Raw genomic sequence first — 144,179 nt, forward strand, 5'->3', positions numbered from 1 at the left:
GGAAACTGATCCAGGACTTTGTCTCATGGAGCGACGCTAACCATCTGCACCTGAACACCACTAAGACCAGGGAGATGGTGGTGGACTTCAGGAGGCCTAAACCCCATCCGGAACCAGTAACCATCAAAGGAGAATGTGTAGAGTTTGTCCAGACCTACAAATACCTGGGTGTGCAGCTGGACAATAAACTGGATTGGACTACCAACACAGAAGCTCTGTGCAGGAAAGGACAGAGCCGACTGTACTTCCTCAGAAGGCTGGCGTCCTTCAACATCTGCAAAAAGCTCCTGCAGATGTTCTACCAGACTGTTGTGGCGAGCGCCCTCCTCTACGCAGTAGTGTGCTGGGGAGGCAGCACCAAGAAGAAGGACGCCTCGCGTCTGGATAAACTGGTGAGGAAGGCGGGCTCGGTTGTGGGCATAGAGCTGGACAGTCTGACAACTGTGGCTGAGCGACGAGCGCTAAACAAGCTGATATCAATCATGGACAATCCAACACATCCACTACACAGCATCATCTACAGACAGAGGAGCTGCTTCAGTGACAGATTGCTGTCACTGTCCTGCTCCACGGACAGGCTGAGGAGATCATTCCTCCCCCATGCCATGAGGCTCTTCAACTCCACCCGGGGCAGTAAAAGCTCACATTAAACTCTAAACCTCATACTCTGCACTGCACTATTCACTTTATACAAGCACCTTAATTATACTTGCACTAGACTCCCAACGATTCACACTATTCTGTTTACACTGTTAACAAGCACCTTAAGTATACTTCTGTACTGGACTTATGTGTATCTTTGTGTATTTTATTTCTTATATTTTATATCTCGACTTGAGGATACTGCTGGAAATGTGAATTTCCCTACGGGGATGAATAAAGTATCTCTATCTATCTATCCTTACACTCCCTTGCACCCCATATTGTTTTGTTCACTTTACAGTCTCACACTCTCATACACAGAATGTAGCAACATCTAATGAACTACTTTAAGCTCAAACTCTTATGTTCCTTTAACACCAACATGTAAATTAAACTCCAGGTCATGACCATTTTGACAGCTATATTAATTTGACTGTTTCCAAAACTGAAAAGCATATTACCATACCATACTAATTGGTAATTACAGTGAACCCTCGCTACTTCACGGTTCGATCTTTGCGGCTTCACTACAGAGCGGATTTTTTTTTCATTACGCGGATTCACGACTTTGCAGATTTTTTTTTCATTAGTATTACAGAGAGACATGGTGTGACGGTTTCTTGCATGCCAGACAGATGAGGTAACTATAAATGCACTTTCCACGGGCCCTCCTCGGACGTGGAACTACAGCAGTGCAGTTTGACGTGCCGTTTTAGTCATAAAGTGCACCCACAAAGGCACCTACACATTGTCAAGGCAGAGAGAGACACAGTAAGGCAGACATTCACCAAACCACTGCAAATATCTTACCTCAATTTCTTTTATAATAAAATGGTATTTCAAAAGAAAATTCTCCATTGTAATCATGTTTGATCAATTACTTTAGTTCAATTTCCGGGCCGCTGCTAATATGACCACAGCTGCGTGCAAGACTTCAAAGGAAAGGGCTAACTGTTCACTTACTGTAAAGTGTGTAAGGTTTAATCGTTTAAGATTTAAGTAAATATGTGTACTGCAGTAATATTTGTCTTAAATAATATCCATGGCATGGAGACTTTTCACGTTTAAAAAACTTAAAAGAAAAAAATTAATATTAAATATATTAATATATTAATAGATATACTTGAAAATGTGATAGATAGATAGATAGATAGATAGATAGATAGATAGATAGATAGATAGATAGATAGATAGATAGATAGATAGATAGATAGATTTAATGCGAAAAGTGGGGACGCTACTTCGCGGATTTTCAGCTATCGAGAGATAAACGAGAGGTCACTGTGGTAATCAAGCGGCGCTGTCAATATAACATACGTCTTTTACACATGCCTTATCGTGTTTGATGATCTTCAATGACGTGCGTAATAAAAACAAAGACTGCAAAGATTTTTGATTACCGCAACACAATTTGCGCACTGTAGTTCATTTGTATGTTCGCTAGCGATTCGTCATTTAAATGCGTAGCTGAGCCCCCCACACCCCATGCAACGTTAATAAAGTAACTAACTGAAACATTAATTGCACGATCAAGGCTTCAAAAGTATAAACAATAAATGGATGTTATGAAACAAGGTACTACTTGATTAAGTTCTCACTTGATATTGACACTACATAACTTTTTCAACGCTGAAACGCAGTCACGTGATTGTAGGTGATCAGCTGACTAGAAAGCGGAAGTGCGGAACTCAGAAATTAAACATGGTGGTCCAACTAAATAGCTTGCCTGTGAATGAGTGTCTCAAAGTAAGTGCAATTTTTCAAAATTTCTTTTTTTGCGGACAGCAAAACGTTGAAAGACGGTGTCTGAGTAAAATTTGATGAATTAAATGCTAATAGAAATAATTACTGGGTTAATTTTTGCTTTACAAAAATGCGTCTGGTCTACACGCCAAAACGCAGAAGATGCTCGTAGGTGCATTTGGGGGATGACGGTTAGGTTTTAAAAAAGAAACGAATTATGCGTGACTTTACAGTCCAAATATTGTACATAACAGCTTTCAGGTGGCAAAAAAAAATCCAATCAAATGCCATTACAACTGGAATTCTCTTCATGATAAATGGATTTTCACGTATACTATATACTGCTTTTCTACCTTTGGTACTCAAAGAGCTTTGTACTAACTAGTCATTTACCTACTGCATCAAGCAACTATAGGTTCAGCCTCTTGCCGTCCCAAATCCACCCATCCTCCCATCCATTCGCGAAAGAGCAGGCTCTTTTTGTGGAAGTGGCATGCAGTGTGGCGACAGTGTGGCAACTGCCACAGTATGCGACGTGATGCCAACTTGTTGCCACTCTTTCGAGGCATTTACCTGTTCCCTCTGTGGCTGTTGCCACGTGATGCCACACTTGTTGCCTATCTTTCTGAGGCATTTCCTTGTTACCTCTGTGGCTTCACGTCCACGTTTTTCTTTTTCGTGTTCGACTTGCAACGTATTGTTGTTGGTTTATATTGTTGCTTTTATTTCACCCATTATTGTGTGGATTCCTCTTTCGTCGTTGCTGCCGTTGCATTTTCCTCGTTCTTTATTATGAATATGTTTCTCCTATTTTTATTTCATTCGTTTTTTTAAATGTACTTGTATTGTAACTTATTTAGCGCGGACTGTGTTTTCATGTATTCATATTTATTTTCTGTTCTATCATGTAATGGCTGGAAGAGGCGTCTCCAGAGTTGCCACCAGCTACATGCAATAGCCGGCAGAGGTGTTTCCGGAGTTACCACGAGCGATGCAAATAAGGAGTCACGATCGATGTAAATGAGGAGTCACGAGCTATCCAATGAGCTGAAAGCAGTGGCCGACATTTCGCCGGCTATCCAATACGCGGCTTACGAAATTGTCCGTGATGATAAAGTTAATAAAGTTGTGTCCTCCGTTTTAATTTAAGAAGACATTTGTAAAAAGATTAAATGAAAGGGACCATAATTCTAAATAAACAATAATAGTCATAACAGTACAAAATATAAAAATACCAATGATAGAGTAACTCCAAAACAGATAAGATATGTACAGTGTACAATAGTGGCATGCGACAGAAAAAAAAAAAAAAGCCGGGGAATTCGCAAATTCCCTGACATTATTTCGCCGTCACACAATTATGCGTATTGATAAACGTCTTAGTTTTAACTTTTTTGACGTTTTGGTATGTCGGCCAATTCTTGCAGTCATTGGATAGTTGGTCGATGGGGCGTCTCCATATTATAATAGGGCGGCACCCGGTCGGGCTTTACTTGCAGAATGACAGCACATGGCCTCTCATTTGCATCGATCGTGCCTCCTCGTTTGCATCCCTCTTGGTAACTGAAGACGCCTCTTCCGTTTTTGCGTGTACTTTTTTTTTTCACTCAAACTTTATTTAACAAATATACATAGACACAAAACATGATGGCATAACACTGTGCCATACCCAATACACAGCAGACAAGTCCAAAGTGTACAAAGAAAAAAAGAACAAAATATACAAACAAGCCACATCAAATAAAAATAGAACAAAATAAATCAAAAGAACACAAAAGGAAAGGGAAATAAAAGGAGAGGGGCTAGGGGTTATTAAAAAGATCAAGATCCTCCACCAACCCATACATTTTCATTGCTTTTTTATTTTTCATAAATTTTAAAGATTTAAAATATTAACATAAGTCCTTGTGAAAACTAATGAAGTTAGGTTTGGATTTGAAATATCTATTTTTATGAACAAACAATTTCCCACGAATAATGGAGTATGTTAATGACCAGGTCAGGAGATGACTCCTTAACAGAAATACCATACAAGACATTTTCTTTTGTCAGAACAGACAGATTAAGCAGTTTAGGAAATAACCAGTCACACAAGATCTTCTCAGAATACATTAACGAATTTGCAGTAAAAAAAAAAAAAAAAAAAGTGTTCCGTTGTTTCAATGTCTTCATCACAAAATATACAGTTTTTGTGGTCCAAATTAAAACGCTGTCTTAAGAATTCAGGATAGGGAGATACTCCATTAAGGATTTTGTAATTAATTTCCTTTGCTTCGAGGGCACTGGGAAATCGAAAATATTTGGATCGCAAACTTCCAACTTCTGTTTTAAAAAAACATTGTAGAATTGTAATTCTGTTTGAAGAGAATGGATACAGTTCCTTAATAAATGCTTGTCGAATTTTGAGATTAGAAAATTTGGAATGAGTGACGCTGCAACCATCAACCAAAAGCAAGGGTAATGCTATGTATACCTTCCTTTGAATACAATTAAAAGCCATCATCACAACAGGTTAAGGAATTGCAATGATGAGCTTGTTGCACTGGTCTTCATCTTGTAGATTATATTTTGAAGAAAACATTTCAACTGGCATAATCTTTCCTGTGTTGTCCAGAAGGTGCTATATTGACCAAATTCCTTTCTTTGCCCAAGTATGATAAAACAATTATTTTTTTTATTCGTCAAAATGTATCTGCAATTCCACAGTGGGGTGTTGTGAGGACTAAAGTTATGTTTGTAGATCATTTTCCAGTAATGTAACACCTGTTGATGAAAGGTGGATAGTTTGATGGGGAGCTTATTTAAGTCAAAGTCACATTTCAGTAGAAAATGAAAACCTCTTACTTGCTTAAAGATGTAGCTTGGGATATGAAGCCATATACTTTCTTCATTCTTCAGAAAGGATCTTAGGCAGTTAATTTTAACCGTACATTCTATATCAATGGCCCGAACACCTCCCTCAGTATAACCTTTAACTAGAGTACCCTTTCTTATGTAGTGTGTTCTCCTGTTCCAAATATAATTAAAGGTCGCCTGATTTATTGATTTGATCACACATTTCGAAAGAGCCAGGGAGTATGCCGGGTATATGAATCTGGAAAGACATTCCATTTTTGTAATTAAGATTTGACCAATAATAGAGATGTCCCTCTGAGACCAGAGATTTAAGAGTGTTTTACATTTATCTAAATTTTCCAAAATATTAAGCTTAGTTAAAGTGTCATCATCTTTGGTAATGTGCATCCCTAAGTATTTTACTGTAGACTTCACAAGGATATTATGAATCGTTGAAAGAGGGGAACCATGGATAGGGAAAAGATCGCACTTTTTAAGGTTCAATTTTAAACCAGAAGCCTTTGAAAAAAAACTAAATGTGTTGATAATTTCAGGGATTTGCTCACTATTTTTCATTAAAATGGTCGTATCGTCAGCAAGTTGGTAATCGCCAGCTGTCTGCCAAAGACTGTCAGTTTGTAATAGTTTTTTTTTTTTTTTATAAAGAATTGATAGCATTTTAGCTGCTGCAATAAAAAGTAAGGGAGAGAAAGGGCATCCTTGTTTTAAACCTTTTGCTAATTGAAAGTCTTGGACATGTACCCTGTGGTAAAATGACTGCTATTTGTATCCTGAAAGATTAATCAAATTATATTTATAAACTTTTCTCCAAAACCAAATAATCCTAATGTCCTAAATATAAAATTATGTTCAATTGTGTCAAATGCTTTAAAAAAAAATCCAGAAATAAAATAAAACCTTAATCTTCAATTAAATAATTGTATTCCAATAAATCAAATATCAATCATAAATTATTATGGATTGATCTTCCTTTTGTAAATCCAGATTGTGTATCTGAGATAACTTGAGTCATGCCATATTTCAATCTGTTTGCATATATATGAGTTAAAATTTTGTAATCATTGTTGAGCAATGTAATAGGTCTAAAATTGTCGATTAGTCTGGAATCTTTACCGTGTTTAGGGATCAGTGTAATTATGCCTTGCTTCATTGTAGTTGGAAGAGTGAGGGATTCAGATAATTCTTTTAACATATGAAAATACAGGTGTTTTATATGTTCCCAGAAATGTCTACAGAAATGACGTGTCAAACCATCCGATCCAGGAGATTTTTCAATGCTAAGCCATTTATAGCTTTTTCCACCTCTGCCATACTAATCTCTGCCTCACACACATTTTTCAAACATTCATCAATTCTGGGGATCCAAGACTTAACATGTTCAAAAAAACCTATCTGCATCTGTTGGTGAAAAAGAAGATGTATACAATTTACTGTAAAATTTGAAAATCTCTTTTGAAATTAAGTCTGGATTCGTACATTCTTGGTCATCTATCAGTGCGGTTCTAATAGCATTCCGTTCTTGTCTCTTTTTCTCCAACCTACAAAAATATGCTGAGCTCTTCTCGCCTTCTTCAACCCATTTTGCCCTTGATCGGATGTATGCTTCTTTAGTCTTAAAAATGGAGATATCATCTAACGAAGACTGCAAAAGTAAAAATTTTTGTCCGTTATCCTCACTGATCGAAGGTGTATTGCAAATTCTATTAATTTCGTTGAGCTCAAGCTGCTTCACTATACTTTTTTTACTAAGCGATTTACTTTTTGAGCAAAAATCTGACGTACTTTTATACTTCAAATATTCCCATTTTCCACTATAAGATTCAATGCTAGTGTCAGATATCACATTGTATATTATAGCAATTACTTCTTGGCAGAAAGGACCATTTTCCAGCAAACATGAATTGAATTTCCAATACCCCTTTTTGAAACCCGTGAGTGAGGATCTAAAGATGAGCTGAACCATCGATCTTTCAGTTCCTCATTTTCTTTATTGAGACGTGGCATAACTTCTTGTACGATTTGAATAGTTTCTTTGCATTCTTTAATTTCAGCTGCATTTATTTCAACAGCTCAGGAGATGTTGGCCACCATGATGGAGTTTTCTTTTAGCTGAACCCCAAAGATATCCATCTGTCAACTTTCCTTAAGCTTTAAGAAGAGCTATTGGAGATATATTGACTTAGCAAGAGGTTGGTGACTTTTGGTCGGAGTACCAGGAGGTTCTTTTCTTTTCCCTGCACCCGTGGCTGTACCCTTCATCTCCGAGTAATCGTGGTCTCTCAACTTGGTTTTATCCAAGGCCGTGGTTTCCATTAGCTTAGCTTGAAGCTTTCCGGAGCGGATGTCGGCTCAAAAGTTAATGAAAAATTCTCACTCTGCGATTCCCGGTAAAGTAAATGTTTACACAAACACTCACATCAATATCAGTCCAATCCTGGTTTTATACTGCAAACGTCCTTCGTAGATTTCAGGGCTTTGACGCTAGGATTTAGAAACGTCGACTTGTCCCATCCGCCATCTTTTTTTCTCCCTCCGTTTTTGTGTTTAGCTGGTGGCAACTCCGGAGACACCTCTTCCGGCCATTGCGTGATAGAACAGAAAACAAATGTGAATACATGAAAACACAGTCAACGCTAAATAAATTACAATACAAGCACATTTAAAAAAACAAATGAAATAAAACTACGAGAAACTTATTCATAATAAAGAACGAGGAAACTGCAACAGCAGCAACGACCAAAGAGGAATCCACACAATAATGGGTGAAATAAAAGCAACAATACAAACCAAAAACAATACATTGCAAGTCTAACATGAAAAAGAAAAACATGGAGGTGAAGCCACAGAGAGAACAAGGAAATGCCTTGAAAGAGTGGCAATAGTTGGCAACAAGTGTGGCATTTGCCACAAGCATGCCACTGCCACAAAAAGAGCCAGCTCTTACTGCATCCCATTCCTTGGCCGCTTAAACTCACTAGGGTCGCGGGTGTGGTGGACCCTTTCCCATGTGTCTTCCAGTAGGAAGGCTACCGGCCAATTGCAGTGCACAGAGACAAACATGCTTGATTTGGGGAATGTGGGAGATTACCGGATTGTCCCGAAAAATCCCACACAGGCATGGATAGACCATGTAAAGTCAATTTTGATTTGTAATCAAATCCGCTACCTCTGCAGTTTGAGGTAGGTGTGCTAACACTTTCACCGAAATGTTGACCCACAATTTAAAAGTGAAAATCCATGAAGTAGGATACATCCACCAGTAATTTTCATTACATATGAATGTGGGTTTTAGAAGATATAAAATTTAGTGGTATCTCAACCTGCTAATGGAATTAATTAATTCCAGAAGTCATTTGGTAAAGTGAATTTTGCGGCACAATGGGCCGTAGTTGCCCTGCGGGTAATGTCCCCTCCATGTTGACCTAAAGTGGAGCGTGTAGCAGAACAAACATGATAAAAGGGAAGTAGCATATACACTCATTCCAAATTATTACTATTACACTCCCATACCATCTATCCAACACTCTTAAAGGGCTTAAATCATGATGTCTTTACATTTTCCGTAGCTAAATACACGCAATGAAATACATATGGCATATTGGCTATTTATTTATCATTAAATGAGTTTCATGTTCCTGACATTTCTAACCACAAAGTAAAATGTTTCGTTTGTGGGTTGTGCTTCTATGAAAGTGGAAATTTGAGGCTACCATGCCCCAGACTAATTTGTCAACCTTAGTAGGTCACAAGAATGACTGCTCAAAACATGAATTCATTATTTTATGAGTACAATACAACTGACTGTTCTTTAATCGGTGGGACGGGCTGCTTTCAATTTGAAACAAAAAAAAACTGTCATGCCACAACTGATTTTAGTGGATGAGGAATGCATTCAGTTAAATTTAGACTTGTTAAAGAAAGAGACCCTGGGACTGATGGTTAATTACATTTGGGTTTATCTCTAATGATCTGCCAAGAGGTGAGGAAGAGCATGTAGACTCTACATTGTAGAGTGTCTATTTCACATGTAGACCCATGTTAATAATCTACACATGACTTGCTGTCCATGTGTCTGGCTTTGCTTCGATGTCGTAATAGTCGATCATATCATGGTGTTTTTTTTTATTTATTTATTTATTTTTTTACTTTGATTGGTCAGCTTGTTGAATTGAATGCCTCTTTTGTAAAGGCCGTTAGAGGCAAGGTTCTCTGGCTTATTTGTTGACAGACAGCCTTGGGACGTGCTAGCTTGCTTGTCGACTTAAAAGTCCTTATCAGTGCACATAATCTGTTATATTTAATTAAATATACAATCAATTGACCTAGATGGATAAAACAAAAAAACAGGATGCTTCTGAACATGTTTAGGCAGGCATGCTAGTTTCTCGGAGTTGTGCCCTTATGTTAACATAAGGCACATAAAGGTTTTCAAGTTCTTGTACTGGACATTCAGTGCAAAGCTTTATGGCATTTCAAAGTGCCTTTTTGCAAATTACAGTTCCAATAACTTTGTAAATGAGCATAGGGGGTCGTTTGGTAAAGATCAACATTATTTTTGCTTGAAAAGAATAAAAATGGATCTACTGGACAAGCGCAAGCTGATGTTTCACACATCCTCCTATGGCACTGATCTTCCACACATGTCTGCAGCTTTGTCACAGGGTAGTGGATGAGCTCTGTGGTCGAGAACCTCCTCACAAAGGGGACTACGATGCCAACTGTAGCCTGGAGGATTGGTTGGAGCTTGTTAACTCCTTGACAGCATTCTTTCGGCGGTTGGGAAGGAACAACAGCTTTCATGAGGAGGTGAGTATTAAGACAGTGTAATTACATGTTGCAACAGCTGTTGGTGTGTGGCACTACTACTGTGTTCTTAGGTCAGATTTCTTGTTTCCTGATGGTTATGTTCAGGTGCTGGTTGGCCTGTCAGAGCTGAGTAGCACTCACTCAGAGGCTGTCCTCAGTGTGCTAAAAGCCAGACGGGAAGAGATTTGTCAAGCTCTTCTGGTCAGAACCGACTCAATCGCCTGTGCTATATTACAGGACTTCGACTGGCACTTTAAGGTGAATGAATCTTTTGCTTTGTCCAACATGTCCTTCAATACTGTTAACCTTCGTAGAAATACAGTTGGATACTGTTTGTTCCATTATGTAGGTCCGATCTGTTCTATTATTTTTATTATTTGCACAATAATCAGTTGAAATACATTAAAACTATGTTCATCAAGTAATCACACCTCAGTCGTTATACAGTATGCAGGCATTATAGATAACTTTTTTTGCTTTATTTGTAACAATAATGGAAGAAGACCTCTTTCCAGGCTCAACAAAAAAGATGCAATAGACGCTGATTTCTAAGTTAACAAAAAGTACAATATCAGTGCTCCATTTTGGGTTAATCCCCGCGTCCGCGACGCATAACTTTTGGCAGGGACGCACACTTTCAAATTAATTAGTGCCCCTTGAATGCATTTTTTTTTAACATCAACATATTAATCATTGTGCATCTACTCTTTTATTCAGCAAAACTTGACGACTTGCGGACATTATTCACAACTCCGTCCGCCATTCTTTTTTTTTTTTTTGTGCGGAAAAAAATGTCAATCGAAAACAAAAAGAACACATCTTTGTTTTTCTTCAAAATAAAATTGGATCAAGGGTGTCAAACGGTTCTGGCCCGTTGGGTTTAATCCGGACCGTAAGATGATTTTGTTAAGTATAAAAATTAGCTGAAGATTTTAATAAATAAAAACTTTTAAAGGTTTTATGATTAGTTGTTATGTTAATATTGTGGTATTAATCAAATGTTTTATTTAATTAATGAAACATTTAATTAATGCAATATTAACAATCATTAATTTAATGAATGACACTTTTAATTAATTACTGAAACATTTAATTATTTAATGACACTTTTATTTAATTATTGAATGGTACATTTATTTATTGAATCTTGGCACTTTTGGCCCTCCATACTGAACCGCCAATGATTTATAAAGGAAAATCTTGAAAATGATCAGGGGTGTCCAAATTTTTTCATACCACTGTAGGTATAGCAGCTTGGAAGAACGTTCATCTTGACTGCATTTGCACTGTATGCAAAACAAAAATGTGACCAAGTCCCATCTCCCCCACAGCAGTAGACAGCCCTTCTTCCCAGGGAAAAAAATACAAACATATGCAACAAACCTACATCCAAATGCAACAAGAAAGGAAAATAAACATTATCAAATAGAACACTGTAACAAGACTCCCGACAGTAAGTTGTCCTCACTGCCTCCCTCTGTTTTTTATGGGAAACCCCTTGTTTGTTCCTGAAACAAGGGGGCCCTCATTTATGGCTAGTGCTACCTATATCGATTGCTTCCCTCTCCCTTTGTCTCGTTAATCTTTTCATTCATCATTTCGTCCGAGCCAGTTGTCACTCATGCTAGTTTTCATTGCAGTGAAATACTTGCAGCGTCTCCTTAAATCCCTGCGTCTCCCTACTCAGCTGCTGGCGTGTACTCCGCTCCGCTGTCACAATGTGTTCCTCCATAACTGCTCCCTGAGTGGTTTAACCACTTTCACAGGAGTCACGGGTGCTTGTCAGTTTTTGCTCCATCATCATAGAATACTGTCGAGCGGGCCGGGTAGAGGGTGTGGAATCGCAAATTCTTCTTTCAAGAGCAGTCGTGTTTCGGTGGATTCCTTCCGCATGGCCATAATCCCCGTTGGATAGTCATGGTCGACGGTTATTTTGTTTTTATTCCACATCAGCTCATTCATCAGCCATGCCCGCCAGAGCACTTCCTCTTTGACCCTAAAAGACAAGAACTGGTGGACACCGGTAGTGAGGGATGTTGTCAAGCTGAAGGTGTCGCCAAGGCAAAACTCGGATGTGGGAAGGAATTCGGTGATGCCATGGAAACCGAATTCTGGACGGCTTTAAGGAAACTCTAATCAATCATCCAGCGTCTCAGGAGAGGGAAGCACTGCACCATTAACACGCTTCTGACCTCTACTTGGGACATCGTGAGTCAGTGAGCAGAGTACTTTGAAGACCTCCTCAGTTCCACCAACACGTCTTCCTCTGAGAAAGTCTGAGGAGTCTTCAAGCTCCAAGGTGGGCTTTCCCTTCTCCGAGGCTGAAGTCACTGAGGTGGTCAAAAAACTGCTTGGTGGCAAGGCCCCAGGGGTGGATGAAATCCGCCCGGAGTTCCCGAAGGCTCTGGATGTTGTATGGTTGTCCTGGCTGACATGGCTCTGCAACATCACATGGACAGGACATCAGGGACAGCACTCCTAGATCGGAGGACGGGTGGTGGTTCACTTTTTTGAAAAGGGGGATCGGAGGGTGTGATCCAATTACAGAGGCATCACACTCCTCACCCTCTCTAGTAAGGTCTATCCAGGGATGCTAGAGAGGATGGTCTGTCAGGAAGTCGAACCTCGGATTCAAGAGGAGCAGTGTGGTTTTCTTCCATGCCGTGGAACAGCGAACCAGCTCTACACCCCCGGCAGGATCTTCGAAGGTGCATGGGTGTTCTCCCATCCACTCTTCATATGTTTTGTGGACTTGGAGAAGGTGTTCCACCGTGTCCCGCAGGGAACTCTGTGGGTGGTGCTTCGGGAGTAGGCGGAACCGGACGCCCTGATTCAGGCTGTTCCCTGTATGACCAATGTCAGAGTTTGGTCTGCATTTCCGGTAGTAAGTCGAATTTGTTTCCAGTGAGAGATGGATTCCGCCAAGACTGCCCTTTGTCACCAATTCTGGTCTTTACTTTTATGGACATAATTTCTAGGCACTGCCAAAGCGTTAAGGGTATCCAGTTTGGGAGCTTTAGCATTGCATCTCTGCCCTTTGTGGATGATGTGGTGCTGTTGGCTTCTTCAGGCCGTGACATCCAACTCACTGGAGTGTGAAGCGGTTGGGATGAAGATCAGCACCTCGAAATTTGAGACCATGGTCCTTAGTCGGAAAAGGGTTTAATGTACTCTCCGGGTCAGGGATGAGGTCCTACCCCAAGTGGAGGAGTTTCTCAGGGTCTTGTTCACAACTGAGGGTAGAATGGAACGGATGATTGGCAGGCAGATCGGTGTGGCATCTGCTGTAATGCCAACTCTGGTCTGTCATGGTGAAGAAAGTGGTGAGCCGAAAGGCAAAGCTCTCTATTTACTGGTTGATCTACGTTCCTGCCCTCATCTATGGTCACGAGGGTCGTGATCGAAAGCATAAGATCCCAGATAAATGTTATAGCTCTCAGCTGACCTGGGAGCGCCCGGGGATCCTTCCGGAGGAGCTAGGTGAAGTGGCCAGGTAGAGGGAAGTCTGGGCTACTGCCCCTGCAACCCGACCTTGGAATATAGCGGTAGAAGATGGATGGATGATAATCATCAATACAAATGATCACATAAATATATTCGTTCCATAAACAAAAGAGCATATATTGCCAGCGCCAAAGTTTCTGTCTGGGTTCCGTTCACTTTGCATTTATTTAGTGGCTACTGGTTAATAGATTGACTGGATTCACCAGTTCCCTCAGAGATCAGAAACTAGGCAAGAGAAGCAGTGCTTGTTAATTGGCTAAAGAAAATAGCTACCTGCATTAGCTCCTGGCGGCACATTATTTATGCAATCGTTTTGGACTGGTCACACATCGGGGATTTAAAGGAATTGCTTTCTGATACCCTGTAAATTAACATCAAACGCTCAAAAGGTCATGACATGTAACAAAATTGTTAAACATTATTATATACAAAGTATTTACCCAGGCTACACTTGTATCCAATATGAAATTGAATGACATCAAAAGACCTGTACATGGTCGGGACACGTCAATCAATCAATCAATCAATCAATCAATCAAAGTTTATTTGTATAGCCCTGAATCACCAAGTCTCAAAGGGCTTCACAGGTGAAAAGAGGTCATGTCGGGACTTCTTTTTCAAAAGAAGTCATACGGAGACATCTTTTCGGTGTAGGTACACAACAGCATCCCCAGTCAAAGCTCCCACAAGGGGAAGGAAAAACTCAAAAACCCCAATTTGTGGAAAATCAGAAACCTTCAGAAGGGACCACAGGTGGGAGGAGCCTTCTTCCAGGCTCGCAGGATGAAGTGGATGCTGCATGTACCAAATACAGACAAGTACAGATACACAATACAGATTATAGAAAACATTGTGCCATTAAAGTAAAATGATGTCTTGACAGCAGGCAAAGTCATTGGGCAGGAACCTTCCAAGTCCAGCTAAGTGGACCGCTGATGGTGGATCTTTTAACCCATGATAAAACTGTCCATATGTTTGTGATAGTATCCTTATCGACCCTTAACAGAGTTATTTCGTTAACTGTCTTGCTGTCATCTTAAATTAGATGCATGATTTTATTTGTTTTCTGTGTCTCCTCTGTATCTAGCTGGCACTGTCTAGTGACAAGATTTCTGCTCTTCAGACCCCTCTATTAAGTCTTAGACTGGATGTAAGAGAGAACGGAGACCTCAATCTAGTTACAATTGAGATGAACAGAGAGGAGCTCAATACATTCATCACGTCCCTGGAGGCTGCTAATAAGGTAAAGAAAGACTGCACGTTGGCCTCTTAAAACTAGTTGAGATACAAATCAAAGGTTAATATTCATTTTCTCATGGGTTAGAATGAGATTAATGGCTAAACATGTTTTTTATTTGTTCATTTTTCATTTCACCTTAAATTTAAGATCTTAAATGTCTCCCACGACGACATGGTGGTGCTGAAGCCTGTTTTGACATTAGGCTCCTGACATTTAAATTAGACCCCCTACTGTGACTAGGGATGTCTTGATCCTGTCATGAGCGGATTAGATAATGACCATTATTTTCACATTATTTGCAGTGAAGCGGAAATCATTGTCAATCAAATAATCTTGAATCAAAGATTGATTCTGAATCATGAAAACAGTCTTAAGCTTGGTACACCTATAATGTACATAGCTCCAGTCATTAAATCCCACATGCTGAATTGTAGTGAAAGTTAGATGATACTTTCTTAATGTGGTGTCAATTTTCTATTTTAAAAAACAACAGCATGAATTACAAGCAAAGGTGGCATCTCATTGATTGAGACGATCAATAATAATTTTGTCGACCTTTCATTTTCATTCATGAAATGGTACGACGCAGCTTTGCTTCATATCAGGCGCTTCCATTTTCATTTACCGTAATTTCCGCACTCAAAGCACACTGATTTTTTATTTTTTTAAAAAAAAGCTGACGGTGCGCCTTATAATCAGATGCGCCTTATAAATGGATCAAATCATGTGCTGACTGCATAAACTATAGTTTATGCCTTAAAAATCCAGTTCAAACCGACCTGGCCCGAGGGTATTAAAGCCAACACGGCCCGGCACAATTAATTAACTTGATTTGCAGGCCCAACACAATTTTATTATTATTTTTTTTTTTTGTGAGGACGTAAGAGTGTGTGGCCCCACACCCATGTTTGTTGTTTAACCTAACTTTTTTGTGCTCCATATCGTAATAGCGGGTCCAAATTATATAATGCACACCGAGGAAAAACCGAAAAAGACAGCGTTCACCTGCGCTTGGCTCCAAACTCATATAGATGCATGTTTGGCGTTTAAATTTCCCTGACTTTCGTTGATTCCTAACTTCTTTGTGCACCATATCATAACAGCGGGTCAAAAATATATAATGCACGCCGACGAAAGATTTAAAAAGACAGCGGCACCAGCCTTCACCCGCGCTTGGCTTCAAACTCATACCGTTGCATGTTTGGCATTCAAAATTCCCTGACTTTCATTGATTCCTAACTTCTTTGTGCTCCATATCGTAACAGCGGGTCAAAAATATATAATGCACGTCGAGGAAAAAATAAAAAAGACAGCGGCGCCAGCCTTCACCCGCGCTTGGCTTCAAACTCATACCGTTGCATGTTTGGCATTTAAAATTCCCTGACTTTCGTTGATTCCTAACTTCTTGTGCTCCATATCGTAATAGCGGGTCAAAAATACGTAATGCACGCCGAGGAAAGAATTAAAAAGACAGCGGCACCAGGCCTTCACCTGCGCTTGGCTCCTCATTCATACCGTTGCATGTTTGTCGTTTAGATTTCCCTGACTTTCGTTTATTTGTGACTTCTTTGTGCTCCATAACAAAATAGCTGGTCAAAAATATATAATGCATGCCGAGGGGAAAATCAAAAGAATTGCTGCGCAGCTTTCACAAATGCATGGCTTGATCTGGATCTATTCTGCGCTCTGCGGCTCCTTTTTAGTAGTTAAATAGCAATTACCAATAACGCATTTTCTGTTTTATCTGATATTTTTTAATAACAAATATTTCTTAGTATAATATCCATACAATGCTTATATTGTATGAATGAAGTTTATGTTCTATTAATAAAGTTTGATGACTTTGCTGATTGTTTTTAATACATTCCATTTAGTAAAGCACCACCGAGAGGCTGCGTAACGCAGCTTTATTCTAGTGGATGCATAATGCAACCCCAGCCAGTACTATGGTTTCAACTCTTATGTGCGCCTTATAATCTGGTGTGCCTTATATACGGCATTTTTTAGAAACTCGGCGATTCATTGATGATTGCGCCTTAAAATCCGGCGCGCCTTATAGTGCGGAAAATACGGTAATTTAAGACAAGAGTGGAGAGGTCCTGTGCGCGTGCCAAGGCTCTCGCCGGGTGGCCAAAAAGGTCTACTTGGCAGTGGATGGGTCCGGCGTGGGAACTGCATCCTTTCCTGCTGATACAAGGTAGAAAATACTCAGGGGTTTGAACAGCTGCTGGGGGAGGGTCCCACGACCATCAGAATTAATTTGTGGTTGGGTGACCACTTCATAGAAGTCTTGTCGGAATCACGTTAAAGTGGAGAGTGTTCAACTTTAAATGGCAAAAAGGCAGGCAAGTTAATTCAGTGCCACGGACAAAAATTCTTGTGATGTAAAATTCTTAAGTTTGTGTACCAATGATGAGGATTTTTGTCAATTGTTTTTTCTTATTTTAAATAAATGGATAGCTGACACTTGTGAGCAGTGCACCTGGTACTATTAAGCTTATCAAGCACAGTATTGATTAAGTGTGAGTTTGATGGCAGCGTTGCACCTTTTGGTTAAATGAAGTGGCATACATATATATATATATATATATATATATATATATATATATATATATATAGCAAGCGAGCAATTCGAGTTACGAGCAAAGCCGCTGAACAGATGAAGTTCGTAACACGAGGGCCCACTGTATATGTATTGATGGTATTGATGTAAGCAGTGACGGGTGTAGGAATGTATGAGCGCAGTGCGCCTGGCAGACCTGGCACAGACACTGACTGCCATGTTTGAGAAGAGAAGTTGTTGTTTTTGATGTCGTAAAACGAAAAAAATGGCGTTGAGGGGACAAAAAAAACGTCGCAGTCCATGTCATACGGTGAAAAAAACCTAAGGCAGGGACGTTGTAAACAGGGGGTCCACTGTATTGCTGGGCTGTTCACACGAATGTCATAAAAATAAGTACCAAGTTAAAACGAAAACAACGTATGAACAACACACAAATAGTAGCACAATTATAAACCTTAAGTGGGTAGGTTACATGCAATAATATGCACAATACCAACAATAATGTAGTGTTCTCATTTGCCTGCATCCCTTCATCAGCATAATTTCAAATCAATGTGCGTCCACAGGATTCAATGTTTTTATCTGGAGGGGTGTGCCACAAAATGTTTCACATAATTGGAATTCTCATTTACTTTGATTTAAATCGGCTCAATATGTCATTATATTGATTTTGAAACAAAAAAAAGAAAAGAAAAGAAAACACTTCCTATTTGCTCTGTAATATGTTGGAGGCGTGCAACAATGTCATCATGCATCATTCAGGAAACGATGCAGAAAAACAAACAATGGCGGACATTTCATTTGTCCTGCTCTTATTGAAAGCGATCTTGTCATGTTTTTCATGACGCACAAAAGCCACAGTCATGAATTCAAATGCAATGTTGTCACTCTGGCTATTGAAGGCGGCTCCCAATGTCGTTGAAACTGTGTTTAATGTTTCTGCCGCCTTCACCTCAAACAGAAGCTAATTAGTTGGAAGGCGGCTGCATCCACAATGACATAACGTGCATATGAATTAAATGAGGTAACCAGGAACAAATATGTGTACAAAATATAAAGCAAGGAGTCTGTAATCAACACGACTAAAAAAAAAAAATAATAAAAAAAAAGCATGTCCAAGATAAAATAGAGCAAACAAAATAAAATACAATTAATGCAAACTCTAAATGAATTCACACACATTTTTAACAATACAGTAAATGAATTAAAGTGCTTTCTATACTAAATAATGTTCCAAGTGCGGCTGATTATTCTCCAGATATGCTCAGAGATGAACAAACTGGCACATACAATTTACCTGCTCATTTGCTCATTTTTTTGTCATAAATGTACTGAAAATACTCATTTTTCATTTGGGCAACATTTTTTATACATATTATATATTTTGGTACTGCATTTTCCTTTGAAATGATAATGTATCTTGCTTTACCCTTTTTTTTTTTGCTTCATTTTATTTTATACTATAAAAGCTATACAAATTATAGCGAGCTTGAAAGAGTAGCAGTTATCCACGTTATTTTTTGTAAAAAATAAAAAAGGCGTGTTCCCTAAAAATCCAAACTTAGTAAATGTAAAAAGGAAAAAAAAGACAAAGGCGGAAGTGGATTCTAACTCAATTTCCTGAACTGAGGAGGATGTGCTAACCACTGCAACGCCAAGCACCCCCGAGAAAACTGAAATCCGCAAAGTAGGACTCCTCTCCCACCCCCCAAGAATTTTCATGCCTGTGTATGCGGGTAAAAGTTTTTTAAATGTGAAAAGTATTATACTTTAGATTTTTGATACAAAGATTATTGCAGTACACATATTTACTTAAATCTTAAATTATTAAACCTACAGTAATTAAGTATCCTTCCCGATTCCGTTCTTTGTCTGTTGTCACGGCCAAAGTCGCTCTCGGATTAACGGCTATTACACTTCAAACTTGAGTGGAGCCTCTACCTGAACAAACATGATAACAAGCAGAATTTGCACATGATATTTCAATTCATTACAAAAGGTAACAGGATTGCAAAGCTTTCTTTCATCCTCACCGCTTTCCTTCAGCCACGCTTGCATCCAAGTACTGTCCTCAACTGACTGGCCAGGCAATCTGTCAATAAGATCACAGGCACTCCTGCAACACATGTGATTGGCTTCCTTCTCGACAAGGGTTGTAATCCACTCCTGCCCTCAATGGTCGATGGTTGCAAGCTAACGATTCTCGTTATCATGTTTGGTCAGCTACAGGCCCCACCCCGAGGGCAACTCCCAACACCTTGGTGTTCCCTAACTATAGCCAAGGAATGGATAGAGAAGGGGCACAGGTAATGAATGAGGTTTATCAATTTAACATTTATGCAAACTTGTATACCGAATAATGCAATGTGAATCCAGCCTCAGTAAGGCTTGACAGTTGAGAACTTTTTATTGATTTTTTATTTTTATTTTACAGGTGCTGCTACAGTTCAAATGATGGAAGAATTGGTAAAAAAAAAAAAAAAAAAATCCTCTTCACACCACCAAAATAGAGGTCCAGAGAGATGGCCTCACATACCATCAGTGAATTGAACATGTAATGCACATTTACAAATGAAGCATATCAAAATAGGTTCTGCCCTTTTCCATTCATGTACAATCTTTATAGTTTATTCTTGTACAGTCACGGGAAGCTTGCTCCCATTATGTGGTCTCACCATTGTTTTTGTAAAAGTGTGTCTTATGAGCATGTTGACTTTTACTGTATTGAGTTACACCTTGACCCTAACCTGCATTTCTTAAAAAACAAAAACAAAAACAAAAAAACACTTCTTTGAAGAATCCTATTTAGTTTTGTTCTTTTTTGGGGGGATTGATTGATCAACAACTTGCTCATCGAGCTGTGCACAGTGACCCCTTGCTACTTTGCGCCCTCAGTCATCGCAGATCTTTTTTTTTTTTTTGAATATTGAAAAAAAATATTGTGGAGAGACGTGCTTTACGTTTTCTTGCATGCCAGAAAGACAAGGTAACTTATAAATACACTTAATGCTCTTGCCGCGGACACTCCTTGGACGACCAACTACTGCAGTACACATTTACCTAAATCTTAAATCATTAAACCTTTAACAGTAACTGTAAGTTTAAGTGGCTGTAGTCTCACAGAGAGTTGCGCCCGGAAGTCTAATTAGCCATGGCTGTGGCAAACATGATAACAATCACAATTTAAATTTGAAACATTTGAAACTTCAATTTATAACAAAATAAATACAAGTACTGTATGAGATTTCCAAAGGTCTGGTGAAGCCTCTTCCCCCTCCCAAAATTTGCGCGTGTGTGCGGGGGGGGGGGGGGGGGGGGGGGGGGGGTACTTCGCGCTTTTTCACTTATCACGGAAAGGTTCTGGTTCCCATCAAATGTGAAAAATGCGGGATCACTGTGTATTGGTTCTGTAGGACAGAGAAGAAGCTTTTTAGCTGAAAACGAGTCACCAAACAAAAACCTAACCCTAACCCTACAGACTTTTTCTTGTTCTTTCCATTTTATCTAACATGGTTTACAATTTAAAGAACAATAATGTCTTTATCCAAGGGTCGATGGGTCGATAGAAGATACATCCCATGTTTTTATTGTTTTTCAAAAACCAAAGAAATCCCATGGATTGCACGGTCAAGAGGACTGTTGCCAATTAGGGAATTTTTTGGTGATACTGGTAGTGTCTCCTGGTGGTCTGAATGAGATGCTATGGAGCCACATACAATTCTCCAAATAGGCATTTGTGACACCTGAAGGAATCTAGAAAAAGCTTCTTGCCTTAAACTAGTTCCTAGCGTGTTTGTTTTTGTTGAAAGATCGCCCATACCACAACATAGTGAAACAATTGATTTAATCCAGACAGAGTGGGAAAGTACACGAGGCCTCGGGCCAGTCCTGCCACGGGTCGGAGCAGAAAATGGCAACCTTTCACCTTCAACATTCAGTTCTTATACCCTTTTGGGGCATCTAGTCCCACTGTGGAATGCAAGTGTGTGCGTGTGTGTGCGTGCACGTGCGTGCGTGCCTGTCGGTGTGTGCGTGTGTGTGCGTGCGTGCCTGTCGGTGTGTGCGTGTGTGCGTGCATGGGGGTCTGTTTGCGTGGGGATGGTGTCTTCAAAAGTCTTTGTTCTGCCAGCCACTCTTTGAAGCAGGAGGAAGTCTGAGCACCATAAAACCCTGACTGATATCTTCTCTTGAAGGCCACACCTAGCCTTTTGTTCCTGGTGTAATGTTGGTCGGGGGATGCCATCTGTTCCTTTTGGAGGTGCCGACTTGTCTTTATTTCACCTGGGCCAGGACCATATCTGCTTTATACTGACATTATGTCGTCTCAATCTTTATTAGAATAACACAGTTCCATGTACACACTATTTTATTGATATATTGAATTTGAAAAATATGAATTTCCTTCACACCTTAAAAACTCAATAATTCAAAAACAAAATTTTAAAATCTCAAAATTTTGCAAAGGTTTACCTGAGATGTTCGGTGCCTTCTTCTTCAGTGTCCTGAAGAAGGCGAACGATAATGCCGAAACATGTCAGGTAAAACCTCTTAGAAATTTTATGATTTTAAAGTTTTTAAGTCTCGTCACTGTCAAAGAGAAAGACAACAGTTGATACATTGGAATGTATCCTAGAAATCTGTATTAAAGTTTGTTTGTGTGTTACCACACAAAAACGGAAAATGTTCATGTTCAAAAATCCCTGCGATGGTCACACTATTTTTTACAAACTGAGAAGAGTGATGTGCAGGTATGCATGTGCGACAGAAATCACTGATGTGTAATGTTGCGTGCTTCACTATACGCATTTGCGTACCCTATCTGCTATTATGACAAGTTGACGAATCCAAAATGTACCGTTTAATGTGATGCAAGATTTACCACTCATGTCCTTACCAAGTGGAAAAAAAACGGAGCATTTGATACAAGGTTGAACATTTTCAATCATCCGTTATTTGACAAGTATGAAAAGAGTACATGAAGGTAGCACAACTTGCCAACAGAGAAGCAATAGCTAATTGCCCACTTGCTGGGTGGTGAAACAAAATGCAGAAAAACGCATGCATGGGTCTCCGCTCCTTTGCGCGCCACAACGCAGCGGGACCCTAGTCCTTGGAGGGTCAAACTGCACTAGCCCGGAGACTTCCAACTTGTGCGATTAAAAAGAAAATGAATATAAAAGGTTTTCTAAATGTCTGTAAACAAAATTGCATACTTCCTTTAAAATGGGTGAATACATCAATTACTCATTTTAACTTTTAAGTTAAATTGATAGTCATGACACAAACTGTAATATATATTTGTACATGTTACAGTAACAATTAAAAGGACTGTAGATTATTTGGGTAATTGTTGTTTGTCACACAAGTCACCATATTTGGTGACATTGCTAAAGCTAAAGCTAACTACCAGGGTTTAGATGCAATTCTTTAGTCTTTAGTACACATTGTGCTACTGTGATACTGCTACTGCACACGGTTCCTCCCTGCGTGTACTATATATATTAAAACAAATGCTTTGCATGCCAAGTGTGATGCTTGACTTACACAGAGAAACAAGCAAGTTTCTAAAGGATCAAAATATTTGTTGTATTTGTTTTGATGACAATGACACAGAGATGGAAAACCAATTGCTTGTGAGTTCATCTAGTCAATCAACAAAGTAAAAGACAATCACGTCCATGTGGAGTGCTTTTTTTTGTAAATTTGGATGTATCATGTTCTGTTTGGTGCCTTTTAAATTATTGAATTGACCATGGCAACAGAGTAGATCAAGTTCTGCACAAAGTTGGTGGATTGAGATTCTAATGTGTTGCACAGCTCAGTGGATATGCAGATGTGGAGCCAGTCCCATTCACTAATATGCAGCAGTATGTTGAATCCACTCATAAATCTAAGCATGGGAGGACCCCCACCCCCAACTCTGAACCCGAGCGGTGCTTTGTTATTGGAGTTCTGTGCTCATCACAGATTGAACACCATGTTTAAACTGTACACCTGGCACCAGGACACCCTACGCCACAGTTCGATGATGAACTTTGTGGTCGTATCATCGGATTTGCTGCTACATGTTTTGAACACTTGAGTGAAGAGAGGGGCGAAGCTGTTAACTGATCACCACCTAGTGGTATGTTGGCTCCTATAGTGGGGGAGGATGCCGGTCAGACCCAGTAGCCCCAAACGTCTTGTGAAGAACTTTTAACTCCCACCGGGGGAGGCGGGGCGAGTGGACCATTGTCGAGACGGCTGATCGGAGCTGTGTTCAGCTGGTTGGTCTTTGTCGTGGTGATAAATCGCCGAATTCGCTCGTGGACACAGGTAACGTAAGGGATGTCGTCAAGCTGAGGGCTTTTTGGCCTGTGGGACTCGGAAGGCAGCTGAAAATAAAAATAAATAATAAATACCGTATAATAAATATATACCGTATTTTTCAGACTATAAGCCGCGACTTTTTCCTCATGATTGCGGCTTACAGCCCAGTGCGTTTCTTTCCCACCGGTCAACGGTCAAGCAATTGTGTGTATCTGCTCAAGGACTCAAATTTATGCAACAACTATGAAATAGAATTACAAAAATCTGAATCAATGGCTGTGCTCAAAAAGAGTTATAAAATATATTAAAAATATTTTTAAAAAATGTCTAAATTGAATAAGATTATTCTGCCCCTCAGAAGTGCAGTACCACCTTTGATGTTTTAGATTTGTACATAGACTTAGGAGCACCCCTCTTCTGATTACTTCGAAATACTGTTTTTCTCAGTAGACGTCAGTTCTCCAATGTAGCAGCAAGCAAGGATGAGAGGTTAATGTTTGAGGATTGCTGATCTTATTTTGTTTTACCTTGGACGAGAATTGTTCGTAAGTACACAAGTTGTCAAAATGATTTCATTGTTCATCTGTTTTGTCTATCGTTAAAGACATTGGAAATAAGAGTATTTTTTGGTTGTTTAACTTGTATGTTAGCTCGAGAGGTGCTGTGTATTATTAGCTGATTACGTGTTTTATTTTTGTAGTGTTACGGCGACCTAAAGAGGGAAATGGTCAATGGCCATTGTTCAAACAGAGCAGACCAAAAGGAAAGACAGTCTGGTTGTTTGAAACGTTGTTATCCAGCCGTCTAGCTGGTGAAAACCCGACGCTTCGGAGTGAGGACAGCATAAAGATCTTGTATAAAAGTTTGTGTTTGATATATAGTATGCAGTATATGATTGTATTTATAATATTATGATTGTATATATTATTTATGTGCAGTGTGTGCAATGTTCACTAAATTAATCTATCAATTAAACAATGGGAGATAGAATTCTGTTAGAGAGAATGTTGCAGTTGGTAGACGATTAAAAAAAAAAAAAAAAAAAAATATATATATATATATATATATATATATATATATATATATATATATATATGACGTGACTTGAGCTGAGTGGAGACGGAGGTGAGCAGAGACCAACCCGCAGAATTTATTTATTTTCTTAAACAAGAACTTTTCTCAAACTAGAGCATATCACCGGCGATTTCCTTCTCTTTAATCCATAATAGAAGAAGCCTCTCCATTTTGTTGTTGATCGAGGTCCGTCCCCCGGCAAGGAAAGCCTTGCCCTTAGAAGATTGCCGAGCGGTTCCGTCCATACTCACGAGCAAGGTTAACTATGCACGCGCCTCCTTCGTATTTTTTTATTATCTCCTGCTTGGTTTCTATTGTCATCATCCTCTTAATTCTTCCTTTACCGCCACTTACAATTTTAGAAGCCATGTCTAACAGATAAAGTTTGCAAAGTCTTCACAACATTCCTTCCTTCCGTTTTTGACTCATTTTCTCTCCTTCCTTCCGTCCCGACCAGCTGTGCCATCAAGCTAGATAAAGGCGTTCGGCCAATAGCATATCGGCATTTCTGTGATTGACGTGACGCTCGCCAATAGCATCTCCGTGAGTGAGACCGTGACTGAGACAGTGACTGTGACATTGTAAGAGCAATATCGTTCTACCTTCCTGTGACAAGTTTTAACTATTAATTTTGATGACGTGGCAAAGCGAAAATATATGAACAAATACAATGGCCGGCATGTCAGATTGCTCGTAAGGCGAATGGTCTGTGCGTAAGTGGGGGACAAAAAAACTTTCACATACCATCTTTTTGCATAAATATCTGATCTTATGACCTGCAGCTTATAGTCCAGTGCGGCTTTTCTGTGGCAAAAGATGTTTATTTGGTCAATTTTTGCTGCTGCTTATATACCGCTGCAGCTTATGGTCCGGAAGATACGGTATATAGTATGTCTAAATTTAAAGAGAATGTATAAAATTTTGGCTAAGTAAGCAGAAATTTCATTGTAGAATGATGTCTGCCAAATAGGCTCATAATGTGCTCCACTCGGGCTGAAAATGCTGTTTTGGCCAGTTCATTAACATTGACTGTAAAACATAAATTAACCATATTTCAGCAGAAATGATGAATGTTGTCCTGTTAATTCCTGCTTCTAAAGCATACCCAAGCAGAAATTTCATTGTACAATGATCTCTGCCAAAAAGGGTCAAAATGTGCTCCACTCAGGCTGAAAACGCTGTTTTTGCCATTTCATTAACGTTGACTGTAAAACATAAATTAACCATATTTCAGCTAAATGAGGAATGTTGTCATTTTAATTCTTGCTTCTAAAGCATACTCATGCAGAAATTTCCTTGTAAAATGATGTTTGCCAAAAAGGGTCAAAATGTGCTCCACTCGGGCTGAAAACGCTGTTTTGGCCATTTCATTAACGTTGACTGTAAAACATAAGCTAAACATATTTCAGCATAAATGATGAATGTTATCCTAATAGTTTTTGATTCTAAAAATACCCAAGCAGAGATTTCCTTGTAGAATGATGTCTGCCAAATAGGCTCAAAATGTGCTCCACTCAGGCTGAAAATGCTGTTTTGGCCGTTTCATTAAAGATGACTGTAAAACATAAACTAAACATATTTCAGCGTAAATGATGAATGTTATCCTGATAGTTCTTGATTCTAAACATACCCAAGCAGAAATATCATTGTAGAATGATGTCTGCCAAAAAGGGTCAAAATGTGCTCCACTCGGGCTGAAAACTCTGTTTTGGCCATATTATTCATGTTGACTTTAAAACATAAACTAACCATATTTCAGCAGCAGTGATGAACGTTGTCTTGTTAAGTCTTGCTTCTTAAGCATACCCAAGCAGAAATTTCATTGTAGAATGATGTTTGCCAGAAAGGGTCAAAATGTCTTCCACTCGGGCTGAAAACGTTAATGTCATTACAGTGATCCCTCCTACTTCGCGGTCTCAGATATCGCGGTCTCAGTACTTCGCGGTTTTTTCCAGGAAAAATAAAAAATATTTCAAAATAAAAATTAATTTAAAAAATTTGCAAAAATGTACAAAAACTGAAAAAAGCAAAAAAGTACATTATACTAGTACTGTATTAACCAAATAACGAAATAATATTAGTTAATAACTATGTTAGGAATTCTTCAAGTGTTAGAGTTTGTGACATTTTTTATCTTATTTTGAAATGTATGCTTTAAATTTGTCAGGTCGCGTTGCATTTCTGTTTCTTTCCTGTTTTACGTTCTCTGTGCGTCATTCGGCTGGTTACGGTGACGTAGTGAATGACAACGTAAGTTCATATTTATAAGTTTATTATAATTTATGTTGATAACGCACGCTACTGCCTATGTTTAGTAAGCGATGAGTGTTTATTCTGTTTATGTGTTGGTTTGTGTAGAGGTTGCACTTTATAGTTAGTAGTTGTTGTTAGTTGTTGCTAACCCGCTAATGTCGGCTAAAAATACAGTAAGTTCATAGATTAAGTGTTTATTTGTTAGTTGACTGAATTTAAGATTGTTGTTGATTTATTATTCAACAGATACTACATGATACACTATACATGAGCCAAAATAAATATGAACTTCAAAGTGATGACTTGCGTCCTCTTTTACCGGAGTGTTGGTGCAGATAACCAGTCCTGAGAACACATTCTCAACAAACTAAGTAATATTAGTTATTTAATGAATATACAATAATGTTAATAATGTTAATAAGGATAATGTAATGTTAAATAATAGGAGAAAGGAAATAAAATAGGCAAAAAATACAAAAAAAAGGATTGTTTATGGTTACTGCGGCTATATTGGGGCGTACATAGAAATCCAGGAACTGATACCCTACTTCGCGGGTTTCAGACTTCGCGGGGGGTTGACAGCTCCCATTAACCGCGAAGTAGGGGGGGATCACTGTATAATCGAAGGATTGCAGCCAAACCCAGTTGATTCGCCTTACAGCTATCAACATTTGTAGGCATATGCAGGACCCTAATACCTAAATAACAATCAAAGCCATACGCTAGGATGTAGAGAAAAAGTTAGTTTTTTTAATTTGCAATTTTGATGCATTTAGGGCCTTTTGTAAGTCTTCCACTGCTGCAGCCTTATCTTATACCGTTGACGCCATCAACTTTCAATTTGGCCTAGAACATTATCAGACTTAGAGGCACAACTGGTTCAAAATAGTCACGATCCCATGAAATAAATGATGGGAGGTGGGCTTTCAAAACATGTAGTCAATGTTTCCTTCGCCCAGAGTGACAAAAACCTTTATTATTCAGTCGAACAAGCTTTAAAATTAGGGTTGTCTCGATACCGATACTGGTATCGGTACTCTCCCGAGACTAGCGTATTTTATGTACTCGTACTCATGCTCTTAGTCCACCCGATAGCATTACGTCATCAACATGCTGCCATGGTGTGTGCGACACGTGATCGACGGTGAGTCGGTCTCAGGGTTTCGGTGGAGCCTCCGCCTCAGAAGTTTTTTTTTTTTTTTTTTTTTGCCTCCGCTGCAGAGTTCCACTCCTCAGTCTAGTCTGCAATTAGTGGGCACAGTCATTGAAAGCGTCCTGCTCTGAGATCTCCTACCGGTCCTGAGCTAAGCTAACGATAACGCAGCATTGTTAGCACAATAATAATTGTCCCACACTGCCACTGCGAGATTGCGACAGCCCCCACCCTACCCCCCGTCGACAATATAATTGTAAGATTTCGATGAATTAGCATATTATACATGAACGGTTCGGTGACTTAGAGAGGGGCTGTATATGTGTCTGAGTGAGACTCCCTGCCGTCCGCTTTGAGAGCACTGCATAAGCAGCATTGTGAGCGGTCACTGAGAGATTGCGATAGCAATAGAGTTGGGAAATAACCCCCACATTTGTGTTGCTGCTGAAAAAGTTATTTCAAATAACTTGCGTTCTGATTTTATTTTTTTTTTATTTTTTGAACAAAAAGAGAAAAACCTACCTCTGATTGTAGGAAGAAAGGCTTAGTCCTTACAAACAGCTCTATTATTATTTCAGTTCTTGTAGTTGTAAGTAACATGTTGAAGATTGTTGTGAAAAAATGCAATTTCAAAACCGTTGTTATGGTATTATTAAGTACTCGTATCGGTACTTGGTATCGGCAAATACTTAAATGTCAGTACTCGTACTCGTACTTGGTAGGCAAAAAAGTGGTTTCTGGACATGCCTATTTAAAATATCTTTAAATTGACAGTATCATTTAGACTCATGGTCCAATTGTTCAACATGACATATTTCCAAATTACCAATAGCGACAACTGGTGGCAGACAAAAAGTTATTTTTTACACATTCATGTTCTGTGCTATGCCGGTTTCAGCAAATTCACTCAAAATTAGTCAGGAGAATATTGCGACAGGGAACATGAATCTCAAGTTTTATGACTCCAAATTTGGGCGTGGCCTTTGCACCGCCTCAAAACCCAATGTCTGGCCAGACCGGTAAAACTTAATGTAATTGGACGAAGATGATCTTTCCGAAATTTCATTTCATGGGAGTACTAAACACAGTTTTTTCCTCCTCGTGTGGGCGCCACCTGGTGGGAGCAAAAAATTACATTTTCATTTATATGTACCTTGTTGAGCCTGTCAAAGTAATATATCTTAATTTTTTTCAGACAGGCCTTCAGACACGCCTTAGTTCCTCCACCAAATGTTAAGATGTTTTGATCATGGCCGTGGCCTATACAGCAGTGCTCATTACGACAATTTATTGTTACAGTAAATGCTGATGTAGTTTGACCCAGATGATCTCATCTTGTCACGACTTCACACGTTGAATGAAAGTAATTTCCTAGAGACATCAATAAAAAACATTTAAATAAATATGGAGGGTTAAAACATTGATATGTTTTATTGTATTTCACAAAATATATTTAAGCTGTGTGGGGAATTCTATCGTGTTTTTTAGCGTTTTTATGCTTCCAAGAGATATTATTGTCATGCCAAGATGTGTGCGCTCATTGTAGTTTATTTTATTTTATTTATAAAAATATGTTTAGTGTGTAACAAAGTGTCAGTTTGTGCATTTTATGTGTAGTATTAAGTTTTTTTTTTTTTTTTTTAATGTCCCGGATTCTGCAGTTAGAAGTATTTGTAGCAGGTTTCACTTGCCAGGGGATCCTGGGTAACAATTAGCATCCCTGAAAACAAAGGTGATGGGGGGATAAGGACACAACTCGTGCCTTGCCTACACATAGGTGGTCTTGCAAACGGGCATTAAATGTTTCCGTTTTGTCCTATTTGCTATATGTGGCCGGGCTTTTTGTTTTTTGTTGTTGTTGTTTTAATCAAAATCTAATGTTTCAAAACCTCCAGCCTAAATGGAGATTTGCCCAAGCTTCCGGTTTCGTGGACACGCGTGCTCAGCTTCAACGGGGATTTGCGTCATCGCGCTATTCTTTTTCCCACGGAAGACTTCGGATACTGGTGACCTCAGAGGGAAAGTTCTTTCGAACTGGACAGAATGTGTGACATTTCTGCCGCCTAACGACTTGGCATTTCTTGTACATGTATTTGAAACCGCACTATGTGGTTTCATATAGGTGAGACTTTTTCTTTTTAAATAAACAAACGACGACGATACATGTAGACGACAGGGCGTGGTTGTTATTCCCTTATTTCCTCTCATTATCACATAATAAATCATCTCTTCCCAAATACATTGTCTTTACATCATTATCAGAAATAACTTTCGCCAGTTGCCATAATGTATGCTTTCAATCAACATTAATTAAATAGACATTCACAATTTATTCGTGTCATACCACATATATTGTATCAATATTTGCTGACCAAAATTACTCCGTTTGGAGCTTTTGTTCTTTTGCCTCTTTTGCCTTGTCAATAAAGTAATGACTATCAGCTGTCACTCAAGCTCATTAACATATGTCACACACACATGGCATGGATGTCGAAACTGTCAAGCGACAGTTGACATGACGTCTCCATTTTTATTTTTCAATTTTTTTGCTAAAACAAAGCAGTGTGTCTTCCTGCTTCCTCATTTGACTCGTTTTTATTTGCGTGCATTTTTGTGTTGCTTTTATGATGGCACGACCAAAAGAGAGCATGAAGACGACATGGAAACTGTTAGGAGCATAATGCAGTTGCGTGTCAGGCGGGTGTGGTGACAAAAGAAATAACGATAAAACGATACTATGGAGGACCAAAAGTGCCAAAATTCAATAAATAAATTTACCATTCAAACATTAAATATAAGTGTCATTAAATAATTAAATGTGTCATTAATCAAATAAATGTTTAAATAATTCATTTAAACGTTTCATTGAATTAATTAAACATTTATTTCATTAATGACACATTTAATTCTTTAATGACACATTTAATTATTGACACATTTATTTAATTAAATGCCATTTATTCAATCAATGACACATTTAATTATTTAATGACACTTATATTTAATGAAACGCTGTTGCTACGTTTCATCCTTTGCTTATCTGTCAAGCTCGCTTGTCAAAGTTTAATGGGCGGGTCCTAACACCTGATTGGTTACCCGCTCTTCAAGCCAAAACAAATCAATTTCAGAGAAGATTGACTTAGAGGGTGTACCTACTCCAATACGTTGGATGGCACGATAACATTTACATTTATTTGAATGGTCAAACCAAACGACTAAACCCATGGTTGTCAGTCTCAAGGAAAATCAAGAAAAATCCTATTGATAATAATAATAACAACAACAACAACATTTGTTCAGCTGAGCGCTTGTTATACCGATTCTTTGCCAGGTTTATTTTCTACATCAATATCATCGTCATCTTATGCCCGGTAGGAGGCGGAAAATGCTCCTAGATTGGTAGTCATCCCTAATTATAATTAGTCGACTGCGAACAAGAAAATGTTCAAGACCGAATCCATCTTGTGCACGTGCTTGTCCCATTGTTTTGAGAAGTGCAAAATGGCAAAACGTTGCACAGAGTTACTTAGAGAGGCATCAAATTGAATCGAAGAAGCTCTTAACAAAACTCAGCCTCCCATGGCGGCTCAGTTGCAGCAGCAGACACCTGCTACTCCCTCAAGAACACCCGTCCAAGGTAAGCCAAATATCCATTATTATTTCACGTTTGAATTCGTTTAAAAAATATATATGTATTTGGTTCTTTCATTACGACTATCAATTAGGCAGCATAACGCTCGGTAATTTTGCCGAATGCTGTTCGTTTGCTGGCAGAACCACATCAGTTTGAAAATAAAGGTGCGACATATTTCTCTGTTGCAGCCGAGGTAGCAAGACTCTTTGCGCCATATAATTCCGCTGGAGCGAATATAGTTAAAAGGCCGAAAAGACCAGCATTTCAAATCGGCCAAACAAGTCTGACCACCAGGCAGATAAAGTTCCAGACATGACCTTGAAAGCTCACCTTCTTGCTGCCGGACTTGGGGAGCAAAAATTAACATTTTCAGGTCAGTAGTTACCATAACAATACCAAATCCCCCCCACCCAAGAAAAAAAAAATAAATATCAACAAACAATAATATTGCAAATTTATTCAAAATTTCATTCAAAGTCAATCACATGATAAATTAATATCTGACTCCAGCTTAATGTCCATAACATGAATAATGTTTTTTATGTGCTCAGTTGTGAGTGGGCATGAGTAAAGTATGGTTGTCACATCTGAACTGTTTGAAGTATTTCCAAAGCTCCAAAACTGAGGAGGTTTTGAACTTTTAAAGATAGCGGGATTTACTCGCAGCAGAAACCTTGGATTGATTCCGTGTCCAAGCTCTGGATACACACTTGCCTACCTGAAAGAGTCTTCAACGATGATCGGACAGGCTACAATTTACATACGTCCACTTCAGCAGGATCTACCATTCCAGCCTTACGTATATTTACAGAGACTCACGTTCAATAGTCAAAGCAATATTTACTGTTTATAATCATTAATTAAAACTATTTTGTTGTCGTTAGGACCACTCACAACAGGCCTCTGGACCAGATGTCCCCTGCCTCAGTTGTGAAAAGGCGGTTAGGGTTAGGGTTAGGGTTAGAATGAAGGTATACAGACTGAGCTGCAATGGGTGGGTGCTTTTTACAATTCTGCAAGATTAGTATATATTATTTTTGTTCCGAAACAAATGTCTCAAGAGTGTCGAGCACACAATCAAGATAATAGGAATATATTTTGTACATTTCAAGGACATCAACAAAGGAATCAAAAACACATCAAGAGGCAGGCCAAAGTGAAAATGACAGAGAGACAGCCTCAGTCAATGACTGTTCCAAAGAGGCCTGAAACATCAGTGGAGAATGCAGTCATACCAGGAGTGACTAACACTGAGGCACTGAACCATACGGATACAGAAGAAGGTTTATATCATCACAATAGAATTCCTCTCCAGTTGTGTGTAAAAGAGTCTCATTGAAAAATAACATATGTAGACAAATCTATACAACCACTATAACACAACTATTGTGTATGTTAAAAATATTGTTTTTCAGAATGTTACATTCAACAAATGGTTGGGTTAAATAAAAAAGCCAACTACAAGTCAAAAAAGGACTGACCCAGTATTTAGGCCAATTTGATATAATTTTCTGAGTTGTTTTGCACAAAAGTAATTTCGAGAACTTAGTCATTCAATGATACACAAGACAGCCTCAAATCTGGGTTGTTTTAACCAAACCTGAAAATGTGATCAAATAAATATTGGAATTAGTCTTTTTTTTTTTTTTCCTTGCTCATAAGTTATTTTGAACCTATCGGTTTGAAAGCTAATTCCTTCCTTTTTTAACTTGGCATTTCATTAATTAATATGAATCATATATTTATGGATAACGAGTAGATATCTGTTTCATGTAACTTGCAAACTCACAACACGTCTCTCTGACATCTATTACTTTATTTTCATTTTTATTTATTTCTAGAATGGGAGCTTATTAAGGAACCAGCTCAAGCTACCAAGGTTTACATAGAGAGTTTGTGAAGGAAACATGCATTTGGGAAACCACTGAGAATGAAGATAGATGTAAGGGACTCTGATGAGGACGGAACGAGAAATGTTTAAATGATAAAAGTTATTGAATGCACTGATGCGGAGGTTTAAGTGACACAAATTCTGTATCAGTGAAACTACACAAATACCTTGCAGTTTTTGGCATCTGTTTTATTATGCATCTTTTAAACATTATTGTACCACTCATCTGAGTGTGAAGAACACAGCATTGATGTTATCCATTCTGTGTACCAGTGACGAGAGTTCATGTATCTTCATTAAAGAAACTTAAAGTTCAATTTCTGGAAGTACTGCAGCTGTCAAAAGGTAGCTTCTAAATATGATCTGAGTGCCTCAGTCAAAGAAGTTCCAGAAGCTGGCAAATTGGCAACTTCCTCATTGGAGAGCTCACGGGCCAGCTCAATCTCTGGGACTAACACAGTCCCTCCATGTAGAGCATGAGGACCATTCCAGTCAATCCCATAGTCTTGGTAAACCTGAAAGGACGAGGAATATGATCAATTTTGAATTTATAACCGGTGACATGAGGTATTTAGCAGTGATGGGAAAAGAAGGCTTTAAGATGCTTCATGACCCAGTTGTATTTTTTTTTTTACTCCTCCTAATGGTACTCTGTTCAACATAGGCTTTGAAACGTCCTGTTTTGAACAGACAATGGAAGCTCCAGCCTTAGTTTTTGAACTACTTATTTTATTTTACTTCCACTAGGTACATCATGCTGACATTTTTAAACCTCTTTCTTCAAGCCAACAGTGGCCATTTAGACTTCTTAAAATGACATAACCTGGGGTGCTGCTTTCTGTGTGTGATAGGCCACTCTCAAAGGTTTTGTCCCCTCTCATAATGAATTTCATATCAAAAAGGTACAACTTTTTCTTTAACCTCAGTAGGATCTGCCATCGGGCCTTGCTCTCTGTAACGTCTCCAGAGTTGTTGTGGTGATTGCTTCCTTTCAGTTCTAAGGCCATGACAGTTCCAAGCATCTTGGAAAGAGTTCAGGCTTTGCTGAATTTGTGGAAGGAAGATCCAGTGCAGTCCAAAAAGATGAACTTCGTTGTCTGGATTCAGTGTTCCCTTTGCTTCAAGTGAAGTGAAGATCTGATAGAAGAGGTCCAGGGAATGCTGATAAAACGTCTCTCCACATCCTTTCAATTCTGTGCTTAGGATAAAATTGACAATGTATCAAATTATTTCTTAGTGACATTATAAAGAAATACACTCATCTGGTGATATTGTGATCCAAATGTGTATTTACCGCTCGTTATGGACACTTCTGCCTGTGATGTGTGAATTCCTGTCAGTATCCCTGCTCCTGATCATGAACTCTGCCACATCTGCATTCTCTCCCCGTTTATCAGATCTGACTCTTGAAGGCAGCCCATACTGATTAACAGCAGCTATGAAACTTTCTTTGTAAGACTGTACAAGCTCTGTTATTGCCAGCCACAGTCAAATAGACCACTAAACGACTGAATCCATCCACCCCGCCAAGGACAACAAATCTCCACCTGTCAGGCAGTTGTGAACAGACAAAAAAAAAAGTTTATGGTAAAGCATATCGTATTCAATATTAACTAGAGAAAGATGTACAGATTACTGAATACGATCACTGACCTGATTAGTTGATGGTTCCCATCTATATGCCATAAAGAATTTGGGCCTGGAACAGAATACTGTCGTCGTCTTGAAACATGCAACCTGAGCCGTCTCATTTGAATTCCCTCTGCATCGACTCTGCATAAAGACTCTTGCAGCCTTGAGATTGACAGAAGGAAAATAAAATTGACCTCTGGGATTTCTTAAGGTATCCTTTTTTGAAGCAATGGTCAGGTTATAAGTAACAAATATACAGTCATGTGTGTAAAACAGTTTCAGTGCAGCAAAGCCAAAGCCTTCAAAATAAAAGTTATTCAACGCACGACAGAAACAAATCAAGTTGCTAACTTAAATTTTAGCAGATTGCAGATAAAATCCCAGATGCGTGAAATCAGCTAGGCTCCCTAATTGATTTCAAAGAAGCAATACTTTAAAACGAATTGAAACATTGCTCATATCGTTTTACTCACTTGGAACACGCACACCTCTTGCATTCAGATGGCCACGCATGAACTTGTAGCCGGAATTTGGATGTGGACTTCACTTACAATGCGGTCCAGTTCCTTGTCGTTCATCGTTGAAGAGAGATCTCTCTATCTACACAAAATACATTACCGATAATAAAGAAATATGGCACTAAACGTGGATGAGATCGCTGAATAAGTTGACAACTTGTGAATGTAGTACACTTACCTCAAACTGGCTTGCTTCATGAGTCTCCTGACTGTCCTCTTTGAGACTCCGAACGTCGCTGCAATTTGACTTGTTGATAATCCACAAAGTACGTAATTTTCCAGAACTGCAATTGGTATATCAAACGCCAAACGTCCCGATCCATTTGTGTGTCGTGCTCGGGGACCTGTGAACCTCTACTGTACTTCCTCTAAAATTGCAGTCACTCTTGGGTCAATGTCGGAAACGGAAAGTGCAGAAATAAGTCCAGCAACTTCAATAAATTCCTTCACTTTTCGTTGAATAAAATCGTTTTCTACAGGCCCTGCCTCCACATTTTCAGCAAGGTCTGAAATATCTCGACCTAACTGTCGTGAAAGATCACGAAGGTCCTCTGTCATCGCATCCGCCATGTTTCCAACCTCTTCAGGCCGAAGTAATGGATTGGACATGATTTGAGTTAAGGGGCTTTGGGCCCGCCCACTAAATTGACGAGGGAGGTTGACAGATTGCCGAATGACAGATAGAGAAATAGCTGAAAACTGGCCGTGTTTCATACTTTGCTAAACTGTCAACCTCTCCCGTCAAATTTGATGGGTGGGCGGGTCCTAACATCTGATTGGTTACCCTTGCAAGACAAAGCAGGGTAACCAATCAGGTGTAGGACCCGCCCATTAAACTATGACGCGAGAGCTTGACATAAGTAAAGGATGAAACGTAGCAACAGCGTGTCATTAAATATAAGTGTCAATAAATAATTAAATGTGTCATTAATTAAATAAATGTGTCATTACATAATTAAATGTGTCATTAATGAAATAAATATTTAATTATTTCAATGAAACGTTTAAATTATTTAAACATTTATTTAATTAATGACACTTTTAATTAATTAATGACACTTTTAATTATTTAATGACACTTATATTTAATGATTGAATGGTACATTTATTTATTGAATTTTGGCACTTTTGGTCCTCCATACGATACATCGTCCCACTTGGTGATTTTTTTTGACAAGAGAATTGTAGTTGCCGTACTCGGCCCAGTCATGGATGTCGACGCTGCTCACGCGATAGTTGAAATGACAGTTTATTTTTTCTTTCTTTTTTTTCTAAATTCTTTATTACTGATACAATGCAGTACATGGCAATAAATATTTCACAATCCTGTGGGCTACAAACCATCAGATTCAGTACAACACAACATTAAACAAATACTGTAGATTAAAAAAGCGAACTCCCTGTGTCAGTTTGTGGTAGAGGACTGTTTAGGAAGAGTGGGACATCACAGCTCTAATTTCGGACCCGCGCTCATAACATTTACGGCCCTATTGATTCACAAGTTCAAGTCTTAGTTCAATTTGCCCCTCACTACCGGCAACAAATCTAAATAATATATTGTTAAAAATTTTTTTTGCATAGCAACACTCCAAAGACGTTTCCAAAATAAACTTCGTTTCCAAGTGTCAGCGAAAGTAACCCAAGGGCTGACCTCCGTGCACTTGCTCTTCCGGTTTAGCTCTTCCCGTGGGTACCGTGAAGTAAGTAAGTCGTCTAAACTGTTGCGATATTAATATTTGTAATTGTTGTCATATTTAGTCATTATTACTTCAACTTTGTTCGCTAAGTTTTTTCGTCCTATAGTATGCCGACACGTGTGCTACGTGTGCTAATTTGATGACGCATTTGACTAGTTATGTTGCGGTAATGTAATGTAGTAACCTGATTGCTTACTTAATGCAATACATCGACCGCCACCATCTTCTACTTTTATGAATAAAACGTTGTTTTCATTATCATTTATTTTAATCATTATTTCATTATTTTTCGTTACGCAATAATGAACAACAACACTAAGTTAGTGGTGTACTTAGTTGTCGTAAAAATAAATGTTGTAATTAACTTTACTTTCTCCAATTAGTGGTGTACTTAGTTGGTGTTAAAAAAAAGTAGCCTCTATGTTCTTCCATCACTTTGTTTTCACTATTTTGAGTATTATTAATTACATTATAATTTGTTCATTACGTGTTTGTTCGCTAGTATACTAATGCTACGTGTGCTGTGAAATATATTCAAATTCAGCTATCACTAAATTCCCCTAGAATTTCCCCCACTATTGTTATTATTGTTATTATCGTTATTATTATTTTCACATGCTTGCTTATCTAACGTAATTTTGCTGCCATTATCGTTATCTACAATCTTCTATTTACAGATGTAATTGTATGGCTTTAATAAATATCAGCAAGACAAAATGTAGACGTTCTTTCTCATTCATTATTAATTACTTACACATCCTTAAGTAATTTGCTGTAAAAACGATTAAACCTAATTATAAAATATTTCGTTCGGTGGAATGTACAGCACATAACTAAATGAAAAAACAGTGCAAAATTAAATGACACAACCATAATTTTATAGAAGAAGTGACGGTTGAACAAAAATCGTCAATACCCTAACTTGTCATCGTTGTCATTGTGCCAATTCAATTGTCGTCTTAAACACATGTGATATTAGATATGCATGTTTAATTTTGTGAAAGATATTTTTTAAAAAGTCTTGCTGCCTTGAACTCAATGTCTGAAGTATTTCTGACAACTGTGAGTAGAAACGGAGAACAGCACATATCTGTCAGGCTCATCTTACTGTCTTGTTTGTCACCGGACTTCAAATGTAATAGCCATATATGAAGAAGACAAAAGAACGTTGGTCAAATCATTCTAATAAGGCTTTTTGGGATAATGGGGTTGAGTAGCTATTAGATTATAATTTTTTTAAATGTAATTCCGGTGTGTTTCTCAAAAATATATGCATATTTTAAAAATACTCTTCATAGCACTTTTTTGCATACATGCCACTTTCAAAATCGTTTTTTTTTTTAAATTTTTTTTTAAATGCGTCATGTAATCCCGGAGTACATATAACAGTTAGGCATCTCCTTTTTAGCAGTTGAACGCTTGACTTTGCGACAAATATTAGATATATTAGATATAAGTAGGTTCCAGTCAGTGTCTCGTTTTTTTGCTCTTGAAGTCTTGTACATCATCCCCCCCCCCCCCACACACACACACACACACACACATAAGCACACACACATATTCACACATCCATCAGCATGCTGTTTTTGGCATTAGTAGGGGTATGCGAAACATGTTACAGTGTATACATTAACAGCTAAATAAAAGACAGTAAATAAAAAGTACATTTAATTATTTCTCTGTTGGCTAATTGTTAGATTTTTGGTAAGTGGACTTTTTGGCATTGGTATGGATAACCTGAATTTCATTATTGTTAATTTTATAAATTAGTAAAATATATTTTTTGAAACTATTGGAGAAAACCTTAAATAAACTAATGTGAAAATGAACATGTTTTATTCATACCAAAAAGGTTAAAAGATGTGTATTGCATAAACGTTAAGGTCTGCTTAGAAGCTAAAATTTGTCTTTAATGTTGACGGCGATGTGATTTGTGCAATTGCAAATGCTCTCGCTAAAGTACCTGGATGTCTGTAGTTCCTGATGGCACACCATTTTTGAACTGATAGGTACAGCTCACCTTTGCATTAGATGGTGATGTCCGTTCAAGAATGCATCACTTGCTTAACATCAAATAAAACCATACAGTTACAGTACATATGAAACTGTATATAGCTAACACCAACAGATGATTTTGTGCAAAAAATCTTCATATGTGTTTTGAGGATGCATCACTTGGTTAACATCAAATAAAAGCATACAATTACAGTACATATGAAACTGTATATAACTAACACCAACAGATGATTTAGTGCGACTGTCTTGTGTGGATGAACGTTTTGCCAGAGACACTAACTACTTGTTCTTTGCTCAGTTTGTGACTGAAATCCACCAGGCCACATCAAGCATAAGAATACAGCTACGTAAAGGTAAACCTTTTACCAGAGACAGTCGGCAAATAAACAATGCTATGTTGCAGGACAAACGGGAAGTTGAAAAACTGATACACAGCAAAGACGCCGTCCGCTTCATGGTCCCGTTAAGGGGCACCCCGGCCTTTTGGGAGAAATGTCTCAAGGACCTTTTTGCCATGATTCGGCAGCTAGGCACACCCACGTTCTTCTGCACATTCTCCACTGTTGAAATGCGTTGGGAAGAAGTCATCACCGCCATCAAAGCGCAAAAAGGTGAACGGGTGATTTTCGCTCACCACGACTGGGCCACAAAGTGTGAAATTCTCCGCAGCAATACGATGACAACGATGCGCATGTTTGACAAACGTGTGGAAGCTCTGTTCTCCGGCGCAACCCATTGGAAAAGTGGTCGACTACTTTTACAGATTGGAGTCTCAGCACAGAGGAAGTCTGCACATCCATTGCATCATTTGGGTTGAAGGCGCCCCCATCTTTGAGGAGGCCTCAGATCAAGAAATCTGCGATTTTGTGTCGCGCTACATTTCCGCTGAGCTGCCCAACCTGGAAAAGGAACCCAAACTGCATCAAAAAGTCACAGAGGTTCAGATGCAAAATAAGTCTCATTCAAAGACGTGCATCAAAGCACCCGGCGCGCAGTGCCGTTTTGGTTTCCTCAAGCAGCCGTGCGAGAGAACCATGATCATGAGACGTGAAGAGTGTGATGGAGAAAATCCAGAGAAGTAGAAGTGGTCGGCGCCAAACCCCAAGCTTGTTGATTTGCAAAAGTTGCTGAACGAACCGGAAACGGCCTCTCTGACTTTGCCGCAGCTACTGGCTAAGTGTGAGCTCACCAGTGATGAGTACATGGAAGGTTTGTACTCAATTGCCGCAAAGACCTCTGTCGTGCTCAAGCGAGAGCCCAAAGACTGCTGGGTGAACAACTACAATCGACACCTGCTTCTTGCTTGGGATGCAAATATGGACATTGGGTACATTCTGAACGCTTATTCCTGCATTACCTACATCTGCAGCTACATCAGCAAAGCTGAACACGGCCTGAGCCAGTACCTGAAATCGGTGATTGTGAACTCCCGCAGCGAAAATGTCAACGAGAGCGATGAAATGAAACAAATCATGCAAGTGTACTCAAAGAAAAAAGAGGTGAGTGCACAAGAGTGCGTCGCACGCGAATGTGGCCTCCATATGAAGCAAGCGTCCTGCAGTGTGGTTTTTGTACAAACCAGTGACAATGCGCTGAAAATGAGTTATCCCCTCTCTTACCTTGAGGGCCAAACGCAGGAGTCCATTGAAGTGTGGATGACCGGCTTGCCGGAAAAGTATAAGGGCAGACCTCAAACAGAGGAATTTGAAGCGAAGTGCTTGGCTGATTTTGCCTCAACCTGCGGAATCGTGTACGGCAAGCAAGCTAAAGGCGGAAATGTTTTCCCCCTGCTGAACGACATGGGGTATGTCCAAAAAAGAACAGGTAAACACGCCGTCATCAAATACTGTAAATTTTCACAGGAAAAAAATCCATTCTCAAGCTCTATCTGCCTCATCGTGCCGACTGCCAGTTGAAGTCCAGAACCAAAGAGGTAAGAGGTTTTTGAGTTTTGCACATGAGCGCTGCAGAGGTGTTGAAAGGTTCATGCAGTCCTACATACAAGTTGTTTCAAGACCATGCCTTTGTACAGTTGCCGGCTGCTGAGCATCCAGAGGCCGTTGTGCAAATTGTCGACCGGAAGAGAAAGAACGATGAGAAGCACAGCAAAGATGTTGACAACGCCATCCGAGAGGTGGAGGAAAGCGGAATAGTCTTCAACGAGTGGTGTCAGCTAGCGCCCGAAAGAGAACTGCAAAGACTCGAGTGCATCGAGGAAATCAATGCGAGGGATGATCCCGGTGACGCAGAGATGTTGACAACGCCATCCGAGAGGTGGATGAAAGCGGAATAGTCTTCAACGAGTGGTGTCAGCTAGCGCCTGAAAGCGAACTGCAAAGACTCGAGTGCATTGAGGAAATTAATGCGAGGGATGATCCTGGTGACGCGGAGGAAAACGTACCAGACTACAATGTCAGGTCCGAGGTAACGGAAATGTCCATCGCGACGGAAGCCGCCGCATCGATCCGGCTGTTTTGCGCGACATATATCGGACCCTTAACCGAACGCAAGCGTGTGCCTTCTACCTGGTCAGAGATTGGTGCATACGACGTGTGTTTGGCTTAAAACCACGGCAGTTCTTCTATTACATCAATGGTGGCGCCAGAATGGGGAAGTCACATTTAATCAAATGTATTCACGCAGAGGCTACAAAAATACTGCGCAGACTGGCTGAGGAAGCGGACATTTCCAAACAAACGGTCATTCTTGCAGCCTTCACTGGCACCGCGGCCTTCAACATTTCAGGTATGACTTTTTACACTGCCTACTGAAACTGCCAAGAAGCCTCAAACCCCCGTATCATGGCCTGGGCAACAAACTGGACGAAGTGAGAGCGGAGCTATCGCTCGCTGAAATTCTCATCATCGACGAGACTTCCATGGTGTCGAAAGACCTCTTTGCATATGTCGACGCCCGGTTGAAGCAAATCAAAGGAATCAATTTACCATTTGGTGGCATGTCCATTATCGCTGTCGGGGATTTCTATCAGCTACCTCCTGTGAGACAGTCCAAACCTTTAGGTGTTTACGATCCCACCAGACTGGACCACTGGCGCGACAACTTTGAAATGATCACGCTGACCGAAATCATGAGGCAGAAGGATGACGTTCCGTTCGCCAAACTACTGAACCGACTTCGCGTCAAAAAGAAGTCCCATGAGCTGTCGGAAGTGGACAGAGCTTTGCTGGCTATGACTTACACCGCTGCCCGAAGGAAGTTCTTCATGTTTTTGCCACAAACAAACAGGTAAATGAGCATAACTCTCATATGCTGAATCTGCTTCATGAGGAAGTTGTGACCATCGATGCCGACAACTACAAGAAAGACCAAAGGACTGGCACAATGGCGAGACAAGCCGCCCCTGTCCAAGGGGCAAAGAACAAGTTGGCAACGAAACGTGGCAACGTTTAGGTATTTGGGTGAAAGAACACATTCCGGCACACAAAACAATCTACATCCAGGGTGTCACTGATATTGAATTTGTTGTGGTCAAACTTGAAGCTCCCATCAATATGTTCATTGCAGCTGTGTACCGGCCTCCGGGACAGATTCTGCGCTCTTTTTTGCCAAAGTTGGAAAGGTTGTTGTACGCTCTGGAAGTGATGGATCATCATCAGATCTTGGTATGTGGAGATTTCAATGAAGATGCACTCTCAGACTCATACAAGCCCATTATGGAACTGTTTGTCTCTAAGGGTTACACACAGCTCATAAATACAGGTACCACTGACAAGAACACACTGCTTGACCTCATTTTTGTCTCCCGACCTCAGTGTGCTGTTCATTCAGGTGTACTGCGAACATAATATAGCTATCACAACCCTGTCTTCTGTGTTTTACACACTGAAAGGTGAGTCCTATCCAAGTCGCAAATTACGAGTTGTCCCTGTCGTGTGAAGGAGCCCAAATGTTGAGATGTGATGGGATTAAATCAGGGGTGAAGATGATGTAGTGTGTGTGCGATAAGGTGAGTGGGAGGTGAGGAGGTGAGAGTCAAAATTCAGGAAAAAGTAAAAAAAAAAAAAAAATGGAGGAATGGAGGGGTCAAGTCGATGGGAGGGAGTGTTGGGATTATATGTTGACATTTGATAGGATGAAATCTGCTGCGAAGACGGTTTAACGTGTGTGTAAGGTGAGTGGAAGGTGAGGAGGATAGACAATGTACAGAGAAAGTATAAAAATCTTTGGGGAGGGAGGGTCTAGTGGAATTATTTTTGTTCACAATTTTGACAATGTAATAATCGTCAGCGTGAAATGACAGCAGAAAACAGACCAAGTAAGTCTCTATAAAATATTTTTTTTGTCAACTGTAAGTGTTGTCATTTTACTCTCCTCTACTTTAAACAGGTTAGTTGTTCTGAAGAGATGGTAGATTCATCTCATAATAGAGAGCATAGATATGTGTGTACATAATCTTAATGTGCTACGATTGTAGAAAATGAAATGGTTATACTTAAATGTTGGAAAGAGCCAAGCCCATCTCGCCTTTGCAGCATGCGAATTTCTACTCGACACTATTGTATTCCCCTTTTTCTCACAGGGTAGAAGAATGGGTGCCCAAATACATACATCAAGGAGCACTGACTTGTAAACCAAGGTGGCAGCCAAGCAGGACTTCTCTTCATTCCTGTCACGAATAACCCGCGGATCCCAAATGGGAATGGACCCCAACTAGGCACGAGAGGTGAAGTTACTGAGTTTATTAACAAAAGGAGCACGCAAGGCGTGAGAAAAACACAAAAACAGTCCGAAGGCAAAGTAGCAAACCAAAGTCACAAAGTACCAACACAAAGCGAGACGAGAACGTCTGGATCTAAAGTCCACGGGGAAGAAGGGCAGCAAGGAGGACGTGAGTCCACGGGGGATGGCTGCAAACAAAGTAGCAACAGAAATCGTTCACAAGCCGTAAAACATAACACGCACAAAGTACAAACCAAGAAGACTCGAGAAGGTGGGACGTGAGGTCAAGAGCGCTGGGATTCACGGGACGGCAAGCGAGCTTGACGAGGGGATAACCCGGCAAAGGCTTGTTTGTAAGTGCCGGCCAGCTTATAAAGCCCTCTGACGAGATGCGCAACAGGTGTGAGTGTCCGATGGCCCCGCCCAATGCGGAGGAAGGAGACAGTCTGCAAATCAACACAAACTAAAAAGACAAGAAACGTGACAATTCCAGTGTAAGTTACTGTGAACTACTGTATGTCAGTTAAAACCAATTGTAGGTCTGCCTATCTTTTGGAGCAGTCGTCCTCACTACCATCTATTTTGATTATATTTTGTAGATCTGGATTAAACCAAGTCTGTTTTCTGCTCTCTTCAGACTGTCTTCTTTTATTCGTAGGAAAAGGTAAGTCGCTCATCATTCAACCTGTCTTCCTTTGTAAAGCCAGTAAAATAATTTTTGGCCCGTGTATTTTATCAGGATATTTGTTCAGAGGAAATAGACGTCAATACTAGAACAGAAGCCACTTGTGTGCGTTTTTCATGTCACTTTCTGATTGCACGTGCATATGACTGGACATTACGCATGACATATGAATTTAAACGGCATGCCATTGTAGAGATATAAATGGAAAGGATATTTACATATTGTTGGGTTTGAAGTGGGCTTGATACCCCACAAATGACCCGAGGAGAGGTGTAAATAACAACACAGGAGTCAGAGATTAAGTTTTACCACTGCAGTGGGGAGAGCTCGAAAAAGAGCGTGACCATGTCAGCCTCGTTGCAAAGTCTCTCTTCCCTCTCTCTCTCCGAGCTTTCGGACTGCAGTCTTTTTATTAAAAAACTGTTACTGAGGTGTGGGGGTCTCACAATTCAACCGTCACACAACATGAGCATTGTGCACCGTGGCAGAACTTGCAGATAACTTGCGATTCAGGCCTTGACCTTGACATTGTTTTTAACACACACACACATATGAGACAAAGAGGCGCTGTGGTGTCTGAAAAAGTAAGTTAGAATACATGAAGCAAAGCTGTTGTACTAATGAATCAGCCAGAAAAATAGCAATTAGAATACATAAAGCAAAGCTGTTGCACTATTAAATCAGTCAGTTTATCTTACACATATATTGTAAGACAAAGCCAAGTCTGTTTTACTTTTGTATATATATTTATTTATTATTTATATATGTTATATATTTGTACTCAATGGTTCTGAATTCCTTTTTTTTCCCCCCAGATTAAAATGATCGGTGCCCATAAATATACATCGTGGAGCACTGACTTGAAAACCAGGGTGGCAGACAAGCAAGGACTTCTCTTCATTCCAGTGTAAGTTGCCGTGAACTGTGTCAGTTAATGCTTTCAGTGCCATGGACAAGAATTCTACCCTTTAATAATAGTAATCACAATAATAACTAAATAATAAAGTTATAAGTATGTTCTTATGGAGAATACACTCATAATGAGAATACACTCTTGACTACTAATGCTTATCTAAAATAAGTTCTGTAAGCTCTGTTGTGATAAAATGTGACCACTAGATAACAGTGTTTTTACATATAAAACATAACTATTGTCAACTGAACATGCATTCAAAGGAATGGTAGTCAATCTTTCATGTGATATATTCATATTTTCATTTTTTTTTACATTTACATATTTACATAGACATAGTATCCAATATTCTGTTGGCCGTGAAAGATGATTGAAAATGCAAAATACACTGGCTCTCTCGAGGTTTCCTTTTCCGATAACGCTTGGCACTAAAAGAGTTAAAACAAACTATAGGTTCGCCTCTCTTTTGCAGTTTGTCCTCACCCCCTGAATGTGTTTCTTGTTTGCAGGCCTATGTGTTCCCCATGTTGCCTGTGGCTCCACACATTGCATTCATCCAAAGAAAAGATCACCACCGTGTGCAAGAGTTTGATGACACATCATCAGGCTTGTCCATTGGCAGTTTCCCTCTGGATTAAAACAAGTCTGTTTTTTCCTTCTTTAATTGGTTGGAAAAGCTAAGTAGCTCATCATCTTCTTTTGTAACGACAGTAACTTTTGTCCCATCTACTTCTAACGGGTTCTTTGTTCAGGAGAAAGAGCCAGCAATCAAGCAGGAGTTGTCCTCATTCTGGTGTAAATTGCTGTGATTTATTCCAGTTAAAACTAAAAATCTGCATATCTCTATCAGCTTTTGTTGTCACCTCCTCAGTGTATTTTGTTTCTTTTTTGGAGACCGATGTTTTCCACTTGTTGCCTGTGGCTCCACATGTTGCATTCATCCAAAGAACGAGTGGAAGATCACCACCGCGTCAAAGGCTTTGATGACACATCATCAGGCTTGTCCAGTGGCAGTTCCCCTCTGGATTAAAACACGTCTGTTTTGTGCTTTCTACAGACCATTTTCTTTCTATTGGTAGGAAAAGGTAAGTAGCTCATCATAAGTAATTTTTGTCCCATCTACAGTATTTCTAACAGGTCCTTTGTTCAGGAGAAAGGAGAGAGTTGCCGTAATTTATGTCAATTACAGCTAAAAAAATGTGGATATCTTTCTCAGCTTTTGTTTTCACCCCCTTAACGGATTTGTTTCGTTATTGTAGACTGATGCTGTCCACTTGTTTCCTGTGGCTCCACATTTCATTCATCCAAACAACAGCTGGACGTTTGCCACCAAGTAGAAGATTTTGATGAGCCATTGTACTGCTTGCTCAAGGACCTGTTGTCATCTGGAACATCTCCTCTCTTCAAGGTAAACTGCTAATCATTAAGCCTATCTTTTTTCCTAAAGCCATTAAATGTTGTAAAAATATTTCCTTTCTTTTTTAACAGGCTCTTTGTTCGGGTGCACAAGCAGTTTATAGCAGAATCACAGTAACAAATATGTGAGTGTATTCATGTCACTGGATACTTGATTGGGCATGAGTGTGATATACTAATTTACTGTATTGTAGAAAATGAAAGATGATGTCAGCATCATGGAAGTTTTGTCGTGTGTTCTCCTTTTTCCCCAAGAGACAAAAAAAAAAGTAAAAATGAAGAAGAAAAAGAAAACAAGTGCCAACAACATGAAGACCACGGACAACCAAGCACCACTTCTGCCGATTCATTTGTAAATCGCCAATAGGAGTAGCCAAATTGCTATTAAGTGGTGTTTTAAATGCAGCGTTATCTTTTTACAGCTTTAGTCTTCACCACCTCCTTCATCTTTTCATCATGCGACCTTGCTGAGGAGTTTACAAGGACCATGACGCCATCCTATCCTTAGAATGCAATCTCTTTTCCTGTTCTTACGCTGTTGTCCCTGCATTGAAAAGAACAGTCCTAGTCCCCCAATCCAACCTACATGATCTGTATCCATAGATACATTTTTGCCATCATCTGTGTGCTCTGCAAAGGTTGCTCTATGAAATACCTTTTCACTCATGCATTTGTTTAAATACATTTGTATGTACCATACTCATGATTCCGTTAAATCTCTGAGATCAAACAAGCATTCTGGGAGGCACATCTACCTCAATTTGTTATTGCCTGTGTTAACTTTTACCCTCGCAAATTATATCCATCCATCTATTTGTCGGCGCATAGCCTCACGCGGACCGCTCACTTGCTGGTGTCTATGCCAGCTGTCTTCGGCAGTGGGTGAGGGACACTCTCAACTGGTTGCCAGCCAATCGCAGCCCTAGCAAATTATGGAATGAGAACAAATCAGCTCCAAAATCTAACCACTGCCGTTGATACAGACAATGTTTCATGTAACATCTTAATATTCCATAACATAAATACAATCTCTCACTCTTGACACATGAAGCTATAATGTACTGCTTCACATCACACAACTACAGTGGACCCCCGTGTTACGAACTTGACTTTGATGACTTTATACTTCATGACTTTATACACATATTAAAAAATAGTAACAATCTACTGTACAGTTAAATTAAACAAATATACAAAGGAAAAATGACATTTACCTTTGGGGCGACGTGACTTGAGCTGGGTGGAGGCGGAGGGGAGCAGAGACCAACCCGCAGAATTTATTTACTTTCTTAAATGAAAACTTTTCTCAAACGAGAACATATCACAGGCGATTTCCTTCACTTTAATCCATAATAGAAGAAGCCTCTCCATTTTGTTGTTGACCGAGGTCCGTCCCCTGGCAAGGAAAGTCTTGCCCTTAGAAGAATGCCGAGCAGTTTCGGCCATACTCACGAGCAAGGTTAACTATGCGTGCGCCTCCGTATTTTTTTATTATCTCCTGCTTCGTTTCTATTGTCATCATCCTCTTATTTCTTCCTTTACCACCACTCGCAATTTTAGAAGCCATGTCTAACAGATAAAGTTTGCAAAGTCTTCACAACACACCGACCGGCTGTGCCATCAAGCTAGATGAAGGCGTTCGGCCAATAGCACATTGGCATTTCTCTGATTGACGTGACGCTGGCCAATAGCATATCCGCATCTCCGTGACTGAGACCAGGACTGTGACCTTAATCGACCAATAGCATATCAGCATCTCCGTGACTGACACCGTGACTGACACAGTGACTGTAACATTGTAAGAGCAATAGCATATCAGCGTTACCGTGACATGTGAGAACAGTTGATTTTGTTGATGCAGCAAAGCGAAAAAAATAGTACGGACACATTGACCGGCATGTTGGGGCATGTTGGATTGTTCGTAAAACGAAAGGTTTGTGCGTAAGAGGGGGACAAAAAACGCAGCGGTCCACGTTCGTAAAATGAAAAGTTTGTAAAAGAGGGAGTTCGTAAACCATTGTATTTGTATTTGTTGGTCTCCTTTTTCAATGGTTTGCACTTAAAATTTTTGACAAGCTTGTTTGATCTTAGAGATTTGTTTCTATTCCTTTAATCCATTTTTTTACATAAGTCTTTGTGCATCTTTTCATCCACTATTTTATCATTACGTCTTCATTAAGAAATCTTAAAGCAGTTATTATGAGATTAAATTCTGTCTTTCCACTGTATGAAAACCCCTCAGCTAAAACAGTGTGATGGACTGATGCAGCACTTCTGTTTTTGGTGTAAGGTGACATTCGAATGTACAGTCATGAAATGAGAAGCCTGTTATAAAAAAAAAAAAAAAAATATATATATATATATATATATATATATATATATATATATATATATATATATAATGTGTGTGTGTGTGTGTGTACATACACACACACGCACACACCCTCTGCTGTTTTTAAGCCTATTGTATCAACCAATTTCCTCCGAATTGTCTTAGTAACTACTTTTCAGCTGTTGTAACCAACATTCAGTTCAGCATCATTCAGTGTTTCATCAGTTACCGGTTAATGCTGCCAGCATACTTGAGTCCGTTACAGTAATAAAATGAATGAGTCAGACAGTGGAAACACCTTTGATGCTATTTTTTTTGTGCATCAATTCATCTGTTTTATCATTAATTCTTCATTAAGAAATTTTACAGCAGTTAGAATGAGGACTTTCCACTGTTTGATACTGCCTTTACTAAAACACTGTACTTCTTCATATTTAAATGTATAGTTACCCTTTACAGTAAAAAAAATGGAAGTGCCTTAAAGTGTCAACACCTTTGATGCGATTGGACCAGATTTGTTCCCATTATTTTTTTTTTTGTACTACTCTGTGCATCTATTCATCTCCTATTTTATCATTAATTCTCCATTAAGAAATACTATTGTAGTTACAATGAGGACTTTCCACTGTATGATACCCCCTCGACTAAAACAACATTTGTTCATATTTAAATGTTTATTCACCCAATGGGAAACATGTTCAAACTACAGGAAAACAAGACATTGCTCAACCTCTTCCACCGTCTTTTAGCCTATTCTACCATGCAACTTCCTTTGAACTTTGAATTCCGTGTCATTGAATAATACATTGCTTGAGAGTTTATGCTACCAGCATAATTGAATTACCTAAAGCAGGGGTCATCCACGTAGTGGCCGCAGGCACTGGGTCGCCCCCAAAAATCACATGAATAACCAGCAGACCTGGTCTGCTATAATAGTTATAATAGTTCAAGTGATAGACCATTGTAATTTTCCAGGAATTTTACTAACGATTATGCAAATCACATATACATGACATATTACACTTGATTTACTACAGCTGATCCTTAATTCTTGTGAGAAATCAATCACATGATCAAGGTCTTCACATAAACTGGTTATGCCGGCTTTGTCCAAAAAAAGGGAGAGACACCAAGGTTCTTCGTACTAATGCTTTACTGACTGCACTTGTTTGCAACAGTTCACACCGTAGAACTGACACATACAAAAGAGATGTCAGCTACGGACAACATAATATGCATTTAAACATAAACCAAACTCATACATACCACTTTGGGCCGCTAAAGATAGACAAAGCTGGAACACTTTACGTCTTCGGATATACGCGTGCCGTCGCGTCTGACTTGATGACAAGCAGCGTGAATGATTTTCCCGGAAGCCCCTTTCGCGACCCTTAATAAACTCTGCTAGCTGACGGATTGAAAATCATCCATAAATTAACACTATTGCTCCAGTGGATTTAGAAATAATATGGAGCCATTTCAACCGAAATACAAAATATAGAAATCGAACAGAACAAAATTAGGTTACGTTTCAATACAACATTGCCCTCTTCCGGCGAATGCACGGTATTTCTTTGCCAACCGCCACCACTGGTAGTCCTTCGTATTACTCAGTACCAAAGAATTGCTCTCGGTTTCAAAAAGTTTGGTGATCCCTGCCCTAAAGTTTGAATAAGAAAAAAAAAGTCAATTGGAAATTCTTTGCTGCTGGAACAGTTTTGTTTCTATTCCCTTTTTTTTTTTTTTACATTTCTTATTGTGCAGCTATTCAACTATCTTATCTTGATTTATTTAATAAGACATTAAAAAAACACTCTCCACTGTTCAGGCATACTCTACCAACTAATTTTGTTCTTAACTTCTTAGGAATTACTTTTCGCGTTTGTTTCTCGCATTCAGTTTAACACCATTCAGTGTTGCATCGATTATGCTGCCAGCATACTTGAGTGCTTAACAGTAAAATTGTGTCATACAGTGGAAACCCCTTTGATGCAAATTGGCCAGATTGTTAAATGCCACAAAATACATTTAATTCTCTGCATATTATAATCATTATAATATCCAGAGAATTAAATGTTTATAATTAAACATTATAATATAATGATATTCAATTTCAGAGAGGTTTTTCTTTTGTGCTTTTACTTGATGCATTTTAGACAAGCTGCTTGTATTTCTCAGTAACTTTATTCCAACAAAATGCTGTATCAAAAGGAATCACACTTTGTCCACATTACCCTCTTCAAACCTCATGAGACAACCTGGACAACACCCAGACTGCTCACACTTGTCTACCACAAGAATTTTGGCCGAAGCAGTCAGTCCAGCACAGAAAAACATTTTGCTCGCTCCAAATCCTTCGCTCACGCTTGAGTTGTGTCCTTACGTGCTCAGCGAAAACGCAGAGGTCGCAAACACAGAAAATCAATATATTTTTATGTGCTCAAAAACTGTTCTTGCTCGGTCAAAGTCTTTCGGTCTTAACCATTTCATTTATAAATGGAGGTACTGTGCGGGCCCGTATTGGTGAGTGCAAATACTTTATTTCTTATGTAGTCACGTTTATTAGTTAATAATCAATGGCTGCAAAAATAAAAAGTAAAAGAAAAGAAACTATTGGTTTTGAATGCTCTGGAAATTGAGGGTTGCTTCATTAAATTATTAAGGGTGATGTTATGAATGGTGTGCATTCTCAAGCCCCTGTGTACCTCTAGATGTTATGCTTATTAAGTAGTAATAAATAGGCACATAGTCGGTATGCACAGCCGATTTGAAGCCCGCTACAACTTTAATAAATCACCCCTCTTTTTTTTTCAAGATGACGTACATTACCAAAATCGAATGTTTTTTCCGCTTTCTGCCACTTAGGGGTGGGGCTACTTGGAATAAAAATTCACTTGACATTGACGACGACAGAGAGAGGTAGGCCATTATTTCTCCAACGCGATAGTGGGATGGGTCTATGCTATTTGGAATAAAAAGTCCACCTCACATTGACGACGACAGAGAGAGGTAGGCTATTATTTCCTCTTAAATTCAAACCGAATGTAACACCTTCCCAAAATTATTGTTCTGCGTGTTTCAGTTTTTTCGAGTGAATGTACTTCTGTGACATGTTTTTTTTTTTATATATATATTTGGAATATATAAATACTGCAAATTACATTTTGCCGACTGACCCGACTCAAAATGTAAGAAAGTGACAAAAAAACTCGAAAATATTTAATATATAAGGCATGGTTATACACTTCAAAATGTATAGTGTTAGGTTTATTTTCCGTAACGTTGTTTTATGTTCTGTAAATGCCATTAGAAATCGGTGCAAACCAGTGTGAAAAAAAATTCGGCCTTCTGCCACATATATTAAAAAAAAAAACCTCTTGGCTAGCAGGTGGAGGAAAAATTACCTTGCATTGTGTAACACGTTTTGTGTAAAACTACAAACAGTCGATGAACCATTGGAAATGTCTTTATTTTATGCTCTTCTATTATAGACAGTACATTTCATTATTTCATCGTCAACGTTTTCCCCTTTTTTTTTCTCCAACGCAATAGTGGGGTGGGGTGGGGGGGTAAAACTCGATTTAATTATATACACTGCTTTGTCGCCGCTCGTCACAATAAATCCCTCCAGAGTGCTGGAATATGTTAGGGATTTTTATTTTGTTAATGTGCAAAGAAAGTGTCAACTGAAATTTCGTAGTTTGTTTTCCATCACAATGTATATGTGGACGCTTCTGCTAGCACACAGACTCGCCACGTGCGGCTTTAAGCTAGCTTGACCTGTTGCTTTTGTTGCTCAACACTGACACCCGATGGATCTTTAAAATCATTGCTCTCAACTTCATCCACTGACTCATGACATTTTATTTCGTTACAAATACAGGAATTGTTGCATTATTTGGTTTTGTTGTACATAATACTATCTTTAAATGCAGTCAATAAATGTAATATAATGCTGGTGTGAAAATTTATTTCTTTTTCATGATATTACGCTGACGTTAGAAAAGGCAGACGTTCCTATTTAATTGACATGAAATTATTTAATTGAAATTAAATTGATGCTTTGTGGTTATCCCCTCAACAATTCACTCTTGTGGAAATTGCGCGTCATTATACCACTAAACTTTAAATGATGTTGTGCATATACTAGGTTCGGTACAACTGTACCGTTTTGGCAACTATTTAGAATTTATTTGATGAAATATCACGGTCCTAATAGTGTGGCAACACAGATGCTCATCGCGAAAGCAGTAAAAGTAGAAACATGCATCACGGCCAAAAACTGGATTTTTTGCCCTAACGAGCGCTAGAGTAGGACGGATTTAATGAAAATAAAGTTGTTGCCCTCTGTGACGGGCAAAGCGTGTACAAACTTGTTCTATTTCCAGATTTGGCTGCCAAAGTCACAGAGGGCAACAACTTTGTCTTTTGTAATTGTGTGGATAGCCGGACCCCAAATGTCCTGCTAAGCAGGAGGGGCATGAAGATTTATTCTGGTCCCCAACTCACCATCTCCCCTGACCTGGAGGCCCAAGCCAAGCTCCTTCTGTGCCCCCCATCGCCACCATCACCCCTCAGGCAATCAAAAATCAGGCGCCTGAGGGCATGGTTTCCCTTGAAGGGCAAGTAACTCATGTAAGTTTATTAGGTCACATATGCACCTATAAGCACTGTCACACACATTCTTGTACATACACTCATCAAAGATAACGTGTGAAAAAAAATCATTTATTCATTAATTATTTTTCTATTATTCTATTTCCATCATGTGTATTACGCCCATTTTTTGTGTTCTAACACGATTACTTGCTTTCTCTTGCAATACTGTATTTGGAAAACCTTTCGTTTTTCATTAAGTGTCAACTTGTTTCACGTTCAAAATGTGATTGACTAAAACTCACCATTACTTTGGTTTGTCGAGAGGTTGCCCCAGAAGGACATGAATGCATTTGAAATACAGTTATGTGCAGGTTAACACAATTATTGCAATGAACTGATTATTACAAGGACACCCGAATGACTTTTTTTCTTCCCTTTCAGTTTCATGGTTGTTTATACACACACATTCTAGGCACGAGCACACATAATTATGCCTTTGACTTTTATGTTTACCTTGGTCCACTTTAGATGCAGTCAATGCGGATGGTGAGGCAGAGGGGCACCCGGGATGCGCCCATGTGCATAATCACAATTCAAAAAGTAAGTACACAGTTAGTGATTTTCAGTTGTCGAACTTCAAACAACACATACAGAGCATTTTTAAACTACTACAGGATGAAGCATCTGTAAAGATCACCCTCTGGAGGGAGGCCACCCTCAATAATGTTTCTGTGGGGATCAACTATCGCTTCACCCATTTGAGTGTACGAGGCAATGACTACGGTGTCACCATGCACACAACGCAGTACACCAAAGTAGATGTGAGTAATTAATTGCTTCTATGTCAGTGGTACTCAAAAATTGCCTGTGTTCAAGGTATTTTAATACTTATCAAGCAACATCAAGACAAAAACAATGCAGTACTCAAAGTACTTCTGTCTCAGTCACGCTCTTGCTGCCATTTATAGCATGTGAACTACAATCTCACAACACATTTCAGTCAAGACAGAACCATTGACGTAGCTTGGCTATTCTGATTGAACCATACACGTGACACGTGTGTTTGGATTAATAAAATGAATACAACACACCTGTGAATCCAAATGAAAGTCAACTTAGGTTTGGCCTCTTAATTCCAATTGAGGTGTTAATATGAAGCATTTTCATAACTATGAGTCATTCATATCTATTCTAATTGGAATAAATGGTATTAATTTGAGTCAACCCAGTCACCATCCCTCTGGCTGTGTGGGAAGCCACATTTGATGAGCGCCCACTTATACCTGCCGGTGGCCTGTGCCTCACACTTTTGTTCATGAGTCATTCATATCTATTCTAATTGGAATAAATGGAATAAATTAGACACTCAGCTATGGTTGAACTTAAAATTGCACAAATCCTGTGAATTCCGACTTTTAATGGTAATTACAATAAGAGTTCTGTAGTCCTCTTTCATTAAACGCAAAATGATAAGGTTTTGTGTTAAAAACTGAAAGTTAAGTATAATGATGACCATCTCGCGCGAGCGTGTGCCTGGAATGTGTGTATGTAAACAACCAGTAATTTTGTTTTGAATTTCATCCATTATGACACTTCATTTTATCATTCCACTCAACAGATCTGCGAGTCAAGCAAAAACATCACCATCGTGTTGATTACTTGGTGGACATAGTGGAGGTGGTGGAAGACTCGGGGAACCCAGTCACTATCCCCCTGGCCATGTGGGAAGCCACATTTGATGAACGCCCACTTATACCTGCCGGTGGCCTGCGCCTCCCACTTTTGTTCAGCACAGAGGGGGAAGTCATGAGACTCCATACAGAATAGTTTTTTACATCGTTTCTTTTTTTCTTTCTAATGTTAATAATCCAGCCTGTTGGCATAAGTTTCATTTTTTATACTCGTTTTTTATTTTGTAATGAGTGAGTGGCAACAACACACTATAGCTTCCTACTTTTACTTTCAGTTTTGCGTTGGAGTTGTGGAGAAGAAATTTAGCACTAAATCGGTCTAGTAAATACTGTATTTTTTATTTATTTCATTTTGCAGATGCAAGAGCGGATTTGATGTGGCAACGTTACCTGTCCAGATGTAAATTAATTATGTTTAAAAAGAATTACGAGACTGACCGTTCATAATACGTCACAGAATAAAGGCGATGTCTGGTGAGAGCCCTGGTGGGGACCCTCGGCCAATGTTAATCTCTTCTAGGGCGATCGAAGTATTTTTCTATTCTGCACTGACTAAAGGAACGACGAAGCTAAGATGCTAATGTAAACTGAAAGCCATGTCGTTTTCCGCCGAATGCCATTGCATTGCTCGCAAAAAAGTATTCTTGTATGTTCTAAAACTATCTCGTTGCATATTGCAATGCTTGTTTGGCACGATAATTTTTGTTCATTTACAATGAGCTCATTCGTTATTTTGAATACGTTATAATAAATTTATAGTACTGTAGTTCTTAATTTAAAATGATTATTTAATAATTTACATAAATTCTTTTTATACTATATAAGTATCTCTTATTTACCTAATTTTAAAATATATGTGATGCCTTAAATGCAGTCCAAATATGAAATATGAAATGTAATGTAATAATAATACAAAACTATTTATTATACTATTTATTTTAGTGCAAAAGTGACATTTGAAATGGAAGCCTTCCTTGCTGCTTGAATGGGTGTGCTTCACCTGATGGCTAAATTTTACATTGAGGTTGTGTAGATACGAGCTTCTGTTGTACTTTATGCAGTTTCAGTGACTCTCTTGAAACAATTAGAATATATCAAATCAAAAACCGTGTTTTTGGCTTTCTCTTTCAGAATGGCAACAGCATTGCTCCATTGTTAAGGTGGTTGCAGAACACATAAGTGTCAAGGCAAAACCTGTGTCCTCACCTTGCGTCCAAAGACACAAGAGCATTGATTTTGTGTTTGTCAATGAGCAGAAGGGCCACAAAAATTCATGTCGAGCCCCAACTACAATTACCAGAGGAAAAGGAGGCCCAAACCAGAGAGCTGCTCTGTGCCTCATCTGTGCCATGAACACCAGCCCACGTAAAACAAAAGCTGCCTGAGGGTACGGTGACTGTGGATGGACAATTCATCCATGTAAGTTTGTTGAGTCACAAACGTATACACACACACTCACAACAGGGCTCCATCCAGAATATTTATTTTACTAGGAGCATGGTATCTGCTAATCAGAAATTTAAGAGGTTATTCAAAGTAATATGCAAATATATGAAAATAAATATTCATTATTTTGAGATTTTTCTAAATATTTATGTATTTTTTGCACTGGTTCATCTGCAATATTTATATTTTTCACAAATTACATACATACTGTACAAACATACATACAAATACACATACATGCGCACCACATATTATACATACCTACTGTACTGTACACACTCATGCGTACAGTGTACATACATGCATACACAATGTACATACTGTACAGTACATACTATACATACATACATACATACATACATACATACATACCTAAAATAGGTACCTAAAATATATTTTCATATGCCCGCAACTCCAAAAAATAGGAACCAATGTGACAGGAATTATTTTATTTTTGAAAAAAAAAAATATGTAAAACACATAAATACCGATTCCAGTGTTTGAAGCATTTTATATACCTATTCATCCATCCATTTTCTATCTATATATATTATATACCTATCCATCCATTGATCCATCCATTTTCTGTCTTCCAGCAAGCCAGCGATCCTTGTGAGGACAAGGATCGCAGGCTTGCTGGTACCTATCCCACCTTACTTCAGGCAGTAGATGAAGCACGCCCTGAACTGGTTGCCAACCAACTGCAACAAGGTACCATCACAGTATCTTGTTGCACAAGTATTTCTTTTTTTTTGTTTTCTAAGAATGTTACAATAGTTTCTTGTATTTTTATTATACATTGCCCAAATGTCAAATGGAAATGCAATGTGGTTTTATCAAAAATATGTCACCATACTGAATTGTGTCAAATGCTTTGAAACTCTGACCCATTTTGACACAACTGTCCCATTGATGCAGTGTTTCAGGAAGCAGTCGTGATGCTCAACATGGATTCATGTGAGTGCGTCGCGATACTGACCCATTTCAACACAGTTGCTTCAGACAGATTCAGTGGATCAAAAAGCTTTGATTTCTACAACACTAGATTTCATTCAACCCGGCAAAAATTTCAGTCCGTCGAAAAAAGCGAGTCTGTAGTTCATCTCTATCAAAAGTTTTGATTTTTAAAAGAAATCAAAACAAATGCTCCCTTCCGCCGCTAGAGAGCAGTAAATATGAAAAAATCCCTCACGTCCAGTGTATTAAAAATAAAATTAATCTGGTTTCATGCAAAAGACGATTAATATTAATATGATATAACTTAATCTTACTGGCCATGCGCTGCTATAACGTTTTATTTTTTGTTTCAAAGTAGTATGACAATCAAGGCCAAAAAACTAAATAATCATAGCTTCCACTTCGGTTTGTTAGTGTGGTGAGTTGGTTCAGGAGTAAAATTGCATTCAGTCAACTGTTAAAATAAAGCCGTTGTTAACACATTCACCACCAAACACAAAAACATATTTTTTTCTAATGCAATCGTTTGTGAATATATGTGTTTTGCTTAGAACAGATCTCTTGTCATCCGTGATTACGATAGGTATGTAGGATAGGCTACAAATGTAGGCTAATGATAAAACATAGTTCTGGGAAACAAAGCTAGAGTTGACATTTTTTTACTGATCCACCTAAGAACAGAAGGTGTAGATCCGGCCCCAGAGCCAAAATGAGTTTTGACATATATCGAATACAAAAAAAAAACAACGTCAATAGTTTTTGCTTTTCTCTTTCAGAATGGATACAACATTGTTCATCGCTAAGGTGGTTGCAGAACACATGACTCTAAGTAAAAACTGCATCCAAAGTCAAAAAGAGGGCAGCAGTTTCGTGTTTGTCAATAAGTAGAAGGGCCACAAAATTGATGTCGGGCCCCAACTGCAATTACCAGAGGGAAAGGAGGCCCCAGCCAGAGAGAGCTCCTCTATGCCTCATCTGTGCCGTCAATGCTATCCGTCATGAAACAAAAACTGCATGAGGAGACGGTGACCGTGGATGGACAATTCATCCATGTAAGTGACGAACGAATACACACACTCATGCGCACACACAACAGGGCTCCATCCAGAATTTTTATTTTACTAGGAGAATGGTAACTACGAACCAGAAAATTGAGTTTACTAAAAATATTATGAAGAAAATAGTGTTAAAGAACTATTCATCATTTTCAGTATTTCCTTGTATCTTCTACATTATTTGACTCATTCAAAATGTTCCAACTTTAATCGATTTCCCCGAAGCCCGCTGTTCCATGAATTCCATTTTCCTCTTCCCACAATTCAAAATGTTCCCACAATTCCTAATGTTTTGTTTTTTTCTTTTATCTTCTACAAAGATAGGCCTATTTAAAACAATGCCAACTTTGTATATTTCACATGATGTCACAGGTTCAAGCACTTCAACATTCAACATAACTCCAGCATGCAACACCTCTCCCTTCAACTGTTTGCCCTTCACACGCAATTTTTTGAGGAATTGTACATAATCTAGTTGTAGAATGATGTTTGCCAAGAAGGGTCAAAATGTGCTTCACTCGGGCTGAAAACGCTGTTTTGGCCATTTCATTAATGTTGTCTGTAAAATAAAAACTAAATATATTTCAACAGAAAAGATTAATGTTATCCTAAATATTCTTGCTTCTAAAGCATAACCAAGCAGAAATTTCATTGTAGAATGATGTCTGCCAAATAGGGTCAAAATGTCCTCCACTCGGGCTGAAAACGCTGTTTTGGTCATTTCATTAACGTTGACTGTAAAACATAAACTAAACGTAGTTCAGCAAAAATGATGAATGTTATCCTGAATATTCTTGCTTCTAAAAAGCATAACCAAGCAGAAATTTCATTTTCGAATAATGTCAAGTGTTTTAACTTTTTTGCTGTGCTTCTCCCACACTTGAAGGGTTAGTACCAAAACTGAGCTTCTAACTGGGTTCCACTCAATGACCAGACTCTTGTTTTTCCTTTTTTATTTCCTTTTTTATTTTGATTTTCTTCAATCCTTGTTATGTTGGTCACAGGTAAAAAACCCTAAACAAAAAACATTAACTCTTTTCACATTCCTTATAAAACCCGATACACAATATTACATAATCAAAATACACAGTACGTGTTTGACATTAAACTAGCAGTGCCTTAAAATTAGACTACCTACTTTTAAATTACGCGAATACAACAAAGAATAAATTTCAGCAAGCCATTAACTACAATACACACGCCGAATGATTTAGGCCAACCCCTAAACCACCTCGGTAATGCTGTCCAGCCCGTAGCAAACAAGCTGGTGGGATCTCAGGGTTCCTCTTGGAGTTGAAACCCGGATCTTTAGCAGGTACCGCTTGGTCTCCACAGTCACTTGCATCCCGCCGACTCCATGGACTACAAGAGTCACATCCTCACTCCTCAAGTTCAGCTTACTCATGAGTTATGTAGTTTGTGTCAGAGGCCAAGTCTATCAGAGTCCCAATCTTCTGGCCAGCATTTGCGGTGACTTCCAGGATCATCATAATGACAGGGAACTCTTCAAGGCCTTTCTCTGCCAGCAGACTCCTCTTCGGCACAGTCTACTTGCCCATATATCTTCTTTTGATTTTTAAGGAACTTAATGAGCATGTCGAACCTGTCCTCAGGGGAGGGATCTTCCTCTTCTGACACATGGACTAGCCACTCTTTCTTTAAATCCTTCGGCAGCTTACTTTCCAGGGACTTTGTGACGAGTGGATTTTTCAGGGCACCGGTGTTCCCTAGTCCACTGAGGTCATACTGAGGTGGAATAGGGCCTATTCCACAATTTGTATTAAGTCCACAATCTTCCTGGGATGGTGACTTTTAACTGGTGGCAGTGCCTGTAGCTCCTCCATGATTTCCAGCACAATTGCCATTTTGTTTCCGAACATGTTTTCGAGGACCCGAAAGATCTCATCCGCCGTCCCGTATGTTGACAGGCGAAGGTCCCTCACGACTTTGTCCTCCAGGCTACCCAGCAGTTGGATCTTTTTGACCTCCCTGGACCCGGTCGGTTCCCCTTGCCTTTGGAGTGCCTCCTACTCTTTCCTCCAGGGGTAGTAGTCTCGTTTGTTGCCGTAGAACTGTGGTAGTGCCTTTGGTTTGAGTGTAATGGCAGGTGACTGGTGTGGCACTTCCTCTGAGGAACTACTTTCCAGCTTTACTAGCAGTAGGGTAGCTTTTTCTGAGGTTAACTCCAGTAGCGAGCCCTCCACATTCCTGATGCGCTGCTGGAAGTCAGGCCGTTCCTCTTCTGGAACCCATCGAGTCCACTGGTGCATGGATTCCTTTGCCTTTTTCACCAACCCTTCAAGGTTGCTGAGCATTAGTTCATATACCTCCAGCTTAAGGCCGGATTTCCTTGCCAGGCGCCTACAGTCTTTTTCGGCTGCCTCCACAGCAAATGAGCGTTCGGAGCAGCCAAAACTTCGCCACAGCACCTCCTGGACAATAGTTTCCACTTCCTCAAGCTTCTGTTTGCAGTCTTCTGTCGTCTTCCTCAGATCCACATTGATGTCCTCTTTAGCAGTAGTGATGTCCTCTTAAGCAGTAGATTAAAGCTCCGCTTCCTCAATGAAAGCTTCCACTTCCTCATTTGCCTCCAATATCTTCTCAGCCTCGAATGTCACCTTGCTTAAGGCTCCCAATAGTTCTTCTGTCGACATTTTCTTGCAAGACTTTAGCAGTGCCTTTGCTTGTCGGGTAAACCGCTGTTTGGCGGTCAATCTCTCTCTCTTCAACTGTTGCAGAGACTTCGACTCGGCCATCCTGGGCTTTGGTAACAACGTTAGCTTACTGAGCTTGGCAGGAGCGGGCAAGATGTGGGCTCAGCAGCAGGAGCGGGCTGGCCTGGACGCAATGCTGGTTTGGTATGCTTCTTCAACCAGCAACTGCTCAGTTTTTTACTGTCAAGTGTTTTTTTTTTTTTGCTGTGCTTCTCTCACACTTGAAGGGGTAGTACAAAAGCTGAGCTTCTAACTGGGTTCCACTCAATGACCAGATTCTTGTTTTTCCTTTTTTTTTTCTCCTTTTTTATTTTGATTTTCTTCAATCCTTGTTATGTTGGTCACAGGTAAAAAAAAAACAAAAAACATTAACTCTTTTCACATTCCTTATAAAACCAGATACACAATATTACATAATCAAAATACACAGTACGCGTTTGACATTAAACTAGCAGTGCCTTAAAATTAGACTACCAACTTTTAAATTAATTAACGCGCGAATACAACAAAGAATAAAATTCAGCAAGCCACTAAATACAATGCACACACCGAATGATTTAGCCCCCCCCCCCCCCCCCCCCCCCCCCCCCCCCCCCCCCGTGCCTATTTCCGCCACCGCACAACCATCGCATGCGCAACGCGGAGGAACAAACGGGGCTTACCGGCTGTCTGCTCAATTCTTCCTTCGGATCCACAGCTATAGTAATTTAATGTCTGCGCCTAAAATCACCTTGCAGAAATGATGAATGTAGTCCTCTAAATAATTGCTTCTAAAGCATACGCAAGCATAAATTTTATTGTACAATGATGGTTTTTAAAAAGGGTAAAAATGTGCTCCACTCGGGCTGAAAACGCTGTTTTGTCCATTTCATTAATGTTGACTAAAAATCTTAAATTAAGGATTTTTCAGCAAAAACGATGAATGTAGTCCTCTTAATTCTTGCATCTAAAGCATACGCAAGCAGAAATTTCATTGTACAGTGATGTTCTTTTTAAAAAGGGTCAAAATGTTCTCCACTCGGGCTGAAAACGCTGTTTTGGCCACTTCATTATTGTTGACTAAAAATCTTAAATTAAGCATTTTTCAGTAGAAATGATGAATGTAGTCCTCTTAATTCTTGCTTCTAAAGCATACACAAGCAGAAATTTCATTGTACATTGTTTTTTAAAAAGGGTCAAAATGTGCTCCACTCGGGCTGAAAACGCTGTTTTGGCCATTTCGTTAATGCTGACTAAAAATCTTAAATTAAGCATTTTTCAGCAAAGATGATGAATGTAGTCCTCTTAAATCTTGCTTCTAAAGCATACGCAAGCAGAGATTTCATTGTACAATGATGTTTTTTTAAAAAGGGTCAAAATGTGCTCCACTCGGGCTGAAAACGCTGTTTTGGCCATTTCATTAATGCTGACTAAAAATCTTAAATTAAGCATTTATCAGCAGAAATAATGAATGTAGTCCTCTTAATTCTTGCTTCTAAAGCATACGCAAGCAGAAATTTCAATGTACAATGATGTTTTTAAAAAAACAGTCAAAATGTGCTCCACTCGGGCTGAAAACGCTGTTGGGGACATTTCATTAATGTTGACTATAAATCATATATTAAGCATTTTTCAGCAGAAATAATGAATGTAGTCCTCTTAATTCTTGCTTCTAAAGCATACCCAAGCAGAAATTTCAATGTACAATGATGTTTTTAAAAAAACAGTCAAAATGTGCTCCACTTCGGGCTGAAAACGCTTGTTTGGGACATTTCATTAATGTTGACTATAAATCATAAACTAAGCATTTTTCAGCTGAAATAATGAATGTAGTCCTCTTAATTCTTGCTTCTAAAGCATACGCAAGCAGAAATTTCAATGTACAATGATGTTTTTAAAAAAACGGTCAAAATGTGCTCCACTCGGGCTGAAAACGCTTGTTTGGGACATTTCATTAATGTTGACTATAAATCACAAATTAAGCATTTTTCAGCTGAAATAATGAATGTAGTCCTCTTAATTCTTGCTTCTAAAGCATACGCAAGCAGAAATTTCAATGTACAATGATGTTTTTAAAAAAACAGTCAAAATGTGCTCCACTCGGGCTGAAAACGCTTGTTTGGGACATTACATTAATGTTGACTATAAATCATAAACTAAGCATTTTTCAGCTGAAATAATGAATGTAGTCCTCTTAATTCTTGCTTCTAAAGCATACGCAAACAGAAATTTCAATGTACAATGATGTTTTTAAAAAAACGGTCAAAATGTGCTCCACTCGGGCTGAAAACGCTTGTTTGGAACATTTCATTAATGTTGACTATAAATCATAAACTAAGCATTTTTCAGCTGAAATAATGAATGTAGTCCTCTTAATTCTTGCTTCTAAAGCATACGCAAACAGAAATTTCAATGTACAATGATGTTTTTAAAAAAACGGTCAAAATGTGCTCCACTCGGGCTGAAAACGCTTGTTTGGAACATTTCATTAATGTTGACTATAAATCATAAACTAAGCATTTTTCAGCTGAAATAATGAATGTAGACCTCTTAATTCTTGCTTCTAAAGCATACGCAAGCAGAAATTTCAATGTACAATGATGTTTTTAAAAAAAACAGTCAAAATGTGCTCCACTCGGGCTGAAAACGCTGTTGGGGACATTTCATTAATGTTGACTATAAATCATAAACTAAGCATTTTTCAGCTGAAATAATGAATGTAGTCCTCTTAATTCTTGCTTCTAAAGCATACGCAAGCAGAAATTTCAATGTACAATGATGTTTTTAAAAAAACAGTCAAAATGTGCTCCACTCGGGCTGAAAACGCTTGTTTGGGACATTACATTAATGTTGACTATAATTCATAAACTAAGCATTTTTCAGCTGAAATAATGAATGTAGTCCTCTTAATTCTTGCTTCTTAAGCATACGCAAGCAGAAATTTCAATGTATAATGATGTTTTTAAAAAAACAGTCAAAATGTGCTCCACTCGGGCTGAAAACGCTTGTTTGGGACATTACATTAATGTTGACTATAAATCATAAACTAAGCATTTTTCAGCTGAAATAATGAATGTAGTCCTCTTAATTCTTGCTTCTAAAGCATACGCAAACAGAAATTTCAATGTACAATGATGTTTTTAAAAAAACGGTCAAAATGTGCTCCACTCGGGCTGAAAACGCTTGTTTGGAACATTTCATTAATGTTGACTATAATTCATAAACTAAGCATTTTTCAGCTGAAATAATGAATGTAGTCCTCTTAATTCTTGCTTCTAAAGCATACGCAAGCAGAAATTTCAATGTACAATGATGTTTTTAAAAAAAACAGTCAAAATGTGCTCCACTCGGGCTGAAAACGCTTGTTTGGGACATTACATTAATGTTGACTATAAATCGTAAACTAAGCATTTTTCAGCTGAAATAATGAATGTAGTCCTCTTAATTCTTGCTTCTAAAGCATACGCAAACAGAAATTTCAATGTACAATGATGTTTTTAAAAAAACAGTCAAAATGTGCTCCACTCGGGCTGAAAACGCTGTTGGGGACATTTCATTAATGTTGACTATAAATCATAAACTAAGCATTTTTCAGCTGAAATAATGAATGTAGTCCTCTTAATTCTTGCTTCTAAAGCATACGCAAGCAGAAATTTCAATGTACAATGATGTTTTTAAAAAAACAGTCAAAATGTGCTCCACTCGGGCTGAAAACGCTTGTTTGGGACATTACATTAATGTTGACTATAAATCATAAACTAAGCATTTTTCAGCTGAAATAATGAATGTAGTCCTCTTAATTCTTGCTTCTAAAGCATACGCAAGCAGAAATTTCAATGTACAATGATGTTTTTAAAAAAATGGTCAAAATGTGCTCCACTCGGGCTGAAAACGCTTGTTTGGAACATTTCATTAATGTTGACTATAAATCATAAACTAAGCATTTTTCAGCTGAAATAATGAATGTAGTCCTCTTAATTCTTGCTTCTAAAGCATACGCAAGCAGAAATTTCAATGTACAATGATGTTTTTAAAAAAACAGTCAAAATGTGCTCCACTCGGGCTGAAAACGCTTGTTTGGAACATTTCATTAATGTTGACTATAAATCATAAACTAAGCATTTTTCAGCTGAAATAATGAATGTAGTCCTCTTAATTCTTGCTTCTAAAGCATACGCAAGCAGAAATTTCAATGTACAATGATGTTTTTAAAAAAACGGTCAAAATGTGCTCCACTCGGGCTGAAAACGCTTGTTTGGAACATTTCATTAATGTTGACTATAAATCATAAACTAAGCATTTTTCAGCTGAAATAATGAATGTAGTCCTCTTAATTCTTGCTTCTAAAGCATACGTAAGCAGAAATTTCAATGTACAAATGATGTTTTTAAAAAAACAGTCAAAACGTGCTCCACTCGGGCTGAAAACGCTGTTGGGGACATTTCATTAATGTTGACTATAAATCATAAACTAAGCATTTTTCAGCTGAAATAATGAATGTAGTCCTCTTAATTCTTGCTTCTAAAGCATACGCAAGCAGAAATTTCAATGTACAATGATGTTTTTAAAAAAACAGTCAAAATGTGCTCCACTCGGGCTGAAAACGCTGTTGGGGACATTTCATTAATGTTGACTATAAATCATAAACTAAGCATTTTTCAGCTGAAATAATGAATGTAGTCCTCTTAATTCTTGCTTCTAAAGCATAAGCAAGCAGAAATTTTAATGTACAATGATGTTTTTAAAAAAACAGTCAAAATGTGCTCCACTCGGGCTGAAAACGCTTGTTTGGGACATTACATTAATGTTGACTATAAATCATAAACTAAGCATTTTTCAGCTGAAATAATGAATGTAGTCCTCTTAATTCTTGCTTCTAAAGCATACGCAAGCAGAAATTTCAATGTACAATGATGTTTTTAAAAAAATGGTCAAAATGTGCTCCACTCGGGCTGAAAACGCTTGTTTGGAACATTTCATTAATGTTGACTATAAATCATAAACTAAGCATTTTTCAGCTGAAATAATGAATGTAGTCCTCTTAATTCTTGCTTCTAAAGCATACGCAAGCAGAAATTTCAATGTACAATGATGTTTTTAAAAAAACAGTCAAAATGTGCTCCACTCGGGCTGAAAACGCTGTTGGGGACATTTCATTAATGTTGACTATAAATCAAAAACTAAGCATTTTTCAACTGAAATAATGAATGTAGTCCTCTTAATTCTTGCTTCTAAAGCATACGCAAGCAGAAATTTCAATGTACAATGATGTTTTTAAAAAAAACAGTCAAAATGTGCTCCACTCGGGCTGAAAACGCTGTTGGGGACATTTCATTAATGTTGACTATAAATCAAAAACTAAGCATTTTTCAGCTGAAATAATGAATGTAGTCCTCTTAATTCTTGCTTCTAAAGCATACGCAAGCAGAAATTTCAATGTACAATGATGTTTTTAAAAAAAACAGTCAAAATGTGCTTCACTCGGGCTGAAAACGCTGTTGGGGACATTTCATTAATGTTGACTATAAATCATAAACTAAGCATTTTTCAGCTGAAATAATGAATGTAGTCCTCTTAATTCTTGCTTCTAAAGCATACGCAAGCAGAAATTTCAATGTACAATGATGTTTTTAAAAAAACGGTCAAAATGTGCTCCACTCGGGCTGAAAACGCTTGTTCGGAACATTTCCTTAATGTTGACTATAAATCATAAACTAAGCATTTTTCAGCTGAAATAATGAATGTAGTCCTCTTAATTCTTGCTTCTAAAGCATACGCAAGCAGAAATTTCAATGTACAATGATGTTTTAAAAAAAAACAGTCAAAATGTGCTCCACTCGGGCTGAAAACGCTGTTGGGGACATTTCATTAATGTTGACTACAAATCAAAAACTAAGCATTTTTCAGCTGAAATAATGAATGTAGTCCTCTTAATTCTTGCTTCTAAAGCATTCGCAAGCAGAAATTTCAATGTACAATGATGTTTTTAAAAAAACAGTCAAAATGTGCTCCACTCGGGCTGAAAACGCTGTTGGGGACATTTCATTAATGTTGACTATAAATCATAAACTAAGCATTTTTCAGCTGAAATAATGAATGTAGTCCTCTTAATTCTTGCTTCTAAAGAATACGCAAGCAGAAATTTCAATGTACAATGATGTTTTTAAAAAAACAGTCAAAATGTGCTCCACTCGGGCTGAAAACGCTTGTTTGGGACATTACATTAATGTTGACTATAAATCATAAACTAAGCATTTTTCAGCTGAAATAATGAATGTAGTCCTCTTAATTCTTGCTTCTAAAGCATACGCAAGCAGAAATTTCAATGTACAATGATGTTTTTAAAAAAACAGTCAAAATGTGCTCCACTCGGGCTGAAAACGCTTGTTTGGGACATTACATTAATGTTGACTATAAATCATAAACTAAGCATTTTTCAGCTGAAATAATGAATGTAGTCCTCTTAATTCTTGCTTCTAAAGCATACGCAAACAGAAATTTCAATGTACAATGATGTTTTTTAAAAAACGGTCAAAATGTGCTCCACTCGGGCTGAAAACGCTTGTTCGGAACATTTCCTTAATGTTGACTATAAATCATAAACTAAGCATTTTTCAGCTGAAATAATGAATGTAGTCCTCTTAATTCTTGCTTCTAAAGCATACGCAAGCAGAAATTTCAATGTACAATGATGTTTTTAAAAAAAACAGTCAAAATGCGCTCCACTCGGGCTGAAAACGCTGTTGGGGACATTTCATTAATGTTGACTACAAATCAAAAACTAAGCATTTTTCAGCTGAAATAATGAATGTAGTCCTCTTAATTCTTGCTTCTAAAGCATACGCAAGCAGAAATTTCAATGTACAATGATGTTTTTAAAAAAAGGGTCAAAATGTGCTCCACTCGGGCTGAAAACGCTTGTTTGGAACATTTCATTAATGTTGACTATAAATCATAAACTAAGCATTTTTCAGCTGAAATAATGAATGTAGTCCTCTTAATTCTTGCTTCTAAAGCATACGCAAGCAGAAATTTCAATGTACAATGATGTTTTTAAAAAAAACAGTCAAAATGCGCTCCACTCGGGCTGAAAACGCTGTTGGGGACATTTCATTAATGTTGACTACAAATCAAAAACTAAGCATTTTTCAGCTGAAATAATGAATGTAGTCCTCTTAATTCTTGCTTCTAAAGCATACGCAAGCAGAAATTTCAATGTACAATGATGTTTTTAAAAAAAGGGTCAAAATGTGCTCCACTCGGGCTGAAAACGCTTGTTTGGAACATTTCATTAATGTTGACTATAAATCATAAACTAAGCATTTTTCAGCTGAAATAATGAATGTAGTCCTCTTAATTCTTGCTTCTAAAGCATACGCAAGCAGAAATTTCAATGTACAATGATGTTTTTAAAAAAACAGTCAAAATGTGCTCCACTCGGGCTGAAAACGCTTGTTTGGGACATGACATTAATGTTGACTATAAATCATAAACTAAGCATTTTTCAGCTGAAATAATGAATGTAGTCCTCTTAATTCTTGCTTCTAAAGCATACGCAAGCAGAAATTTCAATGTACAATGATGTTTTTAAAAAAACAGTCAAAATGTGCTCCACTCGGGCTGAAAACGCTTGTTTGGGACATTACATTAATGTTGACTATAAATCATAAACTAAGCATTTTTCAGCTGAAATAATGAATGTAGTCCTCTTAATTCTTGCTTCTAAAGCATACGCAAACAGAAATTTCAATGTACAATGATGTTTTTTAAAAAACGGTCAAAATGTGCTCCACTCGGGCTGAAAACGCTTGTTCGGAACATTTCCTTAATGTTGACTATAAATCATAAACTAAGCATTTTTCAGCTGAAATAATGAATGTAGTCCTCTTAATTCTTGCTTCTAAAGCATACGCAAGCAGAAATTTCAATGTACAATGATGTTTTTAAAAAAAACAGTCAAAATGCGCTCCACTCGGGCTGAAAACGCTGTTGGGGACATTTCATTAATGTTGACTACAAATCAAAAACTAAGCATTTTTCAGCTGAAATAATGAATGTAGTCCTCTTAATTCTTGCTTCTAAAGCATACGCAAGCAGAAATTTCAATGTACAATGATGTTTTTAAAAAAAGGGTCAAAATGTGCTCCACTCGGGCTGAAAACGCTTCTTTGGAACATTTCATTAATGTTGACTATAAATCATAAACTAAGCATTTTTCAGCTGAAATAATGAATGTAGTCCTCTTAATTCTTGCTTCTAAAGCATACGCAAGCAGAAATTTCAATGTACAATGATGTTTTTAAAAAAACAGTCAAAATGTGCTCCACTCGGGCTGAAAACGCTTGTTTGGAACATTTCATTAATGTTGACTATAAATCAAAAACTAAGCATTTTTCAGCTGAAATAATGAATGTAGTCCTCTTACTTCTTGCTTCTAAAGCATACGCAAGCAGAAATTTCAATGTACAATGATGTTTTTAAAAAAACAGTCAAAATGTGCTCCACTCGGGCTGAAAACGCTGTTGGGGACATTTCATTAATGTTGACTATAAATCAAAAACTAAGCATTTTTCAGCTGAAATAATGAATGTAGTCCTCTTAATTCTTGCTTCTAAAGCATACGCAAGCAGAAATTTCAATGTACAATGATGTTTTTAAAAAAACAGTCAAAATGTGCTCCACTCGGGCTGAAAACGCTTGTTTGGAACATTTCATTAATGTTGACTATAAATCATAAACTAAGCATTTTTCAGCTGAAATAATGAATGTAGTCCTCTTAATTCTTGCTTCTAAAGCATACGCAAGCAGAAATTTCAATGTACAATGATGTTTTTAAAAAAACAGTCAAAATGTGCTCCACTCGGGCTGAAAACGCTTGTTTGGGACATTACATTAATGTTGACTATAAATCATAAACTAAGCATTTTTCAGCTGAAATAATGAATGTAGTCCTCTTAATTCTTGCTTCTAAAGCATACGCAAACAGAAATTTCAATGTACAATGATGTTTTTTAAAAAACGGTCAAAATGTGCTCCACTCGGGCTGAAAACGCTTGTTCGGAACATTTCCTTAATGTTGACTATAAATCATAAACTAAGCATTTTTCAGCTGAAATAATGAATGTAGTCCTCTTAATTCTTGCTTCTAAAGCATACGCAAGCAGAAATTTCAATGTACAATGATGTTTTTAAAAAAAACAGTCAAAATGCGCTCCACTCGGGCTGAAAACGCTGTTGGGGACATTTCATTAATGTTGACTACAAATCAAAAACTTAGCATTTTTCAGCTGAAATAATGAATGTAGTCCTCTTAATTCTTGCTTCTAAAGCATACGCAAGCAGAAATTTCAATGTACAATGATGTTTTTAAAAAAAGGGTCAAAATGTGCTCCACTCGGGCTGAAAACGCTTGTTTGGAACATTTCATTAATGTTGACTATAAATCATAAACTAAGCATTTTTCAGCTGAAATAATGAATGTAGTCCTCTTAATTCTTGCTTCTAAAGCATACGCAAGCAGAAATTTCAATGTACAATGATGTTTTTAAAAAAACAGTCAAAATGTGCTCCACTCGGGCTGAAAACGCTTGTTTGGGACATTACATTAATGTTAACTATAAATCATAAACTAAGCATTTTTCAGCTGAAATAATGAATGTAGTCCTCTTAATTCTTGCTTCTAAAGCATACGCAAAAAGAAATTTCAATGTACAATGATGTTTTTTAAAAAACGGTCAAAATGTGCTCCACTCGGGCTGAAAACGCTTGTTCGGAACATTTCCTTAATGTTGACTATAAATCATAAACTAAGCATTTTTCAGCTGAAATAATGAATGTAGTCCTCTTAATTCTTGCTTCTAAAGCATACGCAAAAAGAAATTTCAATGTACAATGATGTTTTTAAAAAAAACAGTCAAAATGCGCTCCACTCGGGCTGAAAACGCTGTTGGGGACATTTCATTAATGTTGACTACAAATCAAAAACTAAGCATTTTTCAGCTGAAATAATGAAAGTAGTCCTCTTAATTCTTGCTTCTAAAGCATACGCAAGCAGAAATTTCAATGTACAATGATGTTTTTAAAAAAAACAGTCAAAATGTGCTCCACTCGGGCTGAAAACGCTGTTGGGGACATTTCATTAATGTTGACTACAAATCAAAAACTAAGCATTTTTCAGCTGAAATAATGAATGTAGTCCTCTTAATTCTTGCTTCTAAAGCATTCGCAAGCAGAAATTTCAATGTACAATGATGTTTTTAAAAAAACAGTCAAAATGTGCTCCACTCGGGCTGAAAACGCTTGTTTGGGACATTACATTAATGTTGACTATAAATCATAAACTAAGCATTTTTCAGCTGAAATAATGAATGTAGTCCTCTTAATTCTTGCTTCTAAAGCATACGCAAACAGAAATTTCAATGTACAATGATGTTTTTTAAAAAACGGTCAAAATGTGCTCCACTCGGGCTGAAAACGCTTGTTCGGAACATTTCCTTAATGTTGACTATAAATCATAAACTAAGCATTTTTCAGCTGAAATAATGAATGTAGTCCTCTTAATTCTTGCTTCTAAAGCATACGCAAGCAGAAATTTCAATGTACAATGATGTTTTTAAAAAAAACAGTCAAAATGCGCTCCACTCGGGCTGAAAACGCTGTTGGGGACATTTCATTAATGTTGACTACAAATCAAAAACTAAGCATTTTTCAGCTGAAATAATGAATGTAGTCCTCTTAATTCTTGCTTCTAAAGCATACGCAAGCAGAAATTTCAATGTACAATGATGTTTTTAAAAAAAGGGTCAAAATGTGCTCCACTCGGGCTGAAAACGCTTGTTTGGAACATTTCATTAATGTTGACTATAAATCATAAACTAAGCATTTTTCAGCTGAAATAATGAATGTAGTCCTCTTAATTCTTGCTTCTAAAGCATACGCAAGCAGAAATTTCAATGTACAATGATGTTTTTAAAAAAACAGTCAAAATGTGCTCCACTCGGGCTGAAAACGCTTGTTTGGGACATGACATTAATGTTGACTATAAATCATAAACTAAGCATTTTTCAGCTGAAATAATGAATGTAGTCCTCTTAATTCTTGCTTCTAAAGCATACGCAAGCAGAAATTTCAATGTACAATGATGTTTTTAAAAAAACAGTCAAAATGTGCTCCACTCGGGCTGAAAACGCTTGTTTGGGACATTACATTAATGTTGACTATAAATCATAAACTAAGCATTTTTCAGCTGAAATAATGAATGTAGTCCTCTTAATTCTTGCTTCTAAAGCATACGCAAACAGAAATTTCAATGTACAATGATGTTTTTTAAAAAACGGTCAAAATGTGCTCCACTCGGGCTGAAAACGCTTGTTCGGAACATTTCCTTAATGTTGACTATAAATCATAAACTAAGCATTTTTCAGCTGAAATAATGAATGTAGTCCTCTTAATTCTTGCTTCTAAAGCATACGCAAGCAGAAATTTCAATGTACAATGATGTTTTTAAAAAAAACAGTCAAAATGCGCTCCACTCGGGCTGAAAACGCTGTTGGGGACATTTCATTAATGTTGACTACAAATCAAAAACTAAGCATTTTTCAGCTGAAATAATGAATGTAGTCCTCTTAATTCTTGCTTCTAAAGCATACGCAAGCAGAAATTTCAATGTACAATGATGTTTTTAAAAAAAGGGTCAAAATGTGCTCCACTCGGGCTGAAAACGCTTGTTTGGAACATTTCATTAATGTTGACTATAAATCATAAACTAAGCATTTTTCAGCTGAAATAATGAATGTAGTCCTCTTAATTCTTGCTTCTAAAGCATACGCAAGCAGAAATTTCAATGTACAATGATGTTTTTAAAAAAAGGGTCAAAATGTGCTCCACTCGGGCTGAAAACGCTTGTTTGGAACATTTCATTAATGTTGACTATAAATCAAAAACTAAGCATTTTTCAGCTGAAATAATGAATGTAGTCCTCTTACTTCTTGCTTCTAAAGCATACGCAAGCAGAAATTTCAATGTACAATGATGTTTTTAAAAAAACAGTCAAAATGTGCTCCACTCGGGCTGAAAACGCTGTTGGGGACATTTCATTAATGTTGACTATAAATCAAAAACTAAGCATTTTTCAGCTGAAATAATGAATGTAGTCCTCTTAATTCTTGCTTCTAAAGCATACGCAAGCAGAAATTTCAATGTACAATGATGTTTTTAAAAAAACAGTCAAAATGTGCTCCACTCGGGCTGAAAACGCTTGTTTGGAACATTTCATTAATGTTGACTATAAATCATAAACTAAGCATTTTTCAGCTGAAATAATGAATGTAGTCCTCTTAATTCTTGCTTCTAAAGCATACGCAAGCAGAAATTTCAATGTACAATGATGTTTTTAAAAAAACAGTCAAAATGTGCTCCACTCGGGCTGAAAACGCTTGTTTGGGACATTACATTAATGTTGACTATAAATCATAAACTAAGCATTTTTCAGCTGAAATAATGAATGTAGTCCTCTTAATTCTTGCTTCTAAAGCATACGCAAACAGAAATTTCAATGTACAATGATGTTTTTTAAAAAACGGTCAAAATGTGCTCCACTCGGGCTGAAAACGCTTGTTCGGAACATTTCCTTAATGTTGACTATAAATCATAAACTAAGCATTTTTCAGCTGAAATAATGAATGTAGTCCTCTTAATTCTTGCTTCTAAAGCATACGCAAGCAGAAATTTCAATGTACAATGATGTTTTTAAAAAAAACAGTCAAAATGCGCTCCACTCGGGCTGAAAACGCTGTTGGGGACATTTCATTAATGTTGACTACAAATCAAAAACTTAGCATTTTTCAGCTGAAATAATGAATGTAGTCCTCTTAATTCTTGCTTCTAAAGCATACGCAAGCAGAAATTTCAATGTACAATGATGTTTTTAAAAAAAGGGTCAAAATGTGCTCCACTCGGGCTGAAAACGCTTGTTTGGAACATTTCATTAATGTTGACTATAAATCATAAACTAAGCATTTTTCAGCTGAAATAATGAATGTAGTCCTCTTAATTCTTGCTTCTAAAGCATACGCAAGCAGAAATTTCAATGTACAATGATGTTTTTAAAAAAACAGTCAAAATGTGCTCCACTCGGGCTGAAAACGCTTGTTTGGGACATGACATTAATGTTGACTATAAATCATAAACTAAGCATTTTTCAGCTGAAATAATGAATGTAGTCCTCTTAATTCTTGCTTCTAAAGCATACGCAAGCAGAAATTTCAATGTACAATGATGTTTTTAAAAAAACAGTCAAAATGTGCTCCACTCGGGCTGAAAACGCTTGTTTGGGACATTACATTAATGTTAACTATAAATCATAAACTAAGCATTTTTCAGCTGAAATAATGAATGTAGTCCTCTTAATTCTTGCTTCTAAAGCATACGCAAAAAGAAATTTCAATGTACAATGATGTTTTTTAAAAAACGGTCAAAATGTGCTCCACTCGGGCTGAAAACGCTTGTTCGGAACATTTCCTTAATGTTGACTATAAATCATAAACTAAGCATTTTTCAGCTGAAATAATGAATGTAGTCCTCTTAATTCTTGCTTCTAAAGCATACGCAAAAAGAAATTTCAATGTACAATGATGTTTTTAAAAAAAACAGTCAAAATGCGCTCCACTCGGGCTGAAAACGCTGTTGGGGACATTTCATTAATGTTGACTACAAATCAAAAACTAAGCATTTTTCAGCTGAAATAATGAAAGTAGTCCTCTTAATTCTTGCTTCTAAAGCATACGCAAGCAGAAATTTCAATGTACAATGATGTTTTTAAAAAAAACAGTCAAAATGTGCTCCACTCGGGCTGAAAACGCTGTTGGGGACATTTCATTAATGTTGACTACAAATCAAAAACTAAGCATTTTTCAGCTGAAATAATGAATGTAGTCCTCTTAATTCTTGCTTCTAAAGCATTCGCAAGCAGAAATTTCAATGTACAATGATGTTTTTAAAAAAACAGTCAAAATGTGCTCCACTCGGGCTGAAAACGCTGTTGGGGACATTTCATTAATGTTGACTATAAATCATAAACTAAGCATTTTTCAGCTGAAATAATGAATGTAGTGCTCTTAATTCTTGCTTCTAAAGCATACGCAAGCAGAAATTTCAATGTACAATGATGTTTTTAAAAAAACAGTCAAAATGTGCTCCACTCGGGCTGAAAACGCTTGTTTGGGACATTACATTAATGTTGACTATAAATCATAAACTAAGCATTTTTCAGCTGAAATAATGAATGTAGTCCTCTTAATTCTTGCTTCTAAAGCATACGCAAACAGAAATTTCAATGTACAATGATGTTTTTTAAAAAACGGTCAAAATGTGCTCCACTCGGGCTGAAAACGCTTGTTCGGAACATTTCCTTAATGTTGACTATAAATCATAAACTAAGCATTTTTCAGCTGAAATAATGAATGTAGTCCTCTTAATTCTTGCTTCTAAAGCATACGCAAGCAGAAATTTCAATGTACAATGATGTTTTTAAAAAAACAGTCAAAATGTGCTCCACTCGGGCTGAAAACGCTTGTTTGGGACATTACATTAATGTTAACTATAAATCATAAACTAAGCATTTTTCAGCTGAAATAATGAATGTAGTCCTCTTAATTCTTGCTTCTAAAGCATACGCAAAAAGAAATTTCAATGTACAATGATGTTTTTTAAAAAACGGTCAAAATGTGCTCCACTCGGGCTGAAAACGCTTGTTCGGAACATTTCCTTAATGTTGACTATAAATCATAAACTAAGCATTTTTCAGCTGAAATAATGAATGTAGTCCTCTTAATTCTTGCTTCTAAAGCATACGCAAAAAGAAATTTCAATGTACAATGATGTTTTTAAAAAAAACAGTCAAAATGCGCTCCACTCGGGCTGAAAACGCTGTTGGGGACATTTCATTAATGTTGACTACAAATCAAAAACTAAGCATTTTTCAGCTGAAATAATGAAAGTAGTCCTCTTAATTCTTGCTTCTAAAGCATACGCAAGCAGAAATTTCAATGTACAATGATGTTTTTAAAAAAAACAGTCAAAATGTGCTCCACTCGGGCTGAAAACGCTGTTGGGGACATTTCATTAATGTTGACTACAAATCAAAAACTAAGCATTTTTCAGCTGAAATAATGAATGTAGTCCTCTTAATTCTTGCTTCTAAAGCATTCGCAAGCAGAAATTTCAATGTACAATGATGTTTTTAAAAAAACAGTCAAAATGTGCTCCACTCGGGCTGAAAACGCTGTTGGGGACATTTCATTAATGTTGACTATAAATCATAAACTAAGCATTTTTCAGCTGAAATAATGAATGTAGTGCTCTTAATTCTTGCTTCTAAAGCATACGCAAGCAGAAATTTCAATGTACAATGATGTTTTTAAAAAAACAGTCAAAATGTGCTCCACTCGGGCTGAAAACGCTTGTTTGGGACATTACATTAATGTTGACTATAAATCATAAACTAAGCATTTTTCAGCTGAAATAATGAATGTAGTCCTCTTAATTCTTGCTTCTAAAGCATACGCAAACAGAAATTTCAATGTACAATGATGTTTTTTAAAAAACGGTCAAAATGTGCTCCACTCGGGCTGAAAACGCTTGTTCGGAACATTTCCTTAATGTTGACTATAAATCATAAACTAAGCATTTTTCAGCTGAAATAATGAATGTAGTCCTCTTAATTCTTGCTTCTAAAGCATACGCAAGCAGAAATTTCAATGTACAATGATGTTTTTAAAAAAAACAGTCAAAATGCGCTCCACTCGGGCTGAAAACGCTGTTGGGGACATTTCATTAATGTTGACTACAAATCAAAAACTAAGCATTTTTCAGCTGAAATAATGAATGTAGTCCTCTTAATTCTTGCTTCTAAAGCATTCGCAAGCAGAAATTTCAATGTACAATGATGTTTTTAAAAAAACAGTCAAAATGTGCTCCACTCGGGCTGAAAACGCTGTTGGGGACATTTCATTAATGTTGACTATAAATCATAAACTAAGCATTTTTCAGCTGAAATAATGAATGTAGTCCTCTTAATTCTTGCTTCTAAAGAATACGCAAGCAGAAATTTCAATGTACAATGATGTTTTTAAAAAAACAGTCAAAATGTGCTCCACTCGGGCTGAAAACGCTTGTTTGGGACATTACATTAATGTTGACTATAAATCATAAACTAAGCATTTTTCAGCTGAAATAATGAATGTAGTCCTCTTAATTCTTGCTTCTAAAGCATACGCAAGCAGAAATTTCAATGTACAATGATGTTTTTAAAAAAACAGTCAAAATGTGCTCCACTCGGGCTGAAAACGCTTGTTTGGGACATGACATTAATGTTGACTATAAATCATAAACTAAGCATTTTTCAGCTGAAATAATGAATGTAGTCCTCTTAATTCTTGCTTCTAAAGCATACGCAAGCAGAAATTTCAATGTACAATGATGTTTTTAAAAAAACAGTCAAAATGTGCTCCACTCGGGCTGAAAACGCTTGTTTGGGACATTACATTAATGTTGACTATAAATCATAAACTAAGCATTTTTCAGCTGAAATAATGAATGTAGTCCTCTTAATTCTTGCTTCTAAAGCATACGCAAACAGAAATTTCAATGTACAATGATGTTTTTTAAAAAACGGTCAAAATGTGCTCCACTCGGGCTGAAAACGCTTGTTCGGAACATTTCCTTAATGTTGACTATAAATCATAAACTAAGCATTTTTCAGCTGAAATAATGAATGTAGTCCTCTTAATTCTTGCTTCTAAAGCATACGCAAGCAGAAATTTCAATGTACAATGATGTTTTTAAAAAAAACAGTCAAAATGCGCTCCACTCGGGCTGAAAACGCTGTTGGGGACATTTCATTAATGTTGACTACAAATCAAAAACTAAGCATTTTTCAGCTGAAATAATGAATGTAGTCCTCTTAATTCTTGCTTCTAAAGCATACGCAAGCAGAAATTTCAATGTACAATGATGTTTTTAAAAAAAGGGTCAAAATGTGCTCCACTCGGGCTGAAAACGCTTGTTTGGAACATTTCATTAATGTTGACTATAAATCATAAACTAAGCATTTTTCAGCTGAAATAATGAATGTAGTCCTCTTAATTCTTGCTTCTAAAGCATACGCAAGCAGAAATTTCAATGTACAATGATGTTTTTAAAAAAACAGTCAAAATGTGCTCCACTCGGGCTGAAAACGCTTGTTTGGGACATGACATTAATGTTGACTATAAATCATAAACTAAGCATTTTTCAGCTGAAATAATGAATGTAGTCCTCTTATTTCTTGCTTCTAAAGCATACGCAAGCAGAAATTTCAATGTACAATGATGTTTTTAAAAAAACAGTCAAAATGTGCTCCACTCGGGCTGAAAACGCTTGTTTGGGACATTACATTAATGTTGACTATAAATCATAAACTAAGCATTTTTCAGCTGAAATAATGAATGTAGTCCTCTTAATTCTTGCTTCTAAAGCATACGCAAACAGAAATTTCAATGTACAATGATGTTTTTAAAAAAAGGGTCAAAATGTGCTCCACTCGGGCTGAAAACGCTTGTTTGGAACATTTCATTAATGTTGACTATAAATCATAAACTAAGCATTTTTCAGCTGAAATAATGAATGTAGTCCTCTTAATTCTTGCTTCTAAAGCATACGCAAGCAGAAATTTCAATGTACAATGATGTTTTTAAAAAAAACAGTCAAAATGCGCTCCACTCGGGCTGAAAACGCTGTTGGGGACATTTCATTAATGTTGACTACAAATCAAAAACTTAGCATTTTTCAGCTGAAATAATGAATGTAGTCCTCTTAATTCTTGCTTCTAAAGCATACGCAAGCAGAAATTTCAATGTACAATGATGTTTTTAAAAAAAGGGTCAAAATGTGCTCCACTCGGGCTGAAAACGCTGTTGGGGACATTTCATTAATGTTGACTATAAATCATAAACTAAGCATTTTTCAGCTGAAATAATGAATGTAGTCCTCTTAATTCTTGCTTCTAAAGCATACGCAAGCAGAAATTTCAATGTACAATGATGTTTTTAAAAAAACAGTCAAAATGTGCTCCACTCGGGCTGAAAACGCTTGTTTGGGACATGACATTAATGTTGACTATAAATCATAAACTAAGCATTTTTCAGCTGAAATAATGAATGTAGTCCTCTTAATTCTTGCTTCTAAAGCATACGCAAGCAGAAATTTCAATGTACAATGATGTTTTTAAAAAAACAGTCAAAATGTGCTCCACTCGGGCTGAAAACGCTTGTTTGGGACATTACATTAATGTTAACTATAAATCATAAACTAAGCATTTTTCAGCTGAAATAATGAATGTAGTCCTCTTAATTCTTGCTTCTAAAGCATACGCAAAAAGAAATTTCAATGTACAATGATGTTTTTTAAAAAACGGTCAAAATGTGCTCCACTCGGGCTGAAAACGCTTGTTCGGAACATTTCCTTAATGTTGACTATAAATCATAAACTAAGCATTTTTCAGCTGAAATAATGAATGTAGTCCTCTTAATTCTTGCTTCTAAAGCATACGCAAAAAGAAATTTCAATGTACAATGATGTTTTTAAAAAAAACAGTCAAAATGCGCTCCACTCGGGCTGAAAACGCTGTTGGGGACATTTCATTAATGTTGACTACAAATCAAAAACTAAGCATTTTTCAGCTGAAATAATGAAAGTAGTCCTCTTAATTCTTGCTTCTAAAGCATACGCAAGCAGAAATTTCAATGTACAATGATGTTTTTAAAAAAAACAGTCAAAATGTGCTCCACTCGGGCTGAAAACGCTGTTGGGGACATTTCATTAATGTTGACTACAAATCAAAAACTAAGCATTTTTCAGCTGAAATAATGAATGTAGTCCTCTTAATTCTTGCTTCTAAAGCATTCGCAAGCAGAAATTTCAATGTACAATGATGTTTTTAAAAAAACAGTCAAAATGTGCTCCACTCGGGCTGAAAACGCTGTTGGGGACATTTCATTAATGTTGACTATAAATCATAAACTAAGCATTTTTCAGCTGAAATAATGAATGTAGTGCTCTTAATTCTTGCTTCTAAAGCATACGCAAGCAGAAATTTCAATGTACAATGATGTTTTTAAAAAAACAGTCAAAATGTGCTCCACTCGGGCTGAAAACGCTTGTTTGGGACATTACATTAATGTTGACTATAAATCATAAACTAAGCATTTTTCAGCTGAAATAATGAATGTAGTCCTCTTAATTCTTGCTTCTAAAGCATACGCAAACAGAAATTTCAATGTACAATGATGTTTTTTAAAAAACGGTCAAAATGTGCTCCACTCGGGCTGAAAACGCTTGTTCGGAACATTTCCTTAATGTTGACTATAAATCATAAACTAAGCATTTTTCAGCTGAAATAATGAATGTAGTCCTCTTAATTCTTGCTTCTAAAGCATACGCAAGCAGAAATTTCAATGTACAATGATGTTTTTAAAAAAAACAGTCAAAATGCGCTCCACTCGGGCTGAAAACGCTGTTGGGGACATTTCATTAATGTTGACTACAAATCAAAAACTAAGCATTTTTCAGCTGAAATAATGAATGTAGTCCTCTTAATTCTTGCTTCTAAAGCATACGCAAGCAGAAATTTCAATGTACAATGATGTTTTTAAAAAAAGGGTCAAAATGTGCTCCACTCGGGCTGAAAACGCTTGTTTGGAACATTTCATTAATGTTGACTATAAATCATAAACTAAGCATTTTTCAGCTGAAATAATGAATGTAGTCCTCTTAATTCTTGCTTCTAAAGCATACGCAAGCAGAAATTTCAATGTACAATGATGTTTTTAAAAAAACAGTCAAAATGTGCTCCACTCGGGCTGAAAACGCTTGTTTGGGACATGACATTAATGTTGACTATAAATCATAAACTAAGCATTTTTCAGCTGAAATAATGAATGTAGTCCTCTTAATTCTTGCTTCTAAAGCATACGCAAGCAGAAATTTCAATGTACAATGATGTTTTTAAAAAAACAGTCAAAATGTGCTCCACTCGGGCTGAAAACGCTTGTTTGGGACATTACATTAATGTTGACTATAAATCATAAACTAAGCATTTTTCAGCTGAAATAATGAATGTAGTCCTCTTAATTCTTGCTTCTAAAGCATACGCAAACAGAAATTTCAATGTACAATGATGTTTTTTAAAAAACGGTCAAAATGTGCTCCACTCGGGCTGAAAACGCTTGTTCGGAACATTTCCTTAATGTTGACTATAAATCATAAACTAAGCATTTTTCAGCTGAAATAATGAATGTAGTCCTCTTAATTCTTGCTGCTAAAGCATACGCAAGCAGAAATTTCAATGTACAATGATGTTTTTAAAAAAAACAGTCAAAATGCGCTCCACTCGGGCTGAAAACGCTGTTGGGGACATTTCATTAATGTTGACTACAAATCAAAAACTAAGCATTTTTCAGCTGAAATAATGAATGTAGTCCTCTTAATTCTTGCTTCTAAAGCATACGCAAGCAGAAATTTCAATGTACAATGATGTTTTTAAAAAAAACAGTCAAAATGCGCTCCACTCGGGCTGAAAACGCTGTTGGGGACATTTCATTAATGTTGACTATAAATCATAAACTAAGCATTTTTCAGCTGAAATAATGAATGTAGTCCTCTTAATTCTTGCTTCTAAAGCATACGCAAGCAGAAATTTCAATGTACAATGATGTTTTTAAAAAAAGGGTCAAAATGTGCTCCACTCGGGCTGAAAACGCTTGTTTGGAACATTTCATTAATGTTGACTATAAATCATAAACTAAGCATTTTTCAGCTGAAATAATGAATGTAGTCCTCTTAATTCTTGCTTCTAAAGCATACGCAAGCAGAAATTTCAATGTACAATGATGTTTTTAAAAAAACAGTCAAAATGTGCTCCACTCGGGCTGAAAACGCTTGTTTGGGACATGACATTAATGTTGACTATAAATCATAAACTAAGCATTTTTCAGCTGAAATAATGAATGTAGTCCTCTTAATTCTTGCTTCTAAAGCATACGCAAGCAGAAATTTCAATGTACAATGATGTTTTTAAAAAAACAGTCAAAATGTGCTCCACTCGGGCTGAAAACGCTTGTTTGGGACATTACATTAATGTTAACTATAAATCATAAACTAAGCATTTTTCAGCTGAAATAATGAATGTAGTCCTCTTAATTCTTGCTTCTAAAGCATACGCAAAAAGAAATTTCAATGTACAATGATGTTTTTTAAAAAACGGTCAAAATGTGCTCCACTCGGGCTGAAAACGCTTGTTCGGAACATTTCCTTAATGTTGACTATAAATCATAAACTAAGCATTTTTCAGCTGAAATAATGAATGTAGTCCTCTTAATTCTTGCTTCTAAAGCATACGCAAAAAGAAATTTCAATGTACAATGATGTTTTTAAAAAAAACAGTCAAAATGCGCTCCACTCGGGCTGAAAACGCTGTTGGGGACATTTCATTAATGTTGACTACAAATCAAAAACTAAGCATTTTTCAGCTGAAATAATGAAAGTAGTCCTCTTAATTCTTGCTTCTAAAGCATACGCAAGCAGAAATTTCAATGTACAATGATGTTTTTAAAAAAAACAGTCAAAATGTGCTCCACTCGGGCTGAAAACGCTGTTGGGGACATTTCATTAATGTTGACTACAAATCAAAAACTAAGCATTTTTCAGCTGAAATAATGAATGTAGTCCTCTTAATTCTTGCTTCTAAAGCATTCGCAAGCAGAAATTTCAATGTACAATGATGTTTTTAAAAAAACAGTCAAAATGTGCTCCACTCGGGCTGAAAACGCTGTTGGGGACATTTCATTAATGTTGACTATAAATCATAAACTAAGCATTTTTCAGCTGAAATAATGAATGTAGTGCTCTTAATTCTTGCTTCTAAAGCATACGCAAGCAGAAATTTCAATGTACAATGATGTTTTTAAAAAAACAGTCAAAATGTGCTCCACTCGGGCTGAAAACGCTTGTTTGGGACATTACATTAATGTTGACTATAAATCTAAAACTAAGCATTTTTCAGCTGAAATAATGAATGTAGTCCTCTTAATTCTTGCTTCTAAAGCATACGCAAACAGAAATTTCAATGTACAATGATGTTTTTTAAAAAACGGTCAAAATGTGCTCCACTCGGGCTGAAAACGCTTGTTCGGAACATTTCCTTAATGTTGACTATAAATCATAAACTAAGCATTTTTCAGCTGAAATAATGAATGTAGTCCTCTTAATTCTTGCTTCTAAAGCATACGCAAGCAGAAATTTCAATGTACAATGATGTTTTTAAAAAAAACAGTCAAAATGTGCTCCACTCGGGCTGAAAACGCTGTTGGGGACATTTCATTAATGTTGACTACAAATCAAAAACTAAGCATTTTTCAGCTGAAATAATGAATGTAGTCCTCTTAATTCTTGCTTCTAAAGCATTCGCAAGCAGAAATTTCAATGTACAATGATGTTTTTAAAAAAACAGTCAAAATGTGCTCCACTCGGGCTGAAAACGCTGTTGGGGACATTTCATTAATGTTGACTATAAATCATAAACTAAGCATTTTTCAGCTGAAATAATGAATGTAGTCCTCTTAATTCTTGCTTCTAAAGAATACGCAAGCAGAAATTTCAATGTACAATGATGTTTTTAAAAAAACAGTCAAAATGTGCTCCACTCGGGCTGAAAACGCTTGTTTGGGACATTACATTAATGTTGACTATAAATCATAAACTAAGCATTTTTCAGCTGAAATAATGAATGTAGTCCTCTTAATTCTTGCTTCTAAAGCATACGCAAACAGAAATTTCAATGTACAATGATGTTTTTTAAAAAACGGTCAAAATGTGCTCCACTCGGGCTGAAAACGCTTGTTCGGAACATTTCCTTAATGTTGACTATAAATCATAAACTAAGCATTTTTCAGCTGAAATAATGAATGTAGTCCTCTTAATTCTTGCTTCTAAAGCATACGCAAGCAGAAATTTCAATGTACAATGATGTTTTTAAAAAAAGGGTCAAAATGTGCTCCACTCGGGCTGAAAACGCTTGTTTGGAACATTTCATTAATGTTGACTATAAATCATAAACTAAGCATTTTTCAGCTGAAATAATGAATGTAGTCCTCTTAATTCTTGCTTCTAAAGCATACGCAAGCAGAAATTTCAATGTACAATGATGTTTTTAAAAAAACAGTCAAAATGTGCTCCACTCGGGCTGAAAACGCTTGTTTGGGACATGACATTAATGTTGACTATAAATCATAAACTAAGCATTTTTCAGCTGAAATAATGAATGTAGTCCTCTTAATTCTTGCTTCTAAAGCATACGCAAAAAGAAATTTCAATGTACAATGATGTTTTTTAAAAAACGGTCAAAATGTGCTCCACTCGGGCTGAAAACGCTTGTTCGGAACATTTCCTTAATGTTGACTATAAATCATAAACTAAGCATTTTTCAGCTGAAATAATGAATGTAGTCCTCTTAATTCTTGCTTCTAAAGCATACGCAAGCAGAAATTTCAATGTACAATGATGTTTTTAAAAAAAACAGTCAAAATGCGCTCCACTCGGGCTGAAAACGCTGTTGGGGACATTTCATTAATGTTGACTACAAATCAAAAACTAAGCATTTTTCAGCTGAAATAATGAATGTAGTCCTCTTAATTCTTGCTTCTAAAGCATACGCAAGCAGAAATTTCAATGTACAATGATGTTTTTAAAAAAAGGGTCAAAATGTGCTCCACTCGGGCTGAAAACGCTTGTTTGGAACATTTCATTAATGTTGACTATAAATCATAAACTAAGCATTTTTCAGCTGAAATAATGAATGTAGTCCTCTTAATTCTTGCTTCTAAAGCATACGCAAGCAGAAATTTCAATGTACAATGATGTTTTTAAAAAAACAGTCAAAATGTGCTCCACTCGGGCTGAAAACGCTTGTTTGGGACATGACATTAATGTTGACTATAAATCATAAACTAAGCATTTTTCAGCTGAAATAATGAATGTAGTCCTCTTAATTCTTGCTTCTAAAGCATACGCAAGCAGAAATTTCAATGTACAATGATGTTTTTAAAAAAACAGTCAAAATGTGCTCCACTCGGGCTGAAAACGCTTGTTTGGGACATTACATTAATGTTGACTATAAATCATAAACTAAGCATTTTTCAGCTGAAATAATGAATGTAGTCCTCTTAATTCTTGCTTCTAAAGCATACGCAAACAGAAATTTCAATGTACAATGATGTTTTTTAAAAAACGGTCAAAATGTGCTCCACTCGGGCTGAAAACGCTTGTTCGGAACATTTCCTTAATGTTGACTATAAATCATAAACTAAGCATTTTTCAGCTGAAATAATGAATGTAGTCCTCTTAATTCTTGCTTCTAAAGCATACGCAAGCAGAAATTTCAATGTACAATGATGTTTTTAAAAAAAACAGTCAAAATGCGCTCCACTCGGGCTGAAAACGCTGTTGGGGACATTTCATTAATGTTGACTACAAATCAAAAACTAAGCATTTTTCAGCTGAAATAATGAATGTAGTCCTCTTAATTCTTGCTTCTAAAGCATACGCAAGCAGAAATTTCAATGTACAATGATGTTTTTAAAAAAAGGGTCAAAATGTGCTCCACTCGGGCTGAAAACGCTTGTTTGGAACATTTCATTAATGTTGACTATAAATCATAAACTAAGCATTTTTCAGCTGAAATAATGAATGTAGTCCTCTTAATTCTTGCTTCTAAAGCATACGCAAGCAGAAATTTCAATGTACAATGATGTTTTTAAAAAAACAGTCAAAATGTGCTCCACTCGGGCTGAAAACGCTTGTTTGGGACATGACATTAATGTTGACTATAAATCATAAACTAAGCATTTTTCAGCTGAAATAATGAATGTAGTCCTCTTAATTCTTGCTTCTAAAGCATACGCAAGCAGAAATTTCAATGTACAATGATGTTTTTAAAAAAACAGTCAAAATGTGCTCCACTCGGGCTGAAAACGCTTGTTTGGGACATTACATTAATGTTGACTATAAATCATAAACTAAGCATTTTTCAGCTGAAATAATGAATGTAGTCCTCTTAATTCTTGCTTCTAAAGCATACGCAAACAGAAATTTCAATGTACAATGATGTTTTTTAAAAAACGGTCAAAATGTGCTCCACTCGGGCTGAAAACGCTTGTTCGGAACATTTCCTTAATGTTGACTATAAATCATAAACTAAGCATTTTTCAGCTGAAATAATGAATGTAGTCCTCTTAATTCTTGCTTCTAAAGCATACGCAAGCAGAAATTTCAATGTACAATGATGTTTTTAAAAAAAACAGTCAAAATGCGCTCCACTCGGGCTGAAAACGCTGTTGGGGACATTTCATTAATGTTGACTACAAATCAAAAACTAAGCATTTTTCAGCTGAAATAATGAATGTAGTCCTCTTAATTCTTGCTTCTAAAGCATACGCAAGCAGAAATTTCAATGTACAATGATGTTTTTAAAAAAACAGTCAAAATGTGCTCCACTCGGGCTGAAAACGCTTGTTTGGGACATTACATTAATGTTGACTATAAATCATAAACTAAACATTTTTCAGCTGAAATAATGAATGTAGTCCTCTTAATTCTTGCTTCTAAAGCATACGCAAACAGAAATTTCAATGTACAATGATGTTTTTAAAAAAACGGTCAAAATGTGCTCCACTCGGGCTGAAAACGCTTGTTTGGGACATTACATTAATGTTGACTATAAATCATAAACTAAGCATTTTTCAGCTGAAATAATGAATGTAGTCCTCTTAATTCTTGCTTCTAAAGCATACACAAACAGAAATTTCAATGTACAATGATGTTTTTAAAAAAACGGTCAAAATGTGCTCCACTCGGGCTGAAAACGCTTGTTTGGAACATTTCATTAATGTTGACTATAAATCATAAACTAAGCATTTTTCAGCTGAAATAATGAATGTAGTCCTCTTAATTCTTGCTTCTAAAGCATACGCAAGCAGAAATTTCAATGTACAATGATGTTTTTAAAAAAAACAGTCAAAATGTGCTTCACTCGGGCTGAAAACGCTGTTGGGGACATTTCATTAATGTTGACTATAAATCATAAACTAAGCATTTTTCAGCTGAAATAATGAATGTAGTCCTCTTAATTCTTGCTTCTAAAGCATACGCAAGCAGAAATTTCAATGTACAATGATGTTTTTAAAAAAACGGTCAAAATGTGCTCCACTCGGGCTGAAAACGCTTGTTCGGAACATTTCCTTAATGTTGACTATAAATCATAAACTAAGCATTTTTCAGCTGAAATAATGAATGTAGTCCTCTTAATTCTTGCTTCTAAAGCATACGCAAGCAGAAATTTCAATGTACAATGATGTTTTTAAAAAAAACAGTCAAAATGTGCTCCACTCGGGCTGAAAACGCTGTTGGGGACATTTCATTAATGTTGACTACAAATCAAAAACTAAGCATTTTTCAGCTGAAATAATGAATGTAGTCCTCTTAATTCTTGCTTCTAAAGCATTCGCAAGCAGAAATTTCAATGTACAATGATGTTTTTAAAAAAACAGTCAAAATGTGCTCCACTCGGGCTGAAAACGCTGTTGGGGACATTTCATTAATGTTGACTATAAATCATAAACTAAGCATTTTTCAGCTGAAATAATGAATGTAGTCCTCTTAATTCTTGCTTCTAAAGAATACGCAAGCAGAAATTTCAATGTACAATGATGTTTTTAAAAAAACAGTCAAAATGTGCTCCACTCGGGCTGAAAACGCTTGTTTGGGACATTACATTAATGTTGACTATAAATCATAAACTAAGCATTTTTCAGCTGAAATAATGAATGTAGTCCTCTTAATTCTTGCTTCTAAAGCATACGCAAACAGAAATTTCAATGTACAATGATGTTTTTTAAAAAACGGTCAAAATGTGCTCCACTCGGGCTGAAAACGCTTGTTCGGAACATTTCCTTAATGTTGACTATAAATCATAAACTAAGCATTTTTCAGCTGAAATAATGAATGTAGTCCTCTTAATTCTTGCTTCTAAAGCATACGCAAGCAGAAATTTCAATGTACAATGATGTTTTTAAAAAAAACAGTCAAAATGCGCTCCACTCGGGCTGAAAACGCTGTTGGGGACATTTCATTAATGTTGACTACAAATCAAAAACTAAGCATTTTTCAGCTGAAATAATGAATGTAGTCCTCTTAATTCTTGCTTCTAAAGCATACGCAAGCAGAAATTTCAATGTACAATGATGTTTTTAAAAAAAGGGTCAAAATGTGCTCCACTCGGGCTGAAAACGCTTGTTTGGAACATTTCATTAATGTTGACTATAAATCATAAACTAAGCATTTTTCAGCTGAAATAATGAATGTAGTCCTCTTAATTCTTGCTTCTAAAGCATACGCAAGCAGAAATTTCAATGTACAATGATGTTTTTAAAAAAAACAGTCAAAATGCGCTCCACTCGGGCTGAAAACGCTGTTGGGGACATTTCATTAATGTTGACTACAAATCAAAAACTAAGCATTTTTTAGCTGAAATAATGAATGTAGTCCTCTTAATTCTTGCTTCTAAAGCATACGCAAGCAGAAATTTCAATGTACAATGATGTTTTTAAAAAAACGGTCAAAATGTGCTCCACTCGGGCTGAAAACGCTTGTTTGGAACATTTCATTAATGTTGACTATAAATCATAAACTAAGCATTTTTCAGCTGAAATAATGAATGTAGTCCTCTTAATTCTTGCTTCTAAAGCATACGCAAACAGAAATTTCAATGTACAATGATGTTTTTTAAATAACGGTCAAAATGTGCTCCACTCGGGCTGAAAACGCTTGTTCGGAACATTTCCTTAATGTTGACTATAAATCATAAACTAAGCATTTTTCAGCTGAAATAATGAATGTAGTCCTCTTAATTCTTGCTTCTAAAGCATACGCAAGCAGAAATTTCAATGTACAATGATGTTTTTAAAAAAAACAGTCAAAATGCGCTCCACTCGGGCTGAAAACGCTGTTGGGGACATTTCATTAATGTTGACTACAAATCAAAAACTAAGCATTTTTCAGCTGAAATAATGAATGTAGTCCTCTTAATTCTTGCTTCTAAAGCATACGCAAGCAGAAATTTCAATGTACAATGATGTTTTTAAAAAAACAGTCAAAATGTGCTCCACTCGGGCTGAAAACGCTTGTTTGGGACATTACATTAATGTTGACTATAAATCATAAACTAAACATTTTTCAGCTGAAATAATGAATGTAGTCCTCTTAATTCTTGCTTCTAAAGCATACGCAAACAGAAATTTCAATGTACAATGATGTTTTTAAAAAAACGGTCAAAATGTGCTCCACTCGGGCTGAAAACGCTTGTTTGGGACATTACATTAATGTTGACTATAAATCATAAACTAAGCATTTTTCAGCTGAAATAATGAATGTAGTCCTCTTAATTCTTGCTTCTAAAGCATACACAAACAGAAATTTCAATGTACAATGATGTTTTTAAAAAAACGGTCAAAATGTGCTCCACTCGGGCTGAAAACGCTTGTTTGGAACATTTCATTAATGTTGACTATAAATCATAAACTAAGCATTTTTCAGCTGAAATAATGAATGTAGTCCTCTTAATTCTTGCTTCTAAAGCATACGCAAGCAGAAATTTCAATGTACAATGATGTTTTTAAAAAAAACAGTCAAAATGTGCTTCACTCGGGCTGAAAACGCTGTTGGGGACATTTCATTAATGTTGACTATAAATCATAAACTAAGCATTTTTCAGCTGAAATAATGAATGTAGTCCTCTTAATTCTTGCTTCTAAAGCATACGCAAGCAGAAATTTCAATGTACAATGATGTTTTTAAAAAAACGGTCAAAATGTGCTCCACTCGGGCTGAAAACGCTTGTTCGGAACATTTCCTTAATGTTGACTATAAATCATAAACTAAGCATTTTTCAGCTGAAATAATGAATGTAGTCCTCTTAATTCTTGCTTCTAAAGCATACGCAAGCAGAAATTTCAATGTACAATGATGTTTTTAAAAAAAACAGTCAAAATGTGCTCCACTCGGGCTGAAAACGCTGTTGGGGACATTTCATTAATGTTGACTACAAATCAAAAACTAAGCATTTTTCAGCTGAAATAATGAATGTAGTCCTCTTAATTCTTGCTTCTAAAGCATTCGCAAGCAGAAATTTCAATGTACAATGATGTTTTTAAAAAAACAGTCAAAATGTGCTCCACTCGGGCTGAAAACGCTGTTGGGGACATTTCATTAATGTTGACTATAAATCATAAACTAAGCATTTTTCAGCTGAAATAATGAATGTAGTCCTCTTAATTCTTGCTTCTAAAGAATACGCAAGCAGAAATTTCAATGTACAATGATGTTTTTAAAAAAACAGTCAAAATGTGCTCCACTCGGGCTGAAAACGCTTGTTTGGGACATTACATTAATGTTGACTATAAATCATAAACTAAGCATTTTTCAGCTGAAATAATGAATGTAGTCCTCTTAATTCTTGCTTCTAAAGCATACGCAAACAGAAATTTCAATGTACAATGATGTTTTTTAAAAAACGGTCAAAATGTGCTCCACTCGGGCTGAAAACGCTTGTTCGGAACATTTCCTTAATGTTGACTATAAATCATAAACTAAGCATTTTTCAGCTGAAATAATGAATGTAGTCCTCTTAATTCTTGCTTCTAAAGCATACGCAAGCAGAAATTTCAATGTACAATGATGTTTTTAAAAAAACAGTCAAAATGTGCTCCACTCGGGCTGAAAACGCTTGTTTGGGACATGACATTAATGTTGACTATAAATCATAAACTAAGCATTTTTCAGCTGAAATAATGAATGTAGTCCTCTTAATTCTTGCTTCTAAAGCATACGCAAGCAGAAATTTCAATGTACAATGATGTTTTTAAAAAAACAGTCAAAATGTGCTCCACTCGGGCTGAAAACGCTTGTTTGGGACATTACATTAATGTTGACTATAAATCATAAACTAAGCATTTTTCAGCTGAAATAATGAATGTAGTCCTCTTAATTCTTGCTTCTAAAGCATACGCAAACAGAAATTTCAATGTACAATGATGTTTTTTAAAAAACGGTCAAAATGTGCTCCACTCGGGCTGAAAACGCTTGTTCGGAACATTTCCTTAATGTTGACTATAAATCATAAACTAAGCATTTTTCAGCTGAAATAATGAATGTAGTCCTCTTAATTCTTGCTTCTAAAGCATACGCAAGCAGAAATTTCAATGTACAATGATGTTTTTAAAAAAAACAGTCAAAATGCGCTCCACTCGGGCTGAAAACGCTGTTGGGGACATTTCATTAATGTTGACTACAAATCAAAAACTAAGCATTTTTCAGCTGAAATAATGAATGTAGTCCTCTTAATTCTTGCTTCTAAAGCATACGCAAGCAGAAATTTCAATGTACAATGATGTTTTTAAAAAAAGGGTCAAAATGTGCTCCACTCGGGCTGAAAACGCTTCTTTGGAACATTTCATTAATGTTGACTATAAATCATAAACTAAGCATTTTTCAGCTGAAATAATGAATGTAGTCCTCTTAATTCTTGCTTCTAAAGCATACGCAAGCAGAAATTTCAATGTACAATGATGTTTTTAAAAAAACAGTCAAAATGTGCTCCACTCGGGCTGAAAACGCTTGTTTGGAACATTTCATTAATGTTGACTATAAATCAAAAACTAAGCATTTTTCAGCTGAAATAATGAATGTAGTCCTCTTACTTCTTGCTTCTAAAGCATACGCAAGCAGAAATTTCAATGTACAATGATGTTTTTAAAAAAACAGTCAAAATGTGCTCCACTCGGGCTGAAAACGCTGTTGGGGACATTTCATTAATGTTGACTATAAATCAAAAACTAAGCATTTTTCAGCTGAAATAATGAATGTAGTCCTCTTAATTCTTGCTTCTAAAGCATACGCAAGCAGAAATTTCAATGTACAATGATGTTTTTAAAAAAACAGTCAAAATGTGCTCCACTCGGGCTGAAAACGCTTGTTTGGAACATTTCATTAATGTTGACTATAATTCATAAACTAAGCATTTTTCAGCTGAAATAATGAATGTAGTCCTCTTAATTCTTGCTTCTAAAGCATACGCAAGCAGAAATTTCAATGTACAATGATGTTTTTAAAAAAAACAGTCAAAATGTGCTCCACTCGGGCTGAAAACGCTGTTGGGGACATTTCATTAATGTTGACTATAAATCATAAACTAAGCATTTTTCAGCTGAAATAATGAATGTAGTCCTCTTAATTCTTGCTTCTAAAGCATACGCAAGCAGAAATTTCAATGTACAATGATGTTTTTAAAAAAACGGTCAAAATGTGCTCCACTCGGGCTGAAAACGCTTGTTCGGAACATTTCCTTAATGTTGACTATAAATCATAAACTAAGCATTTTTCAGCTGAAATAATGAATGTAGTCCTCTTAATTCTTGCTTCTAAAGCATACGCAAGCAGAAATTTCAATGTACAATGATGTTTTTAAAAAAAACAGTCAAAATGTGCTCCACTCGGGCTGAAAACGCTGTTGGGGACATTTCATTAATGTTGACTACAAATCAAAAACTAAGCATTTTTCAGCTGAAATAATGAATGTAGTCCTCTTAATTCTTGCTTCTAAAGCATTCGCAAGCAGAAATTTCAATGTACAATGATGTTTTTAAAAAAACAGTCAAAATGTGCTCCACTCGGGCTGAAAACGCTGTTGGGGACATTTCATTAATGTTGACTATATATCATAAACTAAGCATTTTTCAGCTGAAATAATGAATGTAGTCCTCTTAATTCTTGCTTCTAAAGCATACGCAAGCAGAAATTTCAATGTACAATGATGTTTTTAAAAAAACAGTCAAAATGTGCTCCACTCGGGCTGAAAACGCTTGTTTGGGACATTACATTAATGTTGACTATAAATCATAAACTAAGCATTTTTCAGCTGAAATAATGAATGTAGTCCTCTTAATTCTTGCTTCTAAAGCATACGCAAACAGAAATTTCAATGTACAATGATGTTTTTTAAAAAACGGTCAAAATGTGCTCCACTCGGGCTGAAAACGCTTGTTCGGAACATTTCCTTAATGTTGACTATAAATCATAAACTAAGCATTTTTCAGCTGAAATAATGAATGTAGTCCTCTTAATTCTTGCTTCTAAAGCATACGCAAGCAGAAATTTCAATGTACAATGATGTTTTTAAAAAAACAGTCAAAATGTGCTCCACTCGGGCTGAAAACGCTTGTTTGGGACATGACATTAATGTTGACTATAAATCATAAACTAAGCATTTTTCAGCTGAAATAATGAATGTAGTCCTCTTAATTCTTGCTTCTAAAGCATACGCAAGCAGAAATTTCAATGTACAATGATGTTTTTAAAAAAACAGTCAAAATGTGCTCCACTCGGGCTGAAAACGCTTGTTTGGGACATTACATTAATGTTGACTATAAATCATAAACTAAGCATTTTTCAGCTGAAATAATGAATGTAGTCCTCTTAATTCTTGCTTCTAAAGCATACGCAAACAGAAATTTCAATGTACAATGATGTTTTTTAAAAAACGGTCAAAATGTGCTCCACTCGGGCTGAAAACGCTTGTTCGGAACATTTCCTTAATGTTGACTATAAATCATAAACTAAGCATTTTTCAGCTGAAATAATGAATGTAGTCCTCTTAATTCTTGCTTCTAAAGCATACGCAAGCAGAAATTTCAATGTACAATGATGTTTTTAAAAAAAACAGTCAAAATGCGCTCCACTCGGGCTGAAAACGCTGTTGGGGACATTTCATTAATGTTGACTACAAATCAAAAACTAAGCATTTTTCAGCTGAAATAATGAATGTAGTCCTCTTAATTCTTGCTTCTAAAGCATACGCAAGCAGAAATTTCAATGTACAATGATGTTTTTAAAAAAAGGGTCAAAATGTGCTCCACTCGGGCTGAAAACGCTTCTTTGGAACATTTCATTAATGTTGACTATAAATCATAAACTAAGCATTTTTCAGCTGAAATAATGAATGTAGTCCTCTTAATTCTTGCTTCTAAAGCATACGCAAGCAGAAATTTCAATGTACAATGATGTTTTTAAAAAAACAGTCAAAATGTGCTCCACTCGGGCTGAAAACGCTTGTTTGGAACATTTCATTAATGTTGACTATAAATCAAAAACTAAGCATTTTTCAGCTGAAATAATGAATGTAGTCCTCTTACTTCTTGCTTCTAAAGCATACGCAAGCAGAAATTTCAATGTACAATGATGTTTTTAAAAAAACAGTCAAAATGTGCTCCACTCGGGCTGAAAACGCTGTTGGGGACATTTCATTAATGTTGACTATAAATCAAAAACTAAGCATTTTTCAGCTGAAATAATGAATGTAGTCCTCTTAATTCTTGCTTCTAAAGCATACGCAAGCAGAAATTTCAATGTACAATGATGTTTTTAAAAAAACAGTCAAAATGTGCTCCACTCGGGCTGAAAACGCTTGTTTGGAACATTTCATTAATGTTGACTATAATTCATAAACTAAGCATTTTTCAGCTGAAATAATGAATGTAGTCCTCTTAATTCTTGCTTCTAAAGCATACGCAAGCAGAAATTTCAATGTACAATGATGTTTTTAAAAAAAACAGTCAAAATGTGCTCCACTCGGGCTGAAAACGCTGTTGGGGACATTTCATTAATGTTGACTATAAATCATAAACTAAGCATTTTTCAGCTGAAATAATGAATGTAGTCCTCTTAATTCTTGCTTCTAAAGCATACGCAAGCAGAAATTTCAATGTACAATGATGTTTTTAAAAAAACGGTCAAAATGTGCTCCACTCGGGCTGAAAACGCTTGTTCGGAACATTTCCTTAATGTTGACTATAAATCATAAACTAAGCATTTTTCAGCTGAAATAATGAATGTAGTCCTCTTAATTCTTGCTTCTAAAGCATACGCAAGCAGAAATTTCAATGTACAATGATGTTTTTAAAAAAAACAGTCAAAATGTGCTCCACTCGGGCTGAAAACGCTGTTGGGGACATTTCATTAATGTTGACTACAAATCAAAAACTAAGCATTTTTCAGCTGAAATAATGAATGTAGTCCTCTTAATTCTTGCTTCTAAAGCATTCGCAAGCAGAAATTTCAATGTACAATGATGTTTTTAAAAAAACAGTCAAAATGTGCTCCACTCGGGCTGAAAACGCTGTTGGGGACATTTCATTAATGTTGACTATATATCATAAACTAAGCATTTTTCAGCTGAAATAATGAATGTAGTCCTCTTAATTCTTGCTTCTAAAGCATACGCAAGCAGAAATTTCAATGTACAATGATGTTTTTAAAAAAACAGTCAAAATGTGCTCCACTCGGGCTGAAAACGCTTGTTTGGGACATTACATTAATGTTGACTATAAATCATAAACTAAGCATTTTTCAGCTGAAATAATGAATGTAGTCCTCTTAATTCTTGCTTCTAAAGCATACGCAAACAGAAATTTCAATGTACAATGATGTTTTTTAAAAAACGGTCAAAATGTGCTCCACTCGGGCTGAAAACGCTTGTTCGGAACATTTCCTTAATGTTGACTATAAATCATAAACTAAGCATTTTTCAGCTGAAATAATGAATGTAGTCCTCTTAATTCTTGCTTCTAAAGCATACGCAAGCAGAAATTTCAATGTACAATGATGTTTTTAAAAAAAACAGTCAAAATGCGCTCCACTCGGGCTGAAAACGCTGTTGGGGACATTTCATTAATGTTGACTACAAATCAAAAACTAAGCATTTTTCAGCTGAAATAATGAATGTAGTCCTCTTAATTCTTGCTTCTAAAGCATACGCAAGCAGAAATTTCAATGTACAATGATGTTTTTAAAAAAAGGGTCAAAATGTGCTCCACTCGGGCTGAAAACGCTTGTTTGGAACATTTCATTAATGTTGACTATAAATCATAAACTAAGCATTTTTCAGCTGAAATAATGAATGTAGTCCTCTTAATTCTTGCTTCTAAAGCATACGCAAGCAGAAATTTCAATGTACAATGATGTTTTTAAAAAAACAGTCAAAATGTGCTCCACTCGGGCTGAAAACGCTTGTTTGGGACATGACATTAATGTTGACTATAAATCATAAACTAAGCATTTTTCAGCTGAAATAATGAATGTAGTCCTCTTAATTCTTGCTTCTAAAGCATACGCAAGCAGAAATTTCAATGTACAATGATGTTTTTAAAAAAACAGTCAAAATGTGCTCCACTCGGGCTGAAAACGCTTGTTTGGGACATTACATTAATGTTGACTATAAATCATAAACTAAGCATTTTTCAGCTGAAATAATGAATGTAGTCCTCTTAATTCTTGCTTCTAAAGCATACGCAAACAGAAATTTCAATGTACAATGATGTTTTTTAAAAAACGGTCAAAATGTGCTCCACTCGGGCTGAAAACGCTTGTTCGGAACATTTCCTTAATGTTGACTATAAATCATAAACTAAGCATTTTTCAGCTGAAATAATGAATGTAGTCCTCTTAATTCTTGCTTCTAAAGCATACGCAAGCAGAAATTTCAATGTACAATGATGTTTTTAAAAAAAACAGTCAAAATGCGCTCCACTCGGGCTGAAAACGCTGTTGGGGACATTTCATTAATGTTGACTACAAATCAAAAACTAAGCATTTTTCAGCTGAAATAATGAATGTAGTCCTCTTAATTCTTGCTTCTAAAGCATACGCAAGCAGAAATTTCAATGTACAATGATGTTTTTAAAAAAAGGGTCAAAATGTGCTCCACTCGGGCTGAAAACGCTTCTTTGGAACATTTCATTAATGTTGACTATAAATCATAAACTAAGCATTTTTCAGCTGAAATAATGAATGTAGTCCTCTTAATTCTTGCTTCTAAAGCATACGCAAGCAGAAATTTCAATGTACAATGATGTTTTTAAAAAAACAGTCAAAATGTGCTCCACTCGGGCTGAAAACGCTTGTTTGGAACATTTCATTAATGTTGACTATAAATCAAAAACTAAGCATTTTTCAGCTGAAATAATGAATGTAGTCCTCTTACTTCTTGCTTCTAAAGCATACGCAAGCAGAAATTTCAATGTACAATGATGTTTTTAAAAAAACAGTCAAAATGTGCTCCACTCGGGCTGAAAACGCTGTTGGGGACATTTCATTAATGTTGACTATAAATCAAAAACTAAGCATTTTTCAGCTGAAATAATGAATGTAGTCCTCTTAATTCTTGCTTCTAAAGCATACGCAAGCAGAAATTTCAATGTACAATGATGTTTTTAAAAAAACAGTCAAAATGTGCTCCACTCGGGCTGAAAACGCTTGTTTGGAACATTTCATTAATGTTGACTATAATTCATAAACTAAGCATTTTTCAGCTGAAATAATGAATGTAGTCCTCTTAATTCTTGCTTCTAAAGCATACGCAAGCAGAAATTTCAATGTACAATGATGTTTTTAAAAAAAACAGTCAAAATGTGCTCCACTCGGGCTGAAAACGCTGTTGGGGACATTTCATTAATGTTGACTATAAATCATAAACTAAGCATTTTTCAGCTGAAATAATGAATGTAGTCCTCTTAATTCTTGCTTCTAAAGCATACGCAAGCAGAAATTTCAATGTACAATGATGTTTTTAAAAAAACGGTCAAAATGTGCTCCACTCGGGCTGAAAACGCTTGTTCGGAACATTTCCTTAATGTTGACTATAAATCATAAACTAAGCATTTTTCAGCTGAAATAATGAATGTAGTCCTCTTAATTCTTGCTTCTAAAGCATACGCAAGCAGAAATTTCAATGTACAATGATGTTTTTAAAAAAAACAGTCAAAATGTGCTCCACTCGGGCTGAAAACGCTGTTGGGGACATTTCATTAATGTTGACTACAAATCAAAAACTAAGCATTTTTCAGCTGAAATAATGAATGTAGTCCTCTTAATTCTTGCTTCTAAAGCATTCGCAAGCAGAAATTTCAATGTACAATGATGTTTTTAAAAAAACAGTCAAAATGTGCTCCACTCGGGCTGAAAACGCTGTTGGGGACATTTCATTAATGTTGACTATATATCATAAACTAAGCATTTTTCAGCTGAAATAATGAATGTAGTCCTCTTAATTCTTGCTTCTAAAGCATACGCAAGCAGAAATTTCAATGTACAATGATGTTTTTAAAAAAACAGTCATAATGTGCTCCACTCGGGCTGAAAACGCTTGTTTGGGACATTACATTAATGTTGACTATAAATCATAAACTAAGCATTTTTCAGCTGAAATAATGAATGTAGTCCTCTTAATTCTTGCTTCTAAAGCATACGCAAACAGAAATTTCAATGTACAATGATGTTTTTTAAAAAACGGTCAAAATGTGCTCCACTCGGGCTGAAAACGCTTGTTCGGAACATTTCCTTAATGTTGACTATAAATCATAAACTAAGCATTTTTCAGCTGAAATAATGAATGTAGTCCTCTTAATTCTTGCTTCTAAAGCATACGCAAGCAGAAATTTCAATGTACAATGATGTTTTTAAAAAAAACAGTCAAAATGCGCTCCACTCGGGCTGAAAACGCTGTTGGGGACATTTCATTAATGTTGACTACAAATCAAAAACTAAGCATTTTTCAGCTGAAATAATGAATGTAGTCCTCTTAATTCTTGCTTCTAAAGCATACGCAAGCAGAAAATTCAATGTACAATGATGTTTTTAAAAAAAGGGTCAAAATGTGCTCCACTCGGGCTGAAAACGCTTGTTTGGAACATTTCATTAATGTTGACTATAAATCATAAACTAAGCATTTTTCAGCTGAAATAATGAATGTAGTCCTCTTAATTCTTGCTTCTAAAGCATACGCAAGCAGAAATTTCAATGTACAATGATGTTTTTAAAAAAACAGTCAAAATGTGCTCCACTCGGGCTGAAAACGCTTGTTTGGGACATGACATTAATGTTGACTATAAATCATAAACTAAGCATTTTTCAGCTGAAATAATGAATGTAGTCCTCTTAATTCTTGCTTCTAAAGCATACGCAAGCAGAAATTTCAATGTACAATGATGTTTTTAAAAAAACAGTCAAAATGTGCTCCACTCGGGCTGAAAACGCTTGTTTGGGACATTACATTAATGTTAACTATAAATCATAAACTAAGCATTTTTCAGCTGAAATAATGAATGTAGTCCTCTTAATTCTTGCTTCTAAAGCATACGCAAAAAGAAATTTCAATGTACAATGATGTTTTTTAAAAAACGGTCAAAATGTGCTCCACTCGGGCTGAAAACGCTTGTTCGGAACATTTCCTTAATGTTGACTATAAATCATAAACTAAGCATTTTTCAGCTGAAATAATGAATGTAGTCCTCTTAATTCTTGCTTCTAAAGCATACGCAAAAAGAAATTTCAATGTACAATGATGTTTTTAAAAAAAACAGTCAAAATGCGCTCCACTCGGGCTGAAAACGCTGTTGGGGACATTTCATTAATGTTGACTACAAATCAAAAACTAAGCATTTTTCAGCTGAAATAATGAAAGTAGTCCTCTTAATTCTTGCTTCTAAAGCATACGCAAGCAGAAATTTCAATGTACAATGATGTTTTTAAAAAAAACAGTCAAAATGTGCTCCACTCGGGCTGAAAACGCTGTTGGGGACATTTCATTAATGTTGACTACAAATCAAAAACTAAGCATTTTTCAGCTGAAATAATGAATGTAGTCCTCTTAATTCTTGCTTCTAAAGCATTCGCAAGCAGAAATTTCAATGTACAATGATGTTTTTAAAAAAACAGTCAAAATGTGCTCCACTCGGGCTGAAAACGCTGTTGGGGACATTTCATTAATGTTGACTATAAATCATAAACTAAGCATTTTTCAGCTGAAATAATGAATGTAGTGCTCTTAATTCTTGCTTCTAAAGCATACGCAAGCAGAAATTTCAATGTACAATGATGTTTTTAAAAAAACAGTCAAAATGTGCTCCACTCGGGCTGAAAACGCTTGTTTGGGACATTACATTAATGTTGACTATAAATCATAAACTAAGCATTTTTCAGCTGAAATAATGAATGTAGTCCTCTTAATTCTTGCTTCTAAAGCATACGCAAACAGAAATTTCAATGTACAATGATGTTTTTTAAAAAACGGTCAAAATGTGCTCCACTCGGGCTGAAAACGCTTGTTCGGAACATTTCCTTAATGTTGACTATAAATCATAAACTAAGCATTTTTCAGCTGAAATAATGAATGTAGTCCTCTTAATTCTTGCTTCTAAAGCATACGCAAGCAGAAATTTCAATGTACAATGATGTTTTTAAAAAAAACAGTCAAAATGCGCTCCACTCGGGCTGAAAACGCTGTTGGGGACATTTCATTAATGTTGACTACAAATCAAAAACTAAGCATTTTTCAGCTGAAATAATGAATGTAGTCCTCTTAATTCTTGCTTCTAAAGCATACGCAAGCAGAAATTTCAATGTACAATGATGTTTTTAAAAAAAGGGTCAAAATGTGCTCCACTCGGGCTGAAAACGCTTGTTTGGAACATTTCATTAATGTTGACTATAAATCATAAACTAAGCATTTTTCAGCTGAAATAATGAATGTAGTCCTCTTAATTCTTGCTTCTAAAGCATACGCAAGCAGAAATTTCAATGTACAATGATGTTTTTAAAAAAACAGTCAAAATGTGCTCCACTCGGGCTGAAAACGCTTGTTTGGGACATGACATTAATGTTGACTATAAATCATAAACTAAGCATTTTTCAGCTGAAATAATGAATGTAGTCCTCTTAATTCTTGCTTCTAAAGCATACGCAAGCAGAAATTTCAATGTACAATGATGTTTTTAAAAAAACAGTCAAAATGTGCTCCACTCGGGCTGAAAACGCTTGTTTGGGACATTACATTAATGTTGACTATAAATCATAAACTAAGCATTTTTCAGCTGAAATAATGAATGTAGTCCTCTTAATTCTTGCTTCTAAAGCATACGCAAACAGAAATTTCAATGTACAATGATGTTTTTTAAAAAACGGTCAAAATGTGCTCCACTCGGGCTGAAAACGCTTGTTCGGAACATTTCCTTAATGTTGACTATAAATCATAAACTAAGCATTTTTCAGCTGAAATAATGAATGTAGTCCTCTTAATTCTTGCTTCTAAAGCATACGCAAGCAGAAATTTCAATGTACAATGATGTTTTTAAAAAAAACAGTCAAAATGCGCTCCACTCGGGCTGAAAACGCTGTTGGGGACATTTCATTAATGTTGACTACAAATCAAAAACTAAGCATTTTTCAGCTGAAATAATGAATGTAGTCCTCTTAATTCTTGCTTCTAAAGCATACGCAAGCAGAAATTTCAATGTACAATGATGTTTTTAAAAAAAACAGTCAAAATGCGCTCCACTCGGGCTGAAAACGCTGTTGGGGACATTTCATTAATGTTGACTATAAATCATAAACTAAGCATTTTTCAGCTGAAATAATGAATGTAGTCCTCTTAATTCTTGCTTCTAAAGCATACGCAAGCAGAAATTTCAATGTACAATGATGTTTTTAAAAAAAGGGTCAAAATGTGCTCCACTCGGGCTGAAAACGCTTGTTTGGAACATTTCATTAATGTTGACTATAAATCATAAACTAAGCATTTTTCAGCTGAAATAATGAATGTAGTCCTCTTAATTCTTGCTTCTAAAGCATACGCAAGCAGAAATTTCAATGTACAATGATGTTTTTAAAAAAACAGTCAAAATGTGCTCCACTCGGGCTGAAAACGCTTGTTTGGGACATGACATTAATGTTGACTATAAATCATAAACTAAGCATTTTTCAGCTGAAATAATGAATGTAGTCCTCTTAATTCTTGCTTCTAAAGCATACGCAAGCAGAAATTTCAATGTACAATGATGTTTTTAAAAAAACAGTCAAAATGTGCTCCACTCGGGCTGAAAACGCTTGTTTGGGACATTACATTAATGTTAACTATAAATCATAAACTAAGCATTTTTCAGCTGAAATAATGAATGTAGTCCTCTTAATTCTTGCTTCTAAAGCATACGCAAAAAGAAATTTCAATGTACAATGATGTTTTTTAAAAAACGGTCAAAATGTGCTCCACTCGGGCTGAAAACGCTTGTTCGGAACATTTCCTTAATGTTGACTATAAATCATAAACTAAGCATTTTTCAGCTGAAATAATGAATGTAGTCCTCTTAATTCTTGCTTCTAAAGCATACGCAAAAAGAAATTTCAATGTACAATGATGTTTTTAAAAAAAACAGTCAAAATGCGCTCCACTCGGGCTGAAAACGCTGTTGGGGACATTTCATTAATGTTGACTACAAATCAAAAACTAAGCATTTTTCAGCTGAAATAATGAAAGTAGTCCTCTTAATTCTTGCTTCTAAAGCATACGCAAGCAGAAATTTCAATGTACAATGATGTTTTTAAAAAAAACAGTCAAAATAAGCTCCACTCGGGCTGAAAACGCTGTTGGGGACATTTCATTAATGTTGACTACAAATCAAAAACTAAGCATTTTTCAGCTGAAATAATGAATGTAGTCCTCTTAATTCTTGCTTCTAAAGCATTCGCAAGCAGAAATTTCAATGTACAATGATGTTTTTAAAAAAACAGTCAAAATGTGCTCCACTCGGGCTGAAAACGCTGTTGGGGACATTTCATTAATGTTGACTATAAATCATAAACTAAGCATTTTTCAGCTGAAATAATGAATGTAGTGCTCTTAATTCTTGCTTCTAAAGCATACGCAAGCAGAAATTTCAATGTACAATGATGTTTTTAAAAAAACAGTCAAAATGTGCTCCACTCGGGCTGAAAACGCTTGTTTGGGACATTACATTAATGTTGACTATAAATCATAAACTAAGCATTTTTCAGCTGAAATAATGAATGTAGTCCTCTTAATTCTTGCTTCTAAAGCATACGCAAACAGAAATTTCAATGTACAATGATGTTTTTTAAAAAACGGTCAAAATGTGCTCCACTCGGGCTGAAAACGCTTGTTCGGAACATTTCCTTAATGTTGACTATAAATCATAAACTAAGCATTTTTCAGCTGAAATAATGAATGTAGTCCTCTTAATTCTTGCTTCTAAAGCATACGCAAGCAGAAATTTCAATGTACAATGATGTTTTTAAAAAAAACAGTCAAAATGCGCTCCACTCGGGCTGAAAACGCTGTTGGGGACATTTCATTAATGTTGACTACAAATCAAAAACTAAGCATTTTTCAGCTGAAATAATGAATGTAGTCCTCTTAATTCTTGCTTCTAAAGCATACGCAAGCAGAAATTTCAATGTACAATGATGTTTTTAAAAAAAGGGTCAAAATGTTTTCCACTCGGGCTGAAAACGCTTGTTTGGAACATTTCATTAATGTTGACTATAAATCATAAACTAAGCATTTTTCAGCTGAAATAATGAATGTAGTCCTCTTAATTCTTGCTTCTAAAGCATACGCAAGCAGAAATTTCAATGTACAATGATGTTTTTAAAAAAACAGTCAAAATGTGCTCCACTCGGGCTGAAAACGCTTGTTTGGGACATGACATTAATGTTGACTATAAATCATAAACTAAGCATTTTTCAGCTGAAATAATGAATGTAGTCCTCTTAATTCTTGCTTCTAAAGCATACGCAAGCAGAAATTTCAATGTACAATGATGTTTTTAAAAAAACAGTCAAAATGTGCTCCACTCGGGCTGAAAACGCTTGTTTGGGACATTACATTAATGTTGACTATAAATCATAAACTAAGCATTTTTCAGCTGAAATAATGAATGTAGTCCTCTTAATTCTTGCTTCTAAAGCATACGCAAACAGAAATTTCAATGTACAATGATGTTTTTTAAAAAACGGTCAAAATGTGCTCCACTCGGGCTGAAAACGCTTGTTCGGAACATTTCCTTAATGTTGACTATAAATCATAAACTAAGCATTTTTCAGCTGAAATAATGAATGTAGTCCTCTTAATTCTTGCTTCTAAAGCATACGCAAGCAGAAATTTCAATGTACAATGATGTTTTTAAAAAAAACAGTCAAAATGCGCTCCACTCGGGCTGAAAACGCTGTTGGGGACATTTCATTAATGTTGACTACAAATCAAAAACTAAGCATTTTTCAGCTGAAATAATGAATGTAGTCCTCTTAATTCTTGCTTCTAAAGCATACGCAAGCAGAAATTTCAATGTACAATGATGTTTTTAAAAAAAACAGTCAAAATGCGCTCCACTCGGGCTGAAAACGCTGTTGGGGACATTTCATTAATGTTGACTATAAATCATAAACTAAGCATTTTTCAGCTGAAATAATGAATGTAGTCCTCTTAATTCTTGCTTCTAAAGCATACGCAAGCAGAAATTTCAATGTACAATGATGTTTTTAAAAAAACTGTCAAAATGTGCTCCACTCGGGCTGAAAACGCTTGTTTGGGACATGACATTAATGTTGACTATAAATCATAAACTAAGCATTTTTCAGCTGAAATAATGAATGTAGTCCTCTTAATTCTTGCTTCTAAAGCATACGCAAGCAGAAATTTCAATGTACAATGATGTTTTTAAAAAAACAGTCAAAATGTGCTCCACTCGGGCTGAAAACGCTTGTTTGGGACATTACATTAATGTTGACTATAAATCATAAACTAAGCATTTTTCAGCTGAAATAATGAATGTAGTCCTCTTAATTCTTGCTTCTAAAGCATACGCAAAAATAAATTTCAATGTACAATGATGTTTTTTAAAAAACGGTCAAAATGTGCTCCACTCGGGCTGAAAACGCTTGTTCGGAACATTTCCTTAATGTTGACTATAAATCATAAACTAAGCATTTTTCAGCTGAAATAATGAATGTAGTCCTCTTAATTCTTGCTTCTAAAGCATACGCAAGCAGAAATTTCAATGTACAATGATGTTTTTAAAAAAAACAGTCAAAATGCGCTCCACTCGGGCTGAAAACGCTGTTGGGGACATTTCATTAATGTTGACTACAAATCAAAAACTAAGCATTTTTCAGCTGAAATAATGAATGTAGTCCTCTTAATTCTTGCTTCTAAAGCATACGCAAGCAGAAATTTCAATGTACAATGATGTTTTTAAAAAAAGGGTCAAAATGTGCTCCACTCGGGCTGAAAACGCTTCTTTGGAACATTTCATTAATGTTGACTATAAATCATAAACTAAGCATTTTTCAGCTGAAATAATGAATGTAGTCCTCTTAATTCTTGCTTCTAAAGCATACGCAAGCAGAAATTTCAATGTACAATGATGTTTTTAAAAAAACAGTCAAAATGTGCTCCACTCGGGCTGAAAACGCTTGTTTGGGACATGACATTAATGTTGACTATAAATCATAAACTAAGCATTTTTCAGCTGAAATAATGAATGTAGTCCTCTTAATTCTTGCTTCTAAAGCATACGCAAGCAGAAATTTCAATGTACAATGATGTTTTTAAAAAAAGGGTCAAAATGTGCTCCACTCGGGCTGAAAACGCTTGTTTGGAACATTTCATTAATGTTGACTATAAATCATAAACTAAGCATTTTTCAGCTGAAATAATGAATGTAGTCCTCTTAATTCTTGCTTCTAAAGCATACGCAAGCAGAAATTTCAATGTACAATGATGTTTTTAAAAAAACAGTCAAAATGTGCTCCACTCGGGCTGAAAACGCTTGTTTGGGACATGACATTAATGTTGACTATAAATCATAAACTAAGCATTTTTCAGCTGAAATAATGAATGTAGTCCTCTTAATTCTTGCTTCTTAAGCATACGCAAGCAGAAATTTCAATGTACAATGATGTTTTTAAAAAAACGGTCAAAATGTGCTCCACTCGGGCTGAAAACGCTTGTTTGGAACATTTCATTAATGTTGACTATAAATCATAAACTAAGCATTTTTCAGCTGAAATAATGAATGTAGTCCTCTTAATTCTTGCTTCTAAAGCATACGCAAGCAGAAATTTCAATGTACAATGATGTTTTTAAAAAAACGGTCAAAATGTGCTCCACTCGGGCTGAAAACGCTTCTTTGGAACATTTCATTAATGTTGACTATAAATCATAAACTAAGCATTTTTCAGCTGAAATAATGAATGTAGTCCTCTTAATTCTTGCTTCTAAAGCATACGCAAGCAGAAATTTCAATGTACAATGATGTTTTTAAAAAAACAGTCAAAATGTGCTCCACTCGGGCTGAAAACGCTTGTTTGGGACATTACATTAATGTTGACTATAAATCATAAACTAAACATTTTTCAGCTGAAATAATGAATGTAGTCCTCTTAATTCTTGCTTCTAAAGCATACGCAAACAGAAATTTCAATGTACAATGATGTTTTTAAAAAAACGGTCAAAATGTGCTCCACTCGGGCTGAAAACGCTTGTTTGGGACATTACATTAATGTTGACTATAAATCATAAACTAAGCATTTTTCAGCTGAAATAATGAATGTATTCCTCTTAGTTCTTGCTTCTAAAGCATACACAAACAGAAATTTCAATGTACAATGATGTTTTTAAAAAAACGGTCAAAATGTGCTCCACTCGGGCTGAAAACGCTTGTTTGGAACATTTCATTAATGTTGACTATAAATCATAAACTAAGCATTTTTCAGCTGAAATAATGAATGTAGTCCTCTTAATTCTTGCTTCTAAAGCATACGCAAGCAGAAATTTCAATGTACAATGATGTTTTTAAAAAAAACAGTCAAAATGTGCTTCACTCGGGCTGAAAACGCTGTTGGGGACATTTCATTAATGTTGACTATAAATCATAAACTAAGCATTTTTCAGCTGAAATAATGAATGTAGTCCTCTTAATTCTTGCTTCTAAAGCATACGCAAGCAGAAATTTCAATGTACAATGATGTTTTTAAAAAAACGGTCAAAATGTGCTCCACTCGGGCTGAAAACGCTTGTTCGGAACATTTCCTTAATGTTGACTATAAATCATAAACTAAGCATTTTTCAGCTGAAATAATGAATGTAGTCCTCTTAATTCTTGCTTCTAAAGCATACGCAAGCAGAAATTTCAATGTACAATGATGTTTTTAAAAAAAACAGTCAAAATGTGCTCCACTCGGGCTGAAAACGCTGTTGGGGACATTTCATTAATGTTGACTACAAATCAAAAACTAAGCATTTTTCAGCTGAAATAATGAATGTAGTCCTCTTAATTCTTGCTTCTAAAGCATTCGCAAGCAGAAATTTCAATGTACAATGATGTTTTTAAAAAAACAGTCAAAATGTGCTCCACTCGGGCTGAAAACGCTGTTGGGGACATTTCATTAATGTTGACTATAAATCATAAACTAAGCATTTTTCAGCTGAAATAATGAATGTAGTCCTCTTAATTCTTGCTTCTAAAGAATACGCAAGCAGAAATTTCAATGTACAATGATGTTTTTAAAAAAACAGTCAAAATGTGCTCCACTCGGGCTGAAAACGCTTGTTTGGGACATTACATTAATGTTGACTATAAATCATAAACTAAGCATTTTTCAGCTGAAATAATGAATGTAGTCCTCTTAATTCTTGCTTCTAAAGCATACGCAAACAGAAATTTCAATGTACAATGATGTTTTTTAAAAAACGGTCAAAATGTGCTCCACTCGGGCTGAAAACGCTTGTTCGGAACATTTCCTTAATGTTGACTATAAATCATAAACTAAGCATTTTTCAGCTGAAATAATGAATGTAGTCCTCTTAATTCTTGCTTCTAAAGCATACGCAAGCAGAAATTTCAATGTACAATGATGTTTTTAAAAAAAACAGTCAAAATGCGCTCCACTCGGGCTGAAAACGCTGTTGGGGACATTTCATTAATGTTGACTACAAATCAAAAACTAAGCATTTTTCAGCTGAAATAATGAATGTAGTCCTCTTAATTCTTGCTTCTAAAGCATACGCAAGCAGAAATTTCAATGTACAATGATGTTTTTAAAAAAAGGGTCAAAATGTGCTCCACTCGGGCTGAAAACGCTTGTTTGGAACATTTCATTAATGTTGACTATAAATCATAAACTAAGCATTTTTCAGCTGAAATAATGAATGTAGTCCTCTTAATTCTTGCTTCTAAAGCATACGCAAGCAGAAATTTCAATGTACAATGATGTTTTTAAAAAAACAGTCAAAATGTGCTCCACTCGGGCTGAAAACGCTTGTTTGGGACATGACATTATTGTTGACTATAAATCATAAACTAAGCATTTTTCAGCTGAAATAATGAATGTAGTCCTCTTAATTCTTGCTTCTAAAGCATACGCAAGCAGAAATTTCAATGTACAATGATGTTTTTAAAAAAACAGTCAAAATGTGCTCCACTCGGGCTGAAAACGCTTGTTTGGGACATTACATTAATGTTAACTATAAATCATAAACTAAGCATTTTTCAGCTGAAATAATGAATGTAGTCCTCTTAATTCTTGCTTCTAAAGCATACGCAAAAAGAAATTTCAATGTACAATGATGTTTTTTAAAAAACGGTCAAAATGTGCTCCACTCGGGCTGAAAACGCTTGTTCGGAACATTTCCTTAATGTTGACTATAAATCATAAACTAAGCATTTTTCAGCTGAAATAATGAATGTAGTCCTCTTAATTCTTGCTTCTAAAGCATACGCAAGCAGAAATTTCAATTTACAATGATGTTTTTAAAAAAAACAGTCAAAATGCGCTCCACTCGGGCTGAAAACGCTGTTGGGGACATTTCATTAATGTTGACTACAAATCAAAAACTAAGCATTTTTCAGCTGAAATAATGAAAGTAGTCCTCTTAATTCTTGCTTCTAAAGCATACGCAAGCAGAAATTTCAATGTACAATGATGTTTTTAAAAAAAACAGTCAAAATGTGCTCCACTCGGGCTGAAAACGCTGTTGGGGACATTTCATTAATGTTGACTACAAATCAAAAACTAAGCATTTTTCAGCTGAAATAATGAATGTAGTCCTCTTAATTCTTGCTTCTAAAGCATTCGCAAGCAGAAATTTCAATGTACAATGATGTTTTTAAAAAAACAGTCAAAATGTGCTCCACTCGGGCTGAAAACGCTGTTGGGGACATTTCATTAATGTTGACTATAAATCATAAACTAAGCATTTTTCAGCTGAAATAATGAATGTAGTCCTCTTAATTCTTGCTTCTAAAGCATACGCAAGCAGAAATTTCAATGTACAATGATGTTTTTAAAAAAACAGTCAAAATGTGCTCCACTCGGGCTGAAAACGCTTGTTTGGGACATTACATTAATGTTGACTATAAATCATAAACTAAGCATTTTTCAGCTGAAATAATGAATGTAGTCCTCTTAATTCTTGCTTCTAAAGCATACGCAAACAGAAATTTCAATGTACAATGATGTTTTTTAAAAAACGGTCAAAATGTGCTCCACTCGGGCTGAAAACGCTTGTTCGGAACATTTCCTTAATGTTGACTATAAATCATAAACTAAGCATTTTTCAGCTGAAATAATGAATGTAGTCCTCTTAATTCTTGCTTCTAAAGCATACGCAAGCAGAAATTTCAATGTACAATGATGTTTTTAAAAAAAACAGTCAAAATGCGCTCCACTCGGGCTGAAAACGCTGTTGGGGACATTTCATTAATGTTGACTACAAATCAAAAACTAAGCATTTTTCAGCTGAAATAATGAATGTAGTCCTCTTAATTCTTGCTTCTAAAGCATACGCAAGCAGAAATTTCAATGTACAATGATGTTTTTAAAAAAAGGGTCAAAATGTGCTCCACTCGGGCTGAAAACGCTTGTTTGGAACATTTCATTAATGTTGACTATAAATCATAAACTAAGCATTTTTCAGCTGAAATAATGAATGTAGTCCTCTTAATTCTTGCTTCTAAAGCATACGCAAGCAGAAATTTCAATGTACAATGATGTTTTTAAAAAAACAGTCAAAATGTGCTCCACTCGGGCTGAAAACGCTTGTTTGGGACATGACATTAATGTTGACTATAAATCATAAACTAAGCATTTTTCAGCTGAAATAATGAATGTAGTCCTCTTAATTCTTGCTTCTAAAGCATACGCAAGCAGAAATTTCAATGTACAATGATGTTTTTAAAAAAACAGTCAAAATGTGCTCCACTCGGGCTGAAAACGCTTGTTTGGGACATTACATTAATGTTGACTATAAATCATAAACTAAGCATTTTTCAGCTGAAATAATGAATGTAGTCCTCTTAATTCTTGCTTCTAAAGCATACGCAAACAGAAATTTCAATGTACAATGATGTTTTTTAAAAAACGGTCAAAATGTGCTCCACTCGGGCTGAAAACGCTTGTTCGGAACATTTCCTTAATGTTGACTATAAATCATAAACTAAGCATTTTTCAGCTGAAATAATGAATGTAGTCCTCTTAATTCTTGCTTCTAAAGCATACGCAAGCAGAAATTTCAATGTACAATGATGTTTTTAAAAAAAACAGTCAAAATGCGCTCCACTCGGGCTGAAAACGCTGTTGGGGACATTTCATTAATGTTGACTACAAATCAAAAACTAAGCATTTTTCAGCTGAAATAATGAATGTAGTCCTCTTAATTCTTGCTTCTAAAGCATACGCAAGCAGAAATTTCAATGTACAATGATGTTTTTAAAAAAACAGTCAAAATGTGCTCCACTCGGGCTGAATACGCTTGTTTGGGACATTACATTAATGTTGACTATAAATCATAAACTAAACATTTTTCAGCTGAAATAATGAATGTAGTCCTCTTAATTCTTGCTTCTAAAGCATACGCAAACAGAAATTTCAATGTACAATGATGTTTTTAAAAAAACGGTCAAAATGTGCTCCACTCGGGCTGAAAACGCTTGTTTGGGACATTACATTAATGTTGACTATAAATCATAAACTAAGCATTTTTCAGCTGAAATAATGAATGTAGTCCTCTTAATTCTTGCTTCTAAAGCATACACAAACAGAAATTTCAATGTACAATGATGTTTTTAAAAAAACGGTCAAAATGTGCTCCACTCGGGCTGAAAACGCTTGTTTGGAACATTTCATTAATGTTGACTATAAATCATAAACTAAGCATTTTTCAGCTGAAATAATGAATGTAGTCCTCTTAATTCTTGCTTCTAAAGCATACGCAAGCAGAAATTTCAATGTACAATGATGTTTTTAAAAAAAACAGTCAAAATGTGCTTCACTCGGGCTGAAAACGCTGTTGGGGACATTTCATTAATGTTGACTATAAATCATAAACTAAGCATTTTTCAGCTGAAATAATGAATGTAGTCCTCTTAATTCTTGCTTCTAAAGCATACGCAAACAGAAATTTCAATGTACAATGATGTTTTTTAAAAAACGGTCAAAATGTGCTCCACTCGGGCTGAAAACGCTTGTTCGGAACATTTCCTTAATGTTGACTATAAATCATAAACTAAACATTTTTCAGCTGAAATAATGAATGTAGTCCTCTTAATTCTTGCTTCTAAAGCATACGCAAGCAGAAATTTCAATGTACAATGATGTTTTTAAAAAAAACAGTCAAAATGCGCTCCACTCGGGCTGAAAACGCTGTTGGGGACATTTCATTAATGTTGACTACAAATCAAAAACTAAGCATTTTTCAGCTGAAATAATGAATGTAGTCCTCTTAATTCTTGCTTCTAAAGCATACGCAAGCAGAAATTTCAATGTACAATGATGTTTTTAAAAAAAGGGTCAAAATGTGCTCCACTCGGGCTGAAAACGCTTGTTTGGAACATTTCATTAATGTTGACTATAAATCATAAACTAAGCATTTTTCAGCTGAAATAATGAATGTAGTCCTCTTAATTCTTGCTTCTAAAGCATACGCAAGCAGAAATTTCAATGTACAATGATGTTTTTAAAAAAACAGTCAAAATGTGCTCCACTCGGGCTGAAAACGCTTGTTTGGGACATGACATTAATGTTGACTATAAATCATAAACTAAGCATTTTTCAGCTGAAATAATGAATGTAGTCCTCTTAATTCTTGCTTCTAAAGCATACGCAAGCAGAAATTTCAATGTACAATGATGTTTTTAAAAAAACAGTCAAAATGTGCTCCACTCGGGCTGAAAACGCTTGTTTGGGACATTACATTAATGTTGACTATAAATCATAAACTAAGCATTTTTCAGCTGAAATAATGAATGTAGTCCTCTTAATTCTTGCTTCTAAAGCATACGCAAACAGAAATTTCAATGTACAATGATGTTTTTTAAAAAACGGTCAAAATGTGCTCCACTCGGGCTGAAAACGCTTGTTCGGAACATTTCCTTAATGTTGACTATAAATCATAAACTAAGCATTTTTCAGCTGAAATAATGAATGTAGTCCTCTTAATTCTTGCTTCTAAAGCATACGCAAGCAGAAATTTCAATGTACAATGATGTTTTTAAAAAAAACAGTCAAAATGCGCTCCACTCGGGCTGAAAACGCTGTTGGGGACATTTCATTAATGTTGACTACAAATCAAAAACTAAGCATTTTTCAGCTGAAATAATGAATGTAGTCCTCTTAATTCTTGCTTCTAAAGCATACGCAAGCAGAAATTTCAATGTACAATGATGTTTTTAAAAAAACAGTCAAAATGTGCTCCACTCGGGCTGAATACGCTTGTTTGGGACATTACATTAATGTTGACTATAAATCATAAACTAAACATTTTTCAGCTGAAATAATGAATGTAGTCCTCTTAATTCTTGCTTCTAAAGCATACGCAAACAGAAATTTCAATGTACAATGATGTTTTTAAAAAAACGGTCAAAATGTGCTCCACTCGGGCTGAAAACGCTTGTTTGGGACATTACATTAATGTTGACTATAAATCATAAACTAAGCATTTTTCAGCTGAAATAATGAATGTAGTCCTCTTAATTCTTGCTTCTAAAGCATACACAAACAGAAATTTCAATGTACAATGATGTTTTTAAAAAAACGGTCAAAATGTGCTCCACTCGGGCTGAAAACGCTTGTTTGGAACATTTCATTAATGTTGACTATAAATCATAAACTAAGCATTTTTCAGCTGAAATAATGAATGTAGTCCTCTTAATTCTTGCTTCTAAAGCATACGCAAGCAGAAATTTCAATGTACAATGATGTTTTTAAAAAAAACAGTCAAAATGTGCTTCACTCGGGCTGAAAACGCTGTTGGGGACATTTCATTAATGTTGACTATAAATCATAAACTAAGCATTTTTCAGCTGAAATAATGAATGTAGTCCTCTTAATTCTTGCTTCTAAAGCATACGCAAACAGAAATTTCAATGTACAATGATGTTTTTTAAAAAACGGTCAAAATGTGCTCCACTCGGGCTGAAAACGCTTGTTCGGAACATTTCCTTAATGTTGACTATAAATCATAAACTAAGCATTTTTCAGCTGAAATAATGAATGTAGTCCTCTTAATTCTTGCTTCTAAAGCATACGCAAGCAGAAATTTCAATGTACAATGATGTTTTTTAAAAAACGGTCAAAATGTGCTCCACTCGGGCTGAAAACGCTTGTTCGGAACATTTCCTTAATGTTGACTATAAATCATAAACTAAGCATTTTTCAGCTGAAATAATGAATGTAGTCCTCTTAATTCTTGCTTCTAAAGCATACGCAAGCAGAAATTTCAATGTACAATGATGTTTTTAAAAAAACAGTCAAAATGTGCTCCACTCGGGCTGAAAACGCTTGTTTGGGACATGACATTAATGTTGACTATAAATCATAAACTAAGCATTTTTCAGCTGAAATAATGAATGTAGTCCTCTTAATTCTTGCTTCTAAAGCATACGCAAAAAGAAATTTCAATGTAAAATGATGTTTTTTAAAAAACGGTCAAAATGTGCTCCACTCGGGCTGAAAACGCTTGTTCGGAACATTTCCTTAATGTTGACTATAAATCATAAACTAAGCATTTTTCAGCTGAAATAATGAATGTAGTCCTCTTAATTCTTGCTTCTAAAGCATACGCAAGCAGAAATTTCAATGTACAATGATGTTTTTAAAAAAAACAGTCAAAATGCGCTCCACTCGGGCTGAAAACGCTGTTGGGGACATTTCATTAATGTTGACTACAAATCAAAAACTAAGCATTTTTCAGCTGAAATAATGAATGTAGTCCTCTTAATTCTTGCTTCTAAAGCATACGCAAGCAGAAATTTCAATGTACAATGATGTTTTTAAAAAAAGGGTCAAAATGTGCTCCACTCGGGCTGAAAACGCTTGTTTGGAACATTTCATTAATGTTGACTATAAATCATAAACTAAGCATTTTTCAGCTGAAATAATGAATGTAGTCCTCTTAATTCTTGCTTCTAAAGCATACGCAAGCAGAAATTTCAATGTACAATGATGTTTTTAAAAAAACAGTCAAAATGTGCTCCACTCGGGCTGAAAACGCTTGTTTGGGACATGACATTAATGTTGACTATAAATCATAAACTAAGCATTTTTCAGCTGAAATAATGAATGTAGTCCTCTTAATTCTTGCTTCTAAAGCATACGCAAGCAGAAATTTCAATGTACAATGATGTTTTTAAAAAAACAGTCAAAATGTGCTCCACTCGGGCTGAAAACGCTTGTTTGGGACATTACATTAATGTTGACTATAAATCATAAACTAAGCATTTTTCAGCTGAAATAATGAATGTAGTCCTCTTAATTCTTGCTTCTAAAGCATACGCAAACAGAAATTTCAATGTACAATGATGTTTTTTAAAAAACGGTCAAAATGTGCTCCACTCGGGCTGAAAACGCTTGTTCGGAACATTTCCTTAATGTTGACTATAAATCATAAACTAAGCATTTTTCAGCTGAAATAATGAATGTAGTCCTCTTAATTCTTGCTTCTAAAGCATACGCAAGCAGAAATTTCAATGTACAATGATGTTTTTAAAAAAAACAGTCAAAATGCGCTCCACTCGGGCTGAAAACGCTGTTGGGGACATTTCATTAATGTTGACTACAAATCAAAAACTAAGCATTTTTCAGCTGAAATAATGAATGTAGTCCTCTTAATTCTTGCTTCTAAAGCATACGCAAGCAGAAATTTCAATGTACAATGATGTTTTTAAAAAAACAGTCAAAATGTGCTCCACTCGGGCTGAAAACGCTTGTTTGGGACATTACATTAATGTTGACTATAAATCATAAACTAAACATTTTTCAGCTGAAATAATGAATGTAGTCCTCTTAATTCTTGCTTCTAAAGCATACGCAAACAGAAATTTCAATGTACAATGATGTTTTTAAAAAAACGGTCAAAATGTGCTCCACTCGGGCTGAAAACGCTTGTTTGGGACATTACATTAATGTTGACTATAAATCATAAACTAAGCATTTTTCAGCTGAAATAATGAATGTAGTCCTCTTAATTCTTGCTTCTAAAGCATACACAAACAGAAATTTCAATGTACAATGATGTTTTTAAAAAAACGGTCAAAATGTGCTCCACTCGGGCTGAAAACGCTTGTTTGGAACATTTCATTAATGTTGACTATAAATCATAAACTAAGCATTTTTCAGCTGAAATAATGAATGTAGTCCTCTTAATTCTTGCTTCTAAAGCATACGCAAGCAGAAATTTCAATGTACAATGATGTTTTTAAAAAAAACAGTCAAAATGTGCTTCACTCGGGCTGAAAACGCTGTTGGGGACATTTCATTAATGTTGACTATAAATCATAAACTAAGCATTTTTCAGCTGAAATAATGAATGTAGTCCTCTTAATTCTTGCTTCTAAAGCATACGCAAGCAGAAATTTCAATGTACAATGATGTTTTTAAAAAAACGGTCAAAATGTGCTCCACTCGGGCTGAAAACGCTTGTTCGGAACATTTCCTTAATGTTGACTATAAATCATAAACTAAGCATTTTTCAGCTGAAATAATGAATGTAGTCCTCTTAATTCTTGCTTCTAAAGCATACGCAAGCAGAAATTTCAATGTACAATGATGTTTTTAAAAAAAACAGTCAAAATGTGCTCCACTCGGGCTGAAAACGCTGTTGGGGACATTTCATTAATGTTGACTACAAATCAAAAACTAAGCATTTTTCAGCTGAAATAATGAATGTAGTCCTCTTAATTCTTGCTTCTAAAGCATTCGCAAGCAGAAATTTCAATGTACAATGATGTTTTTAAAAAAACAGTCAAAATGTGCTCCACTCGGGCTGAAAACGCTGTTGGGGACATTTCATTAATGTTGACTATAAATCATAAACTAAGCATTTTTCAGCTGAAATAATGAATGTAGTCCTCTTAATTCTTGCTTCTAAAGAATACGCAAGCAGAAATTTCAATGTACAATGATGTTTTTAAAAAAACAGTCAAAATGTGCTCCACTCGGGCTGAAAACGCTTGTTTGGGACATTACATTAATGTTGACTATAAATCATAAACTAAGCATTTTTCAGCTGAAATAATGAATGTAGTCCTCTTAATTCTTGCTTCTAAAGCATACGCAAACAGAAATTTCAATGTACAATGATGTTTTTTAAAAAACGGTCAAAATGTGCTCCACTCGGGCTGAAAACGCTTGTTCGGAACATTTCCTTAATGTTGACTATAAATCATAAACTAAGCATTTTTCAGCTGAAATAATGAATGTAGTCCTCTTAATTCTTGCTTCTAAAGCATACGCAAGCAGAAATTTCAATGTACAATGATGTTTTTAAAAAAAACAGTCAAAATGCGCTCCACTCGGGCTGAAAACGCTGTTGGGGACATTTCATTAATGTTGACTACAAATCAAAAACTAAGCATTTTTCAGCTGAAATAATGAATGTAGTCCTCTTAATTCTTGCTTCTAAAGCATACGCAAGCAGAAATTTCAATGTACAATGATGTTTTTAAAAAAAGGGTCAAAATGTGCTCCACTCGGGCTGAAAACGCTTGTTTGGAACATTTCATTAATGTTGACTATAAATCATAAACTAAGCATTTTTCAGCTGAAATAATGAATGTAGTCCTCTTAATTCTTGCTTCTAAAGCATACGCAAGCAGAAATTTCAATGTACAATGATGTTTTTAAAAAAAACAGTCAAAATGCGCTCCACTCGGGCTGAAAACGCTGTTGGGGACATTTCATTAATGTTGACTACAAATCAAAAACTAAGCATTTTTCAGCTGAAATAATGAATGTAGTCCTCTTAATTCTTGCTTCTAAAGCATACGCAAGCAGAAATTTCAATGTACAATGATGTTTTTAAAAAAACAGTCAAAATGTGCTCCACTCGGGCTGAAAACGCTTGTTTGGGACATTACATTAATGTTGACTATAAATCATAAACTAAACATTTTTCAGCTGAAATAATGAATGTAGTCCTCTTAATTCTTGCTTCTAAAGCATACGCAAACAGAAATTTCAATGTACAATGATGTTTTTAAAAAAACGGTCAAAATGTGCTCCACTCGGGCTGAAAACGCTTGTTTGGGACATTACATTAATGTTGACTATAAATCATAAACTAAGCATTTTTCAGCTGAAATAATGAATGTAGTCCTCTTAATTCTTGCTTCTAAAGCATACACAAACAGAAATTTCAATGTACAATGATGTTTTTAAAAAAACGGTCAAAATGTGCTCCACTCGGGCTGAAAACGCTTGTTTGGAACATTTCATTAATGTTGACTATAAATCATAAACTAAGCATTTTTCAGCTGAAATAATGAATGTAGTCCTCTTAATTCTTGCTTCTAAAGCATACGCAAGCAGAAATTTCAATGTACAATGATGTTTTTAAAAAAAACAGTCAAAATGTGCTTCACTCGGGCTGAAAACGCTGTTGGGGACATTTCATTAATGTTGACTATAAATCATAAACTAAGCATTTTTCAGCTGAAATAATGAATGTAGTCCTCTTAATTCTTGCTTCTAAAGCATACGCAAGCAGAAATTTCAATGTACAATGATGTTTTTAAAAAAACGGTCAAAATGTGCTCCACTCGGGCTGAAAACGCTTGTTCGGAACATTTCCTTAATGTTGACTATAAATCATAAACTAAGCATTTTTCAGCTGAAATAATGAATGTAGTCCTCTTAATTCTTGCTTCTAAAGCATACGCAAGCAGAAATTTCAATGTACAATGATGTTTTTAAAAAAAACAGTCAAAATGTGCTCCACTCGGGCTGAAAACGCTGTTGGGGACATTTCATTAATGTTGACTACAAATCAAAAACTAAGCATTTTTCAGCTGAAATAATGAATGTAGTCCTCTTAATTCTTGCTTCTAAAGCATTCGCAAGCAGAAATTTCAATGTACAATGATGTTTTTAAAAAAACAGTCAAAATGTGCTCCACTCGGGCTGAAAACGCTGTTGGGGACATTTCATTAATGTTGACTATAAATCATAAACTAAGCATTTTTCAGCTGAAATAATGAATGTAGTCCTCTTAATTCTTGCTTCTAAAGAATACGCAAGCAGAAATTTCAATGTACAATGATGTTTTTAAAAAAACGGTCAAAATGTGCTCCACTCGGGCTGAAAACGCTTGTTTGGAACATTTCATTAATGTTGACTATAAATCATAAACTAAGCATTTTTCAGCTGAAATAATGAATGTAGTCCTCTTAATTCTTGCTTCTAAAGCATACGCAAACAGAAATTTCAATGTACAATGATGTTTTTTAAAAAACGGTCAAAATGTGCTCCACTCGGGCTGAAAACGCTTGTTCGGAACATTTCCTTAATGTTGACTATAAATCATAAACTAAGCATTTTTCAGCTGAAATAATGAATGTAGTCCTCTTAATTCTTGCTTCTAAAGCATACGCAAGCAGAAATTTCAATGTACAATGATGTTTTTAAAAAAAACAGTCAAAATGCGCTCCACTCGGGCTGAAAACGCTGTTGGGGACATTTCATTAATGTTGACTACAAATCAAAAACTAAGCATTTTTCAGCTGAAATAATGAATGTAGTCCTCTTAATTCTTGCTTCTAAAGCATACGCAAGCAGAAATTTCAATGTACAATGATGTTTTTAAAAAAACAGTCAAAATGTGCTCCACTCGGGCTGAAAACGCTTGTTTGGGACATTACATTAATGTTGACTATAAATCATAAACTAAACATTTTTCAGCTGAAATAATGAATGTAGTCCTCTTAATTCTTGCTTCTAAAGCATACGCAAACAGAAATTTCAATGTACAATGATGTTTTTAAAAAAACGGTCAAAATGTGCTCCACTCGGGCTGAAAACGCTTGTTTGGGACATTACATTAATGTTGACTATAAATCATAAACTAAGCATTTTTCAGCTGAAATAATGAATGTAGTCCTCTTAATTCTTGCTTCTAAAGCATACACAAACAGAAATTTCAATGTACAATGATGTTTTTAAAAAAACGGTCAAAATGTGCTCCACTCGGGCTGAAAACGCTTGTTTGGAACATTTCATTAATGTTGACTATAAATCATAAACTAAGCATTTTTCAGCTGAAATAATGAATGTAGTCCTCTTAATTCTTGCTTCTAAAGCATACGCAAGCAGAAATTTCAATGTACAATGATGTTTTTAAAAAAAACAGTCAAAATGTGCTTCACTCGGGCTGAAAACGCTGTTGGGGACATTTCATTAATGTTGACTATAAATCATAAACTAAGCATTTTTCAGCTGAAATAATGAATGTAGTCCTCTTAATTCTTGCTTCTAAAGCATACGCAAGCAGAAATTTCAATGTACAATGATGTTTTTAAAAAAACGGTCAAAATGTGCTCCACTCGGGCTGAAAACGCTTGTTCGGAACATTTCCTTAATGTTGACTATAAATCATAAACTAAGCATTTTTCAGCTGAAATAATGAATGTAGTCCTCTTAATTCTTGCTTCTAAAGCATACGCAAGCAGAAATTTCAATGTACAATGATGTTTTTAAAAAAAACAGTCAAAATGTGCTCCACTCGGGCTGAAAACGCTGTTGGGGACATTTCATTAATGTTGACTACAAATCAAAAACTAAGCATTTTTCAGCTGAAATAATGAATGTAGTCCTCTTAATTCTTGCTTCTAAAGCATTCGCAAGCAGAAATTTCAATGTACAATGATGTTTTTAAAAAAACAGTCAAAATGTGCTCCACTCGGGCTGAAAACGCTGTTGGGGACATTTCATTAATGTTGACTATAAATCATAAACTAAGCATTTTTCAGCTGAAATAATGAATGTAGTCCTCTTAATTCTTGCTTCTAAAGAATACGCAAGCAGAAATTTCAATGTACAATGATGTTTTTAAAAAAACAGTCAAAATGTGCTCCACTCGGGCTGAAAACGCTTGTTTGGGACATTACATTAATGTTGACTATAAATCATAAACTAAGCATTTTTCAGCTGAAATAATGAATGTAGTCCTCTTAATTCTTGCTTCTAAAGCATACGCAAACAGAAATTTCAATGTACAATGATGTTTTTTAAAAAACGGTCAAAATGTGCTCCACTCGGGCTGAAAACGCTTGTTCGGAACATTTCCTTAATGTTGACTATAAATCATAAACTAAGCATTTTTCAGCTGAAATAATGAATGTAGTCCTCTTAATTCTTGCTTCTAAAGCATACGCAAGCAGAAATTTCAATGTACAATGATGTTTTTAAAAAAAACAGTCAAAATGCGCTCCACTCGGGCTGAAAACGCTGTTGGGGACATTTCATTAATGTTGACTACAAATCAAAAACTAAGCATTTTTCAGCTGAAATAATGAATGTAGTCCTCTTAATTCTTGCTTCTAAAGCATACGCAAGCAGAAATTTCAATGTACAATGATGTTTTTAAAAAAAGGGTCAAAATGTGCTCCACTCGGGCTGAAAACGCTTGTTTGGAACATTTCATTAATGTTGACTATAAATCATAAACTAAGCATTTTTCAGCTGAAATAATGAATGTAGTCCTCTTAATTCTTGCTTCTAAAGCATACGCAAGCAGAAATTTCAATGTACAATGATGTTTTTAAAAAAAACAGTCAAAATGCGCTCCACTCGGGCTGAAAACGCTGTTGGGGACATTTCATTAATGTTGACTACAAATCAAAAACTAAGCATTTTTTAGCTGAAATAATGAATGTAGTCCTCTTAATTCTTGCTTCTAAAGCATACGCAAGCAGAAATTTCAATGTACAATGATGTTTTTAAAAAAACGGTCAAAATGTGCTCCACTCGGGCTGAAAACGCTTGTTTGGAACATTTCATTAATGTTGACTATAAATCATAAACTAAGCATTTTTCAGCTGAAATAATGAATGTAGTCCTCTTAATTCTTGCTTCTAAAGCATACGCAAACAGAAATTTCAATGTACAATGATGTTTTTTAAAAAACGGTCAAAATGTGCTCCACTCGGGCTGAAAACGCTTGTTCGGAACATTTCCTTAATGTTGACTATAAATCATAAACTAAGCATTTTTCAGCTGAAATAATGAATGTAGTCCTCTTAATTCTTGCTTCTAAAGCATACGCAAGCAGAAATTTCAATGTACAATGATGTTTTTAAAAAAAACAGTCAAAATGCGCTCCACTCGGGCTGAAAACGCTGTTGGGGACATTTCATTAATGTTGACTACAAATCAAAAACTAAGCATTTTTCAGCTGAAATAATGAATGTAGTCCTCTTAATTCTTGCTTCTAAAGCATACGCAAGCAGAAATTTCAATGTACAATGATGTTTTTAAAAAAACAGTCAAAATGTGCTCCACTCGGGCTGAAAACGCTTGTTTGGGACATTACATTAATGTTGACTATAAATCATAAACTAAACATTTTTCAGCTGAAATAATGAATGTAGTCCTCTTAATTCTTGCTTCTAAAGCATACGCAAACAGAAATTTCAATGTACAATGATGTTTTTAAAAAAACGGTCAAAATGTGCTCCACTCGGGCTGAAAACGCTTGTTTGGGACATTACATTAATGTTGACTATAAATCATAAACTAAGCATTTTTCAGCTGAAATAATGAATGTAGTCCTCTTAATTCTTGCTTCTAAAGCATACACAAACAGAAATTTCAATGTACAATGATGTTTTTAAAAAAACGGTCAAAATGTGCTCCACTCGGGCTGAAAACGCTTGTTTGGAACATTTCATTAATGTTGACTATAAATCATAAACTAAGCATTTTTCAGCTGAAATAATGAATGTAGTCCTCTTAATTCTTGCTTCTAAAGCATACGCAAGCAGAAATTTCAATGTACAATGATGTTTTTAAAAAAAACAGTCAAAATGTGCTTCACTCGGGCTGAAAACGCTGTTGGGGACATTTCATTAATGTTGACTATAAATCATAAACTAAGCATTTTTCAGCTGAAATAATGAATGTAGTCCTCTTAATTCTTGCTTCTAAAGCATACGCAAGCAGAAATTTCAATGTACAATGATGTTTTTAAAAAAACGGTCAAAATGTGCTCCACTCGGGCTGAAAACGCTTGTTCGGAACATTTCCTTAATGTTGACTATAAATCATAAACTAAGCATTTTTCAGCTGAAATAATGAATGTAGTCCTCTTAATTCTTGCTTCTAAAGCATACGCAAGCAGAAATTTCAATGTACAATGATGTTTTTAAAAAAAACAGTCAAAATGTGCTCCACTCGGGCTGAAAACGCTGTTGGGGACATTTCATTAATGTTGACTACAAATCAAAAACTAAGCATTTTTCAGCTGAAATAATGAATGTAGTCCTCTTAATTCTTGCTTCTAAAGCATTCGCAAGCAGAAATTTCAATGTACAATGATGTTTTTAAAAAAACAGTCAAAATGTGCTCCACTCGGGCTGAAAACGCTGTTGGGGACATTTCATTAATGTTGACTATAAATCATAAACTAAGCATTTTTCAGCTGAAATAATGAATGTAGTCCTCTTAATTCTTGCTTCTAAAGAATACGCAAGCAGAAATTTCAATGTACAATGATGTTTTTAAAAAAACGGTCAAAATGTGCTCCACTCGGGCTGAAAACGCTTGTTTGGAACATTTCATTAATGTTGACTATAAATCATAAACTAAGCATTTTTCAGCTGAAATAATGAATGTAGTCCTCTTAATTCTTGCTTCTAAAGCATACGCAAACAGAAATTTCAATGTACAATGATGTTTTTTAAAAAACGGTCAAAATGTGCTCCACTCGGGCTGAAAACGCTTGTTCGGAACATTTCCTTAATGTTGACTATAAATCATAAACTAAGCATTTTTCAGCTGAAATAATGAATGTAGTCCTCTTAATTCTTGCTTCTAAAGCATACGCAAGCAGAAATTTCAATGTACAATGATGTTTTTAAAAAAAACAGTCAAAATGCGCTCCACTCGGGCTGAAAACGCTGTTGGGGACATTTCATTAATGTTGACTACAAATCAAAAACTAAGCATTTTTCAGCTGAAATAATGAATGTAGTCCTCTTAATTCTTGCTTCTAAAGCATACGCAAGCAGAAATTTCAATGTACAATGATGTTTTTAAAAAAACAGTCAAAATGTGCTCCACTCGGGCTGAAAACGCTTGTTTGGGACATTACATTAATGTTGACTATAAATCATAAACTAAACATTTTTCAGCTGAAATAATGAATGTAGTCCTCTTAATTCTTGCTTCTAAAGCATACGCAAACAGAAATTTCAATGTACAATGATGTTTTTAAAAAAACGGTCAAAATGTGCTCCACTCGGGCTGAAAACGCTTGTTTGGGACATTACATTAATGTTGACTATAAATCATAAACTAAGCATTTTTCAGCTGAAATAATGAATGTAGTCCTCTTAATTCTTGCTTCTAAAGCATACACAAACAGAAATTTCAATGTACAATGATGTTTTTAAAAAAACGGTCAAAATGTGCTCCACTCGGGCTGAAAACGCTTGTTTGGAACATTTCATTAATGTTGACTATAAATCATAAACTAAGCATTTTTCAGCTGAAATAATGAATGTAGTCCTCTTAATTCTTGCTTCTAAAGCATACGCAAGCAGAAATTTCAATGTACAATGATGTTTTTAAAAAAAACAGTCAAAATGTGCTTCACTCGGGCTGAAAACGCTGTTGGGGACATTTCATTAATGTTGACTATAAATCATAAACTAAGCATTTTTCAGCTGAAATAATGAATGTAGTCCTCTTAATTCTTGCTTCTAAAGCATACGCAAGCAGAAATTTCAATGTACAATGATGTTTTTAAAAAAACGGTCAAAATGTGCTCCACTCGGGCTGAAAACGCTTGTTCGGAACATTTCCTTAATGTTGACTATAAATCATAAACTAAGCATTTTTCAGCTGAAATAATGAATGTAGTCCTCTTAATTCTTGCTTCTAAAGCATACGCAAGCAGAAATTTCAATGTACAATGATGTTTTTAAAAAAAACAGTCAAAATGTGCTCCACTCGGGCTGAAAACGCTGTTGGGGACATTTCATTAATGTTGACTACAAATCAAAAACTAAGCATTTTTCAGCTGAAATAATGAATGTAGTCCTCTTAATTCTTGCTTCTAAAGCATTCGCAAGCAGAAATTTCAATGTACAATGATGTTTTTAAAAAAACAGTCAAAATGTGCTCCACTCGGGCTGAAAACGCTGTTGGGGACATTTCATTAATGTTGACTATAAATCATAAACTAAGCATTTTTCAGCTGAAATAATGAATGTAGTCCTCTTAATTCTTGCTTCTAAAGAATACGCAAGCAGAAATTTCAATGTACAATGATGTTTTTAAAAAAACGGTCAAAATGTGCTCCACTCGGGCTGAAAACGCTTGTTTGGAACATTTCATTAATGTTGACTATAAATCATAAACTAAGCATTTTTCAGCTGAAATAATGAATGTAGTCCTCTTAATTCTTGCTTCTAAAGCATACGCAAACAGAAATTTCAATGTACAATGATGTTTTTTAAAAAACGGTCAAAATGTGCTCCACTCGGGCTGAAAACGCTTGTTCGGAACATTTCCTTAATGTTGACTATAAATCATAAACTAAGCATTTTTCAGCTGAAATAATGAATGTAGTCCTCTTAATTCTTGCTTCTAAAGCATACGCAAGCAGAAATTTCAATGTACAATGATGTTTTTAAAAAAAACAGTCAAAATGCGCTCCACTCGGGCTGAAAACGCTGTTGGGGACATTTCATTAATGTTGACTACAAATCAAAAACTAAGCATTTTTCAGCTGAAATAATGAATGTAGTCCTCTTAATTCTTGCTTCTAAAGCATACGCAAGCAGAAATTTCAATGTACAATGATGTTTTTAAAAAAACAGTCAAAATGTGCTCCACTCGGGCTGAAAACGCTTGTTTGGGACATTACATTAATGTTGACTATAAATCATAAACTAAACATTTTTCAGCTGAAATAATGAATGTAGTCCTCTTAATTCTTGCTTCTAAAGCATACGCAAACAGAAATTTCAATGTACAATGATGTTTTTAAAAAAACGGTCAAAATGTGCTCCACTCGGGCTGAAAACGCTTGTTTGGGACATTACATTAATGTTGACTATAAATCATAAACTAAGCATTTTTCAGCTGAAATAATGAATGTAGTCCTCTTAATTCTTGCTTCTAAAGCATACACAAACAGAAATTTCAATGTACAATGATGTTTTTAAAAAAACGGTCAAAATGTGCTCCACTCGGGCTGAAAACGCTTGTTTGGAACATTTCATTAATGTTGACTATAAATCATAAACTAAGCATTTTTCAGCTGAAATAATGAATGTAGTCCTCTTAATTCTTGCTTCTAAAGCATACGCAAGCAGAAATTTCAATGTACAATGATGTTTTTAAAAAAAACAGTCAAAATGTGCTTCACTCGGGCTGAAAACGCTGTTGGGGACATTTCATTAATGTTGACTATAAATCATAAACTAAGCATTTTTCAGCTGAAATAATGAATGTAGTCCTCTTAATTCTTGCTTCTAAAGCATACGCAAGCAGAAATTTCAATGTACAATGATGTTTTTAAAAAAACGGTCAAAATGTGCTCCACTCGGGCTGAAAACGCTTGTTCGGAACATTTCCTTAATGTTGACTATAAATCATAAACTAAGCATTTTTCAGCTGAAATAATGAATGTAGTCCTCTTAATTCTTGCTTCTAAAGCATACGCAAGCAGAAATTTCAATGTACAATGATGTTTTTAAAAAAAACAGTCAAAATGTGCTCCACTCGGGCTGAAAACGCTGTTGGGGACATTTCATTAATGTTGACTACAAATCAAAAACTAAGCATTTTTCAGCTGAAATAATGAATGTAGTCCTCTTAATTCTTGCTTCTAAAGCATTCGCAAGCAGAAATTTCAATGTACAATGATGTTTTTAAAAAAACAGTCAAAATGTGCTCCACTCGGGCTGAAAACGCTGTTGGGGACATTTCATTAATGTTGACTATAAATCATAAACTAAGCATTTTTCAGCTGAAATAATGAATGTAGTCCTCTTAATTCTTGCTTCTAAAGAATACGCAAGCAGAAATTTCAATGTACAATGATGTTTTTAAAAAAACAGTCAAAATGTGCTCCACTCGGGCTGAAAACGCTTGTTTGGGACATTACATTAATGTTGACTATAAATCATAAACTAAGCATTTTTCAGCTGAAATAATGAATGTAGTCCTCTTAATTCTTGCTTCTAAAGCATACGCAAACAGAAATTTCAATGTACAATGATGTTTTTTAAAAAACGGTCAAAATGTGCTCCACTCGGGCTGAAAACGCTTGTTCGGAACATTTCCTTAATGTTGACTATAAATCATAAACTAAGCATTTTTCAGCTGAAATAATGAATGTAGTCCTCTTAATTCTTGCTTCTAAAGCATACGCAAGCAGAAATTTCAATGTACAATGATGTTTTTAAAAAAAACAGTCAAAATGCGCTCCAATCGGGCTGAAAACGCTGTTGGGGACATTTCATTAATGTTGACTACAAATCAAAAACTAAGCATTTTTCAGCTGAAATAATGAATGTAGTCCTCTTAATTCTTGCTTCTAAAGCATACGCAAGCAGAAATTTCAATGTACAATGATGTTTTTAAAAAAAGGGTCAAAATGTGCTCCACTCGGGCTGAAAACGCTTGTTTGGAACATTTCATTAATGTTGACTATAAATCATAAACTAAGCATTTTTCAGCTGAAATAATGAATGTAGTCCTCTTAATTCTTGCTTCTAAAGCATACGCAAGCAGAAATTTCAATGTACAATGATGTTTTTAAAAAAAACAGTCAAAATGCGCTCCACTCGGGCTGAAAACGCTGTTGGGGACATTTCATTAATGTTGACTACAAATCAAAAACTAAGCATTTTTTAGCTGAAATAATGAATGTAGTCCTCTTAATTCTTGCTTCTAAAGCATACGCAAACAGAAATTTCAATGTACAATGATGTTTTTTAAAAAACGGTCAAAATGTGCTCCACTCGGGCTGAAAACGCTTGTTCGGAACATTTCCTTAATGTTGACTATAAATCATAAACTAAGCATTTTTCAGCTGAAATAATGAATGTAGTCCTCTTAATTCTTGCTTCTAAAGCATACGCAAGCAGAAATTTCAATGTACAATGATGTTTTTAAAAAAAACAGTCAAAATGCGCTCCACTCGGGCTGAAAACGCTGTTGGGGACATTTCATTAATGTTGACTACAAATCAAAAACTAAGCATTTTTCAGCTGAAATAATGAATGTAGTCCTCTTAATTCTTGCTTCTAAAGCATACGCAAGCAGAAATTTCAATGTACAATGATGTTTTTAAAAAAACAGTCAAAATGTGCTCCACTCGGGCTGAAAACGCTTGTTTGGGACATTACATTAATGTTGACTATAAATCATAAACTAAACATTTTTCAGCTGAAATAATGAATGTAGTCCTCTTAATTCTTGCTTCTAAAGCATACGCAAACAGAAATTTCAATGTACAATGATGTTTTTAAAAAAACGGTCAAAATGTGCTCCACTCGGGCTGAAAACGCTTGTTTGGGACATTACATTAATGTTGACTATAAATCATAAACTAAGCATTTTTCAGCTGAAATAATGAATGTAGTCCTCTTAATTCTTGCTTCTAAAGCATACACAAACAGAAATTTCAATGTACAATGATGTTTTTAAAAAAACGGTCAAAATGTGCTCCACTCGGGCTGAAAACGCTTGTTTGGAACATTTCATTAATGTTGACTATAAATCATAAACTAAGCATTTTTCAGCTGAAATAATGAATGTAGTCCTCTTAATTCTTGCTTCTAAAGCATACGCAAGCAGAAATTTCAATGTACAATGATGTTTTTAAAAAAAACAGTCAAAATGTGCTTCACTCGGGCTGAAAACGCTGTTGGGGACATTTCATTAATGTTGACTATAAATCATAAACTAAGCATTTTTCAGCTGAAATAATGAATGTAGTCCTCTTAATTCTTGCTTCTAAAGCATACGCAAGCAGAAATTTCAATGTACAATGATGTTTTTAAAAAAACGGTCAAAATGTGCTCCACTCGGGCTGAAAACGCTTGTTCGGAACATTTCCTTAATGTTGACTATAAATCATAAACTAAGCATTTTTCAGCTGAAATAATGAATGTAGTCCTCTTAATTCTTGCTTCTAAAGCATACGCAAGCAGAAATTTCAATGTACAATGATGTTTTTAAAAAAAACAGTCAAAATGTGCTCCACTCGGGCTGAAAACGCTGTTGGGGACATTTCATTAATGTTGACTACAAATCAAAAACTAAGCATTTTTCAGCTGAAATAATGAATGTAGTCCTCTTAATTCTTGCTTCTAAAGCATTCGCAAGCAGAAATTTCAATGTACAATGATGTTTTTAAAAAAACAGTCAAAATGTGCTCCACTCGGGCTGAAAACGCTGTTGGGGACATTTCATTAATGTTGACTATAAATCATAAACTAAGCATTTTTCAGCTGAAATAATGAATGTAGTCCTCTTAATTCTTGCTTCTAAAGAATACGCAAGCAGAAATTTCAATGTACAATGATGTTTTTAAAAAAACAGTCAAAATGTGCTCCACTCGGGCTGAAAACGCTTGTTTGGGACATTACATTAATGTTGACTATAAATCATAAACTAAGCATTTTTCAGCTGAAATAATGAATGTAGTCCTCTTAATTCTTGCTTCTAAAGCATACGCAAACAGAAATTTCAATGTACAATGATGTTTTTTAAAAAACGGTCAAAATGTGCTCCACTCGGGCTGAAAACGCTTGTTCGGAACATTTCCTTAATGTTGACTATAAATCATAAACTAAGCATTTTTCAGCTGAAATAATGAATGTAGTCCTCTTAATTCTTGCTTCTAAAGCATACGCAAGCAGAAATTTCAATGTACAATGATGTTTTTAAAAAAAACAGTCAAAATGCGCTCCACTCGGGCTGAAAACGCTGTTGGGGACATTTCATTAATGTTGACTACAAATCAAAAACTAAGCATTTTTTAGCTGAAATAATGAATGTAGTCCTCTTAATTCTTGCTTCTAAAGCATACGCAAGCAGAAATTTCAATGTACAATGATGTTTTTAAAAAAACGGTCAAAATGTGCTCCACTCGGGCTGAAAACGCTTGTTTGGAACATTTCATTAATGTTGACTATAAATCATAAACTAAGCATTTTTCAGCTGAAATAATGAATGTAGTCCTCTTAATTCTTGCTTCTAAAGCATACGCAAACAGAAATTTCAATGTACAATGATGTTTTTTAAAAAACGGTCAAAATGTGCTCCACTCGGGCTGAAAACGCTTGTTCGGAACATTTCCTTAATGTTGACTATAAATCATAAACTAAGCATTTTTCAGCTGAAATAATGAATGTAGTCCTCTTAATTCTTGCTTCTAAAGCATACGCAAGCAGAAATTTCAATGTACAATGATGTTTTTAAAAAAAACAGTCAAAATGCGCTCCACTCGGGCTGAAAACGCTGTTGGGGACATTTCATTAATGTTGACTACAAATCAAAAACTAAGCATTTTTCAGCTGAAATAATGAATGTAGTCCTCTTAATTCTTGCTTCTAAAGCATACGCAAGCAGAAATTTCAATGTACAATGATGTTTTTAAAAAAACAGTCAAAATGTGCTCCACTCGGGCTGAAAACGCTTGTTTGGGACATTACATTAATGTTGACTATAAATCATAAACTAAACATTTTTCAGCTGAAATAATGAATGTAGTCCTCTTAATTCTTGCTTCTAAAGCATACGCAAACAGAAATTTCAATGTACAATGATGTTTTTAAAAAAACGGTCAAAATGTGCTCCACTCGGGCTGAAAACGCTTGTTTGGGACATTACATTAATGTTGACTATAAATCATAAACTAAGCATTTTTCAGCTGAAATAATGAATGTAGTCCTCTTAATTCTTGCTTCTAAAGCATACACAAACAGAAATTTCAATGTACAATGATGTTTTTAAAAAAACGGTCAAAATGTGCTCCACTCGGGCTGAAAACGCTTGTTTGGAACATTTCATTAATGTTGACTATAAATCATAAACTAAGCATTTTTCAGCTGAAATAATGAATGTAGTCCTCTTAATTCTTGCTTCTAAAGCATACGCAAGCAGAAATTTCAATGTACAATGATGTTTTTAAAAAAAACAGTCAAAATGTGCTTCACTCGGGCTGAAAACGCTGTTGGGGACATTTCATTAATGTTGACTATAAATCATAAACTAAGCATTTTTCAGCTGAAATAATGAACGTAGTCCTCTTAATTCTTGCTTCTAAAGCATACGCAAACAGAAATTTCAATGTACAATGATGTTTTTTAAAAAACGGTCAAAATGTGCTCCACTCGGGCTGAAAACGCTTGTTCGGAACATTTCCTTAATGTTGACTATAAATCATAAACTAAGCATTTTTCAGCTGAAATAATGAATGTAGTCCTCTTAATTCTTGCTTCTAAAGCATACGCAAGCAGAAATTTCAATGTACAATGATGTTTTTTAAAAAACGGTCAAAATGTGCTCCACTCGGGCTGAAAACGCTTGTTCGGAACATTTCCTTAATGTTGACTATAAATCATAAACTAAGCATTTTTCAGCTGAAATAATGAATGTAGTCCTCTTAATTCTTGCTTCTAAAGCATACGCAAGCAGAAATTTCAATGTACAATGATGTTTTTAAAAAAACAGTCAAAATGTGCTCCACTCGGGCTGAAAACGCTTGTTTGGGACATGATATTAATGTTGACTATAAATCATAAACTAAGCATTTTTCAGCTGAAATAATGAATGTAGTCCTCTTAATTCTTGCTTCTAAAGCATACGCAAAAAGAAATTTCAATGTAAAATGATGTTTTTTAAAAAACGGTCAAAATGTGCTCCACTCGGGCTGAAAACGCTTGTTCGGAACATTTCCTTAATGTTGACTATAAATCATAAACTAAGCATTTTTCAGCTGAAATAATGAATGTAGTCCTCTTAATTCTTGCTTCTAAAGCATACGCAAGCAGAAATTTCAATGTACAATGATGTTTTTAAAAAAAACAGTCAAAATGCGCTCCACTCGGGCTGAAAACGCTGTTGGGGACATTTCATTAATGTTGACTACAAATCAAAAACTAAGCATTTTTCAGCTGAAATAATGAATGTAGTCCTCTTAATTCTTGCTTCTAAAGCATACGCAAGCAGAAATTTCAATGTACAATGATGTTTTTAAAAAAAGGGTCAAAATGTGCTCCACTCGGGCTGAAAACGCTTGTTTGGAACATTTCATTAATGTTGACTATAAATCATAAACTAAGCATTTTTCAGCTGAAATAATGAATGTAGTCCTCTTAATTCTTGCTTCTAAAGCATACGCAAGCAGAAATTTCAATGTACAATGATGTTTTTAAAAAAACAGTCAAAATGTGCTCCACTCGGGCTGAAAACGCTTGTTTGGGACATGACATTAATGTTGACTATAAATCATAAACTAAGCATTTTTCAGCTGAAATAATGAATGTAGTCCTCTTAATTCTTGCTTCTAAAGCATACGCAAGCAGAAATTTCAATGTACAATGATGTTTTTAAAAAAACAGTCAAAATGTGCTCCACTCGGGCTGAAAACGCTTGTTTGGGACATTACATTAATGTTGACTATAAATCATAAACTAAACATTTTTCAGCTGAAATAATGAATGTAGTCCTCTTAATTCTTGCTTCTAAAGCATACGCAAACAGAAATTTCAATGTACAATGATGTTTTTAAAAAAACGGTCAAAATGTGCTCCACTCGGGCTGAAAACGCTTGTTTGGGACATTACATTAATGTTGACTATAAATCATAAACTAAGCATTTTTCAGCTGAAATAATGAATGTAGTCCTCTTAATTCTTGCTTCTAAAGCATACACAAACAGAAATTTCAATGTACAATGATGTTTTTAAAAAAACGGTCAAAATGTGCTCCACTCGGGCTGAAAACGCTTGTTTGGAACATTTCATTAATGTTGACTATAAATCATAAACTAAGCATTTTTCAGCTGAAATAATGAATGTAGTCCTCTTAATTCTTGCTTCTAAAGCATACGCAAGCAGAAATTTCAATGTACAATGATGTTTTTAAAAAAAACAGTCAAAATGTGCTTCACTCGGGCTGAAAACGCTGTTGGGGACATTTCATTAATGTTGACTATAAATCATAAACTAAGCATTTTTCAGCTGAAATAATGAATGTAGTCCTCTTAATTCTTGCTTCTAAAGCATACGCAAGCAGAAATTTCAATGTACAATGATGTTTTTAAAAAAACGGTCAAAATGTGCTCCACTCGGGCTGAAAACGCTTGTTCGGAACATTTCCTTAATGTTGACTATAAATCATAAACTAAGCATTTTTCAGCTGAAATAATGAATGTAGTCCTCTTAATTCTTGCTTCTAAAGCATACGCAAGCAGAAATTTCAATGTACAATGATGTTTTTAAAAAAAACAGTCAAAATGTGCTCCACTCGGGCTGAAAACGCTGTTGGGGACATTTCATTAATGTTGACTACAAATCAAAAACTAAGCATTTTTCAGCTGAAATAATGAATGTAGTCTTCTTAATTCTTGCTTCTAAAGCATTCGCAAGCAGAAATTTCAATGTACAATGATGTTTTTAAAAAAACAGTCAAAATGTGCTCCACTCGGGCTGAAAACGCTGTTGGGGACATTTCATTAATGTTGACTATAAATCATAAACTAAGCATTTTTCAGCTGAAATAATGAATGTAGTCCTCTTAATTCTTGCTTCTAAAGAATACGCAAGCAGAAATTTCAATGTACAATGATGTTTTTAAAAAAACAGTCAAAATGTGCTCCACTCGGGCTGAAAACGCTTGTTTGGGACATTACATTAATGTTGACTATAAATCATAAACTAAGCATTTTTCAGCTGAAATAATGAATGTAGTCCTCTTAATTCTTGCTTCTAAAGCATACGCAAACAGAAATTTCAATGTACAATGATGTTTTTTAAAAAACGGTCAAAATGTGCTCCACTCGGGCTGAAAACGCTTGTTCGGAACATTTCCTTAATGTTGACTATAAATCATAAACTAAGCATTTTTCAGCTGAAATAATGAATGTAGTCCTCTTAATTCTTGCTTCTAAAGCATACGCAAGCAGAAATTTCAATGTACAATGATGTTTTTAAAAAAAACAGTCAAAATGCGCTCCACTCGGGCTGAAAACGCTGTTGGGGACATTTCATTAATGTTGACTACAAATCAAAAACTAAGCATTTTTCAGCTGAAATAATGAATGTAGTCCTCTTAATTCTTGCTTCTAAAGCATACGCAAGCAGAAATTTCAATGTACAATGATGTTTTTAAAAAAAGGGTCAAAATGTGCTCCACTCGGGCTGAAAACGCTTGTTTGGAACATTTCATTAATGTTGACTATAAATCATAAACTAAGCATTTTTCAGCTGAAATAATGAATGTAGTCCTCTTAATTCTTGCTTCTAAAGCATACGCAAGCAGAAATTTCAATGTACAATGATGTTTTTAAAAAAAACAGTCAAAATGCGCTCCACTCGGGCTGAAAACGCTGTTGGGGACATTTCATTAATGTTGACTACAAATCAAAAACTAAGCATTTTTTAGCTGAAATAATGAATGTAGTCCTCTTAATTCTTGCTTCTAAAGCATACGCAAGCAGAAATTTCAATGTACAATGATGTTTTTAAAAAAACGGTCAAAATGTGCTCCACTCGGGCTGAAAACGCTTGTTTGGAACATTTCATTAATGTTGACTATAAATCATAAACTAAGCATTTTTCAGCTGAAATAATGAATGTAGTCCTCTTAATTCTTGCTTCTAAAGCATACGCAAACAGAAATTTCAATGTACAATGATGTTTTTTAAAAAACGGTCAAAATGTGCTCCACTCGGGCTGAAAACGCTTGTTCGGAACATTTCCTTAATGTTGACTATAAATCATAAACTAAGCATTTTTCAGCTGAAATAATGAATGTAGTCCTCTTAATTCTTGCTTCTAAAGCATACGCAAGCAGAAATTTCAATGTACAATGATGTTTTTAAAAAAAACAGTCAAAATGCGCTCCACTCGGGCTGAAAACGCTGTTGGGGACATTTCATTAATGTTGACTACAAATCAAAAACTAAGCATTTTTCAGCTGAAATAATGAATGTAGTCCTCTTAATTCTTGCTTCTAAAGCATACGCAAGCAGAAATTTCAATGTACAATGATGTTTTTAAAAAAACAGTCAAAATGTGCTCCACTCGGGCTGAATACGCTTGTTTGGGACATTACATTAATGTTGACTATAAATCATAAACTAAACATTTTTCAGCTGAAATAATGAATGTAGTCCTCTTAATTCTTGCTTCTAAAGCATACGCAAACAGAAATTTCAATGTACAATGATGTTTTTAAAAAAACGGTCAAAATGTGCTCCACTCGGGCTGAAAACGCTTGTTTGGGACATTACATTAATGTTGACTATAAATCATAAACTAAGCATTTTTCAGCTGAAATAATGAATGTAGTCCTCTTAATTCTTGCTTCTAAAGCATACACAAACAGAAATTTCAATGTACAATGATGTTTTTAAAAAAACGGTCAAAATGTGCTCCACTCGGGCTGAAAACGCTTGTTTGGAACATTTCATTAATGTTGACTATAAATCATAAACTAAGCATTTTTCAGCTGAAATAATGAATGTAGTCCTCTTAATTCTTGCTTCTAAAGCATACGCAAGCAGAAATTTCAATGTACAATGATGTTTTTAAAAAAAACAGTCAAAATGTGCTTCACTCGGGCTGAAAACGCTGTTGGGGACATTTCATTAATGTTGACTATAAATCATAAACTAAGCATTTTTCAGCTGAAATAATGAATGTAGTCCTCTTAATTCTTGCTTCTAAAGCATACGCAAACAGAAATTTCAATGTACAATGATGTTTTTTAAAAAACGGTCAAAATGTGCTCCACTCGGGCTGAAAACGCTTGTTCGGAACATTTCCTTAATGTTGACTATAAATCATAAACTAAGCATTTTTCAGCTGAAATAATGAATGTAGTCCTCTTAATTCTTGCTTCTAAAGCATACGCAAGCAGAAATTTCAATGTACAATGATGTTTTTTAAAAAACGGTCAAAATGTGCTCCACTCGGGCTGAAAACGCTTGTTCGGAACATTTCCTTAATGTTGACTATAAATCATAAACTAAGCATTTTTCAGCTGAAATAATGAATGTAGTCCTCTTAATTCTTGCTTCTAAAGCATACGCAAGCAGAAATTTCAATGTACAATGATGTTTTTAAAAAAACAGTCAAAATGTGCTCCACTCGGGCTGAAAACGCTTGTTTGGGACATGACATTAATGTTGACTATAAATCATAAACTAAGCATTTTTCAGCTGAAATAATGAATGTAGTCCTCTTAATTCTTGCTTCTAAAGCATACGCAAAAAGAAATTTCAATGTAAAATGATGTTTTTTAAAAAACGGTCAAAATGTGCTCCACTCGGGCTGAAAACGCTTGTTCGGAACATTTCCTTAATGTTGACTATAAATCATAAACTAAGCATTTTTCAGCTGAAATAATGAATGTAGTCCTCTTAATTCTTGCTTCTAAAGCATACGCAAGCAGAAATTTCAATGTACAATGATGTTTTTAAAAAAAACAGTCAAAATGCGCTCCACTCGGGCTGAAAACGCTGTTGGGGACATTTCATTAATGTTGACTACAAATCAAAAACTAAGCATTTTTCAGCTGAAATAATGAATGTAGTCCTCTTAATTCTTGCTTCTAAAGCATACGCAAGCAGAAATTTCAATGTACAATGATGTTTTTAAAAAAAGGGTCAAAATGTGCTCCACTCGGGCTGAAAACGCTTGTTTGGAACATTTCATTAATGTTGACTATAAATCATAAACTAAGCATTTTTCAGCTGAAATAATGAATGTAGTCCTCTTAATTCTTGCTTCTAAAGCATACGCAAGCAGAAATTTCAATGTACAATGATGTTTTTAAAAAAACAGTCAAAATGTGCTCCACTCGGGCTGAAAACGCTTGTTTGGGACATGACATTAATGTTGACTATAAATCATAAACTAAGCATTTTTCAGCTGAAATAATGAATGTAGTCCTCTTAATTCTTGCTTCTAAAGCATACGCAAGCAGAAATTTCAATGTACAATGATGTTTTTAAAAAAACAGTCAAAATGTGCTCCACTCGGGCTGAAAACGCTTGTTTGGGACATTACATTAATGTTGACTATAAATCATAAACTAAGCATTTTTCAGCTGAAATAATGAATGTAGTCCTCTTAATTCTTGCTTCTAAAGCATACGCAAACAGAAATTTCAATGTACAATGATGTTTTTTAAAAAACGGTCAAAATGTGCTCCACTCGGGCTGAAAACGCTTGTTCGGAACATTTCCTTAATGTTGACTATAAATCATAAACTAAGCATTTTTCAGCTGAAATAATGAATGTAGTCCTCTTAATTCTTGCTTCTAAAGCATACGCAAGCAGAAATTTCAATGTACAATGATGTTTTTAAAAAAAACAGTCAAAATGCGCTCCACTCGGGCTGAAAACGCTGTTGGGGACATTTCATTAATGTTGACTACAAATCAAAAACTAAGCATTTTTCAGCTGAAATAATGAATGTAGTCCTCTTAATTCTTGCTTCTAAAGCATACGCAAGCAGAAATTTCAATGTACAATGATGTTTTTAAAAAAACAGTCAAAATGTGCTCCACTCGGGCTGAAAACGCTTGTTTGGGACATTACATTAATGTTGACTATAAATCATAAACTAAACATTTTTCAGCTGAAATAATGAATGTAGTCCTCTTAATTCTTGCTTCTAAAGCATACGCAAACAGAAATTTCAATGTACAATGATGTTTTTAAAAAAACGGTCAAAATGTGCTCCACTCGGGCTGAAAACGCTTGTTTGGGACATTACATTAATGTTGACTATAAATCATAAACTAAGCATTTTTCAGCTGAAATAATGAATGTAGTCCTCTTAATTCTTGCTTCTAAAGCATACGCAAGCAGAAATTTCAATGTACAATGATGTTTTTAAAAAAAACAGTCAAAATGCGCTCCACTCGGGCTGAAAACGCTGTTGGGGACATTTCATTAATGTTGACTATAAATCAAAAACTAAGCATTTTTCAGCTGAAATAATGAATGTAGTCCTCTTAATTCTTGCTTCTAAAGCATACGCAAGCAGAAATTTCAATGTACAATGATGTTTTTAAAAAAACAGTCAAAATGTGCTCCACTCGGGCTGAAAACGCTTGTTTGGAACATTTCATTAATGTTGACTATAATTCATAAACTAAGCATTTTTCAGCTGAAATAATGAATGTAGTCCTCTTAATTCTTGCTTCTAAAGCATACGCAAGCAGAAATTTCAATGTACAATGATGTTTTTAAAAAAAACAGTCAAAATGTGCTCCACTCGGGCTGAAAACGCTGTTGGGGACATGACATTAATGTTGACTATAAATCATAAACTAAGCATTTTTCAGCTGAAATAATGAATGTAGTCCTCTTAATTCTTGCTTCTAAAGCATACGCAAGCAGAAATTTCAATGTACAATGATGTTTTTAAAAAAACGGTCAAAATGTGCTCCACTCGGGCTGAAAACGCTTGTTCGGAACATTTCCTTAATGTTGACTATAAATCATAAACTAAGCATTTTTCAGCTGAAATAATGAATGTAGTCCTCTTAATTCTTGCTTCTAAAGCATACGCAAGCAGAAATTTCAATGTACAATGATGTTTTTAAAAAAAACAGTCAAAATGTGCTCCACTCGGGCTGAAAACGCTGTTGGGGACATTTCATTAATGTTGACTACAAATCAAAAACTAAGCATTTTTCAGCTGAAATAATGAATGTAGTCCTCTTAATTCTTGCTTCTAAAGCATTCGCAAGCAGAAATTTCAATGTACAATGATGTTTTTAAAAAAACAGTCAAAATGTGCTCCACTCGGGCTGAAAACGCTGTTGGGGACATTTCATTAATGTTGACTATAAATCATAAACTAAGCATTTTTCAGCTGAAATAATGAATGTAGTCCTCTTAATTCTTGCTTCTAAAGCATTCGCAAGCAGAAATTTCAATGTACAATGATGTTTTTAAAAAAACAGTCAAAATGTGCTCCACTCGGGCTGAAAACGCTGTTGGGGACATTTCATTAATGTTGACTATAAATCATAAACTAAGCATTTTTCAGCTGAAATAATGAATGTAGTCCTCTTAATTCTTGCTTCTAAAGCATACGCAAGCAGAAATTTCAATGTACAATGATGTTTTTAAAAAAACAGTCAAAATGTGCTCCACTCGGGCTGAAAACGCTTGTTTGGGACATTACATTAATGTTGACTATAAATCATAAACTAAGCATTTTTCAGCTGAAATAATGAATGTAGTCCTCTTAATTCTTGCTTCTAAAGCATACGCAAACAGAAATTTCAATGTACAATGATGTTTTTTAAAAAACGGTCAAAATGTGCTCCACTCGGGCTGAAAACGCTTGTTCGGAACATTTCCTTAATGTTGACTATAAATCATAAACTAAGCATTTTTCAGCTGAAATAATGAATGTAGTCCTCTTAATTCTTGCTTCTAAAGCATACGCAAGCAGAAATTTCAATGTACAATGATGTTTTTAAAAAAAACAGTCAAAATGCGCTCCACTCGGGCTGAAAACGCTGTTGGGGACATTTCATTAATGTTGACTACAAATCAAAAACTAAGCATTGTTCAGCTGAAATAATGAATGTAGTCCTCTTAATTCTTGCTTCTAAAGCATACGCAAGCAGAAATTTCAATGTACAATGATGTTTTTAAAAAAAGGGTCAAAATGTGCTCCACTCGGGCTGAAAACGCTTCTTTGGAACATTTCATTAATGTTGACTATAAATCATAAACTAAGCATTTTTCAGCTGAAATAATGAATGTAGTCCTCTTAATTCTTGCTTCTAAAGCATACGCAAGCAGAAATTTCAATGTACAATGATGTTTTTAAAAAAACAGTCAAAATGTGCTCCACTCGGGCTGAAAACGCTTGTTTGGAACATTTCATTAATGTTGACTATAAATCAAAAACTAAGCATTTTTCAGCTGAAATAATGAATGTAGTCCTCTTACTTCTTGCTTCTAAAGCATACGCAAGCAGAAATTTCAATGTACAATGATGTTTTTAAAAAAACAGTCAAAATGTGCTCCACTCGGGCTGAAAACGCTGTTGGGGACATTTCATTAATGTTGACTATAAATCAAAAACTAAGCATTTTTCAGCTGAAATAATGAATGTAGTCCTCTTAATTCTTGCTTCTAAAGCATACGCAAGCAGAAATTTCAATGTACAATGATGTTTTTAAAAAAACAGTCAAAATGTGCTCCACTCGGGCTGAAAACGCTTGTTTGGAACATTTCATTAATGTTGACTATAATTCATAAACTAAGCATTTTTCAGCTGAAATAATGAATGTAGTCCTCTTAATTCTTGCTTCTAAAGCATACGCAAGCAGAAATTTCAATGTACAATGATGTTTTTAAAAAAAACAGTCAAAATGTGCTCCACTCGGGCTGAAAACGCTGTTGGGGACATTTCATTAATGTTGACTATAAATCATAAACTAAGCATTTTTCAGCTGAAATAATGAATGTAGTCCTCTTAATTCTTGCTTCTAAAGCATACGCAAGCAGAAATTTCAATGTACAATGATGTTTTTAAAAAAACGGTCAAAATGTGCTCCACTCGGGCTGAAAACGCTTGTTCGGAACATTTCCTTAATGTTGACTATAAATCATAAACTAAGCATTTTTCAGCTGAAATAATGAATGTAGTCCTCTTAATTCTTGCTTCTAAAGCATACGCAAGCAGAAATTTCAATGTACAATGATGTTTTTAAAAAAAACAGTCAAAATGTGCTCCACTCGGGCTGAAAACGCTGTTGGGGACATTTCATCAATGTTGACTACAAATCAAAAACTAAGCATTTTTCAGCTGAAATAATGAATGTAGTCCTCTTAATTCTTGCTTCTAAAGCATTCGCAAGCAGAAATTTCAATGTACAATGATGTTTTTAAAAAAACAGTCAAAATGTGCTCCACTCGGGCTGAAAACGCTGTTGGGGACATTTCATTAATGTTGACTATAAATCATAAACTAAGCATTTTTCAGCTGAAATAATGAATGTAGTCCTCTTAATTCTTGCTTCTAAAGCATACGCAAGCAGAAATTTCAATGTACAATGATGTTTTTAAAAAAACAGTCAAAATGTGCTCCACTCGGGCTGAAAACGCTTGTTTGGGACATTACATTAATGTTGACTATAAATCATAAACTAAGCATTTTTCAGCTGAAATAATGAATGTAGTCCTCTTAATTCTTGCTTCTAAAGCATACGCAAACAGAAATTTCAATGTACAATGATGTTTTTTAAAAAACGGTCAAAATGTGCTCCACTCGGGCTGAAAACGCTTGTTCGGAACATTTCCTTAATGTTGACTATAAATCATAAACTAAGCATTTTTCAGCTGAAATAATGAATGTAGTCCTCTTAATTCTTGCTTCTAAAGCATACGCAAGCAGAAATTTCAATGTACAATGATGTTTTTAAAAAAAACAGTCAAAATGCGCTCCACTCGGGCTGAAAACGCTGTTGGGGACATTTCATTAATGTTGACTACAAATCAAAAACTAAGCATTTTTCAGCTGAAATAATGAATGTAGTCCTCTTAATTCTTGCTTCTAAAGCATACGCAAGCAGAAATTTCAATGTACAATGATGTTTTTAAAAAAAGGGTCAAAATGTGCTCCACTCGGGCTGAAAACGCTTGTTTGGAACATTTCATTAATGTTGACTATAAATCATAAACTAAGCATTTTTCAGCTGAAATAATGAATGTAGTCCTCTTAATTCTTGCTTCTAAAGCATACGCAAGCAGAAATTTCAATGTACAATGATGTTTTTAAAAAAAACAGTCAAAATGCGCTCCACTCGGGCTGAAAACGCTGTTGGGGACATTTCATTAATGTTGACTACAAATCAAAAACTAAGCATTTTTTAGCTGAAATAATGAATGTAGTCCTCTTAATTCTTGCTTCTAAAGCATACGCAAGCAGAAATTTCAATGTACAATGATGTTTTTAAAAAAACGGTCAAAATGTGCTCCACTCGGGCTGAAAACGCTTGTTTGGAACATTTCATTAATGTTGACTATAAATCATAAACTAAGCATTTTTCAGCTGAAATAATGAATGTAGTCCTCTTAATTCTTGCTTCTAAAGCATACGCAAACAGAAATTTCAATGTACAATGATGTTTTTTAAAAAACGGTCAAAATGTGCTCCACTCGGGCTGAAAACGCTTGTTCGGAACATTTCCTTAATGTTGACTATAAATCATAAACTAAGCATTTTTCAGCTGAAATAATGAATGTAGTCCTCTTAATTCTTGCTTCTAAAGCATACGCAAGCAGAAATTTCAATGTACAATGATGTTTTTAAAAAAAACAGTCAAAATGCGCTCCACTCGGGCTGAAAACGCTGTTGGGGACATTTCATTAATGTTGACTACAAATCAAAAACTAAGCATTTTTCAGCTGAAATAATGAATGTAGTCCTCTTAATTCTTGCTTCTAAAGCATACGCAAGCAGAAATTTCAATGTACAATGATGTTTTTAAAAAAACAGTCAAAATGTGCTCCACTCGGGCTGAAAACGCTTGTTTGGGACATTACATTAATGTTGACTATAAATCATAAACTAAACATTTTTCAGCTGAAATAATGAATGTAGTCCTCTTAATTCTTGCTTCTAAAGCATACGCAAACAGAAATTTCAATGTACAATGATGTTTTTAAAAAAACGGTCAAAATGTGCTCCACTCGGGCTGAAAACGCTTGTTTGGGACATTACATTAATGTTGACTATAAATCATAAACTAAGCATTTTTCAGCTGAAATAATGAATGTAGTCCTCTTAATTCTTGCTTCTAAAGCATACACAAACAGAAATTTCAATGTACAATGATGTTTTTAAAAAAACGGTCAAAATGTGCTCCACTCGGGCTGAAAACGCTTGTTTGGAACATTTCATTAATGTTGACTATAAATCATAAACTAAGCATTTTTCAGCTGAAATAATGAATGTAGTCCTCTTAATTCTTGCTTCTAAAGCATACGCAAGCAGAAATTTCAATGTACAATGATGTTTTTAAAAAAAACAGTCAAAATGTGCTTCACTCGGGCTGAAAACGCTGTTGGGGACATTTCATTAATGTTGACTATAAATCATAAACTAAGCATTTTTCAGCTGAAATAATGAATGTAGTCCTCTTAATTCTTGCTTCTAAAGCATACGCAAGCAGAAATTTCAATGTACAATGATGTTTTTAAAAAAACGGTCAAAATGTGCTCCACTCGGGCTGAAAACGCTTGTTCGGAACATTTCCTTAATGTTGACTATAAATCATAAACTAAGCATTTTTCAGCTGAAATAATGAATGTAGTCCTCTTAATTCTTGCTTCTAAAGCATACGCAAGCAGAAATTTCAATGTACAATGATGTTTTTAAAAAAAACAGTCAAAATGTGCTCCACTCGGGCTGAAAACGCT

At 35.7% G+C, this 144,179-nt stretch overlaps 2 protein-coding genes, 2 long non-coding RNA genes and 1 pseudogene across 30 annotated transcripts; 4 read left to right on the top strand and 1 right to left on the bottom strand.

Moving 5' to 3' along the window:
* Positions 1–2,282: 2,282 nt before the first annotated feature.
* Positions 2,283–20,158, top strand: commd8 (COMM domain containing 8). 2 transcript variants are annotated; one of them, XM_088407120.1, is made up of 6 exons: positions 2,283–2,388; positions 9,892–10,047; positions 10,153–10,305; positions 14,639–14,794; positions 19,578–19,660; positions 19,789–20,158. In XM_088407120.1, the coding sequence occupies exons 1-6, from the start codon at positions 2,344–2,346 to the stop codon at positions 19,862–19,864; spliced, it is 669 nt and encodes a 222-aa protein (XP_088263246.1). In that variant the 5' UTR covers positions 2,283–2,343; the 3' UTR covers positions 19,865–20,158. The 2 variants fall into 2 exon arrangements, with proteins under 2 accessions (XP_088263246.1, XP_088263247.1); XM_088407121.1 differs by lacking the exon at positions 19,578–19,660.
* Positions 20,159–20,662: 504 nt separating this feature from the next.
* On the top strand, positions 20,663–27,289 carry LOC148405198 (uncharacterized). The gene is made up of 2 exons (XR_015864369.1): positions 20,663–24,208; positions 24,364–27,289. It is a non-coding gene; the product is annotated as an uncharacterized LOC148405198 (long non-coding RNA).
* A 4,005-nt stretch (positions 27,290–31,294) lies between these two features.
* LOC148405199 (uncharacterized) lies at positions 31,295–47,350 on the top strand. 25 transcript variants are annotated; one of them, XM_088407137.1, is made up of 15 exons: positions 37,447–37,518; positions 39,935–41,030; positions 41,157–41,355; positions 41,444–41,464; positions 41,564–42,777; positions 42,853–42,942; positions 43,057–43,154; positions 43,382–43,498; positions 44,072–44,705; positions 44,811–44,875; positions 45,712–45,803; positions 46,319–46,452; positions 46,562–46,604; positions 46,704–47,217; positions 47,298–47,350. In XM_088407137.1, exons 5-8 carry the CDS (start codon positions 42,410–42,412, stop codon positions 43,426–43,428), a joined length of 603 nt encoding a protein of 200 aa, XP_088263263.1. In that variant the 5' UTR covers positions 37,447–37,518; positions 39,935–41,030; positions 41,157–41,355; positions 41,444–41,464; positions 41,564–42,409; the 3' UTR covers positions 43,429–43,498; positions 44,072–44,705; positions 44,811–44,875; positions 45,712–45,803; positions 46,319–46,452; positions 46,562–46,604; positions 46,704–47,217; positions 47,298–47,350. The 25 variants fall into 25 exon arrangements, with proteins under 25 accessions (XP_088263252.1, XP_088263253.1, XP_088263263.1 ...); XM_088407126.1 differs by lacking the exon at positions 37,447–37,518 and adding exons at positions 31,295–31,780; positions 31,966–32,150 and having other exon boundaries at positions 46,319–47,217; XM_088407135.1 differs by having other exon boundaries at positions 46,319–46,894; positions 47,069–47,217.
* On the bottom strand, positions 33,573–36,388 carry LOC148405200 (uncharacterized; annotated as a pseudogene). Its single transcript, XR_015864370.1, has 7 exons — positions 36,177–36,388; positions 35,997–36,102; positions 35,774–35,790; positions 35,322–35,462; positions 34,963–35,215; positions 34,590–34,861; positions 33,573–34,183 (listed from the first exon to the last, which is right to left on the bottom strand). The product of XR_015864370.1 is annotated as an uncharacterized LOC148405200 (transcript).
* Positions 47,351–57,192: 9,842 nt separating the features above from the next.
* LOC148405201 (uncharacterized) lies at positions 57,193–61,291 on the top strand. Its single transcript, XR_015864371.1, has 4 exons — positions 57,193–57,266; positions 57,956–58,004; positions 58,212–58,250; positions 59,027–61,291. It is a non-coding gene; the product is annotated as an uncharacterized LOC148405201 (long non-coding RNA).
* The last annotated feature ends 82,888 nt before the right edge of the window (positions 61,292–144,179 follow it).

The sequence above is a fragment of the Hippichthys cyanospilos genome, unplaced genomic scaffold (assembly GCF_059441005.1).
Source record: "Hippichthys cyanospilos isolate Australia breed blue-spotted pipefish unplaced genomic scaffold, RoL_Hcya_1.0 HiC_scaffold_24, whole genome shotgun sequence".
Classification (NCBI taxonomy): domain Eukaryota; kingdom Metazoa; phylum Chordata; class Actinopteri; order Syngnathiformes; family Syngnathidae; genus Hippichthys; species Hippichthys cyanospilos.

Excerpts from the sequence above, each read along its gene's own strand:
- commd8 (XM_088407120.1), top strand. The coding sequence starts at position 2,344 with ATGGTGGTCCAACTAAATAGCTTGCCTGTGAATGAGTGTCTCAAA. Across the intron at positions 10,306-14,638 it reads ACTTCGACTGGCACTTTAAG|CTGGCACTGTCTAGTGACAA; the intron begins GTGAATGAATCT and ends CTCTGTATCTAG. Across the intron at positions 14,795-19,577 it reads CCCTGGAGGCTGCTAATAAG|CTACAGGCCCCACCCCGAGG; the intron begins GTAAAGAAAGAC and ends ATGTTTGGTCAG.
- LOC148405199 (XM_088407126.1), top strand. The coding sequence starts at position 42,410 with ATGGTGTCGAAAGACCTCTTTGCATATGTCGACGCCCGGTTGAAGCAA. Across the intron at positions 42,778-42,852 it reads TTTTTGCCACAAACAAACAG|AAAGACCAAAGGACTGGCAC; the intron begins GTAAATGAGCAT and ends GACAACTACAAG. Across the intron at positions 43,155-43,381 it reads TGGATCATCATCAGATCTTG|GTGAGTCCTATCCAAGTCGC; the intron begins GTATGTGGAGAT and ends ACACACTGAAAG.